This window comes from Corvus cornix, chromosome 4A (assembly GCF_000738735.6).
Source record: "Corvus cornix cornix isolate S_Up_H32 chromosome 4A, ASM73873v5, whole genome shotgun sequence".
Lineage (NCBI taxonomy): Eukaryota > Metazoa > Chordata > Aves > Passeriformes > Corvidae > Corvus > Corvus cornix.
This window is the reverse complement of record NC_047058.1, coordinates 1004606-1129003: the sequence shown is the minus strand read 5'-3', so window position 1 is coordinate 1129003 and position 124398 is coordinate 1004606. Positions and strand designations below refer to the sequence as shown.

Sequence of the window (124398 nt, the reverse complement as noted above, 5' to 3'; positions counted from 1 at the left end):
ACATTTTGTCACTACACACAGGCTTGCATCTTATTTCATTTCCCGTGTTCAACTCTGCAGTGTGTTCAAGTGGACGATTTCTGAAGGGCTGGACTGCATCAGAGGCTTTTAAGGAGAATAGTCCCATGAAAGCAGGATGAAATCTGAATGTAGAGGACAGCTTTGTGCTTGTACCACTTCTCTCTGGAACTGAGCTCTTTGTCAGAAAAGCAGCAAACAGGCATAAGTAGTTCTCCTTTTATTTCTGCAGGTGGCACCAAGCATTTAGTTCTGAGACTTATTTGTTCTTTTAAAGCTATTAACTCCTAAAAGATGGTCTGCTGCTCTGCAGACCCTCTGTGGCTGCACATGGCCTCTCTGCAGCTCTGTGAGCCCATGTTCTGGGGCCAGCTGGTCAGTGGTTCACCCATCCATCCCCCAGGGCCAGCTGGTAAGTGGTTCACCCATCAATCCTTGTTGTCTCTGGGATGGCAGTGGGAGCTGAGGTGTGAGGCATGGATAACCCTAGACAGGGTGAAGACTGGGCAGGAGCCAGTGGCACGAGTGAGTGTGGGATTACAGCTGAAGCAAGCCAAGAGCTTGGCAGGGGTGTCACTAACTAGACCCCTATCCCAGCCCTGCAGTCCTACCCACGTCCTATCCTCCCAACTTGTCTGAGCTGCTGCTGTGCCCTCAGATCCCTCTCACAGGGTCATTTTTCTGCTGATTTCGGAGACAGAGAGACACCAAAGGGCTGGTTCTGCATGGCCAGGGCACCCTTTCAGCAGTGAGATCTGCAGAGCCACGTGCAAGGAGCACGCCAGAGAGCCCTGTTCCATGATAGCTCTGGCTAATCCACACCCCACGCTGATCTGATGAGCCAGGGAAAGAGCCAGGACTAAAGTGGACAAACCACAGAAACTAAATATCCATATTCCTAACCACTTCCCATCACTGTAAAACGTCAGTGCCACAGTCACAACTCTCAAATTTGCCAGATGTAAGCTCCCATAGCCAACCATGCTGGGTGCTTTGAGTTTTTGAGGCTGCTGGGGATTACCCACCTGAGCCAGTTACCTTTTTGGGTGCTCCTTCCCGCAGATGGCCCAACTGGCTGCCCTGTGTCCGATCCAGATTGTGTTTCACTGCAGCCTTTGGAGCTGTCACTCTATCCCCAGGATAACATATCTGCCATGCTTGCGTGCAAAGCACAGAGCGACAGCTCCCTGGCCCGAGCGCAAAAACGTTATGACTTGTTAATTTAGCAAGGCATTTAATTCACCGCTGGCAGCATTGGCTGAAGAGCAAAATGAGGAAGTCAGATTCATCCTTGTCTCCAATGCATCAAAATAAAAGAACATCTATAGCACTGCACAGCACACTCCTAGCAACTAGGAGCTCCTGGGCTGGACATTGGAGGAAATAACTGGAAATCAATGATGCTATACCTTCTCCATCTGCCTCCAGCCCTGCTCACATTGTGATCGGATTGTGCAGAGGTTTTGCACTACACCAAATATTGTTTTATTTGGCAGCTATTTGTACTCTGTTTTTCTTAGCTGGGCTATCCATGCTCTGAAGGTACACATGCTATAAACTTAAAACTGGTAAGATTTTTCTTGATTTCCTTGTGCCATGGGGGCAGAAACTCCCAGATTATTTCCCTTAGGAAGTATTTCTGGCCTACCGCTGAGTGTGCAGCTGTGTACTGAAGCATGTACTTGTTAGAATATGTTACAGAAACATTATAATACTTAAAAGGTAGATAGTGTCTTATACTTTCAAAGCACTGTATAAGCACTAACTAATTGAGGTTCATGGTACTGCCTTTACGCAGATAAGGAACTACCACTGAAAAGTAGGTAGCAGCCAACACTTACTACCCTAAGGTCTGAACTACAGTAGTTATTTTTTCAGGTGTGGAATGGCAAAATATTCGAATTTGCTCAGATGCCACTGTACAATAATAACTGGCAAATGTCAGTATTAAATGAAACTTCAAATGGAAACCCCCCCCACCCCCATCCACTCCCCCACCCACTCACCAGCCGAATTTGTACAGCTGAAGTTCTGCCATGACAGGACTTGTCACAACTTCTTTTCACACAGCCTCTATACCCCCTTGGAGCAGTGGGGTGCAGGTTGGCTGAAAATCCTGCCCCTGGGAATTGCCTGAGAAAAGGTAAGGCTCCAGCCCTGGTAGGCCAAGCAGGCTGTTGTCATACTAAGAAGAATAACCAGTGTTGCTGGTGGAAAGCCAGCACCTCATGCTCAGCCCTGCCGAGGCACTGGCAGCTCCTTTCTTTTTTCATTTCCTGTAGCAGGACAAGCTTCAAAGGGCTCCTGCGACAGCCGCTGGCTTTGATCCAGGGCTAAAACACCTTGGAGGTGGGAATCTCAGATAACAAAGCAGGTGCTGCATCACCATAGTAAGGCAAGGGAGACTCTCCAGGGCTCTTCAAACTTCTCTCCTTTTTTCTTCTTCACTGAACAAACCATTCAACCCCAACAACACGTTTGCAGCCCAGTTTATGCACACATGGGTATTATCAAACTGTGCTCCCAGCCACTCATACCAGACCACTCACCACAGGATTTCAAACCACTCAGGGCTCACCACTGCTGACTTGAGACAGAAATCTTCACATGTGGAAGCTGAAGTCGTGGCAAGGGAACAAGTGGAAACTTTATTAGCAATGCTGTGACCTGTGCTAATAGCAGTCATACTGAAAGCCATTAACTCCCAGAAAACAAGAGCCCTAGAGGTTTCTGTTAGCTGAACGTGGGTTGGAGAGTACCAAAACTGAAGGGTTTGCCTTGAAAAGCTCATAGAGCATGTGCTCAGTGCTTGACTGAATCTGTTTTGCTGAATGTTCAGGTGGTTGGCGGCTGCTGTGCCTGGTTCACTGTGCAGGGGTATGGAAGAGAATTACCCTCTGGAGGGTTCTTCTGGACATAATGTAATTTATCACCCAGCATTGCTACAAAATGTATCTAAAGGATTCCTACATGATATACTACATTTCGTTTATTTCAGAAATATTTAAATGTCTTCCTAGTTTGGCCCTTAAATTTCTAGAAGGAAGAAATCTGTGTCCTTGCCAAAGATGCAAATAAATGTAGATCTAGAAGGCAACAGACTGGATGGAGTGGATTTCATGAGGGGCAACAATCCTTCATGTTGCTGCCCACAGCATCGATTTACTCATCATGAGGAATTTACCTATTATTTTACACTCACAGTTCAAGAACCAAGCCAGTGCTCATTACTGACAGCTGTACCAGGGGCCTAATTGCAGAGCACATCCCTGATTGCTTTGAAGGGGCTGGATAACTGATTGGCTCTGCAGGCAGAGCGGCACTGCCAGACTTTTAGCATCTGCATGATTTGTGTCTCTGACTGAAAACCCCTGATACCACAGAAAGGACTCACACAGATAGACTGCCTCACATCAATCACCCTCACACAGTCCATGCAGGGACCTCTTGTTACCTGCCTGTTAAAAAAAATGGATCATTTTATAATAGTAATTTTGATTAATTAATTTTCTTTTTCATAAGTGGAGCATGTGTCCTTTTTCTCTGGTGTAAAGCCTAATTCTGTTGCAGCTCACAGCCACATTTTGAAATGTGTTCTGCTAGGAAAGCTAGAAAATGCTTTCTTAGATTTTAGTCTTGAAGACTTCCCAACACTGACATTAGATAAAAATAGGAAGCCAAAGGAACCACGGAATAGTTAACTTTTGAGGGAGAGACAATCAGAAAATGGTCAAGGAGAAACATCTGGCCTCTCTCTTCCTGCTCCATGCCACCAGTCAAAGCTTTAAATGGAAAGTAACCCAGCTGGGAAACCTGCTTATGACAGATGCAAGTGATATGTGGGGCTGTCCCTGCAATGCAATCCACAGTGTCAAGAGTAAATGGCACTGCTTTGATTCTGTAGTAACAACTTCACAAAACAACCCCACCAGGCAGGGAAACTGGCCACAGATGGGCTGGTGCTTGTGTTTTAAGGCTCTCAGCTCCAAATTTGGCCAGTTATCACTCCTTCTGGAGTCTGAGGTTCTCAGTAGCACAGCTCTTGTTGGGCTAGTGTTTACAAAGAACTACCTAGTGGGTCCAAAAGTGATTTATGGGTGAAACTCAGAAAATAAAAAAGCGCAAAAAGAGAGTTTTCTAAGTGTAAAATGAGCAGAAGTCTGATCAGAATCTGACCCTGCATCTCTCACTGTGTGTGCATAGATGTGTAGGAGCAGGGAGGCAGGGGAAATATGTGAGAGAAGCCACAGAAGCTCTCAGATAATGCCTCCAAAGTATTTCTAAGCCATTGCACAAGGAACAATATACAGAGACTTAAATTCAGACACAAGGGATCTATTTACGTGGATAGAAGAATCCTCATGTGGAATACGCTTACAAAGAACCTTCTTTAGGCAAAACAAATAAACACTGGAGTCATTTATCTCCTTGCCCTCTTTCTGTGCTGGAATACAGGAGCTTCACAGTGTTACAGTCCCAAACCGTGGCAGGGACCTCCTGCTTGTCCCTGCAGAATCCCACTTCAGTTCATTCAGCTGGTCAGGAGCAGAGGGCCCATTTCATGGGAGGACAAGGTAGGGTCTATGGTGAAGCAGTCTGTGAGACCAGGGTCTTTCCAAGCCATGTAAGGAGCCAGTGGGAATTGCCAAGGCAGCAATCTCCAAGCCAAAAAAGGAAGGAACACCATAGAGTTCAGTAACAACCACACTGCTAAAGCTCTTCTCCAAATAAATTTTCTTACAGATAGAAACTTCACTGTTTGCCTAAACATTATTTCAGTATGAAATTGGTGTTTTAAAATTGATTAAGTAATCCAAGAGCTGAAAATTTTTCTTGATGCTGCTGAATAGGACCCATAGACTTCACCCCATAATGAACTAGGTAAGATTTCAATAATTGAATGGGAGAGAGGCAAATTCAGCAGCAGAATTAACAAGCTGTTACTCCCAGGTTACTCACAGCTTCTCAGCACAGTGAATGCAGCCAGCACTTCCCTGTGCCAGGCTCACATATGGGCCTTTATGGCACAGCTCTAACAGCATCCATCCCACACCAAGAGCATCTTTGACCCTGAGGAGAGGAGAGGGGAAAGCAAACTGGAGGAAGTCATCCTAAAACACAGCTTGTTAGGGCCCACTCCCCTTACAAGCTGCTTGGAACAGCAGCTAGAAGGCATTGGGATAAAGGAGGGATTTTCAGGTCAGTAAATACCAAAATACTGCAGAAAGTTAAAATTTGGATTAAATTAGCTCCAGCTATCAAGTGTGTTCATAAAATCAATATTAGATTTTTGGTGGATTTTGCTGCCACTGCTGCAAAGCCATTTCTTTTTCCTCTCCTCCTTTGTGCATGGGACAGTGTAACCATCACTTCCAGGGTTCTCTTTGGCTCGAGTTCACTTTCCTTTGGAATAGAATGGCTGCCCAAAGGCAGCACATTGCCTGTACAAAACCTCTGCAGGGAATCTAGACAATGTAACAAGGCTATTAAATCCAGGCCTGCCAGGAAATGTAGGGAGAGCAGGTTGCAGTCTGAAGCAAAAGATCTACACAGAGTTTGGGAAATGGGAACTATTCCGGACAAATCTCATTCTCACTGCAGGCAGAGCCACTCTTCAAATCCCAAGCAAACATCTTGGGATAACTATGGGAAGCAAACACTTCAGACCAAGTTTCTGTCCTTGCTAAGAACCTTCCTGATCATCACTACAACCTGCTCTTTATTCTTGCTTTTTCCAAAGACAGTGAGGCAGTTACCAGGGACTCTCTTGTTCTCTGCCAAGGAGCTCTTCACAAAATAAAATTTGCATGACTGACTGTTCTTCTTTTTTGTCCAAGGAGACTTCCTGGACAACTGATCTTTCAAAAGCAGTGACCTTCAAGCTGTTACAAAGAAAAACATCTAAGCAGCACTAAGTTACTTAGAAATATTTTCACGCTCAAACAACTGAAAAATTATTCTGTATTCTCGTATTTCCCATAAGTGCTCACTTCTAGGCAGGGATCAATCAGATGGATTTTTAGATCATTACATAGATTTGAGAAGTCATTTAAAAGTCTTCAAAAAATGTCCTCTCAGTCAGATGCACAGCACTGCTAATGAAATACTGTAACTCACATTGGTGTTTTATCTGAACACCACTTGGAACAATAAAATATTAATAAAAAGCCACTACTGGAATATATTATCTCATCAGCACATGGTGATAACATTAAATTGTTTGGTGTTAGAAGTAAGGATAAGGATTACCATATCAATATTTAGCTCATTGAAATCATATTACCTAGTGCCATTGACAGTAATCACATCAAAATTCTGGATAATTTCAAATGATTCAGTAATAATTACCAGACTGTGCTGTAGGCAAAGGGAGATGCTGGAATCTGAACAGCCAGTGCCGAATTTGTACAATGACTCAGTGTGATGGGATTCGTACCTTAAGAAAATTGACTGAGCTGATTCCCCTTAATCTTTCCTTTGGGGAATGTACCGCTCCAAATCAGATCAGGGTAGAAGGGAAACAAGTATGGAAATTATTTTTAAAATTATTCAGCTGTTCTACAGCTCCTGTAGCAAATCCAGGACCAGGTTTGGGCTCTTTGGGGTAGGGAGCAGCCTACTGTGGTCTGTATTTAGCCATTATTCCTGCAGGCTCCTAGGCCATGTGGCAACACAAATAAATAGCCAGTGATGGCACAGGCAGTGAGAACTTGAGCACAGAGCATCTCAGTTTGGTTGAACAGATGCAGCTTTGACACACACTGTTAGGCAGCCACTTTCACAAGAATTGGTGTAAGAGCTTAACTTTTATCATTTACTATTATTTGTTTACTGTCTTCAGTGTGCTCAACTTACCAGACACACCCATACACATACACTGTACAGCAACTGCCAACCTCAGAGAGAGATTATGTTTGATGGAAAGCCATCAGCTTTAATAATAGAATAAATAAGTAGATACATAAACACTGAAAAGACAAGAGATGGTGAGAACAGACTTACTTAACCCTATTTTCACCCCCGCAAGAACTAAAATTTGTATGGGAATATCTTTTCTAAGACAACACATAGGTGTAATTCTATGAAGTGAGAACTGGTGGGCAGGCACAGAATGACAGATAGGAAAGGAGTGGATCTGTTTCCATACGTTACATGTGCATGTTCTTTCTCACTTAATTCCTTTCTGTATAAGTTGGTCTCCTGCCCTTACTAAACTATTATACAGAAAGGATGATCTCGGATACAGAATTGGTGTCACGCACTGAAGCGTCAAACCCTTTCTGCCAGCCAACCAAGCAGCCACATGACCACCATGTCTTCCCTTGAACTCATTTATCTTTTGTCACTGCTTAGAACACTTCGTCTAATTTTAGAAGGCAGTTCTGCAACCCTTGCAGTGAATAACACTTGTTCTGGCCAATAGTCCCAAAATGCACAAGTAGGAGTGCTAGAATCACAGAAACACAGACAGCTGAGACATGAGGTCATGGGGTCCCTCTGATCAGACCTGTCTTTCTGGGCTGACGCTCACCCAGACACAGATCCCCAATGCCGGAGCTTTACTGCTTCCCCAACAATCTATCCCACTATTACTTCCCTACCCCTACCTGATAATGTTTTCCTTAAAATCAAATAATCTTCCCTGATTAAAATCATGTCAATCATCTTTTATTCTCTCTGCTTCAAACAGATTATCACCCTTCAGTTACCTCTTCTTTAGACTGAAAAAAATAATTCCAATTCCTTAACTTTCTTCCTTCATCCTCTCATTATTTCTTCTGACTTCCTCTAGATGTTCCCCATCTGGCTTGTATCTTCTCAGGCAGCACCCCGAGAGTTATCCTGCTGATCTCCAGCACTGCTGATGAGCAGAGGGGGGCTGTGTGTGCCAGAGCCCACCCTTTGTCCCTGCTCTTGAGCACTTCCCTTTTCACACCACCAAGCAACTGTTGACTCATGCCCAGCTTGTGACATCCCAGATTATTTTCTGCTCTAGCTGCTATTTAGCAAGCTGTCCTCTGTCGTGCCTTTTTGCACTGAATTGTTCTTGTCTAAATGTTTTACCTTGCATCAGTCCCTATTTACCCTCCTGGATTATATCTGTAACTTTCAGGATCATTTTGAATTCTATGCTTGTACTCTTACCATATTAGCAGTGCATACAAATGATAAAGGAATGCTTCCCATTCCATCATCCAGGTAACTAATAAACATCCTGGGCCAAGGACAAACTAAAGGCTGGATTCTGTACCTTTTCTATTAGGCAATATTGTCTAATAACTTCATATCTAAGGAGTTATTCACCCAGATAAATACAAGTGAACTTGAGCCAGAGTTGAGAAATGAGGTCCTTAGGGTGTAACACCAAGGTTTGCAGGTATTTCTCCCATCAAGAGAGTAATAAACAAGAATGTGCAGTTAAAGCCCCTTTGGAAAGAAGACTGGGCAGCTACAGTAATTTTCATGCCACTGATTTTCTTTCCATCAGCCACAGAAGTTACATTCACCACAGGAAACCCACTATAATCTGTCACAATACAGGCTTTTGGACTTAAAACATTTGGAAATACTTGTTCATAATTTTTCAAAATCCTACACAGGGATATAAATATACAAATACATTTAATTTCCCTGGTTTCTTGTTTTAGCTCTTACTCAGCAAGACTCTGACATAAATAAAGTTGAATACACACAAACATTTTACTGTTAGATGCTTCAATGCCCAAAAGAATTAGGACCTGTAATCTCACAGAAAATCTGGGGGCAGTTTTCTTGAACTAGAATACAAAAACCATTACACCAGATTTCAGACTGAGTCCAGACAAGCACAACATCTAATACTGAGTAACACGGAATACTTTGGGAAACAGAGTAAGGAATAAATTAATAGGTGGGTGCTTCTTCCTCTGACACCCTCCCCAGATCTATCAGTGGCTTAGGTATTTTCTGAGCATTTCTTTTTGCATCTGGGTCATCACAAGTGCAAGCTTCTACCTGACTAATTTCAGCTACTATTATTCCAACTACTTTCACTATTCCTTAAACTGAAATGGATAGTATAACCCCCTGGAATCTCACACTACGTGCAGTGCCAGGGCTCTATCGATTCTGATCTCACAATGTTAATGTGCACCCATCAGTGATTCGGCCTGAAACAGCTTTGAAAGATTTGTCAGAAACTATCACATGAAAACTAAAAGGACAGAAGAAATGACTGTAAAATTAAATTATTCATTTTTCCACAGGGACATGGAAAAAAGGACAGTCGCTAAAGGATTAGGATAAATCAGCTACTGCAATCAAATCTGCAAATGCTAAAAAATTGAAAGGCTATTGCAAGTGCTGCAGAAGCCATGCGAGGTCAAAATTTTAATGAAGTTCCACCAAAAATGCATAAGCAGTAATTACATGACTGAACTGAAAATCTGAGAAATGAGGTTTAAAAGGAAGTAAGATGGATGTTACATTTGCAAATGCTGCAACATTACCTCAAACATTCCCAAACTGCTCATCAGAGAAAAAGATAACACATTTTCCACATTGGGTTAGATTTTCTTAGCTCAGTTCCTGTGTGCCTAAAGATAAAAGATATGCTTATCAAGCAGTAGATACATGGAGAGCAGGGAGAGACAATGCCCCACTTCTACCTCAAGAGTCCTTTTATCTCTCATGTATTTTTATGGGCTTGGCCTTTTTATTTTAACTTTACAGCCTCCACTGCACCACCACAAACATCCTGAGTGTGCAACACTTGGTTTATTTCCCTTCCTGTAATTCATACCTTCTACTCTGAAGTTTTGCACATGCAGAAATCTCAGGCGTGTCAAATTGCAAGCAGCGAGACTACTCACATATGTGTCTGTTGAGATGGAAAGAAAAGAAAATGCCATCTTATCTGAAAATGAATTTTAGTTGCCCATTCTGTTTGCAAGCATCCCCTCCAGTGTGATTGCTCCCATGCCAGTTGTCTCATCTTTCTCAGAGGAACAAAAATGTAAAAATAGACTCTGACCTCTTTTATTGCACAGTGTGTTAAAGAAATGGGAAAGTTAAGGAAAATAACTGTAACCTAATAAAAATTCAGAGGCACCTCAAAACGTTAATGAATATTTTATTATTACAGATATGGAAAGTACAGCCCCATAACTACACATTACTTTTGGGGCTTGCAAAACATAAAAATTACATTCTTTCAGGTAGTTTGACCATTTTTTCACACCACATCTACTATACTTCATGCTGTTGAGAATCAATACAAACCATTTTGGTGATATTTTCTGATAGTTGGTGATTAAAGGAAGATGGAAAAATACATGGATACAGAACAAGGAATCAAGAAACGTGGGCTGGGCTTTTTTGCCGTGCTGCTTTGTTCATGACATAACCAGAGACTTTGATTTCAATGACTCAGTCTTCTCATCTGTAAAATGAGGATAACATCTGAATGTCTCTCAGTGGAATGGTGAAATTTAATTTCAGGATGTGTATAAAGGACATGGAGTTTGCTAAGTGGCAAGGTGCTATTACCGTACATTATAAACATAAACCTAGGAAATTTGGCATTGAATGTGTAGGGGTTTTTTCCCCTTTAGCTGCCCTTTTGTTTTAAATAGTACTACTAATAATTGACATTCTATTAACACTGAGAGGAAACAACAGACAAAGGATTCTCTACACACACATATAGCCAATGTAACAAAAAAAAAAGAAACAAAGAACAGGGCAAGTCTGTGGTCTGAAGAGTCAAGTTAAAATGGAGCCCTGCTTGGAATATTTAGAAGGTTCCTTTTTCGTTCTCTTGAAATACTACCTCATCTTACTGCTTCTTTTTCTGCATTCATCACATTTATGGGATAATTTTTTGGCCCACTGGCAGGCAAACTTTCTGTTCATGATTGCAAAAGGAGTTTCCTGCGCAAGGCCCAAAGAGCCTGCCCTTTAGTATGGCCATGGACGCTACTTTACCCTCTCTGTTCTCAGAGCGTAAACTGAGAGGCAAAATGAGAAGAGATTATTCCTGAATTTATGGATAACCAACTAGAGCAGCATCTCTTCTTGAGAGCTCTCTATCAGAAGGCAACTCATCATTGTTAATAACACATTGGTTTAGGTTGGAAAGGACCTTAAAGACCAACCAGTCCCAACCCCCATGCAGTGATGGGATGACATTTGCAGTGGTTGTGGGGACACAACTTACCCCTGAGGTATCTGCGGAGCTGTGCCATGCCCATCCGGCTCGGAGCTGGCCAGTGGTGCTGAGCTCCCCTCAGCACTGGCCCACGGGGAGCCATGATGGCTCCCGTGGGGCAGCCAATTCTGTCGGCCCCTTTGGCAGATGTTCATAGAGTATTCAAAATATTCAACCCCATAACCACTAAACCAAAGGCGTATTAAAGAGGTTTATGGATCTGGCACTGGCTGATATAAGGTAGTGGTTGCAGTGGCAGTGCTGAGTGGATGGCTGGACTTGATAATCTTGGAGGTCTCTTCCAACCTTGACAATTTCATGATTCTAAACCACATCACTCAGCACCAGATCCAAACACCTCTTAAACACCTCCAGGGACGGTGACTCCACCACCTCCCTGGGCAGCCTGTTCCAATACCTGATCACCCGAACAGTGAATTTCTTCTATCTAATACCTAATCTGAATCTCTTGCTGTCGCCGTTTAAGGACGTTTCCTCTGGTCCTCTCCCTACAGACACGGCAGAAGAGACCGGCCCCACCTCACTACACCCTTCTGACAGGGAGTGATGAGGACCCCCCGAGTCTCCCGGAGCTCCCCCGGCTCCCTCAGCCGCTGCTCATCAGACTCGTTCCCCAGCCCTTGCAGGAGGCTCGCCGCCCTCGGGCGGACACGCTCCAGCATCCCCCATCCCTGTGGAAGCGCAGACCCAGGGCAGCGGCCAGCGTTCCCCGCGGCCGCCCCGGATGGACGCGGGAGCGCTCCCGGTGCCGGGCAGGGCGGGAGCGGGCGGAGCCTGCGCACTGCGCCCCGCGCCCCGCGGCCCGCCCGGCACTCCCGCGGCCCGGCGCTGAAGATGGCGGAGGGCGGTGCGGCGCCCCCGTTCTGCGCTTCCTCCTCCTCCTCCTCCCTGAAGGGGCTGCGGGAGCAGATGGGTGAGAGCGGGAAGGGAGGGGTAGCACGAGGGGTGTGTGTGTGTGGTGGGGGGGTCCAGCGGCCCAAGGGCGCGGGTGGCGCCGGCTGTCCTCCCCCCCCCCACCCCGGCCGCCCCGCTGGACGTCCGGCCCCGTCCCGGGGCGGGGAGGGGGCACGGCGAGTGGAGGCCGCCGGGGCTGCCCGGCCCCAGCCCCGCTCCCCGGCCGCGCGGTCTGTCCTTTCCCGTAGCTCCGGGCGGTGATTGCTGGCTTGGGACCTCCCGCAGCTCGTGGGCAGCAGCAGAGGCGGCTGCGGGGAGGCTGCGTTACACGAACCTCCCGTTCTTCACCGGTTCTCGAACTTGTCGGTGTCTGCGGTTGCCCAGCCATGTGTCCGATCCCGAGTGCCGAAGGCAGAGACAGCCCCTAGCATTGATTTCTAATCAAAGATTTTATTTTTTACTTTTTTTTTTTTTTACTGGTGTAATAAGAGGGCTAAAGAAGCTCTGCTTTGGTTTTGTCTTTGGCTGTGTTTATGTGCCTATTTATACTTAAGGTCCTTAATAATATACTCTGGAAGGAGTATTGTGCATGCACAATGTGTGTTTCCAGCATAATTTCATGGTACATCTCCACGCAAAAGCTTTGTGGATGAGCCATTAGAAAAGATAAACATTTTCTTATCCCAGTCACCAAAAAAAAAAGTAAAGAGAGTTGTGGTTTGATCTAAGCTAACTAATGAGGACTAGGTACAGAAACTACTCTGAGAGCCTCTTGCCTGATTGTTTTTCATGTATCTGTGTAATTACACAAAGAAGAGTGCTGGCAAAGGGTCCTGAATGCACAGCTCTCATCTGGCATTCTTCTTCAGTGTGTTGGGTGTCGGAAATATTATTTAATTACTTTTTGTTTCTTTTTCAAAATTAAGACAGTTTAGTGCTGCAGAAGGATAAAGATCTGCCCACAGATCTCACCTACACAGGCTGTGTCTCTTTTGGACCTTATTCTTCCTGCTAGAACAGCTGAATTTTATTTTGCATATTGGATGCACTTACATGGTGGCTCCTAAGTTTATAAACATGGGCACCCATATTTACTGACAGCTGTCATGACCTAGATTTAGTCCCAAAATCAGAGAGGAAATGCTCCTTGGACCAGGTAGCTCTATCTTCAGATATGCACATGCTGTATTATGCACATCATGTTAAAAAAACAACCCCCCTCACTAGATCCTGTAAAGGCTACACCTTGAATTTTTTTCCCTGAGGGGGTAGAAGTCACTGAACCAGAATCTAAACTTCAGTGTACATAGAATGCATTTGTAGCAGTTATGTGCTCAAAGATAAACTCAGTGCTAATGTGCAGTGAATCAATGCTGTCTGTGAGCTCACAGGCCGCTGCAGCTCTGCTCCTGACTTCTTGTCAGCAGCACTCCCTGGAGAGAGCAAATGATGTTTAGAAATCATCCTTGCACTCCTGTGGTTGACAGTGGAATTTGCAAGATAATTTGCCACAGTATTTGCTGCTCTTTAGAGAAGTTGTGAGCAGCAACCAAGTCTGATAACTGCAGCTGTTTGGAGAAGGAAAAAAAAGACACCCAAAGGAACCTTGATGTTCAGTCCCACGCTGCCTTTGGCATGTTTGGGGAGGAATATAACTTCCTGCTTTTCTAAGCTCAGTTGGCTGCGTGGGGGGACTCCTCAGTTCCAAAATACCTGCTAACTAGAGTGCTTGGACCCAGTTTCTGCTGCTCTGTGGGCAGTTGTGTACTTTGCTGTCTTAATCAATCAAATATCTTTGTAAAATAAATAGTGTTGTGTGCCTTCAGTAATTTGTCAGTGAACTTCTGTCTGGGAATCTCACATTTAAAGACAATAAATAAAAAGAAAGAGCATCTTGCTGAGAAACCACAGCTCTTTCTGGCAGCCTGGCTAAGAAGTGTGTATACATACTGTTTGTATAGTCACCTTATGCATAGGTTCCTTTGTGGGTCCTTATTAAAAGATGCTTCTGGGTTCTTGTTCTGTTCACTTCTGCTGTCTCTGACCAGCCTCTTGATACTGGTTTTATTTGTGGGTGATTGGTGCTTGTTAATTATTTTAGGCCTTGCACATGTAGAATCCCGTGGTGCCACTTGTAACTAACTTCCATACCAATTTGTTATATTTGGCAAGAAAAATATTCTCTTAAATTCATCTAGTATTGAGGTAAGGAAAAGGTGTTTCTCCTTCTTTGACTATCAGCTGTGATTAGAATTCTGCAGACCAACTCATGCCTGCAGTGCCAGTTCTACAGTTCCTTTGTAATCATTTTCTGCCCTGACATACTTGTCCTATCTTATTTCCTTTATGTGGATGACAAAAAGTGGAATTTGCTACTACAACTAGAAGGCAGTTAAGGTTTCTAAACATAACATTAGGAATAAATTGTAGGTGTACACTGAACCAGCAGTGCGTAGATGGCAGTTGCTTACCCCATTTTTGTTATCCATGCTTGCTGCAGTCATCCCTCAGGGATGAAGAGGAATTTTTGATCCTATTCTAATGCCATAAGTACTGCTGAGCTTGTTAAGATGTGAGAAGAGGGGAATAGTCGGGTACTTGTGGTTTATCCAGTAAGTGAGGTTTTCCTTGAGTGGCATGGGTAATCAGAGGAAAAATACCTATAATTTAAGCTGCTGTAGTCTACATTTGTTGTCTTCATTTTCACTGGAATACTGAAAACCCCTGTCTTCTGTAGTATGGGTGATAGAGAATGTTGGAGCTTTTTTTACCAGAGCTTGGTAATCCTGTGCCGAGATTTCCACTCATGTATTGAATTTCTGTTGTGAAGGTTGTTCAGAACAGTGTATTTAAATGCTGTTCATATATATTTTCCTTTCCAAGATCTGCATGATCTTTTGAGAAACCTGTCTCAGGTTTGGGAAAAAAATAAAGTGCCTTTTTCAACAAATCAAGCTGCAGGCATAAATTCCATGATCTGCAGGTTCCAGTTTGGTTGGAAGTTTTCTAATAAAACAATAGCTTCATTTCATGTAATCAGTTTTTTCTCCCTGTGTAAGTGACACTGTCTGGCTTTGTCCATCTTGCCCAGACCACAGTTCTTAGCAACAGCTTTAACAAGTGCACGTACACAGAATTGGCATGAAAAGAAGGATGGATGGATAACTAATAGTGCAACTTCATTGCTCAAGCAAGTAGTCAGGAACGTGCACAGATTTGTCTGGTCTCTAGGTAACACGTTTTATAACTTAAGAACACAAGCCTGTACCAACACCTGTAGGAGTACTAGAGAACTCTTGGGTACAGTTTTGGTCCCACAACAGAAGATGGTGAGTGCTGTCTAGAGGAAATTATTTGGGATCCAGATGCATCTGTCAGTCAGACAATTGATGAATTGACCTGTGCATCAGAGCTGCTTGCTGGAAGAGAGAAAGATTTTACTGCTGAATTTGGATCCTTGAAAGCCTTTGGGATTTGCAGTGTGGTTGTCAGTAGAGGTGAGCTTCACATCTTGCCTGGGAAGCTGCAAGACAAGGAAACCATTCCTTGCCAGGTCTCTCACAACGTGGGAGTGCTACATTAAAAGCATTTTGAGCATTCAGTTGTTGTCTTACTTGGGGATGTTTGAATGAATGGCTTGGCAACAAACTCTATCTGTGGAGCAAAGGCAGCCCATGACTGGAGCATTCAGCTGATGGTCGCTGGGGCTGGCTTCAATTTCTTGTTTTGTCAAATTCCTCAGAATCTTGGAGAAAGTTTTAAGGGTTTTCTGTGCTTCATCTTTTTTCCCTGCATGAAAGTGGTAACACTGCTTTGCAGAGTGCCAAGACGATAAACTGCACAGAAATTGGATTTCATGTAGATCTCAGTGGTGAGAGAACATTCCCAAATCAGGCTGAGAACTTAATGTAATTGTGATGGCTATAAGCCTTAATTTAATTTTCTTCTTGTTCATGGAAATAGAATCATACAAGGTAGGGATAATTTCATGCTGATTCATAAAGATGAATGGTATGTATTTAGGTGCTTAGCATTCTGAAGATTACTTCTGTTGTAAGTGGTTTGTAGAAGGTTTTATTCAAATTTAAAACCTTAAATTCTTAAGATTTCTCCAAATGCATTCAGGAGAGATATCTTCCTTGCTCTAAGGAGAAAAAAGCAAACAAACAAAAAACCCACCCAAACCATGTGCATATACAGCATATTTTTTTCAGTTTCTTATGTAGAGCGTTCCGTTGTCTACATATTTCTTCATGCGTTAAAATTGCAAAATATAAATTTGGCTTCCATGCTTCAATTCAGATGAAACTATTTAGCAAATAATGACTTGCAAGGGTCATAACTCCAACGGTGAGAGCCCAGAGATGCTGTGGCTTATGCTGTCCCTAACTGTGCATAGTCTTAAAGGCTGCTGCTTCTTCATACACTTGGGTTTTTCAAAAAGGAAGCAGAGGAATATTTAACGTACTGATACACTGTTATTGTCAGTTTTTAAAGGTGATAAGAGAGTAAAGAAGGGTTAGTATGGTTTACTATAAGATAAATGGAAGAAATAATCTAGGTTAGTCATAATAATAGGGGTATCAAAAACTGCTGGTTGTCTTTAAATTTGATTAAATAATTGGAGATGCTTGCAGTCCTCTTGTGGGAGGACACCCTGAAAAATAAAATTCTGAGCATGCAATTTTAATGACTTCTGGGAATATGACTTAATCAGATTACTTGTGATATTCTAAAATCAAACTGGGACTGCAAAATTCTTGTCTGCCACAAATAAATTAGTGCCATTTAGCTTCCAATTATGCAGCTTACAACCAGGTTAATCTTAACTGATGATATGCTTTCAGTGTGTTTGCATATGCCTGTCCAATAATTAAAACCTTTCTAGATGCTGGTGATTAAGGTTTTTGGAGTGTGGGGTTCATGGAAGAAAAAAATGTTGCTCAGAATTGGTTTTGTTCGAAAGAGACAGAAACCACTGCTGTGCTGCATAATGCCTGTGCATAAAGGGACACAAGTGTTTGCTTTTAAGGAAGGCTGACCTAGTTGCTTGACATTTGTTTTCATCTAAATTATTTTTATATTCCAGTGAATTTAGAACTTCTGTTTTCTAGGTGAAGGATCCGCAGCTAATGTTGCCTTTGAAGAAAACAGTTACCACTGGCCATGCTCAGAATACCTCTCTCTTTTCTCATGGTATTTTTTGCCTTCATAATTCACAGGGAACTTCTAAAATACTCTTTTATAAGTGCTTAACTGACTTAATTTACAGACACTCTCTGTTGTTTAAATGCACTGACCTGAATCTTGGGAGTGAACATAGATATTGTAGTGGCTCGTTCTCTGGGCAAGTGTTTCAAAGCTTCCAAGTGTTAAAATTCCTCACCCAAGTCCAAGAAGGCTTGGCTACAAGAACATAGAAATACTGTAGGGATCTTTATACTTAAAAAACATCATTTAATAGAACACATTTATTAATTTCAAAGCTTATCCTCTGCTTAATTTTGCCAAGAGAATTTCTTAGAGGAACATTTTTGCAGCACAGTGTTGATCAATAATACGTAAGTTGTGTTCTGGATGTTAAAACCAAGGACAGTCATCTCCAATGACCAGATCAGTGAGTGTCACGTTACTCACTTTCAGATTTCTTTAACAGACTTTCTGCCGCTGGGTAATGAATTAAGAAAAAAATATAGTCTCTTTATTGGTCTCTTTAGCTCTGTTTTCCTGCTTGCTTTTTTTACACCCATTTGCCACTTTTCACTTATCCTTCAAGCTCTTCGGGGCAGGGGCTGATTCATGGTTACTTTGCTGGGGTCTTACATTGCATGTAGTGGAATGTCTCAGAGCCTTCGTTTTTTAATTAGCTGGGTGAACCGTACAGCTTTAAGAAAATTTGCAATTTATTTCCTTTTACATTTTGCACCCCCCTGTTCTGCTTTAGACGGAGAGTTTGCTACATTAAACACACTGTGGACCTGTCAGTGTCCTGCAGCACTTTCCTCTATGGAGTGATTCGATTTGAAACTGGTCTGTTGGGGGTAAATGCCAACACCAGTCTCTCTTCTTCTGAATCACAACGTTTGAACGAGGTCTAAATTTTCCATAAGAAATTCCTTAAGTGTAAAAGGCAAAAGCTGTAGTTTTCACTGCCGTCTTGCAAAGGAGCTGCTATCCTTCCATCTAAAGAAGCTCAAAATAGTGTTTTCACAGGGTTTTTTCTTAAGTCCATTGTGACTCAAAGTACTAGGCTGTGTTCTGGGCTGGCGTTGTTTGGGCTGCGTGAATTAAACAATAGCCGCAGCCTGCAAACAAGAGAACAAAAGCGTTTTCAAGGCCACGCTTCTAGCAAGTGAAAACCGTTCAGGAAAGAGGGAAGTGGAGAGAAGTTAGCTATTGCCAGTGTTATAGGTAGTGCAGTGAAGAGAAAGAAACAATACAATGAAAAAAACAGATGTGAAATAAGAGAACAAGAGTTTGTCTTGAAGTTACTTTTTTCCATGGCTGTGCAGGAGTGTGAAGAGGAGTCAGTGTTAGGCAGCCTTCAGAGTTGGAGAAGTAAAGCAGAGAGCTGATTTCTGTCTAGCTTTTGCCAATGCTTGAGCTAGAATTCCAGGGGGAACTGCACTGCTCAGAGGAGGTTAAAGTGGAACTGCTCTGGCATCTGTGAAGGCAGTCCAGCACTGAGGGACAACATATGTACTCCTGAGGCACTGGACAGTCATTTTAAAGAGAGAAGATTATCTGTACAGCAGACTGGTTACTGATAATCTTCCACTCTGTGTTTAAAACTCCACCATTTTACCTTGTGGGTTCCTTCTGTAGCTGTTAAACCTGTGTCTGATTTTGTCCGGTTGGGAGTGTTAAATCTGTATACACCTATACGTAAGCATTTATGTCACATAACTAGTAAATTTCACAATGAATCCACTTGAAATTATGCAAATGCATATTCATTGCATAGACTGCTTTCATTTTAGTCCTGTGTATTAGGATACTTTGGAATTTCCAGTATGCAGAAACAGGTAAATATTGCTGCTAAACTTGAGAAGGTTCACAAGGGTCTTTGTGAGAGTAGAGTTTCTGCTGTCATTCCATTTAATTTCTTTCAAGAGATGAATAATAATATGCCTAATAAAGAACCTCAAATTGTGGAAGCCAGGTGTCTTTTCCAGAGAAGGGGGTAGATTTGGCTTGTGAGCCCTGTGTGGACCGTGCTTCTTACCTTATGATGGCTTCTGCAAGAGTTGGTGACATCTTTGTTCTTTCTGAGCATTGTGCTGGCAGTTGCTTTTCCCATTAAGTAGCAAGAAGCATAATTCGTGGCTGAGCAGTGTAAGCGAGGTTAAAATAAGAGAATACAGTGTCAGTGGGAGTCAGTGAGACTCCACAGATATGTTTTCAGTACTGTTTGGACTACTGAAGGTAGTAAGAATGGTACTCATCTGATGTGGCTGTTGGGCAATGGTGTAGCGTCTCTGACTGTAGAAAGTTTCTGGAGATGGCTGCCGATTCTGTTAAGGACAGATTCCAATGCCTTGGTCTGTGCTTGTATGACATTCAAGTTTGGTTTAGATTATGTGCTTCCGCTAGGGCAAAGTATACAGAGATCAATGCAAAAATTAACTAGCAATCTTCCTAGTGCCTTTCTCCTCATGCCCTAGGCTGAATGAGTATCATAATGTGTCTTTGAGATTGCTTCAGATATATCTTTGCAGGTTTCCTTGTAAGAAATAAGTAATTTTGTTAATTACGTGATTTTTTTTTAAAAAAATGTTTCTAGCTCTTAATCTGAATGTGGATGTTTAAAGATGAGTAAAAATACAAGTTCTTGCAAATATGTCTCAACTACTTGTGGAGCTGCTGATTCATGTACTGCAAAGGAATGTTTGTGGTGGGTTTTCCAGTGGGATCAAAACTTGTGATGAGCTGAAGAAATCACCCTGAACTGCCTTGAACTTTGGGAGCAAAACCAGATCGTTGTACAGAATTAGCTGCAGAAATGGTCTTAAAGGGAGGAAAGCACATAAAGGGAGTAAAATAGGTAGACCATGTAGGGAATAGATATAGGACAAAGTTTGCAAATAGAGTCTGGGATAGGGATAAGACAACGGGAAGCTCTTCTAGCCTGCTGAAGCCAAGAGCGTGCACTGCTTTCTCGATATCTGTGTGCTTCCCATCTGGTGGCTGCCCAGACAAAACAGGAGAACCATCTGCCTTCCAGCTGGTCCGTCAGGAGGAGCCTACTGGGAAGCTCACGTGTTTGTTTGTGGAGCCTGTCAGTCCTTGCAGCCCAGAGATGGGATGTGAGGATCAACAGGGACAGACAGAAAAGGGGAGAACAGGAAGAAGAGGAAGGCACACAGAGAGGGCTTTCTCTTCATTGTTAGAAATTTTCTGTGTTGTCCACTTGTTTGTGTGAAGGTGCATCCTTCCTCTGGTGTCATCTGAACAAGGAGTCGTGGTGTAAAAACCAATACCTAATTTTTCTTAAAGCTTCAAACATATGATCTTGCATCCATTTATCTTAACCTGTGTTAATTAACGAGTGGAAATCAGCTTAAAAGGCAGTGCACAGAAATCTCAAACTTGAATGCTGACTTTCCTCATCTTTCCTGAAAGGATGTTCAAAAATTATGAAAAGGATCTGAACACTTACTGACAAACAGTAGCTTCCTGTAATGGAGCAAGAGAAAAAGGCAGTCTTGCAGATTTGGCACAGTTTGCTATAAAATCAGAGATACTTTGCTGGAAAGTTCACTTTTGGTTCATGGATTGCTTATTGGCTTCTTGTTACCTGCTTTAAACTTTTATGGAAACACTTAGATTCATAACAATGCTTAACATTCAGGAGACCTTCTAACCCCCCCTATTTCAGAGGCTTAGTCTGGGATTTTTTTGTTTGCTTTGCATAGCGAGTCATTAAATCATAAGAAGCAGAAGGATTGCTGTAAAAGTCAGCACATTCTGCTCTCCTTTGTAGTTCTGCAAGGGAAGAGAAGAACAAGTGGGGCAGCGTCCAGTCGTCACATGGACACTGGGAGAGGCGATGGGATGGAGCCCTGAACCTCGCTGGGTAAAGGGATGGAGCCACTTCAGTCCCTAATGAGGTTTACTAAGAACAGCAGCAGGTCCTTTGCCAGTCTTGGCAGGGGCCAAGGGTATTAGCTGTGTGCAGGGGTTGAAATAGAAATCAAGGTTTATTTTTAGCACTGGTCTCTTCAGGGCATATTGGAAATCTGATCAGGGAAGGGAAGTACTGTCATGCTCAGTGTGAGGGAGGCACCTCAGCACCTGCACTGTCAGTGGATCGTGAGCTGGAGATGAAATTGGGAGAGTTGGATTTTTCTAGAACGTCACCTCTTGGTGTTTCTGTGGGTTTGGTTTATCTCTGATTTGCTTGGCCAGACCTGTGGTGCTAAACAGTGATGAGGGCACAGAAGGGAAACTGCTTCCCAAATTACCTGATCATGTTATGTTTTAAATAGCTCTATTTTATTATGCATGTATGCAGATACTATTATTTGCCTCATGCATGGCTTATATTCTATTAATTTTACCCAGAGCATTTAAAGGTAGACTACTGTAAAATAAACACACACTTTATGCTGATCACAAAGTATTGTTGTGAAAGACTACTGTGGGAGGGCCAGCTCAGAATAGAAATGAGATTTAATTTGACTCTAAGAGAACTTTTCTTCTCCAGGGAGTTTGCTGAATATGTCCATGAAGGCACGTCCCCAGTAATGCAACTTGTGACACGGGTTCTAGTGAAACGGTTGTTAACTGGTTTCCTGTTCTGGGGTATCCTGATTCATTGCAGAGGTATTAGGCTTATTCTGCAGAGTTGTATTTTGTGGAAAATTCTTTTCAATGAAGCTTCGCTCCATAGCAGACTGCTACATTCATTATGGAAAACTAGGCAAAGAAATTGTAGGTATATGTGCCAAAAAACATTTAAATGTATTAATTATTAAGTTTTCTTTTATCATATTAAAGCAAAATAAGATACATATTTTTTAAAGATTGCATAGTGCAACAATATGCAATGCATTTTCTTTTACTGTAGTAAAGTGTGGACTTTGAAAATCACAGTTTTGTATTGTAAATTTATCATGAAATTGTCAAGGGCTGTAAAACCTGTCTGTTGACCAGGGACTTGGTGAAATTGAGCTCACGTATCTCAGAGGTGTATCTAATGTGATGTCTGTTCCCCTTTTATTAATCTTCTCTTAAGATCCCCAGTTCACCTTTAATTCTGGCTTTCTGTTGGTTAAATGGATCACATCCATGTGACACAAAGACACATGCCTTGTGCTTCAAATCTGCAACTTTCAAATTTGTAAGCACATTGTTTCTATGCAAATAATGAAGCACTGAAGGAGTGAATATAAAGTATTTTATCTGACATACAAAAAACCTTGATGTGCAAAGTCCTCTGGCTGGGTATTTCTAGACTTTTTTCACCTCTGTGTCCTCTGCAAGCTGGACTGTTTCTGTAACCCACTTTCCTGTCTTACAGAACCTCAAGTAATCTTTTTCAACCTTAATTAATTAAGATAAACTGACTAATTGCTTTGCAGATGTGACACATTTTTAAATCAGTGCCTTCTAATCATGAATATTATTTCAACTGTATGTTTATTTTTGATTGAGTAAATAAATACATAATCCTCCAAATCCATTATGGCTGGTTTGTTCAGCAAGATTTTTAATAGTAAAATACTTCTGCAAGTAAAATAAAATTAATGTTCTACCTGTTTAGTTGCAGGTTGTTTCTTACTATAACTTAGATACGGAAATTTGGATATTTAAACTTTGAGAGTTGAGGCAAAATTCCAGTGTTGGTCTTAACTGAAGCTGGTGTAGGTGCAGAGTGAATTTGTTCTGGTGGGATTATTTCCTGTCTGGATTGAGTTGGCTCAGGCTGCCTGGGCACCTCTGTCTCCTCCCTTGAGAAAAGATGTACCTGGATTTCTGTATTTGTCTGAAATGTAAGTGGTATTTGAAGAAGCTTGTATTCCTTCAGCCTTTGTGATGTATGAAGGTGTCATTGGACATGAATGCCCTGGCTGTACATTTCTGCTCTCAGAACACCTGCTGTGGGCTGCTTTTCCTCTGGCTATTTCCACTTCTACTTGTGTTAGAATAGATAATTCTGTTGTTCTCCACTTGGTGTTTTTTTGGGCTGGATTCCCATCCATGTGACATGCAACAGTGTACAAAAATCAGATTTTTGTCTGACTTTTGATTTAGGTAGTGAAATTACAGTGAACCCTTTTTAAGCTGTTTTTTTTGCCAGTTGGTAATCTCATCATGTCTGGTATCTGGTCTCTGACTTGTTTGAAAGGAGCCTCAGAGATGTATGGGATGGGGTTGAGGAAGAGTTTTGTTTGCTGCTGCAGTGAAAAATTAATTCAAGACTTGGCAGCAGCTGCGGGTGACAATTTAGAGTTGCTGAATAAGTATTGTAATCAGCATTTATCACTGACATCACATGGGATTAAACACTTTGAGGTGATTCTTCTTGGGCACAGCCTTAGGGAGGGTTATTACCATGACACAACTAGTTGTCATGGCAATGCATGGAGAAGAGGGAGACTCTTCCTTCCCCTTTTGCATTCTGCACTACTCTTGTTAAAGGGAAGTCAGATCGTTGGCAAAGTTGCAGTCTTCTTTTTTAAAATATAACAGCAAATTGTACTATTGGTCTTTCATGTTCTGGTTGAGATCACAGCACATTACATGTTCCTTTTGTGGATTTGCCTTTTCTGTGTAAAACTGTCCTCAACTTTCTCATGTTTGGGTGGTTGTGTGGTGTGTTCCCTTGCTTCCCCTGAAGCTGGGCTTTTCCAAGGAGCCCAGTTGAGGTCCCAGAGTCTGCCAGCCAAGGTGAGAACAAGATGGCAGTGTGTGAGGATGCTTCTGTTTGAGCTGTGCAGGGCACTGGGGTAATGCTGTCTTAAAGGTTGCCCTGCCTGCTTTCCCTGTAACACTTTACCTTCATGCCCTGCAAGGTGATTAGAGAAAGTTGATACCAAAACAAAGAAAATATGGGGAAAATGATACAGTAAATTAGTCTCCCTGACTTGTTAATGGGTTTTATTTACTGAAATTACTATTGGTAGCATTTCTTTTCTGTGTGATTATCTGTGAGTCGTAACCCTGCATTTTGCTGGTCACCTTGGTGAAGCTCAGATAAGGTGAATGGGTCTCTGCACAAATGCTCAAATCACTGTTTTGGAGTCTAATTTATAATTAAAATTTATTTTTGAAGATCCAGTTTGCAGAAGTATGTTGTAAGCATCCCTTAATGGTTTACTTTATGCAGCTAATCCCCTTTCTGTTTCATGTCATGAAGTAATGAACCTCATAAACCTCTCCCTGCTTGGGTCTCATCAAAATGTGATTCTACCAGTGCTAAGTCCAGCCCACAAATGCTCATGTGGTAGCAAAGAGTTTTTATTATTAGGGGTAAGTCAGACAAATAACTTCGCAAAATAATGGGGTTTGTCTTAGAAGAGTTATTAAATAAGTTTGATCCTGGAAACTCTATAGTCTTAAAACATAAGGTTTGGTAAATGTTGTTCTTACAACAAAAAGCTATGCTAGGTCTCAACTCTCATTTGACAAATTTTTCCCTACAAGTTGAGCAGCCTCCAGTTACTTATTTAATAAAAGCGTCAGCAACCTCAAACAGAATTTTATGTATTTATTTCAGATCTTTATTTCTTCAGTTCAGCTCTACAGAGATTTTCTTAATGTGGAATGATTCTTTCTCACAGTTGCTGCAGCCCAAGCCATAGCAGAAGAAAGAAGAAGCCAAAGTGGCATTAGCCCTCTTGCAGTCCAGACCTCAATAAAGACAGCAACTAAACCAGGTATAATTAGAGGTCATTGCTCTTAATGAAGTGCTGGATTCACAAGGGAGAGTTAGTAGGGATTGAAGAGAACATATCTAAAGAGAAGTTTGGTGCTTCTAAAGAGAAGTTTGGTGCTCTTTCTTCAGGGGGCATCAGAGCACAGAGCCACCTGGTAGATGGTTTGTAGGTCTGATTTTGATGACAGATTTCTGCTTTTGACTGGCTCAGATTTCAGTTGAAGTTGCCTGTCTTGTAAGCGAGGCATGATAGCAAAGATAAATGATTTGTGCTCTGGGCAAGTTACCAGCTCACTTCTTGCTGAAATTCAAGTTTTTATACCTGCAAAGACTGCTTAAGTCTTGGTTCTGCTTAGTCTGCAAATGAGCTGTCCTGCAGTGCTCTGAATTTGCATGACAGGTGAACTATCTGTTCCCAGATGACTTTTTCCTAAATTCCTGTCATTCTTGTTCATGGGAGTTAATATGTACAAAACTGAGGATCAGAGCTGAATTTGGAATAGGGTATGTTCTCACACGTCTGACTTCTTAGGCTTTCTTTTGACTGTACTTATTGAGCCTTTAATATGGTGTCTGCTTTCTCTTGCACCTATTAAAAATAGTGTTGTGAGGGAATGGAGAGGGGGGAAAAAGAGGATGTTCAGCTTTCTATGAATTTTTCAGATGGTATCTTTAATCTCTGTATAGAGTGTGCAGTGATTTGGTGGTGTGTGCCTCTCTCATGAAGTTTCATTCTCCTTTTGATAGTAAAGACTTGACTTTTTATTTAAATTTGAATGTTGAAAATCATTGACAATTATGTGTCTTAAATTTTTGTTTTGACAGTGATAGATGGTTCCATGCTAAGAACAGAAGAAAGGCAAAGACTGGCCAGGGAGCGTAGAGAAGAGCGGGAAAAGCAGCATGGTATTTTCATGTTTCACTTGAAATACAATATTCTAAAATGTTTGTGTTAAAGGAATTACTATCCCCCCTACCCATGTTCTTTTTGTCACCGTGCTGGGGACAAGAGACAAGGTCTGTTCTTGGTCTTGCATCAGTGTCCATCTGTGAACCTGAATGAAGAAGTTTTTGGTTTCAGAGGAAAACAACTGTAGAGAGTTTTAGCTTGTTGAAGCTCTGTGTCACTTCTGACCTTCCATTTCTTAGTGACCACCCAGCAAATTTAGCCAATTCCTTATTGAAAGCCTTAACAAAAACGCTTTGGAAAATAAAACTTACAGCTTAGAACTGCTTCCTATAGCTCTGAAGACTGAGGGTTGGAGAATGCTGATTCAGAGGAAACCAAAAAAGATTTAGCTACTTGAATGGCTTGTTTGCCTTGAACACTGCTTCCCTTGTTTCCCAGCATACTGAAATGACTCCTGCATTGAAGTGTCAGCAGTATACACTTTATCTTAGCCTGGAATCTGAGACTAGAGAACAGCAGAAAACTCTTGCCCGGCTTTATGCTGTTTGTGATGTGACACAGTGCATGTGTGTGTAGCAGGAGATGAAAGGGTCACAGTGTGCCCTGCAGTCCTGGGTCTTGGGCTGCCAGTTTGTGAGGAGAGTTGTCTCTCTGAGCTGTATGCTTGTTTCTTAACATAAAAGCAAAGGCCCACAACAACAGGAATTGTGTTACCCTAATACGGGAACAGGGTAGTATTATGATGCATATAAAATTCACAAATATTTTGGGGCCCTACGTGTAGATGCTGCCTGTGCACTGTTGGTGTAATTGTCTGGTCTCTTGGTTCATTTCATCTGTCTGGCCATGGAAAATACCCTGTGCATTTACCCACTAGCTTTGTGTCACAGGACCTGAGGCTTCCTGTTGAACTGCACACAGCTGTTCCTTGGTGGAGGCTGCAGAGAACAGTGATATAACTGTTTTGAACTCCAGTGCAGGAACTGTAGGGTCTTCTCATCTTGTCACTCAGTGCCTTAAATATTTTTATTATATTTTGGTCTTAAAAAGAAAAACATGACAGAAAATTCTGCTTTTTGATTCTTAATTTACTGCTTCCTTAAAGACATCACTATTATAAGGAAAGTGTATGCTTAACATAGCGAATATACATATCCTGGTATTCCTGTCTAGACAGTAAAGCCTAGTGGCAGGCAAGGTTCTTATTCCACTTCCAACCTGGGGACAGAATTAAAGATGAACCTGTTGTCATGTGTGATGTCATCCACCTCTGCAAGCTCATCTTCCTGTACATTTTCACTTCAAGTTGTACTAATTCTGCTTGGATAGTCTCTTGCTTGTAAGTTGCATTCCAATATCAATGAATGGCTAAGTTTGATTTTAATTTTTTCTTAAAAATATTCTCACAGCTGCCAAAGAGACACAAATTCTTGAAAAGGAGAGAAAAGCAAAACTCCAGTATGAAAAGCAGTTAGAAGAAAGGCAGAGAAAGCTAAAAGAAATGAAGCAGAAAGAGGAGCAACGGAGGGCAGCAGTAGAAGAAAAGAGGAAACAAAAAATAGAGGAGGAAAAGGTAACACACATCAAAGTTCAATAGTTTAAAAGAACTACATTGTTTTCCTACATTACCGTGCTCTGAAGTGGTGTGAATGAGAAACTTACGGAAATGATGAATGTATTAGAACATAAAAGTATTTTCCACATCTACAATGGGCTGTGTAGACACATGTCCACCTTCCCCCCAGAACTTTAGCTATAGCTGATGCACTTGGGACTTCAGGAGCTGTGGCTGTTGGAGTGCTGGCTATTTTTCACATGAGCAAAAACCCCACCCCATATTCCTAGATTTCCAGATGCCTTCAGAGCACTTTATAGAATCTGTCTGTAAATCAGCATGGATGACAGGTCTCAGACTTACTTCTCTTATTTCTGTGTCTTGCTTTCTTTTAGCCCTGCTGTGGCCTGAGACTCACATTCTCTTAGTTCTTCTAAATCAGAATTCATTCCCGTATGATGAAAGGTGGTGATGTTACCTGCGTATTTGTCATTTGCTGCTTTGAACTGTGTAGTGACTTCTCACTGGCCTTTGCTCTGACGGCACATGGGCAGGCAGAGCAGTGTTTGAGTTTGGGACTCACTGCAAATGAATAGAAGCTGGTAGCAGAAATAAATACATGAAGTTATTGCATCCTTTTAACAAGTGGCTCTGTTAGTGCATATTAAATGTGCAAGTTCTGAAAGAGTTCATTTCCAGGGTGTCAGCAGTGGAAGCATCACACATCTGTGCTTTCATAAGCTGGTTGTAAGAACTTGCTGTGGGTCATTGGTGAAGAGCCTGTAAACCTGGCTGGCTGCTCCTTTGGAGTCCAGCATTGTTACACTGTTCTGGCAATTCATCTTTTCTACCCTTTTTGACTGGCAGTATTTTACACTGGTATTTGGTTTTCTTTAATCAGCTCCTTGGTGTGATTGGATTGATATTTCATTTGAACTTCATGGAATAGTTAACATTGTTGGAGAACAGAAATATTTGGGTGGGCTCTGACTGCAGTCCAGTGCAGTGTCATTTCTTTAAGCAACTACTTTATGTGAAAAGCATCCCTTATGCTTCAAAAAGGTGTAACATTTACATTTATTACATTTATTCATGTAGTTTTGAAGATGGTAGATATGTTTTAAGTGACCTCCAGAGTGAATAATCAAGGAAGACAAGGACTAACAATGAGGTGTTAATCTTGTCTTTTACTCAGTCCCTGGACATGACCTTCTGCATGCAGAATCTGGAAGATGGAAAGACAGTATGAATTTGACCTGTAAAACCTTGCCTTCAATTAGAAAGTTGAAACAGATCTTGACTTTGGTACTCTGACAGGAGAAAAAGATACCAGCAAGATACCATCTACAGTTGTAAATTTGGTAGATAGAAGTGCATCAAAACACATGGATCCCAACGTTATTAACTAATTCAGCTAAGTGTCATTTAGTTAATCATCTAATAAGGTAGAAGCAGCACAATAGCAAATACTGTGGAAAAGGAAGTGATTTTAAGACCCTTGAAGACCACTGTCCATGGTGAGGATTCAGATACCTGTCTCCCCACAGCTCCTCAGTTATTCTGTACATCTGCAGCTCACTGTATTGAGGCCTTGAGCTCATGTCCGCCATTTGTAAAGTGAAGCCTGTGTCTTTAACTCTGACTGAAGAGTTACTGCACTGCAGATACCTCCATGGAAATACAATCTACAGATTACATAATGTCTGGGTACTTTGGCACCTTAGATAAACTCTAGTTCAGGTTTCTCTAACAGAGGGGAAGCTAAGGTTTATATTTCAAACAAAAACTTTTAGTTTTATCTTTTGTCGATGAGCAGAACCCTCATTTCCAAGTTTACATTGTGTATTTTTCACGGCAACTTTTTTTAGTTTGTGTTGTGAAATGGTGTTGAAAGAAGGTGAAAGTTTTGTGTCCTCAAGTGGGAGAAATGGCTGTATAATGAGTTCCCTTGACATCTTAACTGCAGTGTATTAGGAGCAAATACTGCTTCAAAAGATCACTTGGGATATAACTATTCCAGAAGAGAAATGTGTTGTTGACACGTGTGGAAACCTGGCTGGAAAGAAAGAGTGTGGCATGGTTACAGTTCATCTTTATGCACAAGAGCTAAAGCTCCCCTGTTAGCAGTTACTAGTTCTGGAGACAGCAGCAAAAGCTTCTTTCAGCCCCCTTTGTCCTGTCAGCAGTGGTTGCTGAGGCCTGGAGTTGATTGGTGTTCTCTTGCAGTTTTGCCTTTATGTCTTGTTGTTTCTGGTTTCATCACATCTGTCTTAATGTCAGTGTCTGTTAAGATCTGGGTCATTGTTTTTATAGCTCTTTGAAAACAGAAATAACCTTATACTTAATATTTTATAATGGAGAATTTTTATCACCTTCTAGAAATAACTTCATCATACAAATACTTTCATGGGTAATCGTTTACTTTTGCTCAGTTTGGAGTTCATCCCTATTTAGAAAATTAGTAGTGCTGTTTACTGAATAGGGAATCTGTTTGGTGGCTATTTTAAGTAAAGAGTAGAATAGATTATCTGTGCTTTAGCTCAATCTAATAATGTTTGCAGTGTTTTGAAGCCATTAATTGCCTTCAACATCCTTTGCATGATAATTTTTGTAACAAAAGCCTGGTAAAACAGATTATAGATCATCCTGGAGGTCTGTATTTTGTTTTCTGGTGTGGCTGTGTTTAACAGTTACAAGCTTCATGGAGATGTTGTTTGGTAGGAGCGCTATGAAGCAGTTCTACATCGTACCTTGGAACGGAATCAGCGGCTGGAAACACGACAGAAGAGATGGTCATGGGGGGGATCCGTCACTCCAGACTCAGAAGGCAAAACAGGTAAGCAGAACCGTTTTGTAGCAGGACTAAAATCACAGAATGTTATGTGTGAACACTGGCAGATGCAGCCCCACTCATAGAGACCTGGGCATCCTTTCCTATCTTGGATCTTTAAGCAGGATCTGTGGGTAGCTCATGGGAAAAGTGTCATATCTGTATTGCCCTGGAATGCTGCTCAGACTTACAGCTATTTTCAACCTTGGGAAGAGCTGGAGAGAAGCTCCATGGGACACGGGACAACACGTGACAGCACTGCCAGCCCGCAAACATCAGATAAGGAGAACTACAATGTGTAATGTTAAGATAATTCAGAGTCCTCCAAATGCAGTTCATGTAATGGAGTGCTAAGACTGGTGATACAAACAAAAATACCCAGTTGTACTCTGATATCACATCTAAAATGTTTTAAACACACCCTTGGAGTTGTGGAATGCTGACTGATTATTTGAATGCCCAGTAAGGGGTAAGGAGATGCAGTGGACAGTCCAAGCTTCTTGGAGCATGGGTTCCATTCTGGATTAGGTGATGTATTTTAACATTCTTTAATTTGAACTGAGATCATTTCATGTTTAACAGTGACCTGTTTCTGTTTGTAAACATTCTGAAATCAGACCAACAAATAAGGATTGCAGTGGAAGGGATCTTTTCATGCACTACCTAACTACCAAGAAATAACATAAGTTATTGGGCAGGAATAAAATTATTCAAAAATGCTTCAATTCAGCCTGTCTTCTGTATTGGTGGAATTGTACTGAGTGTGTTTTAGTACTGTCATTTTCTGTCAGATTGAGTGTGTGTTTGTAACATGTTTCAAAGTGCTGGGATGTAAGTTGTCATGATATGCAGCATCCCCATTTTTTGGTTAACTTGCATTTTTTGCTATTTGACCTCGTGACTTAGCTTACAAACCTTCTTCTTCTACAGAGCAACGGAACACAGATGAAGGTGGAACTGGTGGTATTGATTTCTAAAATTTTATTTTTCTGTTGTTTTGCACTCACTACTAACCTTTTAAACTTGAGTTCTTCTCAAACTAAGGAAAACCATCTCCTTATAGGTCTTTTCCTGGATCTTGGACAGCTGTGCAACAAATGTGATCCCTAAGTAGAAAGTAGCTCCCCTCATTTTGGCTATCCCTCCCAGCTAATTCAACTACAGCATAAGTCATGGCATCCTGAGGGAATTTTCAGGGAAAGGCTATGTGCATTTGGGTTTTTAAAGATGTCTGGATACAGCACAGGGAGAAGAGAAATTCTTAGTGGCAAGTATTTGAATATAAATTAGTTCAGTAGTCTAAGATTTGGGGGTTTTAAGGGTAATTTCAGACCCTTTCATTGCTTCCTAATTTGCTAAAAGTATATGGTAGGGCTTGGTTTATTTCCTTTTTGCTTTGTTTTACCAGCAGTTGAAGTAACATTTGCAAAATCAAATTATATATTGCTGAAACTTTGTGAAAGGGAATGGGTCTCTTGTGCAGTTTGTTACTTTTTCCGTGAAGGGTTTTGCAAAATCAGGGCTGTCCCAATTATCTAAAGATAATTCCATACATTAAGTGTGTTTTCATTAGATTTCTGGCACTTTCCAGTGCACAGACTGAGCCATTCATAGAAATGCTTTGGATCACTGATACATCTGTTTAATAAGCGAAATTATTTCTTGCAGCTAGTCTGAGATGAAAACTCTCAGCTGAGACCCAGCTGAATCTGAATCCTGACAGTCTGTGCATGCCCACAGCATTACTAATGCAGTGCAGCTGTCTGTGACACAGACAAGTGAGACTTGAAAATGCAGTGAAGGTCTGACTATGATTTAACTGCTCTGGCAACACAGCAGAAGCATATGTATTTTAGTTAACTTTTCTCTTCCCTTCTGCTGCACATCATGAGCCCCTAATTTTCTCCAAAATCAGCCAGTTTGGCTGGGTTGGTTTACTTGCTTTATATGTGTTCCTTGGATACATATATAAATCCATTTACTGTATCTCACACTACCAAATACTGTTTAACCTTGAAAGTGGAAAATCACGTTTGACTTATGTGTTTAAGGAAGTGCTGGGTTTTATTCTACTGACAAACACAAAGTAATGTTCTTTGCACTCTCCTGATTTATATGAGGAAATGAGCGTTGTCTGTCCTTTTTGTTGTGGAGGAAGGTCTTCAGTGCTGCTGAAGCACATTTAAGATAAAAGATTTTCCAACACAGATGCTCCTGATATAATAATAGGTGCTTAAACTGTGACTTATGCATCATAAAGCAGCTATGCAGATAGTTCAGCAACAGTAGATCAATTTGGATAACTTGGCAGCAATCTGGAAGAAAATTGCCATGGTGATAAACAGATAATACAATGTCCTAGTCAAACCCTTGTGCACCCACATTGTTTTAAAATTGTGTTTGATTTTATGCTAATGTTTCAAACATGAAACTATGATGTGTGGGGTGGATCATGTGGAACCATGACTGGTTTTACATGTCTTGTATTTATTCCTATTTCAGGGCAATTCTTTTTAACTTTGAGAGCTCATTACTTAATTATTATTAAAAATCTACCCAAGCCATGTGGGATACTTAAGTCCAGCTGGCTTTCTAAAAAATACTTATTGGTCCATTTTGTCCTATATTTGCATAATTTCTGGAAAGACAACTACCTTTTTTTTTTTTTTCCCACTTAAAAATGACACCAGATGAGCTTTGCTCCATTACATCATGGTGGCTGAATAGTGCACCTTTTCTAACTGCACATCTAGAGCAAATTTCAATGCAATATTATATTTCCACCATCAAATTCTGTGGCAGATTTGGGATTAAAGCCCCATTTCTTAAAATGAGAACTATTTGGGGAACTGATTTCAAATATTCTTTAATTATTTTATGACAAAAGGCATTCTTGTCTATTGTATGGCTGTGCAAAATGCAGAATCGGGTATGGCTCCCATGAACTGGGTCTGTTAACAGTAATATTTAGGAGCATTGAGCGGCAGAGCAGTTTTGGGTGATAGTGTGCTCTGGAAAGTGAAGCCCATGTAATGGAACGTTTCCCTGACCATCAGCAGTTCTGTGGGATGTTGAGTGTGATTCATGAGACCACACCAGGGATCCTGCTGATGGTGAAATGTAAAAATTGATGAAAGCTTCAGAGTCAAGTGTTACATTAATGACATTGCTGTCAGTGCTAAGATGAAACAGGCAGGATGTGGGTCTCCCAAGAGAAATGGCCAGGCTGTGCAATAAAGCATCCTTGATGACAGCCCTGGTAAAGGGGGTGTTTTAGTGGTGCCTGCTGAGTAGAACCAGAGATTCAGGTGCAACAGGACTGGAGATGTGCTATTAGAATAGAAATGGGGCTGCCAGAGTCACTCCTTGCTAAATGAAGAGCTTCCTTGTCCTAGTAGAAATTTGGAAGGAAGTGAAAGATAGCTAATCTTACTTTATGTAGCCTAATGTTATCCAGCCTCTGGCAGTGCTGCAGCACCCTCTCTCAGTGAAACCCTGTGAGGATTGAAAGCTCCTCACTCTGAGTGATTTTCTTAAGATCCCATGTTTCCCAGCTTCTTGCCCAGTTCCAAGCCCTGCTGCATGGCAGACATGCTTTCTTTAGCTCTGCTGCTGCAGCTTGCTTTCCCCCTTCCGTTAGAAAAATAGAGACGTTGGTGTCACATGGGCTGTGTGCTTCTTCCATTTCAAACCCCCTCGATGAAGGTTTTCTAGCTTTCCCCCAAAAAAGGTACTTGAGGTACTTTTTCAAATGATGTTTTGTAAATAGCTACATAACCAGACTGACTGGCTCAGGAATATCCTGTCTCTCTTCTAAAGCATTTTTTTCTAGTGAAAAGAGCTTTAAAATTTGCAGAAACTGTACTGTAGATGAGGTAGGGAAAAAAGTTGAGGCCATCTGATCATGCAAATGTATTGATCAAAAAAGCATTGACCTCTTTACCAGGGTCCCAGTAGGTGATAGACCAAATCTCAGGTTTCATGCAGGTGCTGAAGTGCTAAATTGAACCAAGAGAAATTTGTGTGAAGTGTCTCTGTGATGTTTGGAGGCCTTGGACTCAGTTGAGTTCAGGCAGGAGGCAGGATTTCCTTATAAGAGCAGACACTAGAGGGTAGCCTTCCCCTTCCAAAAACATCCGAATATATGAATTACGAGTTTCCTGATTTTTGTATATAAAACCTCTTAAGGCTGTTTAGTTATCCCAGTTCTCAGGCTCCATTCATAAAATGCCCCCTTTTTTTTCCTTCTTTTTGATGTTGGGAAAGCATCCACTAAGCTCAGTTCTTCATTCTTAACTAGATTCAGTAGATCTCCCTCTTATCCCATGGTGACTTTGCTCTTGTTCAGTGTCACAAGAGCTTCCCATGGGGCTGTCCATAGGAATCCTGATGTCCTGGCTCTGGCTATAAGGGGCTGTTGTAGCATGCTGGCAAAGGGAAAAGATGCTGCCTCTGTGGTGAGTAGTGCTACTGTGTCCTTTGGTACTTACTCACTAATGAGTTCAGTTTAATCATCTTTGCTGTCCAGTATGTCAGTAAAATCGATTACTTGTGTTAGATGTATAGAATTTCGTGTGTTTGTTATGCTGGTCCGCACCACTCTGTGTACATTAATGTTTTCTGCTTACTGAGTTTCTATAGCAACAGGTACATGCTTTTCCAAGGCTTTCACACTCTGGAGTAGTGTTCATCCTGAAAGTACATTATTTGAAATTAAAATGCAGGTATTTATGTGCCTTGTAATAAACTTGCAATTCTGCCACACGAGATGTGATTTTTGTGTGTGTACGTGTCTGTATACACATACAAAAAAAAAATTAATGCCTCTTGTGGCAGTTTTTTTTTTCCCGGAAGAATTGCAGATTTCATAGGAAACATTAACTTAAGAGTAGCTTTTAGAGAAAAATAGGCAATTTCTGAAGTACAGCAACCTTTGCGAAGCAATCAGAAATAGGAATGCTTTCTTGCCTTTCCTCAGGACTTGGTTTTATCTCTCCCAAGATAATTTGTTTTGGTTTGGATTTATTAACTAGTGATTAAAAAACTGTTTTGACATACCTATGTGACAGGAATGAAGAAAGAAATTTTCCAGATTTTGTTGTTATTTTCTCTGTCTTGCCAGTCTGATAACAACACACAACCTCAGTAGCTTTTGTCTTTACATGTTAGGGGCACAGGGTTTAAAAATCCCTTGTTTGCACACATATGCATAAATCCTAGCATGACTCCACTAAACTCTACCTTTTCTGTGCCTGTCCCAGCTGGTGCTAATGGTGTCAAGCCTGTTCGAAGGAAAACAAAATCATTTGTGTTTCTCATTGAGCGAAAGTGGAAATAGCTTTCAGGATGTAATGCTTGGAGAGTGAGCTCTCAGCAAGATGTGAAAGGCTCAGTATGAAGGCGAGTTCTAAAGTTATCACTTCTCTCTCCACAGCCAGCAAACGCTCGCCCTCCACAGCCAACCTCAAACAGGCAGAGGCTGCCGTGAGCAAACGCCTCTCGTCATCTGCAGCACTTTTAAACGCCTCAGATCGAAGTAAGTGTGGGTTTGTGGCTGCTGGGAGCAGGGCACTGCTGAACTGGGGCCGGGGAGGAGACAGGAGGTGGAATGAAATCCTCCCTCCTCCCCTGCTGTGTGACTCACTTCATATTTTGATCTCAGATGCGTTTCATGTAATTTGTTAATCCAGCTTGACTGTTCAGGGCTTTGACCCAGTTGATGTGATCTCTGTTAGAGGAGAAGAGCAACGGTAAAATTGCTGGTTTTTTATTTTTTATTTCTGTAATTCTGTTACTAAAGTCAAATCTTGGTGAACGATCCACAGATAATTTCCCATCGTCTCTATGGATTTGCATGCCTTAATTCACACCCTAAAATTTCAGCACAATAGAAATAGTACAAAAATTAAGTTTGCCTTGTTCTGTTAGACAGCTTCAGTCATTTGATTGCCAGTGGGAAGGGAAAAAATAAACTTAATTTTTGACAAGGAGTTGTCCTAATCTACTTGTTAAGATAAATAAGAGCTATTTGTCAGTGCACATATTTTGGCTTGTTTTAGCGTGAGATTTCATTATGCAGAATCTTCCCAGAGTTTCATAGGAACCTGCCTGTATCGCAGTTAGGGAGGTTTTTGCTCTCGGTGGTTCTTTTTGTTTTTTCTAAAATGATGAATAAGCTAAAAGCTGTTTAATACAAAGCAGATTCAGCTAAGTCTGTGCTCCAGTGTTCTGCCAGTCTGCAGCCTCTGATCAAGCAAACTCTGCTAGAGGAATCCCTGACACAGACACAGCTAAAGGTGGTTTTGCTGGTTTTTGTTGGAAGGTGATGCAGCAGAAAAATTTGTGCTCATGCACTGTATGCCTGGTGGGGAAATCAGTGACTATATCTATACTGGCAGGGGCTCTGAGTCACTGGAGGCTGCTTGTGATTTTAAATTATATTTATATATTATGTGTCTGCAGGGTTCAGCTCTGTGTGAGTCAGAAGCAGGGCTGTAAAGTACAAATTAAACAGCTTACAAAGGAAGTCACTAATTATCAACTAATTGGGATTGCTTTCAAACTTACTGTCATACCTTGAAATCCTTTGTGAATCTGTAGTTGTTTTGGAGAAAATACTCTTAGGTGGCCTGAAATATAACATATTTGGACGGGACTCCAAGTGATCTACGTGGTCAGGATGTCGAGGTTGACTTAGAGTGATCCTGTGCGCTCCATCTGACACTCGGGGAGAAATGTCTGGTAAAAAGATGGGTAAATTCAGAGGACACTAAATACAGTCACAGAATGAACCAGATTGTTTCTGTCATGCATGTTTGCCTGGGAGGGTGAAGGAGCAGAATGTGGAAATGAGAAGATGATGCTTACCCTGGATCAGTGGAGTATCTCCACTTAACACTGTGTTCTGTGTTAATTCTAGGCTCACTCATACTCATAGAGAATGTGAGCAATAGCCTTTTAAAATTTTCGTGTATTTTAAAAGGTGTACAAGTATGGCCTCAGTAGGTCAAACAAGAATCTGTTGTGACTGACATCCTGCTGCTGTGATCAGAAACATGCAGAAATGTAAGAAGTAATGCTTTATATAAAGTGATTCTTCCCTGATCCAGTTTTTCTGCTTCTGAAGAATTCAATATTATAAAGTGACTTAATCATTCTTCTCTCTCTTAGGGAAGTGGGGCAGGTGTTGGAGGGGACCTCTGGGCTTTTCAGCATAATTAATCCATGCACTTTCACTTCCAGGTACCACAAAGAGAAGTGCCTCATTAAACAGACTGAATAACACAGTTCCTCTACATTCCCAGCAGTCAGCACCCAAAGGTTCGCAGGTGGAACAGAAAGGTGCTAGAAACCTGTTTGAGAACTGGGAGGCAGTAAATGGGATATTTGAAGATGACTTTAAACCATGTCCCAGTTCCATTATAAATGTTTTCACTCAGGCATTCATGCAGTCTGTGCACTGTGGCATAAATACCATTATGCACATTACAGTGCCAGATATTGGGTAACTGTCTCTAAACCAGCCTTATTCCTCTGAAAAGTGGAAGGGTGGGGGGAAAGCAGACAAATAGTAGCCAAACCATTTAACTCATGAGAAAACAGTGCTTCATAATGATACATTGATGGTTTTAGCTGATTAGGAAAAGCAAAGCATGGGATGGCAATTTAGAAAATCATACATAAGAATAACTTGTTAAAAATAATCTTCCTTACGCTTGGTCTCTAGGAGGAACAGAAAAGAAGAGGAGCACATCTTTGAGTAGAATGAGTAGTAAACTCCAATCCTCTCCAGAGCTAGAAAAAGTGAAAAAGGAAGAAAAACCAGGTGGTTGCTTCATAAAACTGATTTTTTTTTTAAAGCCTTTAAAGTTTGAATAGGCCTAATTTCACTAGTTTCCTAGGTTCTTAAATTTCTAGGACTTTTTAATGGCTTTTTAGTTACCCAGTGTAAAAGATAAAACAGTAGAAGTTAATTTTTTTAGTTTTGGACAAAAAAAGAAATCCTTTAAGAAGGATTATCATTAAATAACACTGCAAGCAGGTAGCAGCATGTCTCTCTGTGTAAGAGAACAATGTATTGGAGAGCTGGTAGGTTTACGTGTCAGAAATGGTAAAAATGTCACTGAGTTGCTCACTTCGTAAAGTTAAATCTTACCTTTGCTTTTTTAAGTTCCCTTTCGTTATTCAGTTTAAAAGCAACTTCTCTGTTCCTGCTGTTGGTGTAAACCATGTGCATGCAGAAGGAAGAAACCTGTTCTCATTTCAGTCTCTTTTGGTCTCTGTATTCTCCCCTAGGTTACAAATAACCTCTTTCCTAGGAACTCCTCCTAAACCTGAAGAATAGCACCTTCTCTAACATGTTTTATCCCTCTGAGTTAACAATTCTGAAACTTTCCTTTTTAGCAGCTGTTGCCAGCAGTTGAAATTATTTCTGCTTCAGAATCTTTCCTGTATGAGAGAATGATGGGTGCTGTCTATGTGAATCTGTGTGTGCAGGCAATGCTTGACCATAACTGCTCACTTTGACTTGAAAGTCTTGCGTTTATTTTGTCAAAACAGCCTTTCCTGCAATCTAGAGAATGTAGCTCTGAAGAGCTCAGTCAAAAACATCTCATACTTTGACTGGATTGAGCATTCACCTCTGTTGTACACGTGCCAGTCTCTGCACATTAAAATGACTTGTACTAAGCAAGGCAAGAACATGAAGTGCAACATAAGAGATTGCAGTGTTTAGTCCTTCTGTGCTTGTAGTTTGGATTTCCCTCTCCCTGACTTCAGTATTGTTCTTCCAAAACTGTAATGATTTGCAACAATGCTCTTCCTTTGCTTTGTACTGCTTGTCTTTTCCATGATATGATTTCATGTTGGATCCTTTTTCATTTGTTCCTGTCATCCAGCTCGTCGCTCCCAGCTCAGTCCCCTGGACAGTAGTGTAATCAGCCGCCTCCTCGCCCCCACACAGGCCTTCCTAGCTAGGAGTAAAAGTGCTGCTACCTTGTCGGCTGATGGACAGGACCCCTCAGGTAACAGGAGGGCAGCGAAGCCTCAAAGTCTTACGCAGTTGTTCTTCAAGCAAGAACTTAGATGATAGCTGCTAACTATGCTGCACTTTGGTCTGGATCAGATAGTTAATAGATGGTTCTGTGTAATATTACTTACCTAGTATTTTCTGTGGTCATTAATACCAATTTATATGCTGTGCTGCATGTTTACTTTACAAAAACATAGAATAATACTGGCTTTTAAACTCCAATGCTGGTTTACTTGCTCTGCAGAGAACCAGATGCTGGTATTCGTTCTGGGGCTTTTTTGTGTGGATTTTTTAACTGACAGAGATCTGCGTTTGTACCCTCAAATCAATATGAGACATTCTGGTTAGAGCAGTACTAGGTAATAAAAGGAAAAAAAAGCCCCAAACCTATAATTTCAAAGTGCAAAACCTAAATTTCTGTAGGGGAAGAAACTCTTGCAGGAACATGACAATAGTCAATGACAAATATCTTAAGATAAGTACAGGAAACCCTGAGCTGGCTTTGTTCAACTGATAGTAGAATTCAAGGTCTAATAGGAGAAGAGAGATATCCTGGCTTACTCAAGCAGTTTTATATTGGTCCAGACTGAGCTGATACGTCCACACTGGGACTCAGTTTGGTACTAGAGCAGGCATTTGCCTTGTGGGCAAGCCCCCCTAGCTGCATCCCACATGTCCTGGAATTGCTACTAGTTAATTAATAATGTCCCAGTAAATGCATCTCTGGAACCAATGTGGAGTCCTTTCTCCTCTTTTACCTTACAACTTGAGCTCCCAGTTTTGCTTGTTTCCTCTTAAGTATGTTATCCCATCTTTATTTTTTTATCTTATACCACTTCACTTGGTCCTTGTCGGTGATGGTGACATTTCCACACTGTTCCCCTTGTCTAATAATCAGTTTTTATTTTTTGGTTTGTAGTCAGTAGTCATATTTTTACACACCTCTGTATGTGCTGCTTTTATTTTACCATGAATACTTCAGTTCGTGTCATTTGGGGAAATACCATCTTTTTTTCTGTTACTGTTAGCATGTGGCACTCACTATTGCTGAATTAAAGATACGTTTTTATAAGTTTACTTAGAGGTACTTTTTTCATTTCAGTAGAAAAGTACCTGTGCTTTAGCACAACCTGTGCACAAACAGAATGCAGGTCTCCTTGCACAAATGCTGCAAATACAAAAATAAAATGTATTTTCCATAAAGTTACAAAACTAAGTGCTGGCATTTGTCACAATTTATTTGAATAATAGAAGAATCCAATATCTAGTTTTAGAATATTTTTGCATTATGTGTGCTTATCTGTCTATGATCATGTTAGTGAAAAAAGTAGTAAGATAAAATTAATTTCAATATCTTATATGTGAAGAGATTGACACTTCAGGTAGGAAAGGTATCGTAGTTAAATAGTTGACCTTTTCCTCTTGATAGATTCCTTTTACACCATCTTTGAGAAGAAGGAAGGTTTCCTCCTTGAGTATAGAGGAAACATGCTTAAAATCTGAACCTGTCATGAAGAAATTGTCAGGAAATATGCTAAGCCATTAAAACTGAAGCATTTGTGATCAAATGCAACTTGACTAAAATAAAAGTAATGCTGGTGTACTGCAAATTTGGTCCATTTTTGGAAAAGCATTTTATTTTTATCTACTCCAGACTGCTGCTTTCAGAGTGATTTTATTCTTGGTGCTGTTGCTTCCCAAGTACTAATTGTGTGGTGGTGGTGTCTGTCTGTGACCCACTGCACTGTGCACTGCCTGCGGTGTTTCCCTGTATGGTTTCTAACACACACAATCTCTCTTTCTCTTTTTCTCCCTCTTCCTTCTCTCCTGTTCTTATGCTGTGCACTTGGTTCTCGTTTTGTCTTGTCAAATTCCTAACTTTTATAGACTCTCACCTCTGTCCTCGTTCAGCTTCAGCCAATTCCATCAATTCCCCAGTCCCAGCTCCTAAAGTGCCGGTGCGCAGCCGTAGCATCGACAGGTTGAAGTCCTCTGTATCTTCATCTGATGCAAGTTCACCTGATTCAACCCAGGTTTGTTGAAAACCCACAGGAATTAAGTTTCTATTAATCCGGGGGGTTGGGACAGCTCAGGATGGGATCCTGTTTTACCTCTTTGCTGCTGCTTTCAATAAGCATTAATGAAATGTACAATAGCATTTGCCTAAAAAATATACAGTATTAAAATCAAATTGGAATTTTATGGTACTTGATCTCTCTTGTATCTTGAAGGCATACTGTTTGCTGCTTGTGGTTCCCAAAGTTTAATTTATGTAAAAATTAAACACTGACCAGGTTTGTATTTTGGAACACAAAGGAAATTCAAAGTGCATCTTGTTGAGAACTTGTTTGTTGGAATCACAGCTCCTCTGTCTGCAATGTATCCTAGAGAGTCAGCAGTATTTTGGTTTTGTGTATCTTCTAGAAATCAGAGACAGAAAAACCATCCCCAGGTTCTGGTTTGAGGCGCCCTCCCTCACCATCTGTGTCTGCCCGTAGAAGATCCCCCTCTCCTGCTAATTTGGTGAAGCGTCCTCCGTCCCCTTCTGCAGTCAGGTATGTGTCCCAATTAAACCCCTTCTGCAGTCAGGTATGTGTCCCAATTAAACCCCTTCTGCAGTCAGGTATGTGCAAACACCTTTTATTCAGCACAAAATGAAGGCTGCTCCCTGTCTCAAGACAGCTGAGCTGTTAGTTTGGATGACCTATGCTATGCCTTGTTTGTTCAGAAAAGACTTCATTTGGGTCCAATTTTCCTTTCCCACAGTAGGGATGCAGCTTTTACTTCAATCTTCGTTGTGCAGACAAAACACACCCTGATTTTCTGTTCAGTCTGTGCTCTAAAACCAACAGGAGGCCTGCAAGCTTTTGAATAAACTGATCCACCTGTATTAGTGTAGGAAGTTTCTTGGATTGGAATCATGAGGTTTATCCTAGATGTGGAGTAAAATGGCTATCTGGGCTAGCAGTCCTGTTTTGATGTTAGCCCACTAGTAGCAAGTCTTGGTAACTTGGATGTTTTGGAATCCTGGCTTGAATTTTATGGGGAAGGCACCAATAGTTTGAGGGCGGATTTATTTTTAAAAGTGAGGTATGTAATCTAAACAAAGGAGACTGCTGTCCTCAGATTCGTGGTTGAGGTTTTCATTGTTAGCTCTGAAAAATAATCTTTATTTCAACAGACAGAAGACTCGCCCACCTTCACCTGGCATGTCGAAACAAAGACCACCATCTCCTACTCCAGTCTCTAAATCAGCACCCATCCAGCGTCCATCTCTCACACCAGGTGTTATAAACATTACCAAAAAGAAAACTGAAGCAGAGAGCAAACCAAAGGATAAGAGCACAGAAGGAACAGGACAAGAACAAGGTGCTTCCCCAGGCTTGGAGAGAGATCCAGGAGCAGCTAGCACAAAGACCAAAGAAGGTGGGTGTTTTCTCAGTGTCTGACTCACTCCTGCTCAAGGCCTCTCCAGTGTGTGCTAGGATGGGGGAAACAACTGGCTTGTGAGGCACAGCACTGGAGGGTAGGATGCTTTAAGGCAGAAGCTGTTCATTGCTGATTATATAATAATTTTACATGGTATGACTTTGGGATGTGAATTTCAATGCAGTAGCTGGTTTATTTTACTTGGAGATTTAAGTCAGGGGCTTTCAATATTACTACTTGTACTGTAATTTTAAGAAAAGCAGAAATCCTCTTTGCCTTCTGGGCTTTAGCTGCTCTAGATGAGGGATCTACTAGCTTAGGTTTATAAAGTCAGTAGTTAAACTACACAAAGGTCTTTCAGTTCAGTTGGTAGTTCTCAAAATGCTCCGTAGAGACCTGCTTGGAGGACAAAATCAGCTCCTGTTCATCACAGGCTGAGAGAGAGTTTTCACAATGCTCGAAGGCTGCCTCGGCCTAAGTTCCAGTGAATGTGTAGTCATTGCTGCCTTAAGAAGAGTGATCAGTTCACAAGTCACACGGAGAAGTTACCCTGGTAGATTAAGGAGAGCCATATACCGCATAAGCAATTAGTGTCCTAGTCCTCTTCATTGTGCCACATGAGCCCAGCCTCTGTCCCTCGCTGGGAAAAATACCAGCTGCCATCTCCAACAGAATCTGGGAGAGCCTTCTGGTGAGATCTGGCAGGCAGTTCACTCTGGAGAAGGACTATGGGGACCCTTGGCAGGAAAAGGAGGGATCTTTAGAATGTAAGTTACAGCCAGTGAGCAGTACTGGGAGTGAATCCCCCAGACACGAGGTAAGTGGGACTATGTGCTTGCTGCACGTTAATGCATGTGCAGTTCCTGTGTGCATTCCTCGGCTGCTGCTGTTCTCTGCTGCCACTTCTGAGGCTCCTCCTGACACTGCTCATGTTGGATGTGAAGAAGTGTCATTCAGCTGAAGAACTCATGGTACAGCTCTCTGGGCATGTGTTCCTGTGGAAGGAAGCCTGGCTGTCAGAGGTGGATGTTTGTACAAAGTCGCACATCCGTCTTTGGTGTCACGTCCTTTGTCTTCACTGTCAGAACGTCCATCCCTTGATGTGCTGCCATACTATTGATAGATGTCTTGTGTGCCTCAGAGCATCATTACTTCTGATCAGTGTCATCAGTTGGTTGTCATCAGTAATTCTCCATAACAATGTGTCCTAGTCCTGTATCTTCCAGTTACTTTGGAACAAGAATGTCTGTCCTTGTTCCTTGGATGCCTGATCTGTCTCCTCTCTACACTGACTTCTGAAACTGTATTAACCCAGTTTATCTGTTTCCCTTTTCATTTATTTCTAATCTCAAGATACTCATCTTCATAGTGATTCTTACTGAGGCTGAGCAAAGCTCTTTTTCTTTGACACAGAACAGAAGGAAATAGTGGGCATGTTCTTCAACATAAGAGATTATTTAATTTCTCTCTTTGAATTTTTGGTACACTGCAATATTGCTATGTGAGGCAAATTTTTTTTTCTTGAAAAGTTTCTTTCAGTTTTCAAGGCAATTTTCATTTTACACATCTGTGTCAGCAGTTACCCTGTAGGTTGGTGCAATTCCCTATCCCAGACAGCTTCTGAAGTCAGAGCGCACCAGCAAATGGCATGTGGCAAATCAGTCTCTAAGTCTTGTAGGTTTAGCCTAATTTCAGCTTTGTGCACTTGTATCTTCATCCCATCTCTTCTCCTTCAAACTGAACTTGTTTGCCTGTTGCTGACAGCAATCAAGTTTTTGTCTTGTTTTTTGTGTCTTCCTACTGCAATATACTGTTCTGCAGTAAAACACTTTTTATTTTTCAGTGACTTGGAGCAGTTGTCATTTCTGGCAGCAGTCTCTCGCAGCTTCTCTGAGAATTAAAAGGCTTGTTCAACTTAAGGCATAAGAAGTGCTCCTTCATGAGCTCTCACCTTATGCATGATGATAGGTAATAAACTATCATGGAGCCTCACATTTTGTATCTGAGTATTGAAGACTTTGAAATATGATTCCCAAATTAAATGTGAGTTAATTATTTACCTTGAAATCTGTTGGAATCTTCCCTCCAATCCAGAACATTTTGCAAGTGTTCAGAGATTGTTTCTCTTGTCTATTTCTCTCTTTCCCCTTCCCTTCCAAAAAGGTCCTTTTGATAAAAAGGCTGTTCTTACCAGTAATGACTAGGAGTACAAGGAAAAGGAAGCTGAGTGTAAAAGAGTGTCAGAATTTTCTTAGGGTGTGCAAGCAATCATATTGAGAAGTCTCATGTCCTGCCCTATGGAAACAGGCTCTACAGGGGTACATGGAGATGAAAACAATATTGAAGTATCCATATGGAAAGCATCAATAAAACAGCAGAAGTGAAAATGCAGCAGCAACCCCAGCCTTTTCTTTCGGGTTTTTTCCCCCCCTCTGTTCTTTCCATATCTGCAGTGTTCTGAACTGTTGTGACTAATTTTCTTCTGTCAATACCAGATAATCGTATTTAAGCTGTCATTATCACGTTGTAAACCTAGAACTTAAAAGTCTACAACCTTTAGGCTTCTTGCTGAGCATTAGGTTGTCTTATTTAGGTTCAGTTTTGAGGAGAAATAGGTTAAACCTGACATTAAATGTTAACCAGATTTGATACAACTGGGAGAGATTGCAAATGTGCAACAAAAAATGGCCTCTGCTGTAAAAATTGAGTAATCTGAACAGAAAGTACACTCATACAGCAGAGGAAGAGAGAGACGTTTTGACTTCTTCATGGCTGTACACTGACAACAGTAAATGAAACAGAATATAGGAAGAAAAGCATCTGCCTTTCTTGAATAGGCAGATCTGCTAATGGTTTTTGCAAATGCAAAATGGTCTTGCTTGCTCAGGAGGAGGAGGACCCCTTTTGACTGAGTTCAAATTCAGAACAGTCCTGGCTGGTTTTTGTTAGTATGAATATGACTGCAACTTCTTCCCAAATCAGAAGCAATGTGTTGTCTGGGGAGGTGGTGTTTTCTCAGCTTTGGATAAATCTAAATGCTAGAACTCTCTCTGTGCCTGCACTCCGTCAGTGCTGAAATGCTTTTCCTAGGACTGCAAGAGCAATTTTTATGCACAAAAGACAGCCATGATTCAGCTGCTGAGAGTTTGCTCTATTTAATTATACCCTGCAGCTGCAGGTAGTGATTACGTGTCCATGGGGGCCTAAGCAGCTTTTCAGGTGTTAAAGTTCCTATTGATGACATTGTGTTTTGAATGATTTGTCTTCAGGTGAGAAGCAAAACAAGAGGTCAAACCCTGATGTCATAGTTCATTAAAATTACCTTGACTTGAAGGCTTTATGAATGTTAAGCAAACATGTATGTGCTGATTTGTGAAATGTTCAGGAGAATGGCAGGTCCTCACCAACATTATGATGCTGCTGCTCTACTGACATCAAGAGCTAATTTTCTGAATATTCAGATGATGAGTTCTTAAATCACATTCAAACAGAAATATTTCTAGAGAATGGGAATAACTGATACAAATCAGAGTTCTTTCAATATATATATTGAGAGCAGCTGGATGGCAAGATGGTTCTGTCTTTTTTCCTAATGTTAATTTATATTAGTGTCTCTGATGTTCAGACACCATAACACCAATCAGGTCATGAAGAAACATAAACAGCAGGACCTGCAAAGATCTACTCGCCAGGTGGTTGAAGCTGTTTTGATCTCCATGTAAATGGGAAATTGATTTGTTGCTAATGTATAGAAATACGGTATTACTGAAGTCATTAGTATGTGCCTTTGGGGCCAGATAAAATGATGATTATTTGCACCCTAAGATACTCTATAAATATAAAGGCATGAATGTTAATGTTATGAAACAAGAAAAATAAAAGAATGAGAATTTCTTCTTTAGGGTCATGTGCATTCATTCAGTTTTATTAGAAGGAAGTTAAAGATATTTCCTAAAGCAGTATTTTTTTCAGTTTTCTTTTCAGTGTTCAAGCGTTACAGAAATAAGGGTGTCTTGTCAGAGACATGTTTTTAAGTGCTGTGATAATTGGAGAGTATCTTTAAGTGCATCATATGGAATATGGCTGGAACATTGTCGAAGTCAGCTGTTACTATATCAGTGTCAGTGCAATATCATGGCTCTGCATCTTCAGGGCTCCCCTTTGGCTCTTGCAGGCCTTTAGATAATGATGCACTTGCTGTGTGATGAGCAGTGATTGAAAAGATACTGAATCAGTTGGCCATAAGATCTCATCTCACAGCGATAACATCTTCCTTAATTTTAAGTTACTGGAGCTTTCTAACAGCAGATTATTTTAACTTCTGCAGAATCAGGTAGCAAAACAGTAGCAGGGACCACCACAGCTGAAGAAGCTGCTAAAATCTTGACAGAGAAGCGACGTCTGGCACGGGAGCAAAGAGAGCGTGAAGACCAAGAAAGAATTCAGAGACAGGAAGAAGAAAGGTAACAATTGTGGGGAAGGAAGGGATGCTTTCAGTGGTGGGGTGTGATTGGAAGGGGCACTCCAGCCATGTATGTTTTCTAAGTTTTAATTTAAGTCTCTGCAAATATTAATCCGGTTACTGAAGCTGAGAGGCACTGGCAACAATCTGGGACAGGTTGCTGTGTGTAACATCAGTTTGTATATCAGTATATATGTAATGCACAGTCCCTGTGAAATCACTGCTTCTTTTTCCTTCCAGTCACCAGTGGGGCTTTTGTTTCAAAATTAGAATGTGCTTTTTGCACCACTTGTGTTTGGTTTGTTTGTATTTGGTTTGAAAGAGTTGACCTCTCTGTATTAAACTTCCTTTGATCAGCTTAGGCTGTGGTTTGATGGTACCTTAAATCTCACTTTAGTGATATGAAATAGTAGTCAGGAATGTTGCAGGCAAGTAATTCAACATGTTAAATCAGTGTGCATTTGGTTCACTGCATAGAAGTTGTTAGAAATAAATTGCTAAGTTAGTGCTAGTCAGCACTTTAGTCCAGATCAGGGGTCACCTCTCTGCTTCTGTGAGCATGGTGGAACATCAGATTTTGTCTGTTGCCCAGTTGTGGATATGAAGCCGTCAGAAACTTGCATATAATCTGCTCTAGGTGTTTTATCAGAAATATGTCATCAGATCTGCTCTGTATGTCTGCAAGAGCTGGCAGTGTACACCTTTACTGTATCTCTGAATTCAGGCTGTAGAAGAAACAGTCTTTTAGGAAATCTCACTAAATTTATGTTTGATGGTGATTAAAAGCTTCATTCGTGTCATGGTTGCAGATGGTTTTTATTAAATGGTCGTTGCTTAATCCAGCTCTCAGTCAAACATTCCGTTATTGGAACAACCTGCTTTGACTTAATCAGCAAGGAGCATTTACTCACAGATAATTTCTTCCAAGTTAATTCTCATTTTACCTTTGACAAGTCTGGATGGTGGCATTTGTAAATCCATACCAGAAAGTGTCTTTATGCAGTTATTTTTTGACTGGAGTGCATAGAACTTTCTTGCTTTCCCACTCTGTCTCTTGTGCATGCACACTTTTAAAGAAATAAATACCCAGTAATCTGTACCTTGGAAACTCTAGAATCAGAGAAGAAGAAATGGCCAGGAGAGCCACTGAGGAAAAAGCAAGACGGGAGGAGGAGCTCCGGAAGCAGGAGGAGGAGAAGAGACTGACTTATGAAGAACAGCAAAGACAAGCTGAGGAGGAGAGGATCCGCCGGGAACAGGAAGAGCAGGAAAAACTCGCAGAGCTTCAACAGCAGGTCTGTGGCTCCAGCTGCGTTCCTGGAAGAAGTTGCTGCTGTGGTTTTTCTTTTACAGAATGGTTTTGACAAATCTCTGTCAGGCATGATGTAAAGCTGAGTTCATCCTGTCTGAGATGGATTTGAGAATGTCCGTAGGTCCTTTCCTTGCCCTGGTCTCTGTGATTTATATTTTTTTTTCCTATCATTTAATAAATTCAAGTGTGGGTGGAAGCAGCTATTTTGGAATATGTTTTTTAGCCATCAGGGATGCTCTTTTGCATATGTAAAATACTTGTACTGAGCCCACTTTACCAGTGGACTGCTAGATTTACAAGGAGATGGTCTGTCTGGAAAGTAATCTCATTTACTCTTGATTCCTCACAAAGAAAGATTGGTAGTGTTTCCAAGTCTGCTTTTCCTGTTGCTGAATAGTCTTCCACAGCAAGTATCCATGTACCTTTACAAAGGCATCCTTTGAACTGAAGGGAGCTGTTCTGCAGAAAGTGGACTTCTCTTAAATTAGATTAATTCTGAAAACTAAAGCAGTTTTACATTGAAATTATTTGTGTTCAAAGACCTGTGTTTTATGAATGGCTTTGCCATGTGTCTGGATATTTCTTTAAACGTTTGTTTACAACAATTATTCAGAGTGTTAACTATGTTTCTATTTTCTTTCCAGTCATGCTGGAAAAGATTTTCCAGTATAGAAGGAACAGAAGATGTTCAGTACCAAGTGTCTTTGTAGCAATACCTGACTGCCAAGATTTTTAAGTTAACCTGGACACATTCAGAATTTAATTGCTGTCTTGTTACTTTATATAGATTGTCCTCGTTAGCCAAATGTTCATCCCGAAGCATAGTTTGAACAACAACATTCAGTAGCTCAGCAACATTCAGAACATTTGCATTACCTCAGTATAGTTGAGTTTCAGTTTCTGAATGTCACAGTAATATATATTTCATGTCAATAGCGGGGTAATTGACATTTAGTTGTAATATGTGGTCATATTAAATAGTGATTGTCTGATGTTCCTGTCTGTGTTGAACCAGAATCTGTAACTGCTTTGCTTTTGACTGTTGTAATGAGTTATGCACTGGGTGCTTTCTTCTTTTTGTTTTATTTTCAGAGAGAAGAAGCTGAAGCAAAAGCTCAAGAAGAGGCCGAAAGACAGCGACTAGAAAGGGAGAGAATTATGCAGCAAAATATGCAGGAAAGGCTTGAAAGAAAAAAGGTAGCCTGTTTTGAATTCTCAGCCTAAAATGAACAGGCAAATGGTCTCAGATGCAATTAAATAGAAATGTGGTTTTTTAAAGACTGCCAACTCTGTGAACTTTAAAAACAGTGATTAAAATAGTACACTCATGAAATACAAAAATATATTATGACTGATGAGCATTTAACCAGAATGCTGAAATATAAAGCTCTGTATCATTGCAAATGTTTTCCATGTTTTAACAGAGAATCGAAGAAATAATGAAGAGAACACGAAAATCAGATCAAAATGAATCCAAGGTACTTTTTTGTTTGGGTCTGTATAATGACAGAATAGGACTTTTTGCCTTGTATCCTGTCTTCCTCTGTTATCCTTACACAAATTGACTTCCACGGGAGTTGCAAAGTTCTGGTGCACCAGAATAATTCCCAGTAGCTTCCCATTGCACACATTCTTCTGCTTTGCTTGCTCTGGTGAGGAGTCTTTGTTGTATTTTTGTTCAAGGCCTGTAGACACAATGTTATCTGGTGTTAGCACTTCCAGATTGGTTTTAAACAAACATTGGTTAGTAATTGATTTTTTTTTTTTACTGTGTGCATTCCGCCAGGACTGTTTTTCCCCAAAAAACTTAGATTCCTGGCATCATCTGTTTGCTTAAAGCAAGTCTTGGATTCTCTTTGGATTGCTAGTGCTACAGTAACTGGATGTATTTTTGTTAATGCAGTGACCTAAGTTTTGTGGGAAATTGTGCATATTGAGGAATAATTGTTCTTCTTTGAACATTCAAATAAATGTTCTCAAACATTCAAGTCTTCAAATAGCTGAAAATCAATAAAAATTTAGCACACACCTTGGAGAAATGAGGGGAAAAGGAACTCAGGAATAATAGCCAGGAGGTGGAAGTGGATCCCACAGGCTCTGGCTCAGCAGAGCTGAGTGTTGCTGGGTGACCTGGTTGTCTATGAGCCTTTCAACTCATGTGGCCTCACTTCTGGGCACAGAATGGTCTTGTGTGGGAGCTGTGACTGCATTTGTGAAACTTTAGAGGATAGGGAGTTCCAAGTAACACTCTGGCAATTCAGTTGCAGGATGAAGGGAAGTCTGCCTCGGAGGTGATGGAGGGAGAGGATATTGAAGAGGAGGAAGAGTTGGGTCTTGAGAAGACTGATCAACCAGGTAAGGAAGCTGGATGAGTCAGGCTTGGGTGGCAGTGAGTGTCTCAGTGATGTTTGAGCTCTGTTGAAAAGGTCACTCCTAACAGCACTGGGATGGTCTGAGACACCAGTCCCAGAGATGCCAGAGGGACTCCCTTCTTGAATGCAGAATCAGACAAAATTATTTGAGAGTGAAATGCAGGCAGCATGCTTTCATTTTACAAGTGGATTTTTAAAGATGAAAAACAAATTTCATGTTGGTATAGGCAGCTTGTCTATAGACAAATGAATCTGTTGAAGCCAAGTGCCTCAGGTTTTGGCTAGGAAAGGTTATTTTGGCACTTGTGTTTTATTCATTTAGAATAGCAATTCTGCCACTCAAGTTCTTTTTTTCCTTGTATTTCATTTTTTCTACCCCCTCAATGTTCAGGAAAGCTAAATGGTGTTGATTTGGTCCAGAAAGTCAAGGAGGAGGCAGAGGATTGTTTAGAGACTGCACAAAGCATGATCTCTGCAGAATCTGAGGAACAAGATGAGTCAGAGTTGAAGGCCAGTGAAGTGCTCATGAATGGAAGTGACTTGAAAAGTGACGAGGAGTCTCTGTCTGTTACTGAACTGAAGGATTCCAGGTGAGTCTGCTGTACTGTGGGAGCACTTAGCTATGTGCTCTCTCTCTATGTTTAAATGAAATGCAATGCTGTCTGCAGCACCTTGCTGGCTTTGTGGTGTCTGTATGCCTTTCTCCAGGCATGTGGTGTGTGCTGTCAGCTCACAGCCTCACACAGAGCGGTTAACTCAGGATAATTGTTTGTTTAGATGGCACCATGTTAACAGTGCTGCCTTTGTTGAGAAGTGAGACACACAGCCAAAAACATGGCAGTGTTGATTATAAAAACTGACTTTGGCTTTTCCATTGAAATGCCTTGCAGTTCTTCTCATTAACAAAACATTAAACAAGAGGGAGGAGGATGACACTGAAAAGGAAGAATAACCTACAGAAAGCTCTAGAACGCTTTCAGTTGTGCTGAAACAGCAGATACAATGCAGAAGCCTCCCTTAGTGAGGAATTTGGTTTTTTTAGTATTTCAGATTTTATTTTTTGAGCGTAAAGCATTTTTATCTGCTACTGGAAAATCTGTCCTCTGATGCCTGTTCCATTTGCTCATCTAAATGCTAATGATTTAGAAATGACATTGTGAACACTTTCTTAAAGTGATGATAAACTAATGTCATTCCTCCAATGATGGAATATAAAGATGTTTTCCTGGTTGTCCTAAGAATGAATGAAAATTGATCAGTAATTTGGGTTTAGATTTTGAATCTGCTTTAAATATTGTTGGTCTTCTGAGACTTCGTTTTGTGTTCAAAAAGTCTTAGCTGGAGAAAAAAAAGGAAAAATGCGCGTTACAAAAATCAAGACTTAATGATCAAAAACTTGTTGCATTCTTGTATCAAATTTCTAGAGCCAGACCTTACCTGAAAGCTGTTAGTATAGTAAAAAGTGGATATATATTGCTGAGTTGTTCTTCCCCGTTGGCTCTTGGAGGGGAGATCCTGTGTGGAAGCTGGAGCATATCTGGGAATGCCCTTTGGGATATTCAGCACTTTGCAGAGTATGCAGACTGTTAATTGTCTGGCCTGGAATCAATGTAAAGGTTAAACATGTGGAAACTGCAATACAAGTACCCATTCTCTTTTTTTTCTAGCCGTCCTGCAAAAGAAATGGTTATCGATGACTCGGGGAAGTTGGGTGTTCATGAAACTGATCATACAATTGGACTTATTCAGAATCTTAATGGAAAATCTGGTTCATGGACTTTTGAGGAGTTCATTGACATTGGAGTGCATTCCAAGTCAACCAAACTGAGCTCAGACAGCATCTCTGCTGGTAACTGTAATCAAAACTTGAATGATGCTGCTACAATACCTTCTAGTCCCAAATTGGCTTTTGAGGAAGATGGTGCAGTGAATTCATTGACCAAACCAATAGATGCTTCATCAGGTAATCCAAGCTGACTTCCTTGTCTGTGTCTTCCCCTGGCTAGGCAATTCACCTCCTTGCGTTTTGCTCTCCTTGCCTTAACTACAGCTTCTTATCTTCAAGGCACTTTTTCCCATGTGTAGACTGGAGGGAAGGCTCTTTAGTGTTTTTAACTTGAATTCTGTCAAAAGGAGTCACCAACTGATGCCTTTTTAGGGACTTGCTGAGGCCCAGCATTAAGGCTCTTCCAAAGACACAGCTGAGCCCTTGTGAAGTTCCAAGCAGCATTGAAGCTCATCTGTTGTACTTTAAAGTTTTTCTAAGATATGTTAAATGGCACGTTACTTTTGAAGATACTAACAGTTTAGTAGGTGTCTGATGTAACTCTACACACCAGAGCTTTCCACTCCTAGGCATGTTCTGTAACTTTTTGATGCAGACCTGTGTGGTCTTACAAGGTCTCTTCAGACTCTTAGCAGTGTATTAGTCCTCTCTACTTAGTGTAGAATAGTCTTTCACTTCACTGAGGCAGGTAACAGTGACCTGAAGTTCCACAGATGGTTGTGTTACATTTTGGGAGGAGTAATAAAGCTGTACACACACAAAATATTCTGAATTTTCTGAAAGAGGCAGGGCTGTATCTCAAGCCACATGTACTTGAGAAGCCAAGCCCTGATGCAGTACAGCATGGTGTGTCAGAGAAGCTTCAGGAAGCCAGTTTATGTAAGACTGGACTTCTCTGGTGTTGGAGCCAAACCCCAAAGGGCCGTTTTCACAGGAGATCTCTTTTCATGGGATAAATGACTGTGTGATCAGTTGAAGTGAATGCTAGTGGAAAAACAAGCCTTGCTATCCACATTTCCTTCCAGTGATGTGTAGCACTTACTTTGATTAAAGTGTAGCGCTTCTCCAGACTGGACTGTTCCCCGAGTCTTCTCTGTCACTCTGCGTCTTGTGAATTTTAGTCCCATGGGCACACCCTGATGGAGGCTTCCCTTGAGGCCGTGACGAACTGGGCCACGGGAATAGACAGATTTATTGTGGTTCTGCTGATCACATTCTGTTGTGATCAGAATCACTAACTTTTTAGTGAAGGAAGTGTGGCCTTTTAATTTTGGACTTGAAAATATTTAGACATAATACAGTTTAAGAATTCTGTACATAACTTTGAAAACCAATATTCCTGTAAAAGAAAAGGTACTGTGCTGGTTTTGGACTGTAAGTGACCAAGTGGTTCTGTGCTCACTCCTGGATGTAGACTGACAGTGATGATGGGTGCATGTGGCATACACACAGTTACGATGGTTAAATGTTTTCTTCTCTTTGCTCTTTGGACAGAACTGTGAACACTAGAGACCTGGAAATAATCTGATTGCACTTCAGTAATCCAGTGTTTTCTCAAGTACCGAAGGCCTTGTTTTGAAAAGCCGCTTGTTTACCTTTATCCGTCTTCAAGCTTGCAAAAACACCAGGGGAGGGATGACAAACTTCTAATTTGCACCTTGAAACATTTCAGGGAAACTGTTGTGCTAATTTTTTTTCCATTCATTTAGCTAATTGTTAGATAAGGTTTCCTAGTTCAATTATTCCTTGTTTTCCCTTTACAGACTTTACAGTAACCTGATTGAGTCTTTTTTTTTTTTTCATATCAGTATCATGTAGAACAACATGTCACTGGAGGCTCCCCACTTAGCTGCAGACTTTGCATATTTCTAAAATGACCTTGGTGAAATAAAAGACTCACTCAGTGTATGTTAAAGCTGAACTCTCTTTTTATGTCCAGAAAAATGTTGTTGCTTGTTGGTTCATGTGCTATTTAAAAATGCAAAATTGAATATCTTCAATTTTGAATGGAGAAGAAAAATTCCTTATTATCTAATGTGAAAATATTGGCAGTTTCAAAATGCTGTGCTGTACCATCACTGATATGTTTTAATCTATTGGCAAACATCAAAACATTTTACAGCATGTGCTCTAATATATTACAAAAATGTCGAGTCCCTAGATTTGTCTGTCAGTGCAGTTTAAGGTGTCATGCTTTTAAAAAATGTTTTCCTTTTGAATTGCTTATTTATCTACACTTATGGAAGTATTATTTTATTGTGTACATAACAGTATTAGACCATTGAAGTCATGTTTTGTTCATGTTAATTATTCTAAGTGTTTCAGTTCCAGCTTTATAACAGTGGCTGCAAGCTGCATATATATTTCCCTTCTCCTAAAGCCTGCATTAAATAATCTATTTAACCTGAACTTGCCTGCTTTTTTCAGCATGAAGAGATTAACGAAGCATCTTCTGAAAATTGCTACTTAAAGTAATAATGCAGCCTTCTTCTGATGTCTCCTGTAACAGATAGACCGGATAGGTGATTACTTTAAAGGGTAGCTGTCTCAAATCCTCTACAACCCATTGGCTGATCCCTCAATTCCAGTGATGGATCCAGGAAGCAGCTGTGTTTGCAGTGGGTTTGTTGGAACTACACCTGTTCTTTCCTCCACACCTCAGTTGCAGCAGGAGCCCTCAGCCTTCTCCCTCTTGCTGTTCAGAAATACTGTAGAACTGTTTTAGACTTTAGAGCAGTGCCTTAGGTAAAAGGAAAACTGTATTTTTGTATGATAGCTGTTTTGTTCTGGCAGAGACAATCATTCTAACAAAGACGCCGATATATTTTCGTTGCTGAGATTTGTTGGATGGTCTGATCCAGCCCTGTGTAAATACACGCGCACTGTTAAATAAATAAACTTTGCAGTTGAACAATGCTTTATTTCTGTAATGTTAAATATGACCTTACTAGGCCTCTCCACCCCTTGCCATGCTGACCTTTGGATGCATTCTGGTGCTGTTCTAACTGCTCTAGCTGCAGATTCCCAAACTAGCAGCCTCTGGCAGTTGCATCTGTGTGATTGGGAGGGGATTTGCACTAACACCTTCAGCTCTTGCTGATAGTGTGTTCTGAACTGAGGAATTCTTTAACCTGCTTTTCCCTGCCAGCCTTTACCTTTCCACTGCAGCAGCAGCATCTCTGTGTTGTGAGGGTGAGTCCGGCAGTGGAGCAGTGACCAGCAAGATGCTGCCTTTTCATTTTCTTGCTAGGGTTCTTTGTCAGTAGTTGAAAGGGAATGGCTGTAGCAGATCCAGTTGATAAAGTATTTCACTACTGTGGAAAAACCTCCTTAAATCAGCGTTCAGGTTGCTGAAGGGTGGTAGATCTGTGCATGAACAGTGGCTGTACATATGCTCTCCAAGGGGCTTTTTCACACAGGCTGTTTCTGGCAGATGGTCCAGTGTCAGTTATATATTTTAAAAATTAATTAGTTTATGGAAATGGTTGCTTTAGTCCTCAGATATTTAAGGGTGCAATGACAGCACAGCTGACTCCTACTTTGCCAATATCAGTGTAGTAGACTTGGTTTCAGTAGCTCAGCCCTAAGACACATCAGTCATGTAAGATGGCAGAATGAAAAAATAAAAAATTTCCAGACTATAGATTCCAAGCAGGCACTAGTCTCACTTTTATTCAGTCACTGAACATACACTGACATGATAGGAGAGCTAGTGTTGTCTGAGCTATTTTTAAGGCACTTGTAAATGCATGTGCATGTTGTAGGTGAAAGATTTACTACTTGTTAGTAGATTAATAATTGTACACAGCCTTGTTTAAACAATGATATAAAAAAAACTGATAAGGAAAACTTGCAGGCAAACCATGCGTAAATCAAGACTAAAACAAGTTTATGGAAACTTAACTAAGCTAAGTATCACTGCCAAAAACATTGTTATCTGTAAGATGAAGCCATTCCGTACATGTGCTGCAATGTGGTGTGGTAGGGTAAGCTAAGGTTTTTATTACTTATTAATGGTGTGGTGTATGTTGTGTATGTACTTGTAAAAGCATAATAATGGTTCCCTCTGATCCAGGTGCAATCTTTGCATCTCTGTGTCCGAGTGCATGCCTTGTCAAACCCACTTCAGTTAAGTGCCAAGCTTAATCATATACCAGATGAGTTTAAAACTAGATTTGTTTTTGTTTAAGGCACACACAGGTGATGCAGTGTGTGGATCTCTAAATCTAACAGCATTTCAAGCCTTTATACTAGGAGTTACTTGGAGATGAGGTTAGATTTTTGCAAGGCTACATGCTTTTGTATTGCAGGAGCTTCAAAAGTCAAACCCAGTATATTGAGGCTAGTTTAGTTCTTACACTAAAATGGAAATAGTTAAAATTCTCAACATGCAAAAACCTGCTCCTTTACCAGGACTGTTTGGGAAAGCAGGGCTTTAAAATCCATCTTACATCTGCTCATTACAGTCGTTTGGGACACTCAGCACAATAAATTTTTCCATTATGGCAAACAAAGCGCTTGTTGGCCAGACCACGGGCACACTTTGTGCATTTGAAACAGTAATCATGCCAGGATTCATCTTCGTAGTTAACCACACTGGTTCCTCTTCCAAATCCTGCTAGGAGAGAACACAATTATAGGACGGCGATAGTAGCTTTGCCTTGGCTGGGTTATCCCACCAAACAGCCCAGCCTGTTCCTGCTGCCCCAGTGCTTCCCTACGCTTGTGGGCCACAGGGGCTGCCTGATATACCAAAGTGACAACTGAGGCATGGTTTTGTTGCATCTTCTGATGTTTCTTGGAGAAAGAAGTATCTTAGCATAAGGCTTGCATGTCTCTGCAATAAGCTTTTCCCCTTGGCTTCTTTCTCCAGCAAACAGTCAAGGAGGGACATGGAGCAAGGACAGGTTGGGCTAAACACTTCTGGGCTCAGATCCCTGCAGGATAGAATGTGAGCCTCATGGGACTGGCAGGGCAGTGCCCACATTTCAGGGCTGAGCTCTGTAATCCAGTGAGTTTTAAGTAAACTACATCAGAAGGGGTACAAATGTCCCTTTGGGACAATAAAACACCACTTGTTTTAGACTTCAGGGTCCCAAACGAAGATATGGGTGGAAACAGTTCTGGTTAGGGGTGTTTTGAAGGAGGTAAATTTGAGACATGCAAAGGCTGAAGAGCTCAGTTACTAGCTCAGCCTCCATCCAGCACAAGCACGTGGCTTAGAGTCAGATCACATGTAAAATGCTGGGATTGGGCTTGGGTTACCAGACCTGCTTCTGATGTTACTCATCCCTGGGCTCCCTGTCTTTGGGGGATCACTGTCCTGACCTTCAGCACCCACTGCCCTCAAGCTGCATTTAACCCAACATACCTGTAATAGGATTCTTGCAGCCAGCACACTTCTTGGCAACACATTCCTTGTAGCATTCAACACAGTAAAACTGATCCTCCACAGCTGTGAAGCGCTTCCCACCCAGTTGCTTCTTGCAGTTGGAGCAAATGAAACACTCGGAATGCCAAGGCTGTTCCTGGTAAGTGAGGCCTCCAGAAGTGATGGGCTGCAAGAGAAAGAGCAGAGGTGTGGTTTAGAATCAGCAGGGGAGAAGAGAGGTGACAGAGGCTTGGGGTGTAGGGAAAGCTTTGTCATGGAGAGGATCTTTCCAAAAAGTTTACAAGAAAATTTAATTGTGCAGTGCACTTAAGTCCCTCTAATCTGAAATCCCACATACCTGGCACTTTCATAATACTTTCGTTTACCTGCAGTAACTGAAACTCCACACTAATCAGTTGCAGAAGTTGTAAAACAGCTACTGTTTCACTATTTGAATATTCAGTACGGCTACAGAGCTTAAACTATCCTCAAGGCAAGACTGGTTTCTGCAGTGTTGCCATTAGCTAACACAACAACCCCTGCCCAGATCCTGTAGAGCACGGGGACCGTCAGCTCTCCCATCATTCCACCAGCTGCTGGCACCAATATCTCAAGGAAAGAACATCAGCATTGGTACAGCTTCAGCATGGTCTGCCTGCTGGTTCACTCTTCCAGTTCCCAAAAGGCACACGAGGGCTGGTTCTGGCAGCTGCCTCTGCAGAGGGGAAGGACTTACATTCTTGCACTTAGCACAAGTCTTGGCAAACTTGTGCTCATGGCAGGAGACACAGTAGAATTCATCACCCTTGGGGAAGAAGCTCCCAGATCCAATCACTTGCTTGCACTGGCTGCAGGTGAAGCAGTCCTTGTGCCAGACCATCTTCTTGTACTCAACATTTTGGTCTCCTATGACAGACAAAAATAACTTGTCATATAGGATTTCAGGCCTGTGGCAAACCCCTCCTCCTGTGCAGTGTAATATCTGTGGGCAAGACCTGTCCTTCGCTATGCCCAAGATTCCACTGGAATGCAGACAAGGGATGAGCTGGTAATTTCTGTATCTGTTTTTAGCCAGGGCCTGCTAGATTTTCTTAAAATAGTTATCAGACCAGATGCCTGAGCCTTTGAGGACCTTGATTTACAGAGCAAAGCTTCTGGTAAAAATTGTTTAAGACTGACATTAGGGTTAATTATCCACATGAGGGTTAACTGCAAAGCAGCCTTTCAACACTTGAATAAAATGGACAGGTGACAGCAACAGTCAAAAGTTACTATTCTGAGGTTCTCCAGCCCTCCACTGTGATGCCCAAACCCCTAACTGCAGCCTCTACAGCCTGATAAACCACTCTGGTTATGGCCTAGAGCAGAATGTGGCCCTTGGACACCTGTCACTGGTACCAGTACCTGCAATAATGGGCTTGAAGCAGCCCTTACACCTGGGTGCATCCTCAGCAGCAGTGCAATTGCTGCACCAAACCTTGTTGTTCTCCCGCAGCATGAAGGGCTCGTTCACCAGGGATGTGTAGCACTTGAAGCAGCGGAAGCAGTTGTCGTGCCAGTAGCGGTTCTTGAAATGCAGCTCCTAGAATGAACAGAAAGTGAGTGAGGGAGTGAGAAGCTTTTCTCTCCCCCTGAGCAGCCCAAAAGCCAAGCTCCTGTCTCATCAGCCTGGGCAGTAAAGGATAGATTTGTTGTTCCTAAGTGTGTCTGATTCAGTGCATAGAGCTACAGCTCCTCTGCAATCAGTTAAGGGAAGGACATTTAACCAAACTCATTGAACACAATCACATACATTTTGAGTGGGGCAGAAGAGGCATCAAACCAGCTGCTTGGAGATTTGCAGTTCTGCAAATCTGTTCTTGGGTTCTTACATTCCCTCTAGTTCAGGTGTATGTTATTATTGCTATAAACATTTATCTGACCCTGAAGGTACATGCTAAAGACTTCAGTAATATCATATTTCTATACTGAAGCAACAAACCAATTTCCAATTTTCATGGAGATCAACACGGTTTCAACCAGCACGCTTGCAGATATTTTCAGGTCCTGCAGTTTATGTTTCTTCATGTCCTGCCTGGCGTTATGGTGTCTGAACATCAGAGATAGTATTATAAATTAATATGAGGAAAAAAACCCAACAGAACCATCTTGAGGTCCAACTGCTCTCAATAGATATACATATTGAAAGAACTCTTGATTTCCATCATGAAGCAATAAGCCTCTGACAAACTGACAAAAATCAGACCTCAGTGATTTGCCCAAAGATGAGTTTTGCAGGCCCTGTGCAGGCTGGCTCCCTGCAGTTCTCCCTCCAGGGCAATTCAGCATTTGCAGCAGTTCATGTGGCTGAATCTAGACCCTGAAATGAGGCTCTCTGCCAAAGCAGCCGACCATGAACATTCTCTGTGCACACCCCAGAACTGCTCTTTGCCCAAGGAGCACACTGCTGGCAGCCCGAAGACTCGCAAAGAACTTGCTCTTTCACAGTAGCTCAGTGCCAGACCAGAGGAGGGCGATCAGCATCTGCCTCTCCTCATCACCCGCTGAGGTGCTCAGCACTGACCTTGGAGTCGGCCCCGATGGGTTTCTTGCACTCCATGCAGGTGTTGGCGCAGAACTTCTCGAAGCACTTGACGCAGCAGTGCCGCCCCTCCTTCTGCACGTACTTCTTGCCGTGCAGGGGGTCACGGCAGTAGTGGCAGTCGAAGCGCTCCGACATCGTGCCCACGGTGTAGCTGCCAGGCCCTCCTGCAAGAGCACAGTGGGTGAGGAGACAGCACTGAGGCCCTGAAAACTCCAGGGCTTCAGCTTCTTGGGACTGTGCAGATCAGTAGGAGGAAGATGGCTCAGGAATGAGCATGTGGTGGTGGTATCACACTCCTCGAAGGCTCCTTGGTAGAGAAAGCAGCTCCAGTCGAGGAGAGCAGAGTCCTAAACCAGCCTTTCCCCATCCCCTGGTTAAGTGGAAGGATGCTAGATTGCTTTATTTGCATACTGAGAATCAAGCAAGGTTAATGACACCTGATCACTCCCTGAGAGTCCCTTAGTTCATTACTGCAGGCCTCAGTGAGGTCCTGTGTGCAGAAATCATCAACAAACATGAGCAGAGTGGAATTGTTTCCATGTTTCCAGTCTGAACTCGCAGCAAGCTGCAGCCCTCCAAGGCCTTTTGTGCTGGATTGTTGTGCAGCTTCCAGCCGCCTCTTTTCACCAGGCTTTCACATATAAAATCATAAGGGGAAAAAAACCCAAAACCTAAACCAAGAAAAAATCTGCCTCCATGGAGAGGTACTTCTTCAGTTCATGCCAGCAAGTCTCTGCCAAGGTCTGATGTTCCACCATGGCCAGGGAGCTGTCAGTGGGTGTGGGGGATCTTGATTGGAGGGTTTTCTACTTTGGCTCACACTTTCTCCCTTAACACCCATCTGTTCCTGCACTCCCAGTCTCCTGCTAAGGGCTCCCTCCATTCCATGCACCCTTCCTCAGCAGAAGCCACCAACACTCCCGCGAGGGGCCTGTGAGGGCTCTGTCAGGATTCAGAGAATCCTGGAATGGTTTGGGTTTGAAGGAACTTTAAAGATCATCTTGTTCCAACCCCCCTGCTATGGACAGGGGTGCCAGCCACTAGATCAGGTTGCTCAAAGTCCCATCCAACCTAGCTTGGCACACTTCCAGGGAGGGGGCATAGGAGTTACAGAAGCCTGTGGAGTCCCACAGAGGCGGCTCCATCCCTGCCCCTGCTGCTCGAGCCCCCACAGCCCCAGAGCTGCAGAGCTCTGTTTCCCTGCACGGCCGACACCCCAGGACACAGCCTTGAACTTCCTGCGTCATCACCAACCGGATGGGAGACGTGGCCATGGTCTGGCAACAGGAACTGCCAAGAGGAAATGTCCTGTCTTTCTGATAGAGCAGCAGCGTCAGCACAGAGCAAGGAAGGGAGAAGACATCATCAGGCCATACAAATTGCTGCTGCCTCCATCACATGGCCTCACCTTGCATCACTCCACCCAGCCCTGGGGGCTACCTTGGAGCCTGTTCCTCACCGAGCTCAGTGTTACAACAGTGCTTATTCCAGACATGCTGCTCCAAGCCCAATACAATGTGCCTTTGTAAACCAAACCAGTAGGGGGTTTGGGGTGCAGAGACAGTGTGTCACTCCTGGCTGTGCCCTCACAACAAAGGAGGGTCAGTGGGACCCCGCTGGGCTAGCCCTTGGCTGCAGGATACTCTTGGTCTGCCCTATTGTTATGGCCTGTTCACACAGATTTTTATGAACCGTTGCCCACTCCAGTAATTCCAGACTTACCATCAGCTACAGGGCCTAACCTCACCAGACCATTGCAGCACACCAGGAACAGACCAGCATAGCTGGGTACAAAGCCAGAGGAGCCTGTATATGAACATTTTGCCATCATAGCAGAGCACCTACCTCATCTGGGCCCAGGAAGAGTGGGACTCACACTTACCTCACTCACCTTGCAGGTTTTAAAATCCAAGAGTCATCACACTGTCTCCTCTTTGTCACCCTCTCAGTAATACAGGGCCAGAACAAGTTGAAGGATTTATATTTCAGAAAGCAGGACAGAGAGTCCTAAAGAAAAGTATCACATGGGGAGGCTGCAGCAGAGGGGGAGGCTGTGTTCACACCCTATTCCTTCCCCTAAAACTGACAAAATCAGGCTGGAGGCCAAGCTGGTAGGAATTGTACTCTATGGGGGAACCAAGGTCTGGAAATGCTGCCTTGGCAGGGCCAGGAGAGGTCACGTCCTGCTGACAACTACACCAAGGGCTATGAGGTACCTGTTCAAGCAAATGAAACAGATAAACAGCTGGGAAACATGAAAACTATGTGAGCCACTGCCAGCTCTGCAGAACTCTAGCAAGCAGGTGGGTTTTATTTGGAAGAAATGCAACTGCAGAGTCCCGGGCAAATGGTATTGAAACCTTCCTGACCTCAGGTTTAGAGTTGTTTTCAACCTGAATACATAATCTTGAAAGTATGGCTCAGGGAGCAACATAATCCCGTGTTCCCATGTAGCACATCATGCGCTAATGTGAGACGCATTTATCACAACAGCTCTGGAGCTCCACAGGCAAATTAACACTGGGCCCTGGCAGCCCCCAGACTGGGCTGTGCATGCAGCTTCTGCCTGCCTTGTGCCATCTCACACACCAGAAAGCCACTCTCATACACAGGTAGGGGCATGAATTTGCTTCCAGCTTTTCCAGAAGCTTTCTGCCCTCAGTACTATCATTCCTGAATTCCCAATCTAGAGCCAGGAAAGGTGCAGTGGTGGCATTGCCCCTGCAAATGTGCTGGCTGCTCATGGGCTCTGCTCACCTGTGCCATGTCAAGAGCCCACATTAGCTAGACCATCTCCCATGACCCTCCCACAGGAGCAGCCCACCCAGGGTATGGTGCACAAGAGCCCTGAAAGCCACCAGTGTGTGGCATAGTGGAGCCCCAGGCCAGTAGCTGCTGTGCTGGGACCACCAGATTATTTTCACCAAATGGAGCAAACATCTGTGGGCACTTTAGAGCTCAGCTTTATTTAGTATCCTACAGCTGCTCCCCTCAGCAGTCCTGTCCCCTCTCATGGAAGGTAAACAGCAGATATTTCTTGTGCTCTGTATAAAAATAAATGTATTTCTAAAGCCTGCTTGGCACCAGGTTGTGGGTTTGGAGTTGTTTATCTCCTGTTCTCCCTCCAGCTGCACCAGGTCCCCACAGCTTAACTTTCTAGAGCTTCCAGGTATATTAACCCTGGCCTGTCTTTACTCTCTGAAAAGTAGGCAAGTTATGAAACTAAAGGCACAGTGGGTGTATGGAAAAATCATTACTTCCTCGGGGTCTTTATTTACTGCGCTCTTCATCACTTCCCAAATGTGCGGTGCAGCAGCTGCCGAGCACAGGGTAGGGATTCACACCAGGGGTACAGCAGTGCTACAGCAACCCAAAACCAGGGTAAGCACTCACCAAAATACCACTAAAACCCAGAGCACTGAACCTCTGTGCTTCTTTTCACAGTGCTGTGAAAAGAGAGTGGTACATGCAGATGTTTTAGCTTGGAAGTTACTTGAACACAAGTTTCTGTGGCTGTACCTTTACACCAGACCGGCATCTCTGAGGTGACAGCCTGGTCAAGTGTCTCTTGTTTAGCCCCAGGAGAATCACATGCCCTGAGGACATGCACGGATCCAAACCCCATGTCAGCTTGATACTGAGGCCACAGAATGGGATTTAGAAAGCAAAGGAAAAGTATGGACAGGCTGGAACTATTCTCCTGCCCAGGCATGTGCAGAGGATTGTTCTGCTGGAGAGAAGCAGGTGAAAACAGAGAGCACAGGCAGCTAGGGAGAGGGGTGAATGCAGAATGTGCCCATCCTTAAATAGCCTAGAGAATCCTCAATAAGAGATGAAGAAAAATACAGCTATACATCCAGAAACTAATCCCCCTCTAAGCAAGGTGTCCCTGTCCCACCAGCCCTGGCAGGGTGTTCTCTAAATGTAGCTCCCTGAAGGATCTGACTACAGCTGGAGGGTGCAAGGCCAGGCCAGTGGCCTTCTCGGGTATCAGGGCATTTGGCAGAAAGACCCACTGGAATACAACCCTAACATTTACCTGACCACAGAGGTGCCGCTTCACCACTTGTCCCCTGAAAGCATCTTCTACTTTTCAGAAACAGCACCTCAGCCCTTGGACAACCACACCTTCCATCCTTCAGAAATCTCAGACACTTGGGCCCCAGGAGCCTCCATGCACCTCAAGTGGTACCAACACCAAGCAGTCACAGGGCTGACTGATGGTCAGGGCCACATCTGCACCCTGCAGCATGGCCAGCTTTGGGAGGGGAAGGGTACAGACCTAAGAAGAGTGCCCCACCAAAGCTACTGCATCCACACAACCCCTGCCTCCCCCTGGGTTCCTGCCATCACCCCCGGCTGGTTCATCTCAGTTCAGCCATACACCCAAAGCAGCATCACGGTGGTTTGCACAACAAACGGAACCAAAGCATTCAGCAACGGGAGCTGAAGCACAGCTGATAAGCAATGCACTTAGCACAGGATATGTGTTAATGTCTCTGGGGAGTATGTTTAAATGTGATAAACCACCAAGGAAGAACTTGAAGTGTGGTCTCTAAACACAACCAGAGAAGCTGTACTTACACTTTACAGATTATTCTGCTACTTAAGAAAGAAGAAAAGGTTGAATTTGTTAACCTTCTGCCCTGCACACAGTTGCATATGGACGAAAAAGAGCAATTGCTTTTTGACTCTCCATTAATTTTATTTTTCTCAGTAGACTGAGCACACAGCCTCACACTGCCAGGCACTGGCTACGCCTGCCTGTTTCAGCTCAGTTCTGGCAGCCCTGGTCTGTCACCTGAGTTACTATTCTCAGCATTCCTCTATGCAATGTTGCATGGTTTGCTATAAATACCAGAGAAACCCTTAGAAGAAGGGTCCTGTTAATCCCAAATGCAAAGTGACACTCAGGACTGCACTGGCACAGTGCCCTGGGCAACAAACATTTGCAAAGCCCAAGGAAAGAACAAAAGCAAGAGAAAGGGAAGGAAGGAGGGAAGGAGGGAAGGAGGGAAGGAGGGAAGGAGGGAAGGAGGGAAGGAGGGAAGGAAGGAAGGAATTCGGAAGGAAGGAATTCGGAAGGAAGGAAGGAATTCGGAAGGAAGGAAGGAATTCGGAAGGAAGGAAGGAAGGAATTCGGAAGGAAGGAAGGAATTCGGAAGGAAGGAAGGAAGGAATTCGGAAGGAAGGAAGGAATTCGGAAGGAAGGAAGGAATTCGGAAGGAAGGAAGGAAGGAAGGAAGGAAGGAAGGAAGGAAGGAAGGAAGGAAGGAAGGAAGGAAGGAAGGAAGGAAGGAAGGAAGGAAATCTCTTGTAGGTCGTTTTTTCTGGGAGGGCAGAAAATACCAGAGATGTGCTCCCCCATTGCCAGGCTGGGGCACGTGCGAGTCTCATACTCTATAATTCAAAAATTAGTCTGTTGATAAAATGGAAGCTTCTTTATTTAGAGCAAGAACAGCTCCAAGTTCCTCAGGCGGTTGCCAAAAACATTCCCTACGGTCCTTTTGCCACTATGTCTGAGCACATCTCAGTCATTAACTAAATCTTCACAGTTCCCCAGGGACGTAGGGACATGCTATTTATTAAAAACACTGGCCTAGCCATGCAAATGCTTCCTCCAGGGATTACTTTGGCACTCAATGCAGAGCTCAGTAAAGGCTAACAAGGCACCACTGCCTCGAGTAAGGCTGAACACTTTAGGCAGAGTTTAAGCAACAAAGCCCAAACCTTTCAAAACTAACCAAATCCTGTTCAGTAACTAACTCTGTGGCTGCATTAAGTTTTGTCCTTTGACACTCCCCTATTATGTTCCCAGCTATGCCGTGGTCTGCCCTACCTCAGCAGCTGGATGCCCTTCTCACACCCAGGTCCTCCCAGGTGCCAAAATGAGATTTCCTCCTGCACTGGAGGATTCAGCCCCACGGTACCCCCACAGCTACCCTGGGATTCCCAGTGGTCTGCAGGATTGGACACCATGCTGTGACTTTTTGGTGGCAGCACTCCAACCTCAGCATCTGCTCAGAACACTCTGCAGCATTTTATAATACAGCATAGCATCAAGTCTGGGAGTTCTTGCCCCAGGGGACATCCCCTGAAGAAGAGAAAGAAAAAAAATATATAGCTGGGAATATAATGGAAGGATGCTACAGCATCAATCAGTCTTGTGGGCTGAAGTTAAACATCTTCTTACATCAAATGATACCACAAAAGTCAGATTTTACTCACAACGGTGCCCTGCATAACATGTGTGTGCATCCCTGTACAAGAGAATCCTGAGCAGTTACGTGCTGTGCAAGCAGCCTCATGTGTGTGCCTTATCCTGGGAAGCTGAGCAGGGAGCTGAGCAGAAAACTGTGCCTTTTCTCCCCAGTTTTGAGGAGGGTCTATGTTCCCAAGTCTCATGAGCACCCCTGGCTCCTGGTGTGCAGCAGCTCAGTTTGGTGCCCACAGGAGCTGTGCCCCAAACCAACACCCTCTCCCCAGGCACATCCACCCTCAGGGCTGTGTCTCACCAAGAGATGCAATGCCACTGCCACTGTACTGTGGTGTAGGGCTGTGAATACACCCTGGGCAAAAACAGCTTCTAAGAGTCAGATAGGCTTTCAAAAATCCCAAAGATCTGATTTTCTTCAGCTGCAGGGCTAGAGGAATTAGGCAGGATAGGAAGACACAACAGAGCTGCATGCCATGGAGACATGTAAAATATGATCTCAAGATTCCTGTCACTGTTAATGGAAACATTAACATTTTCCTGTCACTGGTGAGGGTCAGCCCATCTGAACTAAAAGACAAGCGGAGAAGAGTAAGTAACCACAAACTTCCCACCAGAGCAGAGCCATCTGTAAACCATCTGGGTTTACACACTGGTCTCCCCTCTGCTGTGGGTTTCTCTGCTCACTGCAATAAACTTGCAGCAAGGAGGAGCATTGCTCCCCATTTTCACCAATTCTTCCTCAAATAATGGCTGAGCCCTAGCCTTCCCACAGCAGCAGATACAAAAACATTTACCATCCAATGCATTTTACAAAATAAATGAGACCACCACCACCACTCTGCTCCGGCACCAGTCTCCCACACTGGTTATCAGCCCATTTGCCATCAGGAGTTTGAGCTGCAGATTGCTGAGGTTTAAGACTGCATTAAGTTATTTCTCTGGCACAGGAGCCTGTTAGCAAAACCTGCCTCCCCATTTACCAGGTGTACTCCCACAACACCTGGCAGCACATCCACTTTACCTGTGTGCCTGTGGAAAGCCATGGTCAGCAGCCCAAAGTCACCAGCTGCCCCTCAGGTAATGGAGTTCACAGTCTCTAGGCTGATAAGGAGCTGCCCCATTTGATAACATACATTTAAACGGAGGCTATTAATATGGACAGGACTCCTACCAGATGTCCACTCCCCTCCCTAGAGATCACAACCTTAATCCCCCTTGGAAATTCTTACCATTTTAGGTGATCGGAGGGAGAAGAATAGGATCCTGAGACCTCTAGGTCTCTGCAGGCAACAGTCAAATACCTGCCCAGCTACTCAGCACCCAAATTAGTCCCAAAGGCAGAATGAACTCATGAACTTGACCCCATGCTGGTATTATTTGGCCTTGGCGTTAGAGTGAGATTGTGTCTCGTAACAGTCCTGAGCTAAACTACAGACCCAACATTAATTATGTTCCACCATGGCTGAAGGGAAGAGGTGGGTCAGAGCCCTGTGGGACTGGAGGGGCTGCAGTCCCAGGAGACAGCAAGGGGCTGTCTTCTGGTTGTAGGGCCTGGGAAGGATGTGGCTGTACCCCTGGGGACTGAGTTGACAGCCCACAGAAGTACCAGCACATACATTCATGGGTGGGTTGGATTTGCTCTCAACATGGAGATCATGCTGAAGTTTTACTTCCAGTAAAACTGCCATTCCTGGTCCTTCCCCAGCTTTTTCCCCTAAGGAAGCTCACAGCATTAACTGTTCAAAGGGTCCTAGTCCCTGAAGAGCAGCACTTAGAAAGATGGGTGTCATGATATGGGGCTTCTTTAGCATCTAGCGTGGCTTTAGAGGGTACTGGCTCATGCCTCTGTCCTCTTTATTCAGGTGTCCACAAAGCTCTCAGGAAGATCCCAGCTCCATGGCTCCAGCCAACCTGTTTCCACCCAAGTCAGAGCAGGAGGGGAGGGAACTCTGGCTTGGGATTCACTCCTGTGGGGACCCCAGGCTGCAGCAGCTCTGCAGCCCCATACTCACTCTGGGTTATGCAACCTCTGCCGGCAACGCTCAGGGCCAGGGGCCAGGGACGCCCAGCTGCTAATTCTGCCTCCCCACTGACGCACTGCACGGCCGTGGGAAAGTCACTGAACCTCCCTGACAGCCACTGGGAAGAGCCAATGTTTATCATTCCTTCCCGGGAGCCCATTGTGGTGGTGTCTGGCCTATGAAGAGCAACCCTGCTACAGCCAGGAACATATCTGCTTCCTGCTTGCAGAGGTCCCAAGAGCTCCTCAGCCACAAACACATGCACAGTCTCCAGCCTCTGTACTGGGCTTGGTGAACCCCTGAGCCTTCACACCCATCTTAGTCCCCCAGGCAGCACATGCACAAGCTCAGCATCTCACCAGCATCCCGACATCTCCAAGTTTCCAACATGGCCTGGAAAAGGCCACTCTTGACAGCATGCCATTCCAAAAAAGCACAGCAAGGATCCACTGGTGTAGCAGATTGAGGCTGGGAAACGTGCTAAAGTACTAATGCACTGAAACACTTTGGCAAGGAAAAACCCAATGTTATTCTGCCCCAGCTCAACTATAAACTCTAGCAAATTGTTTGCATAATTCAGATGGCAACAGAAACCCTAACAACTGGTATTTTCCTGTGCTAATCTTGCTGTATGCAGTGTAATATTTACAGACATGAGTTCATTTTTGGCAATGCACGTAGAGTTTGCACCATTAACCATTTTCATTCCTTCCTAGTTCCCTATACAAAGCTCTGGCACCCTCCCACCTGGCAGTCATTTCCTACTTCCCCCAGAATGCCCTGGTATTTCCATTAGAAGCCTTTGCTCCCATCCTGAGCGGTGTCTCTGCACGGTGCTAGTGGCTGCCACGTCCCGACCGGAGGTGGCTGCAATCAGCAGTGGTTTGGCAGCTGCAGAGGGGTGTGGAGAGCAGGGATGGACACTTGGATGTCACATTTCATGCGCACAAGTACACGTGTGTTCACAGCACCACAACAGACTCGGGCTGGAGGAGAGAGGAGAGGGAGAAACCTTGCCCAAGAAACAGGAGGAAGACCCAGACCTGCAGATGCCTATGGAGCTCCCTGGCACAACTCACTCTGCAAAGCCCCTGCTGATCCCCCACAGCAGATTATAATAAAGAGGCCATTTTTTAAAATTTGTGGCCTCCTGGTCCCAGGCAGAAATGGGCTGGGGAACAACCTTGCTGCTGCTCTTGGTTTCTTGCCTGGTTTTAGCCAGATGACTTTGGCCAATTCCCATTTCCTTCCCAAGCCCCTCTTCATCCACAAAAGCCCAGATGATTAAACACAGCAGTGGTGCAGGTGTAGCACAAGTGACAAGGAGGGACATCAATGCCCTGTGAAATGTGTCAGGGAGCAGACACCTCCAGGAAAGAGAGGGTGCCCCAGAATGGAGCTGTGCCAGCCCTGTCTGAACCCTTGTCTGTGCACCACGCACCCACAGGCCCCAGAGGGAACAGTGCTACAAATACAGCAGTGAGTGCGCAGCAGGGCATAGCAGGCTTGGGATGTCATATTTTTAACATTAAACCTGTCCTGTAGGTTTTCCAGGGAGCTGCCCTGGACACACTGATCCCACCCAACAGGTCTGACTGCAGAGCAGCATGGCTGGGGCATAGTGTCATCCACTCGGATAAATAAATGATTCACGTTGTGATTTCCAGAGTATTTTCTTGCCCTAAGAATCCTGCCAGAAAAGGTCTGGGTCTCTCAGCTTGCTCACACATCCTGCTGTCACTCAACAGGCAGAAACTCCTAAAGAGACCTGTTCTAACCCAGGCATTGATGAACTATTAGTCACCATCATCAAAGAAAGCAGCAGTAAATACCAGCAGCAGAGCACCTGTGCACCTCTTAAAGTAATGCTGTGCCTCCTGCTTCCCTACATGCTGTTGGCAATGCACAGTGCACCTGCACAGAAGAGCACACTGCCATTCACCAGGCTCCCCATAAAATGACAGTCCCACATTTCTCCCTACCCTTCCTGAGGGCAGATCCATTTTTAAAAAAATTTATTTTAAATGTCTCAGGTTGCATGCGTCCTCCCACAGCAGAGCACTCCTGCCCAACAGATCTCAGTTACTAACTTCCTTGGCTCTTCCTAGGCAGAAACAAAACAATTTTTTTTAAATGCTTCTTTGTTTTAATATGAAGACAAAGTTTGCAGGAAGACAACCAAAAAGAGCTTTGGGTTTGAGAGGAGAGAGGACACAGATACAGCTCTCTTGAAGGAAAAGCTCTTTGCAGTTGTGGCAGATCTGTCAGGGAGACATAAGAGGCAGCAGTCCCCAATGCCACAGAAATGCTGGACAGGTCTGGCACCAGGACTGACACTGGGGGCTAATCCAGCGCTCCAAGCACTCACTATCCAACATGCTTCCTGCTCCCAGCACTGGCAGAAGGCACTGCAGAGCAGTGCTTGCAGATCATCTTGAGAAGACTGCCAGGGGATGATGGCCCCTAGTGCCCCCCAGCCAGAGACCCTGCATAACATGATCACACCTGAACCAGAACGGGGATTTTCCACCTAAGTCCTTTCAAAGCTGGACAGTTTCTCTTTGAAGTATCCCAAAAATGCCCCAGAAGTCTCAAATCCAGCTCTGTGTACAAGGATGTGCCTCTGCACTCCTGAAGTATCCCACAGACACTCACAGGAACACAAGGCAGAGACAGCCAGGATGTACACACCTCCAGAGCAAAACCAGCAAGGACATCACTGCAGTGACAGGGGAATGAACACACTGGGCACCAGGGGAGCCCCTGCTGTTCTCAGGGAACCAGCTCAGAGGGGACAGTAGAGAAGGAAAGCAGCAAGACATGGCAAAGGCACAATTCCTCCATGCTGAACTCCAGCTCACAGCTGGGTCAGAGAGGTATACTGAGCCTTTCAGTGCCAAGGGAAGCTTCTGGATCAGCTGTGGAGGTAGGGGTAGAGGAACTGGGAATAGATTTATGAGGAAGCAGATGCAGGGCAGGCAACCTTCAGGAGCTCAGATATAGGGTGAGTAGAAACAAAAGGCGGAAAAGAAGGCAGGATAAGAAGAGACAAAATTAAGGGATAAGGCTGTAGTAATAGACAGGAAGGAATGGTCAAGAGATAACAGAGCTGGAAATAAAGGCACCTGAAAAAAAACAAAACCAGGAAGAGATATAAACCAAGTTTTTCCCCATCTGCCTCCATCCACAGGCTGGACTGTTTCCAGGATTATTCCCATGGCAGCTCCAAATTTATTTCCCTGCTGCCATCTGCTCTGTGGCTCCCCTCGACACACGCTCCCTACTGGCACTTCTTCCCATCACCTGTTGCTGACATGGCAGACCTCTCGCTGCTGCTGAGAGCCAAATGACACTGAGGCCTGGGGGGAGCGTCTGCACATAAATCAGGAGCTGCTTTGTAGTCCCAAAGCTTTGTTCAGCTTCTGTTCCCTGTCCTGGCTATGGTGGTATGGTGGGATGCAGGCAACAAACAGCCCCATGGCAGCAGCCCCAGGATCCAGAGAGGACAGGGGAGAGGAGAGGCTGCAGCAGGTGCTAGGCAGAGCTGGCTTTGAATCAACTTCACAAGAAAGTCCATTTCCTCCTGTCCCTGCTTCTCATTCACGCATTACAAATAAGATGCCAAGACTGTATGTCCCAGCAGCAAGGATGTTGAGTGCCTGCTGTAGTCCCAGCAGTTAGAGTGAGACCTTCAATGCAATCTCAAAAAAGGACAGCCCCAAAAGACTGAAGATTTTTAAAAAATCTCTTGCAAAGTCCTTAAATGCACTTGCTTAAATGTGAGCCGTGTTTCTCTTCTCACCTCTGTCTCCCATGTCCTTCCACTGTGAGTGTGCAGGCAGTGGACTGGGAGGCTCAGCAGGCTGCCCACAGCTCCCTTCATGAGCTGCAAGATAAAAACCACAGGTCTGAACATACTAATGAATATCAGATAACCCTAAGAGGAGACAAAGACTTCCTCTGCTCCTCTTGGGGGAAAGATCCACCTGTGCTGCCAAGATTGATTCAGATGCCTCATAAGAGCACCAAGCCCATAACTCAGCTAAAAATCTTCAGTTACTGCATTTACCTCTTCCTCCCCAGCAGCCCTATAACTGGGTAACACACAGAACCACTTAGCAGTGCTATGGTGCCTCTCAGTCACTTCCACCAGGTGATGTGGAAGCCATGGGGAAGCTTGGGAGGAGACATGGGGCCAACCAGCTGCACCACAACTCAGTTATTCCCCAGTTTATTACCCCAAAGCTTCACACTTAGGACAGTGGAGCTCCTTAGGGCCGTCTTGGTCAACTTCAGGTCTTTCTTTGTTCAAGTTTAGTTGCACTCATGTGCAGGAGGAATGACCAGTGGAGCCAGATGAGAGGCAAATATTTGCCAGTCACAGCTTTCCCCTCATGGCTTAGCCCTGGCTTCAGAGCTGAGAAAAGTAACTCAAGTCCCTGTCAAATAAATACCACAGTGATCCAGCCAGGCAGCATGGCAGTCTTTCCCAGCACAGATGAGGTGTGAGGAACAGGCACAGCAATATAATCCTGCCATACCCACACAATAAATGCTCATGTCAGGGCTTCACCAAGCAGTGAGTGAGCCATCACTGAAATAATATTCCACAGTGTCCATCAGGCTCTCTGCACTTCTAATAGCTCCCAATTCCTTCTTGTGGGCACAGCAGCTGGCTGGGCAATGCTCTGCCCCAGTGAGGTTAAACAGCTCACTGTGGAGCACATGGAAGGAAGTTCAGCTACTAGTTTGCTCTTCTGCTCGAAAGCTGTGTCATTCCTTGGAAATCTACCCACTAGGAGTCAGAAATTAGCAATTACCCGGACATCAGCTACAACACACACTCTCTCCAGCATCTCCTGACACCCTCCTGTGTTCATTAACAGGACCTGGAAACAAGGAAGACTCACAAGGTGGGTGCTGCAGGCTCTGCCCAAGCTCTTCCTCTGTAGGCTGGGAATGCTTTCCATGTGATGTTTTCTAGCAAAATACCATGTTCCCAGGAAGCTGCTGGGCAGATGGTTCTGCAGACTTCCATCCTCTTCCCACACAGGGCAGTGGGCAAGCCAAATCTTCACACCAGCAGTGCTCTGTGGCACCAAGGAGCATTGGTGTTTCCCCTTAGAGTTCTTGATTTTCAGGGGAGGAGAAGAAAGGGCTGTTTGTGGATGGACTGTGATCCTGGCAAAATATCTCCAGAAATTCAGCATGTGAGAGACACTGAGGATAGAAAACTTCAGCTCAGGTGGTCAGAGAAGGGCAAAGCAAAAGCTCTCAGAAAGGGCTGCCTGGCTAAGGGTGAAGACAGGCCACTTCTTTGATGAGGACGTGCCTTTCCAAGCATTGGCATGCCAGTTGGGAAGACTCCCTGGCATCCAGTACACCATCAAAGTACTGCCTGAACTTGGCACAGGCCACAAGGCCATGCCCTCAGAACTGATTTAGAGCTGACAGAGCCAGCCCTGGCACATGATTTTAGCAGGAGAAGCAGCCCAATACCCTGGGCAGGACAGTCGCCTCGAGCAAGATTAACATTTGGCTGTCTGCATCCTCAGTTGTCAGACAGAGCTGGTGGCTGGAAGGACCAAATCACCCTTGTTATGTGGCCATTTTAAAAATAACCTTTCCCAGAGCCCCACAGTGCATAACCCTGTGTCAGTCTGAGCTCCAAGAGCTGAAGGGGATCAGCTTGCAGGGCTAACGGGTATTTTTGGGCACTCTGACTAATTGTCAGGACATATGCTGAGCATTCTTTACAAGGAAAAACAAAGCTGCAAAGTCTCCTCCAGTGAGGCCTAAGGGGTTGGATTAGTCACAAAAGTTATTTTCATAAACCTCTGCTTTAGGAAGGTTTGATTTAACTTCCAGCTTCAGATAAGTGCAGTTTAAAAATGGAAGAAGAGGTCAACTTCCTTGTACCCCAACACTCACCACGAAGGCTGGGCCAGGCTGGGCCACATTGCACCAACAAGGGCAAGAGAAGTGGAAACTCTTCACCTTGGAGTGGCTTCAGATTCACAAGTGCTTCTTTGCCACCACATAGAGTATTTTGCCAGTTGTCTCCCTCTTCCTCCCTCCACTCTCGGGAGCAAGAGCTCCCAGCTCAGAGGCTCCAGAGCCTTGATGTCCTGCAGCCCTGTGTGAAGTGCTCCTTGAAGGCCACATCCTTAGAGAGGAACAGAGATCAGCCAGTTCTTGCAAGTTTAGTTACCATTGAAAAGATTTTATTCTAAAAGCAACCTGTTTTGAGTGGATTTTCTTGTTGCAGTTCCTTGCTGCTTCTCCTCCAAAGGGCATCTTTCATCAACATGAGCACCTCAGCAACACTTCACTCACGTGCCAGGTTTAAGCCAGCACTCATTCAGTTCACTTTCTCTACACTTACTAAGACAGTAAATAAAGAACCCATGTGCAAAACCTCCACAACACCCTGGGACACACAAGCCAGAGCAGCCCATGTTTCCCCACCACTTTGCTCTCCCTTTCATCCCAGAAGCTCTTTCATATGCTTTAAGCCCCGCTGCTGTCTCAGCCCATGCTGTTGGCCTATGGAGTTTTTCTTTCTCCTTTCTCTGGTGCATATCAAGCCTTGCTCTTCTCATTCAGCAGACACACTGCACCAGAAGCACACACATCTCAAGATGACAAGAGCTCTCCAAAGTCTCCAACAGTGCTCTCTGTACATTTTCCCCCAAGCTGCAGAGCAATTTCCACTGAGGATAAGTGTTGTCAATTCAATTTCTAATAACTACATTAAAATGTATGAGCCATTTCTCTGGAGTCAGGGATAATATTTTCAAAGTGCCTGTGTGATACAGGAATGTAAATCTCATTTTTCATAAAGTGATAAGGATCCTGAGTCTCTGTGGAAATATGTCAGATCAGAGCTGGGCAAGGACTACACAGGAAAACATTCCCAGTGGAGTTGGGTAGAAAACAGCTTCAAATGTTAAAGAAAAGGAACAAATATCTTTAAACCTTTCATCAGGGTTAGTTTTCAATTTCAGCCAAAACCAGAGAGTCCCAGCCCAGAATGGTTTTCAGAGCCCTGCCCTGGTTTGTGGTATCCCAGCTGAGTGTCATCCACAGGACAGAGGCTGTTTTGGAGAGGGAAGCAGGGGAATTCTTCACCCCCAACATACTCCCACTCTAGTTTTTTTGTAACCTAGCAAAATTTGAGTTCCTTTAGTGTCTTGGAAACGTTAAGATCAGTAGACTAATATTTGGCAAGAGACAGTTCAGGCCAAAAGAGGGTGGGGAGGTGAGGTTACTGACACTGCTAAATTTCATCCCCCTCCTCCGCAAGGCCAGGGCATTCTGAGTCAAAGGAAGATCTCTCCTCTCCCATGCTCCTCCAAGGGTCTCAGAGCAGCTCTGCGTGTTACAGCATTTCTATCAGTGCTGACTCTTGGAGCAATGGCAAGTTCTGTGTGTGGATACATTCATTAAACACAAACTTGAGAATAAGAAAAGTGAGATACTTAGAAGAGTGTTTGATTTTAAACACAGAAATAAACCAACTGGAGTTGGTAAAAGCACTTGAGTGTTTGATTAAGCCATCCCCTGCTCTGGGGCTGGATTCAGGCCCAAAAAATTATTTTGTTTTCTTTTTCAAGTAGCAGAAAGACAATAAATTCAGGGACAACGAGCAACACAGTCTGCAGAGATACAATCTCTTTGCAATACAATATCTTCTCAATACAATCACTGCAAGCTCTGCAACTACTGCCCACATCCAGCTATTAGAGGATGGGCTCCATGCGACAGAAAGCGGTGCTAATTGCACGCAAATGCTGGAGAAAGCTGTCAAAAAGCTAAACCAGATGTGAAACAGCAATTTTCTTTCTTTTAAAACCAGGTTGTGCAACCACATTGCATAAGAGCCCACAAGCACCATGTACCTCTGGGAATACTGCAGGACAATGGGGAAAGGGTGAGGTTTCTAAGTAGTCATTGAGGGCTTTTCCTGCAACTGCATGGACTCTGCTGTCCCTTTGCTAAAGTTATACCCCTTGAGAAAAATTCTCAACCGTGCTAGAAGGAAGCCTGGTAGGAAGCCTTGCCTGCTTTGTGCCAGTGCTGAGCAAGGTTAGGCTTGGTCCTGGATCTACAAAGCACAGCAGTGGATTTAGTCACCCAGAGACAGCCTTAAGGGAAACACACCTTGATACCAAGAAGGTGAAACACTGGGGGACGACACAGGGAAGACCTGCAGGGATACCTGTCCTGCTCTCAAACATTAACACCCAGTGCTGCACCCCACAGGAAAGAGATGACACAAAGGAACATCAGACACCACGTGTAAACAATTCACATTAGACCAGCAGTGTCTCATCTCCAAGGAGCTGCTGAAAACAGAAGATAAAATGCTTTAATGGCAATTGTAGGTTTTAAAGCTTTTTAGCACCCTGCCCAGCTCAGTTACAGGCAGTTTGGGGTCACAGTGGCTGGGGCACAGGGCTGTGCTACGCAGCAGGGTCACATGGACTCAACCCCAGCCGCTGCAACAGCCCAGGCGCACCAGAGCACTGCCCACCTTGCAGCTATAAAAGGTGAACTCACATCTGTCTCACCCAGATCTCACTCAGCTGTATGTCCTCACATGAAAATCACCTTCTTTCAAATGCCAACTGCTCCAAGAACCAGAAAGGCTTTCCTGAAGCCTTTTCCTGAAGCTGATGGCTGAATGCACAGGTGGCACCGAGAGCTGCCCGTGATTCTGAGGGACTTGGTTATGTCACCAAAGCATTTCCCACATGGCTCCAGAAAGCAGCTGGAAAAAATCCACCCACAGTCCTGGAAGGGACTTGCAAGAACACACAATTTTACAGATCTCTCCATGATTATAAAATTATAATAAAAGACTTCCAAAATACCCCTGCTGAAACCAATCTCTTTTTATAGACACAACCTTCATCCCTTGCTTCAAAAAGCTATGAAGTTAATCCAAAAAAAGGATTGTGTGTTTGCATCACGTGAGTAGGTTCACAGATCACTTTTCAGGGCTCAGCTTTCGTTTGCATTTGTGCTGTGGATAACTGTTCCCTGTTTTCACTCACTGGCAACTATGTCTTAAAAGATACACTGAAATCCATCAGTGCACCTCTGGTAAGGGGCTCATGCATTGCTTCATCGACACAGCTGCCAGGTGATGTTCTCTTGTATTTCTACGTAACATCATGAATTTGGTAATTCAGCAATGGGGAGCAAAACCCAAGTAGAGACCACTGCCACAACTTTGTCAGCCTCTCCCCTGCAGTACTGTGGTGCAGAAGTTCAGGCAGTACTTCCTTTTACAGACAGACCTTTTCAGTTAAAAGCTGTAATTCAGAAAATGCGAGTTCATTGAATGAAGTGTATCTGGAAACATCTATGTCTTAGCAGAGAAAGGTGCAGGGTGCTACAGGAGCCCCGCCTAGGCTGCCAAGAGACTGAGTGCATCACAGCCTCCTTATCCTGCCTTTCTCAGGCACAGCTGGCACCCCACAAGAGCCCACTCCAACCCCAACTCCATCAGCCTAGAAAAGATATCTCAGCTGGCAGCAGCCACTCTCACAGTGCCCACTGTGCCCTGGCAGGAGGTGACTCCAAAAGTCCAGTCTTGACCTACTTAAACTGGGGACACTTCAGGGTAAAATAACGCCAGAGTCCAAATTTTCAAGCTCCTGCTCCAGCCGGGTATGTTGCAGAGGAGGGTGAGGTTTTTCCAAGCTCCTGCTCCAGCACCTGGAGCAGCAGCAGAGAGAGGCTCTGCCTCTCCGTACTCCTGTCTAATCAGGTGCTTAGAACCAACCGTTATTTACAAGTCAAGCATCTCAGTTTTCCCTACAATCCTTTCACAGGGAGAAGTTTCGAGGATAGGGGAGATGGCAGAGAAGGCCACCTTTGCAGCATCTTAACCACCCCCTGGGCTCTCAAGCCCACAGTCCCACGAGGAATGTCATTGCCACACTTGCAGGAATTGTAAAAGCCCTGTCTCAGCAGCCAGCTTCACCCACCATCCCCTGCACAATCTCATTTACAAGGCAAAAGCTGTTTGGCAAAACAGCTCACACAGCATCCAAATGTCGGTGGAGCAGACAGAGTTCCTGGCGCTGGCTCCCTTTTCATCCGGCTGCTCCGGCTCAGGCACCGATGCTGCTCCAAGGATGAGCTCATCGCTATTTCAGGTTGAATTTGCACTTGGCAATCTCCCTGGTAACCAAAACAAGATACTCCTTGGTTTATAAGAGATTTATTGGTTGTTTGGTTCAGTGTCTAGTGGAGCACACAGAGACTTCCCCGCATTACAGCACCACCACAGGCTGGAGGAAGAGCTGGAGGGCAGGAGGTGCTCACAGCAGTGCTCAGGGATTGGGCAGCGTTAGCACTGCAGGGCGAAGGGAAGCTGCCTTAGGGCTCACCCCAGCGACATGAGACTGAGGAAAGGAGGTGTGAGGCACGGCTTTCACTCACACACACCACAGGTGAGCCTTTATGGCAGCCCCCTGCCACCCCAAACAAGTGTTACAGCCTGTCCAGCACATCAGAGTAACCACAGAAATGCTGTTTGCAGTCCTCTCCAGCCAAAAATCTGCACATCTTTCCCCAAACAGGAATGGTGTGTTCCCCACCCACTGCAAGAAACCCATCCCACCACAGGAACAGAACCAGAGTTGAAGTTTCCACCTTTGGCTATAAATCATTATGGAGATAATGGCATAAGAGAGAGGGGAATATTATGGCAAGGGGTGGATGACGTGTTCTAGCATCCACCAAAGCAAATCCAGACAGAATTTAACAGATTTGCATCCCCACCAGGTGCCCTTGTGCTGCTGCGAAGTGATCGTGGGCTGCTCTCCAGCCCTGATACCATACTGTCATCCTGGCCATTTCCAGAGGCAGCACTGAAATATGTTATACATCAAGTGGCATTCACCTGGCAGGCTGTCCCATGGGGAAGCATGACTGGCTCTCAACGGGCAGAGCAAAGGTAGACAGGAAACTGTATTTGCATGTGTTGAGTGAAAAACGTAGCTCTGTGTATTTTTAAAGTGAGATGAGACCAGAGAGAGAGAGACAAATGCTTGCACCCTGGGCTGTTTATTACTGCCTCTCCACAGTACTGTCAGGAGCAAGATCACATCAGGACAATGCTTAGAGATCACCAGGGAATTTCTAAGTGGAAGCAAAGCCACTCAATCTCCTGATTACTCTCTCCAATTACCCAATCCAGATGAGGACCTGTGTTCTGGAGGTGCTGTCTGTGTTTGCATTCCCTCAAACCACTGACTGCCCTGTGGTTAATGCTGCACCAGGCACCTGGAATGCTCTCAGGATCCTGACACTGCCTCCACGGGCTCTTCAACTGAATAGGTATCAGTCAGAAACTCATCAAACATCCACTGGATGAGGTAAGTCAAACTAGAAAAATCTCTGTAGCACACAGCAAGAGCATTGTGAGTGCACACAGCTGTCCCAAGGCACCAGTTTCCTGGGATGCTGCAGCCCTGTGGATGACACACCTACCAGGAATTTTAAAGAGCTCTTTGCTGTCTCAGTGCAATGAGAAGAGGCACAAAATGGCAATTCTGTGCCAAGAGGCACAGAATGAAGTGGAAAAGGCTCAAGAGTCCTAAAACGAGACCATAAGACAGAAGCTGGAAAGGGAGGCAGGCAGTGCCTCAGAAGTGGCTAATTCCAAACCTTTGCTCCAGTGTTTATTATAGAAAAGAACAGATAAGAAAGGCTGATGGTAACAACTGCCAGGGGCAGTCAGTCCCAAGGTAAACAAACAGCAAATGCCTTGGGAGCAGCCTGCCAAGTCCAGATGGTTCTCACATCTTGGGGCATTTCTTTAAAAGAAAGAATCCTATTTTCTCCCACCCAGCATCCTCCCAGGAGTGGGGGGGCTGTATTTAGGGTAGTGTCATAGTTAAGGGGATCTTTGGTCAGAGACCACTGGAAGCACATGAAAACTGAATATTCCCAAATGAAGGCTCTGAGGAAGAGCTGGGAGCCAACTCCGTGCAGGAAAGTCAACTAACAACCAGTGTGGGCTGGACCAGCCATGGCTTTAGTGTGATGAACCATTTCTATTTTTCTTAGCACAAGAAAGGCACGTCCAGCACTCTGGTTCATATGAGAGAGTTTTGGAGGATTGAGGGGATTTTTCGCTCTGTCCAAGCAAAACAGCAAGAGCAATTCTTGCTCTGCCAGAAGCTTTGAACTCCTCTGCAGCTGGAAGCTGGTGTAACACAAGAATCCTCACACTCTGGGACAGCTGCTGCAGTGCTAAAGGGATCTTGAAGCAAAATAGGTGGATTATAGATCCCTGTACCAACTGTGCCTCCCTTCAGGAGTCCCTTGGCATATGGAGCACACGTGATTTCTTGTGAACAGGGGTCTCTTAAACACGTCATTTCAGCAGACAGACACCACTGGGGCCAGCCAGTATTTGATTTGAAGCTCCCTCATATGTCAAAGCAGATCACAAATGCAGCCATATCCCACCACTTTCAATCCCTCACAGTCCATGACTGTTGGCTGCCAGCTCACACCACAGACAGCTCTGCTGAGCAGCAGGAGGAGGGATGCATCCCAAATGACACCAATCACTGGGTGACCCCAAGGAACAGAAAAAAGATGAGGCACATATGTGGAACAAGTGGGTCTTCTAAAAACATCAGTCCAAAATCAAAAGGGTTTGAATTTCTTATTTACAAAAATAATGCAACTGTGTAACAGCATCCAAACCAAAATTGTAACTCTGCCTGAAAGTTTCTGACACTGAACCGTGCCATAAATCAAATCCCTCTTGATGGGAGAGAATCTTCTAAAAGTCCTTGCAAGGAGTTTCAAAGACAAACCAAGACTTTTCCTGGAGTTTCAATGCTGCTGGATAGTTGTTTATTAAGTCTTATCAGAGGAACAGAGCCACTAGCGTGACCCAGGTACAGCATAGAGCACAGAAAGCAGGAGTGAAGTCTCTAATTATCAAGATTTACGCAGCCTTTTAAAGATAATTTAACCAATACTTACTAAAAACGTACATTATTTTCACTTTCCTAACAATTATTCAGTAACATGGGCAGGAACTGCGGAATTCTCTATCCAATCATTTCAAACTACTTTTATTGCAGAACATGGTGTAGTAGAAGAAGGAAAAGAAGGTTTAGAGAACAACAACCCTCCATTTTGCTATTTACTCTTATCTATTTACTACAAAGAGAAACCCAAAACCTCTAAATTTTTCACCCTGTGACAATCTTACATAGTAGTCTATCACCTAATTCACACCACTGTATTTTCTAGTTCTTGTCTGATCGTTGGTAATTTTTTTCCAAGGTTGGAGGTTAAAAAAGTGTTGTTCAGGGGGGTAAGAGCCCTTAAAAACAGGCAGAGAAATATTCTCGGCACTCTGGGTTCCTACAGTTTCCAGTCAGGCACACAGCAAAATAGCTGCCCTTCCACCCTGGATTGCAGCTCCATCACTGCTGGGAACCCTGCCCTAGCTCTCCAACTTCTTCCAGGGAACTCTAGTTCAGCCTATTTTGAAAAAAGTGCTTCCAACCCTGTCTATCCCATTACAGCATAGCTATAATGCAATCCTTGCCCTACTTTGATTTTCTCCAAAGCCTTAAACGTAATTTTAGCCCTGTCTTGACATAGGACACAAACCCCATTTCCCATCTATTCTGATGGAGATGAAAAAGCTGGAGAAGCAGAAGAGCATCCATCCATCCATCCCTTTGTTCCACAGAAAATGCCATGCTCTCTTGCTGTGAGAGTAGGAAGTTGCTCTGGCAGCATTCTTGGCACTACACGTGCCTGAATCACTCTGGAGGTATCAAGGTCTAGCTCCTGCCTCAGTGTGTGTTGCAGGGAGGGGTGAGCATTGGCCCGTCAAGGGTTTTTCTGTCGCTTTCCAGCAGCATCTTGGAGCAGAGCAAAGCCTTTGCAGGAAATACTCTGAGCAGCAAGATGAGCCATTTCTGGTAGGAGAGTTTTGCCTACAGGCCTGGGGAGGTTTTGCAGAGAGAAAAGCTCATCACACACCAGCCTCGGCCTCTTGGCTCCAATTCATTCCTACAGAAGCCACCTGGGGTGATATGCCCAGAGCTGGCTCTGGGCTGCTCATTTACAGAAAGTCCCAGTTAAAGCCCATCGGGGAGAGGAACATGCTGGGCTATATCCTGTCTCTGAACCCCAGGGAAGCCCCAGTCCTTTGGTCCTACACCCAGCCAAGTGGCTGCAAACAGGGTTTTTACTGGACCGAAGAATAAAAGAACTGAAGCCAGAATATATGGCACAGTCCTTCCAAAACCACACTGCAGAAGTGGAAGCATGGATTTATCTAAATAACATTTAATTCTTTAGAGTCCCAGTGTCTGAAGAGCCATCTGCTTAAAACTCCTCTCCAGAGTATCTAAAAGAAATATGAGGTCTCTTTCTTCCTCCCACACTCCCTCTGCCAAAATCAGACATGAAACGACTGATCTCAGACTTTCTTGTTACTTTCCCTGTCTGCATTTCTATAACAGAGAAATGAAATAAAAAGAGATCCCAATGAATCAAGCTGTAGTATTTTGACTTACAATGCATTTTGGTTTTTATGAAATCGCAGGTCAGTTCTGGGAAGGTTTATTGCATAGACATGATTTCTGCTACCGTTTCAAGCAAAAGTGAGTCCACCCTGCTCAAGGTATAGAATTGAACCTGAAATCTCAGCTTTTCTACCTTTGCTCTCCTACCAGCAGGGCACAAGGTGACAGTGGCTGGGGACTGCGAGGGTGACAGGCAGGCATTGACTGCTTGGCTCAGCCCTCCATACACCTGCATCTCTGACCCTTGCGGAAGCCTGGCACCAGAGCCTGCCCACGGCTGTACGGGGAGCTGTTCTGATTTAGGAGCAATCAACACCAATCAAAAGCATGAGCAAACTTTGCACATCACTGATGGTGAGGCTTGTCTTCTTGAATTTAATGCCCCTGGGACTTCAGGGCCAAGCGAACCACAAAAAGGGAAGTGCCAAACACAGGCTTGTGTGATCCTTGTCTCGTCAGCAAAGATCAGAGGAATTTTCCACCTAAATCCCCCAATGCATCCACTGGATGCTGAGTAAACTTAACATAATTCACACAGGCTACTGCTGAGGGGTCGGTATCATTCCTGGCTCACATCTGCCTCTCTGCTCCACTTTGTGAGACCTCACCTGCAGAGCTGCATCCAGCCCTGGGGTCCCAGCACAGGAAGGACATGGTGGAGCTGTTGGAGCGAGTCCAGAGGAGACAATGATGATGTGCTCTGAGGGATGGAGTATCTCTCCTATGGAGACAGGCTGAGAGGGCTGGGATTGTTCAGCCTGAGGAAAAGAAGGCTCCAGGAAGACCTTACAGCAATATTGTATTTCAATACTTCAGGGGGGCTCACAAGAAAGATGGGAACAAACTTTTTATCAGGGCCTGATGCAACAGGACAAGGGGCAAAGGTTTTAAACTGGAACAGGTTAGATTTAGACTATATACAAGGAAGGAGATTTTTACACTGGCAAAACCAGTAAAACACAGGCACAGGTTGCCCAGAGAGGTGGTAGATGCCCCATTCCTGGAAGTGCTCACGGCCAGGTTGGACAGGGCTCTGAGCAAGCTGGTCTAGTTGAAGATGTCCCTGTGGACTAAATGACCTCTAAAGGTCCCTTCCAACCAAACTATTCTGTGATACAAAAGGAAGTAAGTTACTTCTTGGGGGCAAGGAGGTCAGTTCCTTAAACTTTTTGTTACATCCTGGTGCAATGGGTGTGGGCTGTCATATTCATGTGATAAGGATTTAGATTACAGATGAAGTGCATCCTACAGCATCACTCCCCTATCCATGGACATGAACAGGGACCTGACCAGGCTCCCACCAGCTGCTTAGTACCATATGTCTGGATTTTCCATTCATGGTACAGTTCGATGGAAAAGCTGCTTCTGAAATAAAGGCCAGCCAAGATAGGCTGGAGAGTTTTTATTTTCAAGTGTTTGAGTACCTAAATGTTGCCTCCTTTTGAACAGCTGCCATTGTTTATGTTCAAGCAGAGAATTATACCAGCATACAGGGAGACAAGCCATCACTCACAGCAGGGAATAACTTCTGTTAGAAACAGTTCAAGAGCCCAATCCTAAATACCTTCCCCAGCCAAAATTCCCAAAGAGCAGTACATATCAGAAGCCAGCTGTAAAGTCCCAGCCCTGAACTCGTTCCTCAGAGCCACAGTCCAAAATCTGAGAAACTGGCTTTCTGCTGTACTGAGATCTGGAGGGACTGGGGGTTTTTTGCACTTGTGGTGCCAGCTCTGAAACACCTATCCACATTTTTCTCTCAGGTATTAGTCAAGAAGGAATTTTTATATACTGAGCTCCTTAAGGAAAAATTAGGAACTGGTTTGTATTCAAGAATGCTGTATTTGGAAAAAAAAAAAAGGGTGTTGTCACTGAAGTATGTGGGTGCTTTTATCATTACAAAAGAAAGCTGAAGTTTCAAAGCCATATTTGGTTGCTTGATCAGCTATTTGCTTTGTACATCATGGCTTAAGAATTTAGTCAGTTTCCTCTTGGAAGTTTTTTTTTTGTTATTTGTAAAAAGAACACTCTTCCTCTCAAAACAGGGTAAAAGACTAATTGGTAGGTGGATTGTTTTATTAATTTTCCCCATTCCATGTGCTAGATTTCAGTGGTTTAAAAAATAGTCACATCCCTTTCTCAACCACAGACTGGCTCCTGCTTACACAACACAAATGGGACCAGAGTCACATGCATTAACTTTTCTTTAGTAATTGGTCAAAAGATAAGATTAATGACAGAAACACCCGTCTTGCAAACACATGGTGAATACAACTTCACTCATGCAAGTGACTTCCCAAATCTATATTGATACAGGGGTGCAGCATTTGTGCAAAACTCAAGGTGTTTGCATTCACGTGGGTACAGCTGCAGGAACTCTGCAACTGCCTGATATTCTGTAATACAGAAGGAAAGAGGAAAGTGTGATAATTATTAGGTAAAAGCTTGCATTTCCATATTCCCCAATTCTGTTACTGCCAGCCTGCTCCCAGGATTGCTCCTCACATCACCTGAGACCCCACAAAACAGCCTCCGCTTTAGCTATTTCCTCCCCATCTCTCATTATAAAAGCCTCAAAGAGGCACATCTGATCACCTGCCCAGGAAAGCACAGAGCTGACAGCTCTTACACAACTCGGTACCACAGCAAATTCTCCCTAAGCAGCAGCTCAGCTTGGAAGCAAAGGGAAAAGTTGTATTTATACCCCAGGGTCTGCCTGCACTTTAAAAGCAACCACCTTCCAGGAGGGAATATGTATATCAGAAAAAGAGGATGCAAGAGAAATCAGAAGCAAGAACGTAGATAAATCCCATTTCCAAAACAACCCATAAAACAGGCAGTTTCTGAGGCTAACTCAGTGAACCACGGAGAAATTGCTTGCTAGAGAGTGTTTCAGAAGTACATTACACACCCACAGGCTTCCCACTCCCCATCCCTATTCTCACAAACCCTTCTCCGGCAGAGCAGTCACAAGGCAGAGAAAAGACCAGCACCAGCCCCGAAATCCGAAGATCTGCGAAGCGTGGGATGCTGAAATGCTCCCTGCCCTGCTCAGCGAGACGATGCTCGAGAGGGAGAGAGGGAGGCATGTGCTTACTGGCTGCCGGAGATCCCGGGAATGCTGCGAGGCGGCTGCTGCCGGGAGGAGGGAAGGGATGGACCGAGCACTGCGAGCGGCTGCGGGACGGACACGGGAGCGCTCTGGTCCAGGGCTGGGCTGGGGTGTCCAGCTGGAGAGACGCGGCTTCCACTCTTATAGCAGGGAGGTGAATGGCAAAAAAAAAAAAAAAAAAAAAAAAAGTCCAGCCCATAGCAGCGATCCTGCCCGGGGAGGCATGCTCCTCCCAGGGTCGCTGCACCGTCCATGGTGAGGGGGAACCCCAACCAGCGATGGCACTTTGCCTGCAGAGCTGTTCCGTGCCTCCCCACAACAGCACCGGGCTGTCATGGGAACCCTGGGACGCAGCAGGCTGGGAAAAGCCCTGCTACCCCCAAAGTGCCAGCAGCTGCACTCCCAGACAAGGAAAATGAGGCACAGAATCTTTGCAGGAGGATGCGTGGCCAGGTTCCTGTCCTGTCCAAATAACCCTCTCTCAATGCTAAAGCCTTTCCTGGAAGGTCAGTTACACATCACATTCAGGTTCATAGACAGAGTTTGCAGGACACAAAACAAACAGCAGGGATGTATTTCAGGTGAGAAGTCTGCAGGGAGGGAGGGGACCCAACTGAAGAGAGCACAGAAAAAATTATGCCAAAAGGGGAGCCTTTTCTTCAAAGCAGGCATGAAATATAGTACTGTCAGGTAGCAATTCATTCCTGTTTTAAATAAGTCTGCCTGCCTGTGCTGCATCACACCAGAAAAATCTCACAACGTTCACATTGTTTTCTTTTCTCCCTTTCTCCATCCCTTATACTTTCTTTATTCTTCTGAGTTATGCCACTTTCTTCCATTCTTGTTGCTGTTGGACACATGGTCCAGCAAGTAGCTAAGTTTGTTTTTCAACAAGAGGTGCTTGTGTTGGAGCTCTTTCTCTACAAACAGGCTTTTGTGGTGCCTTGGAGAACCACCACAGAGCTCTTGACTAATGGCAGGAGAGGCTGGTAGGTGTGCTGGACACAGCACCAGTATCCCTGGAAAGCAGATCACTATATTTGGGCCAAGGAATTTTTCTTTGTTAGTAAAACAAAAAACATTGTGTAAGAGCAAACACTCTCTCTTTACAGAAACATTCATATTTTTCTGTGTGTCTGTTCATTCAACAGGTAAGTCCCACAGATTCCTCCAACACTGCATCATCCACATTAACATCCCTAGCAGGGACAAGAACACTGGGCTGCCCTGAGGTTCAAGACTCAGACGGCCACAACTTGCCAAGAACAACTCCAGGAATACATGAAACACAGATGTGAAACACCAACATCATTTATCATTACGGACTGAAGTTTATATTTGATTTTCAAAGGAATCCAAATACCCGTTTCCAGCTCATTTTTTCAACAGCTCTCCCAGCAAGCATAAAACTTAGTCACCATTAGCGAGAGCTTTTCTCTAATGGCTGTAACCAACCATCAGACCTACAAGACCACTAGCAAAACCCCCCTGCCCCTAAGGTGTGATGTGTGTTACATGTTTGCAGCTGCAGAGCTCCAAGATTCATAAGAAGTTGCAGAGATGAGACCCTTCAAGGATGGGACATTCAGACAGAACATTCCCAGGTAGATAAATCAAGCCAAGATCTCCAGGAGAAACCAGGGCTGTAGAATGTGAGTATACAAAGACAAACCAGGTGTTGCACAGTTGTAGGAGAATGGCACCAGGGAAAAGTTACCCTGCAGGCAGCTCCTGTGGGATTTCTACTTTCAAAGGAAGGAGCCTTCCTGCCTCTGGCCATAAACAGAAAGAGGAGGAGAGAGGAATAGGAAGGGCACTGGTCCAGGAGCATCTGTACCAATGGAGTCCCTTTACTAGAGACCAGTCACTGCCCCTGCCCCATAGGAATACCTGGGACTAATCCTGCACCTCTGCAGTTGCATCTTGGAAGATCCCAACCAGATGATGCACCCTGGAGAAGCACAAGTGCTCTAATAAGTGCCTGACATCTTGCAGCATAACAAGCATCCCATATCTGCAGGGAATGTCATCAGGCTGCTATCAGGATCCTCTGCCCTTTATTTAAGGTATTAGATGCCTTCCACATACAACACAAACTAGGGATTTCATGGCCAAATCCTAAACCTCAGCTACCATCAAAGCAACTGCCAGGCAGCATGTCTGTCAGCTTAACAGAGTAGCAGATAAATAATAAATTCATCTATATAACGTGGCTCTCACTGATTACAGCAGAGCAGGTTGTTATTTGAGTAATTCATTGCTCTCACTGGATTGCAGATCAAGGCCTCATCCTGCAGTTGCTGCATCCTTTAGATCCCTGTTGGATTCACCATCCAGTCCCATGTGCACAATGCCACATCCAGAAAAAAAAAGCAAAATAAAGGTCTGCGAAGGCACATGGCACAGAGCAAGTGCTTTACCCAATCTTCAGTATTGCTACTCCTGCCAGAAAGTGTGTGCAGGATCAGACCTTAAATCAGACCTTAAAATGACCAGTATACCTGACAGAGAAGAATTTAAGCACTCCAGAGCTTGCACTAATCACAGCAGCAGTTCTATTCTGTTTGGAAAAGAGCAGTGGATGATTTAGAGAGCAAGGACAGCACACAACCAGAGTCAAGGAACAGGCACTGGGGCACTGCCATATTACAGATACAAAAGAGCACTATAAAAATCTCTGCCAAAGCATTGGATTAAACAAGAATAAAGTGCAAGAATGACACAACTCATTGCAAAGGACTGAGTCAACTCTGAGTCAATCCCCTACTACCACCAGTGCTTGCTGAGGAAGATAATCAGTTACCCTGCAAATTGATTTTTGGCAAACACAGTAAGTAAATCTAAAAAAGAAGGACTCCAATGATCCAATATATCCTTGACTAGTTATCCAAACAAAATGAACTATAAGCAGAAGCACTTAAAACTGAGTTGGTTGAATTAGTCACTCAAATCTATCTGCTAAGAAACTTTATTTGGAAATGGTAGAGCTTGCAGAGGGTGTGGGGAGGCTAATGTACAGCCAAGTGCTCTCCAAGAAACCCCAAGGGCAGGACACCCCCAAAGTCAAGGGCTCACCCCAAAGCAGGAATCATCTGCACTGGTAGAGAAAGATGTGCTTTGATTCATCCTTTGGGTCTCCATTCTGATTCCATTACATCCCCCTCTAGCCACAGAGGGGAAAAGTCTTTCACACCACGAGGCCTGGTTTTGCCAGTGGAAGGAAGCCACTGCATCTTGGGGTGAACCCAAGCAGAATGCCATTCACATACCCCATGGGTTGGTTTGGCTGTCCTGGTTCCCACATGCCAAACTGCGGCTGGGTGTGACATGTCCCATCCATGGTGTCCCCTAGTCAGGGCTGACAGTGGTGACAATCACCCTGTGTGAGATGGGGCTACCCCACTCACCTGCCCTCTGTGAGACACCATGACCACACAGAGCCACAGCAGCAGAGATAATTTCCACACACAAACCCTTCAGAGCCCTCCTCTCCTAATGAACACCTCAGCCCTTCCCTCAGCTGCAGGTGAAAATAATTACCAATCCCCTCATTAAAGTAATTACCACTCATTATCCCCTCTCGCCCTTTTGTCCAAAACAGCTGGGAAGGGTTCCTTCCCCCTTCCAAGTTGCAGTCTGAGGGATGCAGCTATTTTGGGCTTAAGGTACCATCACAAACCCTCTTGACTCCCTATCCACACTGACTCCTCAGGGTCACTGCCCTGTTAATTCCCTAATTGACTGGCTCCATCCTCCTTTCACCACATGGCCACCTGCTTTCACCAGCCTCTGAGAGCAGGAAGCTTTCCCAGCAGAGGCAGCCACACAGGCTGGATGCTCCTGTGACATCTATGTCCCTAACCACGTAGAAGTCAGTTGTGCCCTGTTTTGGATGGGTTCCCCACTGGAATATAAAGCACCCGTGGCCCACACAGGGCCTCCCAGCTGAAAGGAGAACTATCATGTTGGAAAGCTGATCCCTTGAGGCCCCAGTGCCGGCTCTGTCCTCGATCTGTCCTCTGACTTTTCCAAAGTCTGTTTTCAGCCCAAGGGGCACAGGAGAAGACAGCTTGTCCTGCAGTGAATCATTTCAAGAGGAAAAGGAAAGAGAGAGAGAGGAAAGAGGAAAAGAAATAGGGAAAGAGATCCATCAGTCTCCACACCCTCAACCATCCCACCATTCTGCCACCCTGGGGGATACCGGTGGCCAGATGGAGCCCCAGCCCTGCAGGCAGCTGGAACTCACCTGACACCAGCTAATTACCTCACAGCCATCAGCACATGGTCTCCAGGCGGGCAAAGTAATGGAAAAGCTGAAACACTTCAGAGTCATTCCTCTCTGGGAGTAAGTAAGGGAGGGGTTATGGAAGGTTTGGAATGGTGTGGTTAAAACATCAGTGATGCAAAGCCTTTTCCATGGAGTTTAAATACATAACATGCAGCTGTCCAAGTTGATGCAAAGAAGAGCATCACAACCTGTCGGCCACATACCGTGGGCTGTGATCCTCAGTGGGAGCAGCCAGGCTGCCAAAAAACAGACATCTCTCAGCTCTCTGGGCTTCTGCTGCAATTCTTCCTATCAGTGTGGTTTGGAAATCATACATATGCAAGTGAGTGAGGGTGAAATTGCTGAGGGACATCAGTGGGTTGTGCTTCATCACAGGTTGAGCAAACCGGAAAAGGACCAAGTTGTCCTGGCCTCAAGTTGAACCACAGGAGGTTTAGATTGAATATTAAGAAATATTTCTCCACTCAAAGGGTGGTCAAACATTGGAACAGGCTGCCCAGGAAGGTGGTGGAACTGCTGTCCCTGGGAGAGTTCAAAAAACATGGTGGTGCTCAGAGACATGGTTTAGAGCTGGGATTGGCAGTGCTGGGTTAATGGTGGTACTCGATCTTAGAAGCTTTTTCCAGTCTTTATGGTTCAATGATTCTTTCACTTTAGTGGGCAAAACAGCAAGCCACAAAAAAAGGATTATGGTTGTAATTAGGTGACATCCACAAGACTACTCAGCTTCCCCCAATTTAGTGTCAAAGTATTTCTGTAGCATAGCCCTAAGATACCATCAGCAAACCTGGATCAATGCATCAAGGTGATTTCCAAAAGCTGGGCAATCACCTGCTGAGAACCTGCTAGTGAGTAAGCCCATGAGTAATTACAGTGGCTGTGTTATTTGTGACATCACTGCTACTCAGATGTTCCTGAGTGACACCAGAATCTGCACATGGAGAAGGGATCTAGCTAAAGGTTGTTCCCACCTTTAAAAAGCAGCTGCAGGGATGGCTCAGCTATCAGATTAAGAGAAGCAGCCGTGTCAGCCCTCTTGGCGTCCTTTAGCAGAGTCCAAAATGCTTCTCCCAGTACAAGTTGCTCCTTCTGTGCATGGAAAATTACAAAGGTGACTCCCATTTATAAAAGATGATGCACCAGAGCCCTGCAGGAATGGACCCATCTGTTGACTGTAGCAAGGCTACCTTTGGAAAAGGCAAGAGAAACTAAGGTTTCCAGCAGTCTTTCCAGCAACAATTTAAGTTTTCAAGGAATGTTGGCAACAGTCACAGCTATTTATCTGCAGCCTGCAAGGGGCTATTCAACCACACCAGGTTTTCTGCCAAGGGTAGGGCTTGAGGTTTTCTGCTCTATGGTCATTTGAACTTCAGCATTTCCATCCACATTCATGTACTGGGTCCTGGTGTTTTTTCCTGCTGGATCACAAGCAGGGATGTGGGAGCAGCAGGCAGCTTGTGGCCCCAGGCATCAACTCACCTGGGCCCAGATCCCCGGGACAGCGTAGCCCTGTGAGTGCAGACCTCTGCCCCTGCATCCCCACACACCGACCTCATGGTCTGTGCAAACCCTGTCTAACCCTGAGCAGAGCCCACAAACTGAAGCATGGGGAATGGCCTGTGCAAAAAATAGCTTTTCTCCTTCACAACTACTCCTATCACTAGAACTTTTGAGCCACCCTCTGCTGAAGTCAAGTAAATTTCCGTTGACTTCAACAACTGCTGGGGCACAGTTTGCTTAAGTGTTTCCAGACTTTGGCCCTTCCAGCAAACATCTTGGCCAGACATTAAACAATAACAGGAATCCATCAAATATTTGAGTATTTGCATAAGCCAAACAGATAAAATTTGAGAAAAGGTTTGGTTCTTGGTCCTTATCAGTTATCTATTCCTGGGTGGATACCTATTGAAAGAGGTTTAACAAAGGTTTCTAATAGCGACGAGGTAAAGTAGCAGTATAGTATCAGGTTTTCCTTCAAGCAGAGCAAAGGGATTTGTGATGATACGTATTATAGACACATGTATATCTTTATCTTACTATACGTAATTATCCTAAAGTTGGTCTTTTTCCTTGGTGCGAGGCTCACCAGGAGTTTCATGTTCCAGATTTGAAAAGATGGCTTCCAGGCATCAGACCAAAATTAAGCTTCTTTATTAATTTTAGCTTAGATTTTAGTCTAGGAAAAAATTCATTTTAGGTACCCACAGGCTAACATAAGTAAAAGACATGTTTTAATAGCAGAGGAGATTTTCAAAGCATGACAAATTTCATTTTGCTTGAGTCTGCAGCTAAAATCAAACCAATTAGAAAGCTGAGGACCATAAAGAAACACGTACAACTGGATTAGATCATTCCATGAACATGAGAAACAACAGGCACAGAATGGGCTGGGGCTCACAGTGTTCGCTACAGTTCAGGGGACCAAAATTAAATTCCTCATCATGGTACAAACTGCTTGCTTGACTTGGGCTGAGTCATAACATCAGCCCCTCAGGCAATGCCTGCCTGGCTCCAGGGCTGCTGGGAACACTGTGGGCACACTCCAGAAAGGAGCAGTGGTGCTCAGTTCCTGCAGTCCCTCGTTTGTGGCCACCTTCACCTGTCAGTATGACCACAATGGAGGGATTTGCTCAGCGTGCCTCAGGTTCCTGCATGCACACAAAGACATAATAGTATTTTTTGCTTCCATCCTAGGGAGGCAAAGATATGTGAAGGTTTAAAATGCAGGCTTTGAAACAACAGACAGGTAGTAAGAGGACAAGCTTTCAGACTCAAAAGCACCCCATGGAGAAGATTCCAGCTCCAGAGCAGAGCTGGAGACATGGAACCACTGCGATAGACTCACACAAACCTCTGCTGCCACAGTATCTTCCAGTCCATGGGATGGGATGCAGAGTCACACCCCAGTCCCCTCCAGCACCTGCCACCAGCACATCCTTGTCTCTCTGGATGCAAAGTCCTGAGCTTGGGAGTCTTAAATGCTCTGCTGGCTCCTACATAGTGATTTTGTGTGACTTACAATTAATGCCAGTGAAAGTCATATTTAGTGAGATAGTTAATGGCATCTGTATCTGTGCAGAGGCTTAAATTTGGTGTGCTCCAAGGTACCAACCCCAACAACCCATATGGTGCCCAGGGTTACACCAGCAGCAAAGTGGAGAAAGCAGCCACTTGTCCAAGGCTATGGATGAGATCTGTCCCAGGGGCTGGAACCGAACACCAGCCTGGCTCACCACACCCAAGTGCCTCTGCATAAATCAAAGGCTTTCACATAAAGGCATGGGGAATCATACTTACTGCTCAGACCTGCACTCATGGTGATGTGGAAAAGCCAGGTCACACCTTTCCGCCATTTCTGCTTTCTCCTTGCGTCCAACAGCTCTGGCTAGATGAGCATTTTGAATTTATGTATCAGATCAATTTTCCTTTTGTTAAAAAAAAGACTGTATTAAAATTGCAAGATTGTTGATGGAAAACTTAGTCACAAACAAGGTTGGGGTTTTTATTCTCTATGCCAAAAAAATCAAGTGAATGGTATCCCATTAAATTGTATACTTCATGTTAGCTTCATACTTGGGCGAAAAGTAAATTTGTGTAAGATTTCCAGAGGCTTTGTTTCACAAACAAAAAAAGAAATAGTCATGGGAAAATTACAAACCATTTGGCACTAAGGAAATTATGAATGCAATTTCCTGAGCTCAGTGTGCTGAAGGAGCTGCAGTAAATAGCTGTCAAGCAGCTTTCTCAAACAAAAGATTTTAGACTTGATACCCAGCTGTGAAGGAGATTTGTCTGTGCTGGACTTTTGTTCTCCTTCCAGTCAGATGGGATTTTCAACTGGCTTAGTTTAGCTGGCACAAAGGGAGCATGGGTGTGTTGCCTTTGGTTTAAACCAAATTTTCTGGGAATCATGTCTTAAGTAAAAATGACAGAACTCACTTCTTTGCTGAGTTCTGCTGAAGAAAAGTGATTTAAAGATGATTTAAGTCAAACTGAGAGACCCAAGACAAAGATCTCAGACATATGCACAGCTACAGAGAAGCTGTCTTCCTGCCACTTCCAAACCGAAATAAATCTCTTCAGTAAAAGCAGATTGGGATTTTTTTTCTCTCAACAGCTCAAGTGAGGGTTGGGAGCAGAAGAAGAAACTGAACCAACAGCAGGGAAAAATATTTGGCATTAGATATTCTGGATCTGAGGAAGAACATGAGAATTCTGCACAGACTGCTTAGATTTTGACGAAGCAGCCGCTCAGGAGAGCAGCTCCCTAGCATGAGGGGTGACAGAGGCATGTCCCAAGACAAAAAGGGCTCTGCACATTCCCTTCCCCACTTCCCTCAGGCAAACCTGAGCCAGTCAGTGAAAAATGCTGCCAGATCAACTTTGGGGGGCTGGTCAGTGCCTCGTGTCCCCCTTCCCAAAGCTGCTGGCTGGGACGCAGGTGCTGGTGGGTGCAGTGGGTGCTGCTATGATGTGGCAGTGCAGCCAGAACCAGCTCTGGCTGCAGGAAGGGTCAGTCAGAGCCCTGGGTGCTTCTGGACAGCGCTGCTGCCTTGGAGAAGTGCCACAGCATTGCCCCTGGCTCCCTGCAGAGAGGATCCTGCCCCTGCCAGTGTCCTTGGCAACTCAGAGCCACAAACATCAAGTGGTAGGAGCCAGGAGGGACAGGGGATTGGTCAAATATGAAACCTGGTAACTGGCTATAAATATTTACATGCTGTGCCTCAGCTTTACTCGTTCCGCTGCATTAGAGGCATGGCCGGCCAGAGAGTCCAGGTATTAACTGTCCTGCTTGTCATGCTCCAGGACTTTCAGCTGGACCATAATCTCCACTCAGTGTCCTGAGTCAGATCCACTCCTGGGGAGGCCAGTGGATGCTCCTTTTTCCATCCTGAGGAGCCAGTGCATCCTTCTCTGATGGTGGTGTATCCACAGCAGAAGTTTTGCCCCTGCTCCCAGGACAGCCCAGCCAGCTCGTGCTGCTGCAAACAGAACTGCTCCAGTGCCATCTGGGCAGGACTGCCTGGCCCCCAGCTGGGCTCTTCTCCCTAGAGCAAAGGAATTCAGTCTTGCCAGCATTGCCGAGGCCAAATGCTAGTTATGGAATCTCAAACTAAATATCTGTAAAGCCAGGATGATCCGTTTTTTCCAGGGAGGTTTTTCACTCAACCCCTTCACCCTTGTCACGAGCACAATTGGTCTATTATCAGCTCTGTCATCGGAGCACAGGTTGCAGCTGAAGCAACAAGTCTCTGATGGAGCTGAGTTTAGGAATGTCACAGTGCCGCTGGCTTGGCTTCTCTCTAGCAGGACAATAGCCCTGAGCCCTCTAAGGCATCTGACCAGAGCTGAGGTATTTTATCAACAGCAAATATCTCAGCAACAAAGCCCCAGCCCGTGCAGAGCAGAAACCAATCACAAGGGAAATTTGTTTGCCTTTTGTAAGAATTTGGACATTTTTGTGTGAGCAGCAGACACTGGTCGGGGTGGAAAATATAATCCAGCCATACCTGGTACAGCTGCAGAACTGTGTCACTTGACCTGCCTTGTCAGAGGAATCCTTGATTTTGCACTTTGAGAAATGTACACCAATGCAAATAGTGACCTCAGACCACTCAGATATCATTTAGATAAACAGCCTTAGGATGTTCAGGGCTATTTCAAAGCTAAAAAATAACAGCAGAGTACATGGAGAAGGGAAGAAATCTGTATTAAACCTGGCCCATCTGTCACAGAGATACACAGACATTTCCACTTCTCTCTTTTTGCAGATCTCCAAAGCTTCAGAACCTGGGAGAATTCACATAACATAACCAAAGCACCAGTGATTAATATTAACTACCTGAGAAAAGGGAAGAGTAAGTAATGCTGCATCTCTTGTTCTCCTTCCTCTTGTACCTCTGTGAATTCTAAGAGTGAACAGTATTACAGAAGAGCAGATTGAGCCATCCATCATCAAAGGGTGCAGAGGAGATACTTCAAGGCACTGCAGGGAATGAGGATGCTGTGAGGATGTGGAGACCTGCTGTCCTTAGCTGTCTTTAAGGTTGTACCCTTGGAGCTACTACCCAGAAAAGGTGTATTTTGGTTCAGACCAGCACTAGGTGGAGGAAGGGCAAGAGAAAATCTTTGCTGCTGTCTCAGCCCAGGCACATTTACATTGCCAAGTGTTTCCACACTCAGCCAGTTGGTGTTTTCCTATTCTCAAAGCATCCTTTCCCCTGCAGTGCCTGACCTGCCCAGCACAGCACCTGTGTGGGTAGGTTGGCATAACTACCCTAGCTGCTGCAGGTAGAAGGGCTGACACACTGTACAGAGCTGACAGCTTTAATTTATGCACATTTGTAATCTTTTTCCACATTCCTGGGAGTTTATGCACACAGGAAAGGGAGCAATGTTCACACATATCCTTAAAAGTAGTCACAACCACACTATTGTGGAACATGCAAGATTAGGAGATTGCAACCATATATGGGCTCCTTGGGGCTGGAGCATCCTTGGCACCCCTGGGAGGAGGAGAGCTGGTGGAATTTCCTATGAAAGGACAATTAATAAAGACCAAATCCTTTTGTATATACACATGTCTAAATATTGGACAACAGATTCAAGGCTTTGCTACCCCAGAGTCCTGAACCTTACAGGACTCCTGCACTCATTAAGAGTGCAGCCTCTGACCCACGTTCTAAGTGCAGGGACTATGAGGGCTGGAGAAAGGAAAAGCACCAAGAGGGGCTGCAGGTCCCAAAGGAACGTGCTCCAGAGTCGCTGCTCCCCAAACACTGTTCTGAGAGCAGACCTCCAGCAGCCCTGAGTGGTGACCGGCTGGAATCCTGCTTTCCCTGGCTTTGATCTCTCCAGTCACAGCCTCACCCTGACACCTCACCTCTGCAGCAGCCAACACACTGAGACTTTGCTGTACTTCTTATCTGAGGTTCAGGAGCTTTCAGGGACATCAGAGCCACTGTGCTGGTGTGCCATTTCCCACTTAGCCATGGCAGGGAGTAGGGTACCAGGAGCCAGACTGTCCCCAGCACTGCCCCTGCCAGCAAGGTGCAAAGCAGCCTCTGATGTTAATGTGGCTGAAGGTACCAGGTGTGTTGCAAATGCCTTTGGGATAAATGACACACACATGGCTCCCAGCTGAGGAGGGAGGTGGAAAGCAGGGGGTATACACAGTGTTTGTGCCTGGCAGTGTTGCTACGCCTGCACTGGACACAGAGTACACAAACATTCCCAGTTCCTGGGTTCCTTCAACAGCTTGGCAGATTTTGTTAGGGGTGTCAGCAAGGACACCATTTCTCTGTTTCCATATTACTTGCCTTGTCTTCCAATTATTCTCCTATCACAGACACGTGGCCAAATGTTTTTTGCAATGTACTATTGTGAGATTATATTCGGGCCCTCTGGCATCTGAGAGGCACTTCCACCCCCACCTCCTCTCTTCACCTCACCAAGAAGTTTCCTCCACAAAACTCCCCACATCTGGTGAGATGCACTGTTTTGGAGTTGTGACAAGAGAAAGTCCTCTTGCAACAGTGCAAACAGACATGATGACCACAAACTGGCTGCAGATGTCAGCAAAGCCTAGTCCTAGGAGTGGCCCAGTGCCCAGGTGATATGAGACAAGCACCTGTGAGGCATGGGAGCACGTGGGGGAAGGTGCCCTTGCAGGCTCAGTGCTGGGGTACGGTTGGACCAGCTCTGAGATGCATCAGCAGTTCAGCAAGGACTGCAGCTCATCTCTGACCAAAACTCATCCTGCAATGAGCTTGTGGCCACTGACCTTAAACTTCTCATTCTGAAAGCTTAATAGGGAAAAAATTGGCCAACAAGCAGCTGGGCTTAAAGGGGAAAACAAGGTGCAGGGGAGATGTCTGTGAGCACCTCCAGACTCCCAGGTGTTTGGAAGGTGGTGGCTCCTGTGAAGGGGTTCAGGGTGTCAGAGCAGTGGGTCTTGCAACAGGGTCTCCTTTCCTTTGTGCTATAAGGACTCAGCTGGATGGTGCATGAGGTATGGTGAACATGGCAGGGGATGGGGAGGGTCTCTGGAGCTGGGGTGGGCCAGTGGGCTCTGCATGGCCCGCACCTGAAGGGACACCGTGGTGGTGGACAATTACTGTCCTTTCCAATATTGCCATCTAGAGGACCCAGCGAGGACCAGAGCTCCTTGCAGGCCATGATGAGATAAGGAAGAAGAATCAAAGCCTTGCTTTTAAAAAAATTTTTCCTCATATAAATGCTACCCCAGCATGATGTGGAGATGCAGAGCCAAGTGTGCGGAACTGCCTGTGGCTTTGGGCATGGCAATACAGGATTGCTCTAAAAGCAGCCCTGTGATTTTTTTGAGGCTGTAGATACCCAGTGTTGGCCCCTTTCCCAGCGCTTTACTGATCTCCACATAAAGGTGGACAGATGGTACTGACTGAAAACTGCCCCTCATCAGCCCAAACTGAGCAGAGCTAATAAAACAGGGACTAACCAGCAAATGGCAGCTCTGTGCACCTGCCTGCAGGGAAAGCCCCCCCTTCCCCAGACCATGCAGGGAACTGTCTTGTCCCTGCTTGCTGCGCCTCTGAACAGCACCTATTCAAAATATGTTTGCATGGCTGATAAAACATGCCAGCTCCTGGCACAGTGAGCCTATCCCAGTGGGTGCCCACCTGCAGCTGCCTGTGCTGTGGAGGGTGGATACACACCAGAGGTGGATACACACCAGCTATATTTTGGGTGCTGGGGATACCCCTCACCAATGGTGCAGGGCCTGAATCATACCTTGTTTCACGGAAACAATCCTTTTGAAAGGGTCTGCTACACTTCTTCTGAGGGTTTGGGAAGGTGAAGAGCTGCCAAAAGGCATTTTGTTCAATTGCTAAATGATGTCCTTGTTTGTTTTAGTTACATGCCCGAGTCCAACCCAAGCTGGGCTGGATGGCACGGATATTATATCCAGTGGGATTAGTGGTGTTTATTCCGACTGTCAGGATTTTGAGGTGTGAGTGTACAATGGAATTAGCATTGTTTCATAGCAAGAAAATAATATAACACCTTTGTCTCCTGTCCCACTGCTGTAACTTCCAGTAGCACAGGCCACCCACAACCAGTGTGATGCTGGGCAAGTCCCTCTCACTCACTTTGTGAGCTGCCATCTCAGTTTTAGGACAGCCCAGCAGGACAGCTCAGGATTCATCACCCCACACAAAGACCACAGTCCCTTTGGAAAACAGCACAGACAGCCCCTTGGCTGCCTGCTGCTATGGGTGGGAGATAAGTGTGTTTAAATAGGTGTCAGGGCTACCTTCCTGCAGTGAGGCAGAGCTGTAAAAACGTGGTTTCACACCATTCAAGGGATGAAAGTTGTCCTTTGTGAACCAAAGGCCTCAGAAAGAGATTCCTGAAAAGTTTCTGAGGTGCCCTCTGTACTGAAGGATTGTAAAGCATTTGAATATCTTGCCTTTTCAGCACAGGGCACCAAAAGAAATGGTACAGGCGGGAGTCAGTGGGCAGAATCACCAGCCAGGAGCCCAAATGCAAATTCAACAGACAGGGGATATAAAAGCCTGGGAAAGCTCAGGAACCCTGATTTTGCAAACACCCCATGGTGATGCCTCTATGCAGGTCCACTCTGCTCCAGGGCTGGGACTAAGCAGCGCTATCCCAGCTGGATTTGCTGCTCCTGGAGGAGCTTTTGGAAACCAGCATGGCTCTGCTCCCCAGCACCTGCTCCTGCAAGGAAGGTGTGTCCCAGGAGCTGGGGTGAAGGCAGAGTGTGCGCCCCAGCCCAGCTGCCCTCCAGTCCTTGCTGCCATGGCCATGAACAAACCGGTCTCAGAAGGTCAAGTGGCACGTCGTCACTTTGCTACAGATTTATTTCTGTGTGAATTAATGAAACAGTACACACAATTCCAAAAAAAAAAATAATAATCTTTTATAGGCCCATAATCCTTCTTTCACAGTACAATGCAACAGTAAAGGATTTAGTCAGTGTAAACAGAAGGTCCAATAGTGATCATCAGCTATCACAGATCAGCTGCACAAACATCATAGCTACAGGGTTAATGCCATTACCACACAAATTGACAGTACCAGTACAAATCATAACTTTACCTACAATGCTTTTTCATGTGCAAAAACCATGAAAATTCAATTTGCAGAAGAAGGGCACCTTCTCTAAATCTTTGTGGGGGCTGTAAACTGCCTTCTCAGGGCTGTTTTATCTATTTGGCAAAACGTCTCAGCCTGATTCTCCAAGGTACCCTTAACTCCATCTGCAGCACAAAGCATCAGGGCTCTGTCTCCACACACCAGGCATTCCTGTGTGCTCTGCTGCAGCCCAGCAAAGAAAACAATCAGCTGAGGATGAATCCCATTCATTTATGAAATCACTCTTGAATTTCATTCATTGATTAAGGCTATTCAAAACATCCTGATTATATTATATATGGATCATAAGGTAACCCATAAAATCATCATTGGTTAACTTTTTTTTCCTTTGATGTACTAACTGAACTGTTATTGGTGCAAAAAGTTGAGACTTACGGGTAATGCCTTGGCAAGTTTACAGTGAGTGAACAAATTACTGAAGTCAAAGGGTCAGAGAAAGAGAGAATGCTACCACAGCCATGGGAAAACATCACCTTGAGGCCACCTCGCAGCAAATTTGCACCTCAGCTGGGAATGCCTGGGAGGGAGCCCCAGGGCAGCAGAACTGTCCTGCACCTCCAGCTGCCCCAACTCTGTAAATTGAATTCATAGTCAGGCTATACAGGAAAAAACAAGAGGTAGTTATTTATCATACCTCTTCGAAAAGGCAGAACAAACAAAAAACAGGATGTAGAAGTGATGCAGTAAACCTAAAATCAACAGGTTCCTACTTTTTTTTTTTCTCCTTTTTTTGTTTTTTTTTTTTTAAACACACGAAGATAAGTTACAGACACCATATAAAATGCACACTCACTTTATGGAATTCCTGCATAGTAGGAAACAAAGGCCAGCACTAATCCAACAACTTTGTTAACAGCGGGATGCCATTTACAGGTGCAAGGAAGATGCCCCAAATATATCCAAATATAAACAGAGCATTACCCTGCTTCTAGGGAAGTCCTATGGCAACACTTGCACGTTTTGTTCAGAAGGAAAAAGAAAGCATTTTCTTGGGGATAAACTGCCAAAATAATTATTGTTTCACATCCATAAATTTAAGGCAATGTTACTTAGACCTGAGAAAATGAAAAAAAAATAAAAAAGCATAGATTTATTTTCTCAACTATACATATACACTTGAAATGTCAGGATTTCCTGTCTCCTCCAATTCTCAGGTGATGCTGGGGAAAACAGCTGTGGGGACGCTGCTCTGAGGTCTCAGGGTCATCCTGAGACATGCAGAGTTTGTTCCAAAGACAGCTAATGAGTAGCTGTGAGTGCTCAGACTCACCTGGCTCTCTTTCATGTATTTTCATTTTAAATACCTCTGTTTAAGCCCTCTGGAGAGGGTTAGCTCCAGAATGGGCCTGTAGTGCACCAGTAACCCTGAAAGGTTTGTATAGAAAAACTGTAGATAAAATAGATAATAAAATTACATACAGTAAATTTCCATGATTCCCCCTTTCCAGGAGAAAAAAGATGTCAGGGTTAACAGTTTCACTGCACCTTTAGCCATTCCCATAACTACAGAATAAATCCTTTAACACTAGTATGAAATCGGAAATTGTTCTGTGCTCTTCCTCGGAAAATAAAAACGTAAATTAAAACCAAAAACCAACTTGCAAACATTTCTCATTAAATGATAAAGAGACACAAGAAAGGTCGGGTGGGGACTGCAGACACACAGCATGCTAAGGAGTTATCAAACAAAGTGCAATGGTTTTTGACTCTGTGGGAGGATGGACGGAGGGCTCCCCTTCAGTACCAGCTGGATGCCTCTGGAGAGCTCCGGAGGTACCGTGTGGATCTGCAGCCCTAAAGCTCGAGTTTGAGGTTGTCTGGGCTCCACAGCCCCAAGTGCAGCTGTGGCAGCTCTGCACACCTTGGCTACAACTGTGACTCCAGGACAGGGATTCGCCCGCGCAAAGACATGGCTACTTCCCAAATGTGAAATTTAGTTGCCAAAAGAGGATCTAACGGCTGGTTCTAGAAAGCTGCTTGAGCCACAGCTGAAAGATGGACTCAGACCTAAAATCTGTGCACACCTGGTGTAGTTTCTGTGGGATTGCCTCCTTCTCCTGAACACAACTACAGACACCAACCATCCCTCTCTCCTTCTCCCATCTGAGCAGCTGGACACCACCTGCTGTCAGCTTTGGCTGGAGTCTGCCATGAGCCCACTAAAGCAGGGCTTGGGCAGAGGGTCACTAAAAAGCAGAAGGTCTCCAGGTTCCCACAGTGAAACAAGTTTATCACCATCCACTGCCTGGCAAGAGGGTCTGTGGGCAGATTTTTTGCTGATATTTCAAACGTGACTATCCAAAGATCAGAGACCAAAAGAAACTCAACAATTCTCATTTGACTAGAAAGCAATTTCCACTGCTCACCAGCAACTCCCCACCCTCTTCTCCCAGGTTCAGAGGATGAACAGGGAGTCACAGCTCCTTTACTTACCCGCTGGGAACTAAACCCTTCATTAAATCACACACTAACGAAGCTCACTGTGTGCAAAAGACTCTTACGCTAAAACAGTTCCACCCTACATAGTGCAGTCAACACAGTTTTTAACTTAAATTTGCAGCTTGTTCTTTGCAAGTGCTTGGCAGAGAATATTTATATTCTTCTGACACCATATAAATAATATTTATACAGCTTAGACATTTTGAGACATGCATTAGACTTTAGGTAGTACATACTTCTTTATCATATATGCAAATATTACTGTGAATTAAACCGAGCAACCTTATGCTGGACCGTGTCTTGCGTTATCCAGGACGTTTGACGGGGGCTCCGAATCATCCATGGGCAGGACCAGGCGTGTTCCCCGGATTACGAGTTCATGGTCCCCAAAAGCCAGCTCCCGGTCTAGGGCATCCTCTGAGCTGTTCCCCACGAACCGCCGGGATGCGCCACCGGGCACCACTGAGTCGGTGTTCACCGTGGAGTCTCCATATGTCAGGCTGATGTCCCCGTCGTTCAGAATGAGGTCGGAGTCATCGTCTTTCAGCTGCTCTTGATTCTGAGGAACAAACAGGAGGAAAGTGCTGTTAAACTCTTCTGGAATAGCTATTTACAATCGCATGGTGATGGTGACTGAGCAGAGACACAGGCACCGAGTCACAGACTCTCCTGCCATGACCATGACCAGAACCGGACATGGCACACACACATCTCAGAGCCCAGGTAACTCACACCATGCAGAACTTCTCTGCAGACTGCCTAAAAGGGCCCTCCCAGCTCTCTTCTTTCTGGTGCCATAGCCAGGTACACGGGGAATGCAGTATTGAGTGGCTGTGACAGGACCAAACACTCATGAGCACAGGACCTGCACTGCTGACCCATCACAGCCATTTCTGGTTTGTCAGGGAACCTGATGCTGATACTGTGCAGACAGGCCAAGAAGACTCCTGGCATGGACAGCTGCCACTGTGAGGGACCCCTGGGCATGACAATGCTGGCAACCTTTCTGGTTGTGAGTGATGCAGCTGAAAGGGCTGCAGGAATGGCTCAGCTGCAAGGCTGGAAGCAAGCAGGGGATAGGGAATTGTGTCTCCTCCCAACTGGGCCTGGGGAAGGACAGCTGTGACAACTTCACTGAGCCAGTCACTGAGGAACCACCATGAATACACCACAAACCCCTTCATGACCCAACAGTGAGCTGGAAAAGCAAAATGCTCATGGGAATTAGCTCACCCATCAGCCCCAAGGTCTCATTTCCCTCATGCTCCCAGCTTGATGCTGCAGCACAGCATCCAAAAGAGAAACATCAACATGTCAAACCCAAAACACTGTGACAGAAAGGACACTAAAGGACTTACCTCATACGCCTGTGGGCTTGTCAGGCACCGAGCAACAGGCCCACAGCACCCCGGGAGCGTGGTGGTCAGCGGGGGACCACTGTGTGTCAGGAGAGGCTTTAGATAGCTACGGAGAGGGTTAAGGAAAAAAGAGGAATGGAGCCATGCCAGTGAGTCAAGGAGTGAGATGGCAGCACTGAAGGACTCGGCACTGCAAGGAAAGCACAGAAAGCAAAGAGACACAAATGCGTAGAATCACAGAAGTTGTAATGGTGTGCAACAAGAATGCAATGAAACACAGCAGGCCACAGTCCTGGTAAGATGCTCAGCAGCATCGCTTGTCCCATCACCCTGTGCCCCTCAGCCTGACGTCACTCCTCCACTAACTCACAGCACAGCATCTGGAAGGGAGGAGAAGCACAGATCTACCAAGAGGGACTGCAAATAAGAAAACCCCCATCCCTTCCTGCCCGCCTGCCCCTGAGATTGAGGACCCCCATGATTGCAACCTTGGAGAGCCCAGCTTTGAATGGAACTCCTGCTGCATTCCCACTGACAGCAGGTGGGAATGGTCATTTCTTGCAGCCACAGACACAAGTAGGTGCAAACCAAAACACAGCAATGTCATGGGAAAGCAAACACTGGCTCCTCTGCCAAGCAGAGAGCAAGTCATGGTCCAAGTGAGAGGTGTCTGGGCAGTGGGATCTGACATGGCACATGCCGACTGGAGCTCAAGGATACTTGTGATCGAAGTTGTACCACATGCGGAAAAGCCAAGCGCTCTCAGCCTTCGTGCTCCTCCTCTCGCTCTCTGGGACACCCTGTGGGAGAGCAAAACATTAAAGAAGGGCAGGACAACAAGCCATGACCTGGATCAGGGCTAGGAGACCCCATGGGACACTGGATTATCCCCAGGGGACACAAAGAGACACAGACTTTCCCATCGCCTCTTCAGAAGAAGCCTTTGGGCTGCTGTGTGTATAAGGATGTTCACAACTGGCTGCATTGAGCAGCATTCAACCATCTTAGGGAGGTGGTATCAAAGCACAGTGACCATTTTGCTGCTAGAGCCTTCTGGTGTCTGGCCCCAAGGTTTAAAGTGCCTCAGAGCCAGCTGCACCCAGACGTCATATTTAACAGTGACTGACAGGTCCAACCTCCATCAGATCTCGCCTGATATTGCTGTATGCAAATAATTGTGCATTATGGGAACTCCAGGATTCCTTTTAGTCAGAGAAAAAAAGTATGAAACTGTTTGGAGGGGACTATGAATACAATTACGTATTTCATAGAAATCTGGCTTACAGATTTATGGCCCTGGGCTGCCTGTCACATTTGATGCTTCCTCTCCAGGACGTGAACAGCCCAATAAATGGCTCTGAATAAAATGAATCTCCAAGGTGCAGAATCCACACTGAAACCAAGGAGAGCCACAGCCACAGCATGACCAGGCTGCAGACACATGAATGAGACAGCTGGAACTACCAGGCAGGAAAACTCCCGAGGCTGTGGGGCTCCAGCATTTATCTCAGTGTGGTCAGTGGTTCTGAGGCTTCCATGTAACTATCCACAGGAAAAGGGCGTAAGCAGGGGCTGAGGGTACCCATGGGTAAAAGATGGGCAGAAGATGCTACACAAAATGAGTCAGTAAATGGTGTTTCTGTGCTGCCCTGGACGCCAGGATGAGGCAGAGCCTCCATGTCATGCTCACTTTGGGATTTATTTCAAACCCAGCAAGGGAGAGACTGAATCTATTGCAGCAGCAACGTGGACTGACTAAACAGTCCAGCATTACTTCTGAGCCCTTCTTTCCAGCTGAGTCAAAACAAGGCTCATGAAAACCAGAGACCACAGAAAAGCTGAGACTCCCACTGACTGCAAACTCTTTCACTTGGGGAGCTAAAAACTCCCGCAGCTGGAAGGAAGCAAAGTACAGAAAGGCATCCCCAGGGTCAGGATGTAAACCCTGCCCTGAGGGTGCAGTGCAGATTCCTCTGCAGAGGTGCCCAGCAGAGTACACTCACCACGTTCTCCTGATCCGCGTCCACACCGACCCTGCGAGGAGAAAACAAGAAAGGTGTCACACACACAGTGCCAGGGAGTGCAGGTTGGGATCCAGGGGGAACGATGAGATCAGCCTCTGGTCTCTTAAAGCTGAGCACCCTGAGCTGAGGGCAGGCCGAGGGGGAGGATGTGCTGAGTCAGGGGAGCCCTGCACTCACCGGATGTTGAGGCAGGACAGCATGGCCGTGGTGCCCCCACCGAACACCCACACCGTGAAGAAGACGATGAGCAGGGTCGTGCTGAACATCATCTGCCGGGCGTACGTGGCCGTGTCACGGATGGCCAGGGCGAAGGCCATGGCTCCTCGCAGCCCTGCGGGAAGGGACAGCAGAGGAGCTGTGTCAGCCCAAGCACAGGCCACCCCCATGGCCAGCTTCCCATCTGGGGTTTACATCCTGCTGCCCCTCTGCTGGGGACATCCACCACCAAGGGAGAACAGTGATGATTTTATCACCCCTCTTTCCGAGCCCAGAAAGGCAAACACTCTTCCTGCCCTATGCCATGCATTCAAAGCAGGACAGGAGGAGCTCATTCCTACATCTCAAACCACTGAGCCCCTTCCTGCCCAGCCTCCCCTCCAGACATTGCCCATAAGAGATTTAGTGTTGAATAAGGAATATTTCCAGGTCCTCAGGGGCAAGGAAGTGCCAGCGGGCCACACGGTCAGAGGAAGGATGCAGTAACATACCAGCAAACATCATCATGTGCTGCAAATTCGTTCCAATCTTATTTCTTCTCCCCAAATTCAGTAAAAATGACAATGGGTAAATATTGGCAGCTCTTCCTAGGAAGATAGCAAGCTGTATTTGTACATGTTAAGGAAATTGCTCTTCCTGTGTCTCCCATCACATCCCACCCGCACACAGAGCCAGTTTCTACTGCCCAACAGAAACTGAGAGCTGCAGAAACACCAGTGCTCTGGCTGCAAAGATAATAACCCAGCTCTGAGTGCTACAGCACTGTGGGAAGAGCAGGCTACTGCCGCACTGAAACACAGCACACACTGCAATTCAGGAATATCATACAGAGACAAGTACAAATAAACAAGGGAAATGATGAAAGGACATGTTAGACAAGTGAGAGGAGAGAAAAACCACCATTTACCACTGTACGCTCTCTGCTACCAGGTCCATTTGGCACCCCAAGAATTATTTGTCTTCTGTGAAGCTCAAGTTATCACAGCTATGACAACCCCTCTGACATTCCCCAGCATGCCACACTTCACAGCTGGGTTTGAAGCTTTAAGCCAAGTCCCATTCCCAAAGATTATTCAGCAAAATGAAAGCAGCAGCCGTTGAGAAGGAAAAAAAAAATCTTAATACTCTCTCTGTTTTCATAGCCTGTGAGATACAAGAATCACCAGCTCCTTCATACTGCTTTTTATCTTTGAAGCTTTGTCTTTTAATACCAGCACCCAGATGGCAAAAATAATCTTGGAGCCAGTATTCCGCACAGCCTTGAATAATATGGAAAATGCTTCTAGATTTTATGTTCTTTCCTGAACATCACAATTTGCATAAGAGACATATTGCATGATCTCTCTCATGAATAAGCTATTTCATCAGCGAGTTAGCCAGTTCCCACTGAAGAGGCACAGCACAAAATTCCAATTTAACTGCCCAAATGGCATTTCTCTGCTCTCCACACCCTCTGCCCCACTGCAACCCCACAAAAGTTGATCAGAGAGATTCACCTGAGCCTGCTGCAAACCCATGGGTCAGCATTGGCAAAAATGTTTTATCAGTATAAACTTGCTTCAGTGCTGGCAAAGGGTGAAAATAATTCTGCACATTTAACTGGCTTCCCTGTGACATGAAAAAAATTCCTTCAAAATTCTTGTTTTTCTGAGACATACCAGGGCCCTTGTTCCTGTTAGCATCAGCCTGCAGAACGGGAAATCCTTTCTCATGACATCATTCAGAGGCACCTACTGTAGCTGTAACTGTGCTGTTTGACCAAAAAAAGGCTTTTTTCAGGGTTAACCAAGTGCACTAGCATAGAAAAGAGGAAATAAACAGCTAAACCAGGCAGCCCCCCCCTTTGCAAAGCCCCTCCTGGTGCCACATGACAACGCCTGGCATTGGCATCATGGTCACATTGAATGACAAGTCCCTGCAGCAGCTGATTCGGATGCCCGTGAGAGGAGAGAAGACGGGGAAGAAAAAAAAATTAACAGAAAAGCTGGAAAAAGAATCTCAGTGTTCTTAAAATAACCAGCAAAGGCACCACTACATGGCAGAAATCCCTTTTTAAAAATAAAGCCAGACTGATTGAAAAAAACAAACCCACTCATTTGAATGAAAAACACAAATTGGGAATGAGGCACCTCTCCCTTTCTTTCTTTGTCTTACAAATTGGGCTCCAAAGGATACGAAGGCCCCCACCACAAAGGTAGGGTTAAAGACATGATTCTGGAAGGTGAACAGTGCAAGTCCCATGTAGGAGAAGATGAAGTTTTCTGCCAAGAAATTCAGAAGCTCAAACAACTGAAAGAGAAAAACAAAAGTGAGTTAGACATAATATAGATTTAACAAGAAAAGCATGTTAGCCCATCGGTCATGCAATAAATACTTCTGCAGAAGCAACTCTAGTGAAATGCAGCTGTAAAAAGACAGATGCATGTAATTCTGGCCAGAGGGAAGGAAAAATATTGAAATTCAGAGAGACTGAAGGGGTCTGAGGAGTTCTCACCTGCTTAGTTCTGTGTTGGGACTCTGTAGATAAGTTGTTATAGGTATAATGGGCCTGTGTGATCCCACAGAAGAGCACAGCCACCACACCTGGGGAGCAGAGCATCACATTAGACTCCTAGTCAGGAAAACGGAGCTGAGCTGCACCCCAGGACTGTAGGGAACTTAATGCAGTAACCCCAGAACCCAGAATCATTAAACATCTGCAAGCAGAGGGAGAGCCATGGCTGCCATCAATACTGAGAAGCAAAACTCAGTGGCCCCATTAGCCCTGCAGATCTCCATCCCAGAGGCAGGGCTGTGCTGGAGCTTGCCTGTAAAGCCACACGCTTCAGCTAGCAGGAATGTGCTCCAGGACATCAAGAAGAACAAGCCGGTCTCCAGCAATGGGAACTCCCGAAGTTTGGTGAACTTGGTGACGTGGCAGATGGTTAAGGACAATTTGGAGAGACACTGCAGGCTAGCAACCTATCAAATCCAATTGCGTATCATAGCTACACAGTCTGTCCCTAAAAAGGCTATGGCACCATCCTTCATTAATTTAGGAAAAAAAAATTAAACATCTGGGTGAAATGCAGTGCAGCAAAAAAAAAAGAAGCTGTTATGCAAACACTTGGAAAAAGAAACAAACATGAAAAGGATATTAAAGCTGTCACAACTCCAGTAGCTGCTCCCATTGCAAAAGATCCACTGAATATCCCCAGGAAGATCCCGATGGACTTGAACATCGCTGTGACATCAAATGTGTGGCTGTTGTCACCCGCTGGCTGATACGCAACTATTGAGCTGGAAGAGGAGGGAAAGCACAAGAACAAAACTGCTTAGTCTGGAGGGAGAGGCACCTCAGAGTGCTACATGAGCCTTTAAAAGTGCTACAACTGCTGCAAACACCGAGCCTGAGGAACCAGGGAGACACAGCACACTGCAATCCCCTGGGATCACGGTGTGCAGTGGCTGCACATGCTCCCTGTCCTGGGGAGTTTGGGATCAGCTACCCCACCTAGGCCTGGCTCTGCATTTGCTCCTGGACATTAGAGAGCAGCAGACCAAAGCCTGTGCCTCGTGTGATGTGTCATTTATGGTGGTATTTGTGAGGTTTGGCACCAGCTCTCTGTAATGCCAGGTGCTGTGGGGCCACAAAGCATTCAAGTGGGAAACCTGCATTTCTCCACTGAGGCGGCTGATGTGAACATCCCCTGGAGAGCTGTAACTTCTCCCATTCTGCCACAGTTAACATGCACTACATTTAGTTTGCACTGCTCTGAGTTCCAAAGTGCAACACCACAGGGTAGCAAGGGCAGGCAGTGCCATTCACGACAGCAACACCATTCTCTGCATCCACCAGACCTCAACAGACCTTTGTGATGAGATGGCAAACAGGTCTGCAGTGCTGATCCCATCTGCCAATCTGCTCCCTCCTAACTCCTGATGAGCTGAGCCTTGCATCAGCCGTTCCACAGTTCTACCTGGAAAGGCTGAGATACAGGGGGGCCCTTATCCAGCTCCTAAACCCCATTTATCAACTCCTTATATCACTTTCCTTGATGTAAACTTACCGCAAACATTAACCTCCTAGTTAGCAATCCCTTGGTTCACTCTGTTAAAACTCCTGGATGTGAACTTTAAATGTTTGCTGTTAAATCTGCTGAGAACAGACACTTACTGCCTTGCACACACATCCTGCAGCTTTCTCCCCAAACTACACACCAACATTTTTCTGCAACACAAATGACAAACCTCCCCTTTCCAACACATCACAGGTAATTTCCCTTGCTAAACTTCCCTGCTTTTAATACATCTCATTTTTCTGCATTGCCTTTTACACTGCAAGCTGCAGATTTCTCCATGATTTAATTCCTTTCATCAATCCCATCTTATACTTCTCATTCACCAACACGTTCTTATTCTGGGTTTTCAGGTTTCATTTTTTTTTAAATCCAGACTGGTTTCATTTCCCCTCCATAACCAACTCTTTGGATGTTGGTTTTGCATTTTAACCTCTTACAGTTCTCCTGGTTTTGTTTTTTGCATTGCCAATAAGACATTATTACCAGCTGCCCTTTATTTCCCCTGTTCTTGCCCATGGGCCTCCCCATGGTGTTTAATCCCTGTGAATCCTCCCTTTGGAAGAAGCAGGTAGAGACCCTGCAGCTGCATTTACCCCCTCTGCTCCCAAACTGCAGCCCTGGCACCTCACTGCCTACCAGCTTTCGGTTCTGGGTTCAATTCCTCTTCATCCTGCAACAAGTTCCCGCTGCCAAGCCACGCCAGGCCAAGACAGGAATGGAAAGGCACAGATCCTGCTCCTTAAGCACAGGAACAGACATTTGTCCAGGGCTGAAAGCAGGCAGGAGAGGAGCTGTGGGGCACCGAGACCCAGCAAAAGCCATCGAAGAGCCCAGCTCCTCATCCTCCCCTGCCTACAGTGCTGAGGCAAAATAAAATAACTGTTGCATGAACTCGGAGCTGCTGCCTTGGTACAAATTATCCTGTTTCAGGGAGGGGGTGGACTGAGCTCAGCTTGTGGAGAGAGGAAAGCAGGAAATCAGAGCAACAGCTACAGGGCTGCTCTGAAGCAGAGCAAGAGGCAAATCACTGCGTGCGGTGCCGTCACCCACACGTGCCGAGATTCATCACAAATTCCATTACTCTGAAGCTGAATCCACCCACTCCCACCCAGAATCTCCCAGCACAGACTGGAAGACCCCATCCCCTCCTCACTCATGATCACTTCTGAAACACAATCTGGCTGTGCAGTGTTTCCTCTCGCACCAGCGGTGACACATCCAGCAAAAAAGCCAGAGTGAGCAATACAAAGAATTCCAGAAACCTCAACAGAAGCACCCAATTCAGTAAATACAACACACAGCTCACAATGTGTTACTTGCTGCCTCCAGTAAAACCCACACAACCAGCATGCTGGAGTGGCAAGTATTCCAGAAATATTTTCTCCATTAGTCTTAGCTATATGTTAAGCTGTCACCACTGCAGGTATTATATATTCCCAAACAAATTCCCATGACGACAACATAGTGAAAATGCAGATAAAATACGTCCTGCATACAGAGGACATAAAATATTAAAGAATATAAAACATTTTTTAGAAAGGCAGCAAGTTTCCCAAGTGTTCAGTCAAGGGCATTAACTCCAGCTGTAAGAACATTTAACTCCTTGATGTGGGGAGAGAAAGGAAACAGCTGCTTCACCAGCTATTTCCACCTAAACAAAAGCAGGTATTTATGAATGGGAAGCAATGCAGGTAGGAGCAAAGCCATCAGCAAAGGGTTTCAGTGGGATCTTGTGGCTGAAATGCAGATGTGGTGCTTTTTCCATGTCAGAGGGACATAAAATCTTCCCTATGGATGGGTCAACTGACCACAAAAGCAAAATGAAACTATCCATCATGCAGGCGGAAGTTGTAAGGGCAATCCGTAATCCCAAGCAGTGGTAAGTGATGAGGACATGCATCAGAATGTCACTACAGCTTTTTGGGACACTTAAGATGCTCTTGCAAACACCCATGCTCCTATTTTACAGGGGCAAGGCCGAGTGGCTCCCTCCAACTCCTGATATGTAACATACATAACAACTCTAAATAAAAAGAGAAGACACTTACGAAGACAGCACTATGGCAACAGCATCATTGAGGACGCTTTCGCCAAAGAGAAGGGCATACAGCTCAACATCAACCTGGAGTTCATGGAAGATGGCAAGGACAGTCACTGAAAAATAGAAAAATAGAGAGACATTCAAAAAGGTGCTGCTGTTTCAATGTAATCAAAGACAAAATGTCCTTTTTAGGAAGCTGCCTTCCTGCACATCTGTGCCACTGCTGTGATGGTGCCAGCTGCCCCTCGTGCTCCCTTTGATACTCTTCCTTCTGCTCTTTCAGATTTGAATTTGATTCATCATTTCCCTCCTCCTTTTACTAAAACACATCCTGGCCTATTGAATCTTTTGCAGGCAGACATAAACAAACTCTGCTCTGAGCTTCCCAGGGTCTGAGCTCATGGGCTGGGCCACAGTACCAGGCTGGCATGAGCCACCCAGCTGTTAGGATGCCCCCAGCTTGGAGCATCAGGGGGAGCCTCCTCTACCTGCAGAAGGCCAGAAGGATCAGGCTTGTCCAGGGTGAGATTAGTCTTTCCTTTCCATTCCTGATACTCTGAGAGAAATCCCTGGATTCAACACATTCTAAGTGCCAGCACAGACACATAACGTTTCAGACCTAACTGGAAATAGCCAGGCATCGGCTCAAACCCCATGTGGGGGTTTCTGTGATTTACAGCCACTTGGCAGCGATCAGAGTTCCCTCAAGCTCTTCTGTGATCCAACAGCTCCAAGAAGATAATGGAAAGCAGCAGGTTTTGCATATCAGCCTCACAGGAACATCACAATATCCAAGGCAAGCAAGATGTACCGCATGGTGCATTGGGCACAGTTCAGGCTGAGGGCTGAGCCAATTCCAATCAACTTCCATGAAAGTCTTTTCGAACAGCACTCAGGGCACACTGAGGGGGTTTAACCCATTTATGCACAGGGAAATACTCCATTTCTACCTGCAAAATCTTCTTGTTCCTATTTCAAGCCCAAAGAAGGGACGTAACACCGACAGCGCATTCTAAGCATTAGAAGATTTCCAGCCCTACTCAGCAAAGGGCAGGAGCAAAGAGAGGTTTTTTTGGGTCCTGTGTTTTCACATGAAGTGAGAGTATGCAAGTAAACAGCTACCACATGCAAGCTATCATGAACTAAATTCAATTTAGTTGGACATGGCATGTTTTTCATAGTTTTGATTTATAAAGTGCATCAGTAAACCAAGATGTCACTACTGTCCTCAGTACTGCTCATTAAGGTGTCTCATTAATCCAATTTAAATTAGATTAGCCCCTGCCAAAATCCAACCAAACTGGAAGCAGGAGAAAATAGCTAAACTAACTAACACTATCAACTGAACCCTCCCCACATTATGCATCTTGTTCTGCAACAGCTGCTGGCACAGGGTAGCAGATACACAATGCCAAACCCCAACAAAGTCAAGAGAGAGGCTGCCTAGGACTTCACTGCAAACAAGGATTCAGGAAAGCAGAGGTTTGGAAGCTGTATTACACATAACTGAAGAAAATTAAAAGGCACAGAGACAAATCTGACCTCTAAGAATGTCATAAATAAATTAAGCTCCAGAATTCAGAAGGAGGGAACTCTCAGGGGTTTCAGATTTTCTTCCCCTCTGCCCCACAGCTCAAACCAGGCCAAAATGTAGGGAAAGTGGGTAACATACCTGGATCGGTAGCTGACACAATGGCCCCAAAGAGGAGGCAGTCAGTGAAGTAGAAATCTCCCCCAAGCTGCCCAGTGACTTTCATCAGCGCCACGCAGCCGTACACGACAGAGCTGGGGATCAGAAAAGGCAGTTACACATCTCTGCGATGCATCAAAACAACATTCATATGGGCTTGATTTCCCTGAATTTACCAGATTAAAGCTATCCAAATGCCAGAACACCAAAGAACTGCATGGGATGGGCCGAGCCTGGTGAAACCCCAGGGCCATGATCTTGGAGGTGAGCACTGAACCACACACATCAAAGCACCCTCTGAACTGGAACACAAACATGGTGCCAGCAGGGAACTGTGAGCAGAACTCCTCCAGGAGCACGACACGGCTAAAGGAAAGCAGCAGTCAGGCTTATGGGGTCGCACAATCACTTTGCAGTGCTGCACATTAACATAGCTCAGTGAGGTGACCTTGAACTGACTCTGAAATGGCCAAAACTTTCAGCGAGAAGCAGATAATGCAGATGCTGAGTTTGCTTGAGTCCACTGGACTCCACTGGAAAACACCCTATGCCAGCCTGTGTGCTACCAGCCAGAGTGAGAATCATCCAACTGCCTCTACACAGAGGGATAAATGATTTGAAACACATCTGTGCTCACTAGCCTTTATGATCCTGCCCTCTACTCTTGTGTCTCAAGTTTATGAGGGCTTATGCTTTCACTTATTTGAAGTTGCTGATTTTTCAAGACAATCTTCAGAGAAGTGTGAATCTTTTCTTGCCATGAATAACTATTCTCATGGGATGCTGAGAGCACTTCGCAATTAGACAGCAACCACCCTGTCCATGCAGCAGAAGTTTGGGCAGTAAACAGTATTATTTGCTGCTGCTGAGCAGCAGTAGCAGAGCCTGTGTGACCTTTCAGAGCTGGGATTAGCAGCTTCAGCTCCAGGCTCAGGGCACTTCTCCCATGCACAGCTCAAAACCCTGTGGAAGAACCAGACCAGCTCCATCTACTCACCCAATCACCAGGCAGGAAATGGCAGTGCCAAGGAAAGCATATGCCAGGATGGATCCCAAGTTTCTGAAGAAGTGCCTCTAGCAGGAGAAAAAAAACAGAAACTGAATTATATTTTGCTAACGATTTATTTCAAGCCCACACAGGCACCCACACAGTGTCCACAGCAACCTGGACCCAGCTCAGACACCATGAACTGGACAGACACAGGGTGCCCAGCACAGCACAGTGCCAGACCACCAGTTAATGCAGCATTAATAAACATGAATGTACCATTTTCTCATACCTGTGCATTTAATAAGGTGCTACTCCAAGTCCTGGGAACTGATTTCCTAACCCAGCAGCATTCCTCCTTCCTTCTCCCGCAAGCTAAACTGCATCATTCTCCTCTCCTTCCAAGTCAGCATTTCAGAGAGCTGCTGCTTTCTAAAACCTTCCCACACTCCCAAGTGCTTTGAAAGCTGGGATGGCTGAAATGGCCTGGCTGACCTCAAAAACCCCTGCTGGAAATGGTTGAAGTCGCTGACCCTTCCCAGGGCAGAGGGGCAGACGAGAATGACGGGGGCACTCTCACCTTTGCTTCCCACAATCCCATATTTGCTGGGGAAAACCATACCCACCCCCACAGCCTCGGCCTGCTGAGCAAGCATTAAAGCACTCGCAAGTATTAAAAATTCTCTGGAGGCAGAGGAGCTAAAAACATCGGCACTGTAAAGGCACGTACCCTTTTCAAGCTGTAGCCTGCATAAAATATAATGGGAGGAAGCAAAATGTTGAAGAATACTTCAGGATCAAAAGTCACCTGTTAAGAAAAAAAAAAAACAGTAAAATGATTTGTTAAAACTTTGCAAGATGAAACACAAATAAGAAAGTAATATATGGAGAAAGCCCTGTACCCCCACCACGTGAATTCTGTTGGGGCAACACTGAGGATGTGTCTGGAACCTTCTGGAGACAAATCCCAGAGTCTAACAGCTTAAATTAAGATGAGCTAAAACTAGAGTTTCATTACATTGTGTTCAACATATAAATTACTACTCATCACAATCACAAGTTAAAAAACCAAAACAAAAACACTTAATCCAGCAGATCCAGGACCCATCCCCGTGGAGGGAGTGGGAAGGACTGCTCACCTCTCCATCACTGCCTCCCTTACCTTTCTCAGCATCTCATTATCCTGGACGTTGTTGAGCTCCTGGGCACTGATTTCCCCCTTCAGGGTGTACTCATAGTACTTCCCACTGACATTCACAAGCAGCGTGGCAGGGCTGGTCTGCACTTGGCAGCTCAGGGTCACGTTGTTGACATCGCTGGGGACGTGGATGCCGTAGCGCAGGACCACACCGACCAGGACACCTGGGGAGGGACACGGTCTGTGAGACAAACCACAGCAAACTCCCAGAATGATCCCTCTGAGCACAGATGCAGCACCAGGATCCTGACCCTCTGCTCAGCTGCTGAGCACAACCACCAACCCAGTAATTGCCCGTGTGAATTGAAACACCTTCGTCCCCTGTGAGCCAGGCGAATACTCTGTGCTCATGGGGAGTTTCTAACACAGACATGGACAAGTCCTGAAGGATTTGAACTACCCAGCAATCAGTCAGACCCTCACTCCAGTGCAGCAAACAGCCAACATCGAGGGCACGCTAGGTTTTTAGGGTGAGCACTTTGCACTGCTGGCCCAGGTGCTGCTCCCACATGCCCAAACTGTGCCCTTTGCACCTTGAAACCTGACATTGATACATTAAACTCTTCATTTTGGCAGGGATTAAAGATGATATCCAGCAACCACCCTGAACACTCTGAGGCTGGCAAGCATCCTTCCTAAGGTGCTGCAGCACAATACAGCCTCCTCCCAGGCCTCCCCATTTTTTTAAAACCACATTTTAAAATATAAACATATAAACATAAAAACCTGTTTCCCAGTCCAGGCTGACCATCCAGATCTACTCCTTGCCCCTGCAAACTTCAGCCCCGCACCACAAGCAGCAGCCCCCGGGCAGCCCTGTGAGGCAACTCTGCCTCCAGCTCAGCCGCTAAGTAGGGGCATTTTGGGGTTAATTTGCAAGTCAGCAATTTATAAGGCATTTTTCTTTTGTTGTCTGAGGTCTCAAATCCAGATTCAAGTGTGTTGAGTGCTCTCCTGGCAGAATGTTTTGACATCTGCAGGCTGGGGAAGAGGGGTGTCCCACAAGACACCTTTCCATGTAGCCTTCAGCACAAAAGAGTTTGGAAACTCCTTGATTAAGGTGGCCCTGAGCCGCCACAGAAATCCTGGATCTTAACCCCATCTCTGAACCACATATTTATGAAAAGCTTTCAGACGCGTGGGAACTAAACACAGACCGCAACACTCTGAAAGTTTCTCCATTTGCCTCCCAGGACACTCCTGCTTCCTTACTGCTGCCTTAATTAAGAGCTTGCTCTGTGCTTTCCTACAGGCAGGGCACAACCCCGACCGAAGGGAACAGCCAACTCTTCCTGTGCCACCACCTCTCAGAGCAGAGCCCGGGCAGGACACTGTGGGGCCCCAGCTCATGCAGCATCTCCTGCGGCCAGTTCCTGATCTGCCACCCACTTTCTGACTTCTCTCCCTTGGCCACAGTTTTTCCAGGACAAGATTCACTATTTTTCCCGATGGCCAGGAGAAAAGCCCCCACCTCCTGCCCCAGGGAGTGCTACACACAGCAAGGCCACCAGAACACACACCCAGGCCATGAGCAGAGGCAGAGGAGGTAGCTGCACACAGAGTCACCACTGCTGACCCACCATAGCTCAGGGACTGGACAGACCCAAAACCTCGGTATAATACAGCACTTTGTAGCACGGGTGAGCTAAAAGGCTACTGGTGCTTTCAAGCCATGCACCATCAATCAGGTGCTCACCACTTCGGGCTTTATCCTGCCCTGAATCACCCCAACAGTCACAGAACAGTTCCCTCTGGGCACAGCCAGGCACAATCAGCTCCAGCAAAGAGAGTTCAGGGCATGTCACACCCTGCAGAGCAGCTGAGATCTGCTTTTACACCACCATCACTTAGAGGGGACACCAAAAGGAATTCTTCAGCTTACTTTTCTGCCAGCCTCTGTTCCTGTGATCTTCCAGTGGTCCAGAAATAAAATTATAGAATGAAAGCAAGTATGTCAAGCACATCAAGGTGCCACAGCATGTATTTACATGAGCATGTGGCAGTGGCTGCATGGCACCACAGCAGTGGGACAAAACATCCCACTTTCCTTTCACCCAGAAGATGACAATCCCAGAGGTACCACGGGAAACAACCAAAATCCTTCACTGGGATAAAAAGAGTTTCGAAGGGTTATTTACATTTGCTTATGGCTATTAAGCTACACCACACTTTGCAGCCCTCCAGAACTATCTGAGGTGACTTCTAAGATGTTTCTTCTTAAAAACAAAATTGATTTCAGAGGTTCATGCAGGAATCAGAAACCAGCAGCTGCCTGCCCTTGCTCAGATGGAAGGAAACCCACTCAGCAACCCCTTTAACACCCGGGCTCAGCACTGGGAAATGAGGAGGGACAGGAGGAAGGAGGGACAGACACAAGGAGTCACTGCTGCGAATTCAAAAGGGATCCTGAATCACCTGCCTCTCCACTCTTAATCCCTGTCCCAAAGCAGTGCTACATCTGATAGCACCCTGCTCCTCCGCCATCTCCTTATCCGGGCAGCTGCTCCTGGCACTGGGTGCCAGCCATGCTCCAGACAGGGCCAAATTCCCACTCTGGCCAGGAATGGGGTAAGGGAAAAGGGACAGATAAACCTACAATATCTGCCAAGGACCCTTGTTTGGAAGTCCCAAAATCAGACGTTTTGTATTGCTCAGTAATAGGCTGCCTGGGAGGCTGCCAGAGCTCCCCAGACCAGTTGGGGAAAGACACCCATGTGCAAATACACAAATGCACAAATTGCTCCTGGGCACTGAGTGTGACCCTGCCAGCAGCTTCCAACACAGGGACACTGTCAGAGTTACCTTCAGGGAAAGCATCCTGCTGCTCTGCTGGAAACCAATTATTCCACTAACATTAAACAGCCCCACCAGCAGCCCCTCTGCTCCACAGTGGATCTGATCCTCCCCACCCAACAAAGCTCACTGGAAGCACTTGGGACAAACCTGACAAGGTTTTCCAGACACCAAGTCCAGTCCTGAGCTCAGGCTCCCTGGACCAAGCCCAGGGGACTGTGTAGGTGCTCCTGGTTCCAAGAGGCTCTTAGGAAATGGTTCAGACTCTCTGGGCACTCACAGGGCTGCCCCAGCAGCAACGTGTGAGCCAGTATCAACATGCTTTTGCAGCCAGAAGTTTTACAAAACTGAGCCCTGGGAGGGAGCTGAGCTGAGCAGAGGGAGCCCAACACCACAGAAGCTGCCAGCCAAAAGCTGCAAGGACTTGAGAGGCTGAAGGCAAAGCCGGCAAATTAATTGAGTTCTTTTATGCAAAGTGCAAGAGATTATTTTCATTGCATTTCTCCTGACTTCATTAAAAAGAACAAAAGCCCATGGGCTTTTTTTTAAGGTGCTGTTGAACATTTCCGAGGTAATGTTTTAAATGAAGACTAATATATTACCAAACCCAGCACTTAACAACAGTGGGAGCAGACAGGATCCCCAGGCAAGCATTAATCTGGACACCAAAAGGAAAGAAAAATGTAGCAACTGAAGACATCCTGACAACAAGCAGTTTAGACACATGCAATCCAGAGACCAAGCGGGAACAAGTACAAGGAAACTAAACTTCTAGAGAAGCTCCTGCACATCTACCATCAGACTCTGAGAAGAACTGAAACAAAATTGTTAAATTAATTATCCTAAATGCTGAGTACCTCAGATGTGGGAAACTCATTTTAAACACTGGAATGAAGCTTAAGGGCTACTAAGCAACTATTGTCTATCACTGTGAAATTACTCCAGCCAGTGTCCAGCTCTTGAACATCAGCTCTGAGCTGACAGTGTGATTTGCAAGACAGAAACGAAACCCACCCGGAGCAAGAGCTTGTAACTTCCAGTAAAAACAAAGACAACAAGGAAACTGATGTGTTTTGCCAAAAGAGATATATGCAAAAGTTTTTACTTAGTTGTTGTTGGGTTTTTTAAACAGAAAAATACAAGCTTTCGCAAATTGCTTCTCTTGCTCAGATTTCAGAGTCTGTTTTGCAGCCCTTCCATGTTTTCAGTGAACTTCCTTGGGACTGAAAGCATTGCAAGGAGCCAGGGACAGCGATACCTGCTTTCTTCCCTGCAGATTTTAAGTTGCCACTGTAAAACAACAGCATCTCACCAGTCCTTGGGAATTACACACCCCTTTTCCTATGGCAGCTGCCACTACCTGAGAAGCAAATGCCAAAAGCCTTGATACCAGGGAAAACTTGGAATTTTCTGTATGATCAGACAAGTGACATTACTGATTTCACCAGCAATGCTCTAAGCACAGTCTGCAGAAGAGCAGACAGAAAAGGTGCATTTTACGGATTGGCAGGAGACTGAAACGACCCAGGTTGTGCTCTGAGAATAAAGCGAGCACTCAGGTAGGTCAGGGAGAGAGGAGGAACAAGAGGAAGAAAGCTCCAGGTTAAAGGCAAGCGTGAAAGCATGGAAAGAACAGAAAGTCGCATGTCAGGAGCTCTGGGGCAGCAGGAGAGAGAAGACCTTCCATGCTGGAAGCATGTCCTCTCACAGCACAGATCCTGTCCCAGGAGGTGACCATCCCTGCCCTGGACAGGAGGCCAGAAACGTCTGAACCCCCCTGACCAGTGGCTGGAAGTAATCTGAAAATGCAGAGCAGTATTTTGTGCCCCTGAAAAAGCAGACCAGTATTTCGTGCCTCTGGGCTGACGCAAGTGTCTCCACCCCTTCATTTAGAAGGAGCATTAACTGGAAGGAGCATCCTTCCAATTAACTGAAACTTGGGATCACGAAAGCCAGTGGCCCAAACAGGTCAAGCCACAGCCTTCAGATCAAAGCTTTCTGCTGGGTGGGGGATTTGGCCATGTCTGACTCTGTGTGGTCACACATCACCACCAGCCAGCAAGGGACGCACAGAGGACAGACACTAACTATAGTGCACAGCAGGAGATGCCTTCTCAATCCTAAATTCAACAAATCTTCCCTAGATATGGATCCAAGGCCATGTTAATCACTTCTCCAGCACAGCTCCCAGTGCTACTTCGGTAGAACTCGAAGTCATGCCAGATAACCCAGGGAGACCTATATACGGTCCCTCCATACTGTGGTTCAGGCCACTTCATGAGGCCTTGTCACCTCAGTAAATCACAGGCCACCTCTAATACCCAAATGTCTACAGCCTCATTCCACTGACCCACAGCCTTGCTCCACTTCCTGTGGGAATACACATGGGGCTCCTCTCCAAGAGGTCCTGTCACAGCAGGAGGAAGAACTCTAAAGGTAGGAGCTTGTGCACACAGGTCCCCAGGCAGCAGCATGGAAGGCTGATGGCTCTGCAGGTCCCTGAGTGTGGCAAAGGGTGAGAGAATCCCCCAAATGGCCTCTCCACTGTTCTTGGACAGCTTCTGGAAATCTGGATGCTCTAAACACAGGGTGGAAACACAGCCTCTGGCCCCAGCATGTGGGATCACAGAATCACAGAATTATTTGGATTGGAAGGGGACCATGATGATCATCCAGTTCCAACCCCCCTGCCATGGGCAGGGACACCTTCCACTAGACCAGGTTGCTCAGAGCACCATCCAACCTGGGATGTGCTGCCCCAAGTCCCACTCTCGACCCTGGAGCAGGTAAGTGGGACTTGCCAGTGCTCGGTGACGTGGTAACCCATGACCCCACCAGCTTCACCCTGTGAGGCCATCTGGAAAAAACCCAACCAGTTCCTCACTGCCAGAGATTTGGGAGTAACTCTGCCCTCGAGAGCCCTCCATATCTAGGGTTTGGAAAACAACCAACCCTCCCTCCAGCAACACCCAGATAAGGCTCAGCACAGGACACACCAGGACGGGGCTGTCCCGGTGACACAACAGTGTCCAGCTGCACCCACGAGGGGATGTGTCCTGTCCCCCCGCACCCCTTCGCCCACCAAACAAGCCCTGTAGCAGACCCTCGGGCAGGGGCCACCAGGCACTGACCGAAAGAACGGCGCGCTACTGGTCCCCAACTGGTGCTGCCATGGGAGTGGCCGGTCGGGCAAGCACCCAGCCCCGCAGCTGGCCCAGCGCACAGCCGGGACTGGTCGGAATGGGGCTCCCAGGGCTCGGGGCAGCTCCCGCACGGGTCTCCCAGGGAACGGGTGCGCGGGCGGCAGATGCACGCGTGGGGCGCGGCGCCGCTCACCGTAGATCATGGCCAGCCCGGTCTCGTGGAGGAAGCGAGCGCGGCGGTGCTTGAAGAGCCAGATAGTGAGGATGGTGAGAGTGAGCAGAAGGATGAAGACGAGGAGGTTGGCGCTGTCCTGACGGTGACTCTCCTCCGCCGCCTTCTCGGAGACGATCTCCTCCTCCAGCGCCCCGGAATGCGCCGCCGCCACCTCGGCGCCCGCCGCCCCCCGCGCCCACAGCCCCGCAGCCGCCGCCAGCACCGGCCCCGGCCCCGCCATCGCCCCGGCACCGGCCCGGCCCCGCCGACACCAGGAAGCGGCTCTGGGCGCAGGCGCCGGGGGCGGGAACAGAGCGGGGAGCCCGGATAGGGACGGGCAGGCAGCGAGCGGGGGCGGGCTGGCAGCGACGGAGCGGGGAAAAGGGGGACGGGGAGCGGGGGCAGGGGACAAGGGTGGCCCTGGGGAGCTCGTAAGGCGAGGTTTGTGAGGGAAGGGCGTGCCTGGGACTGCCAGGGGGGCTGCGATGAGCCCTGGGGAAGCTGGGACGAGTCCTAAGGAACGGGATGTGGGGGACGAAGAAGTGCGCAAGAAGGGGGTAGGTGATCAGAGTTCAAGGGGGTTTGCAAGAGGGAAAAGAAATCCCCAGACAGACTTGGTACAAGGTAGTTTAGCGCGGCCACGCACGGCAGCGGGTGTTGTTTGTGCGCGGGGTGCTTTGGAGGGATGTCCTGCAGGACACACCCCGGCCCGGGCTCATGGGGACACGGGGTCCAGGGGAACCTGGAGGGTGGTCGTGCCTTCACACTGTGCCAAGGCATGTGGGTGGTGCCAAGAGCTGCCGTCAGCCCCGAAGTGGGATCAGGGTAAACTTCCCACCTTGTTTACCAGTTAATAGGGGCGATGCGTGGAGCCGGTGGGGCAAGGGCTGTAATAAATGCCAATGATCAACTTCAAGGTGACTTGTAGGAAACGCCCTCAAAGAATTGCCTTTGTGCCTTGGGGTCATGGAAGACCCAGGACGCTTAGCTGTGTGGGACCCTGGTGTTTCTTTGCTTTGCCCCAAGCCTGGCTCGGCCAGGGGCGTCCCTCCTGCACGTGCTGTGTGCATCCCTTTACCTCGTTTTTTCTTGCACTGGTTTCTCAAGCTTTGAGGTTAAACACGTGGAAAGCGGGAATTAACTCGGGCACCACTGGCCCTACGCTCTGTTTTCGGCTGTAAGGGATCCGGTCTGGCCCGGTGGAAGGAA

General features: G+C 45.0%; 3 protein-coding genes and 2 long non-coding RNA genes across 10 annotated transcripts; 1 reads left to right on the top strand and 4 right to left on the bottom strand.

The window, feature by feature from the left end:
* Nucleotides 1-10112: 10112 nt before the first annotated feature.
* LOC109145029 lies at nt 10113-12006 on the bottom strand. Its single transcript, XR_002046151.2, has 2 exons — nt 11216-12006; nt 10113-10438 (listed from the first exon to the last, which is right to left on the bottom strand). It is a non-coding gene; the product is annotated as an uncharacterized LOC109145029 (long non-coding RNA).
* Nucleotides 12007-12021: 15 nt separating this feature from the next.
* MAP7D3 (MAP7 domain containing 3) lies at nt 12022-55604 on the top strand. 2 transcript variants are annotated; one of them, XM_039572294.1, is made up of 21 exons: nt 12022-12140; nt 24907-25002; nt 25827-25907; nt 27321-27484; nt 30188-30302; nt 31227-31259; nt 35731-35832; nt 37539-37637; nt 38023-38121; nt 39194-39319; nt 41215-41360; nt 41752-41882; nt 42509-42753; nt 47084-47219; nt 48333-48513; nt 49623-49727; nt 49955-50008; nt 50792-50885; nt 51294-51492; nt 52570-52865; nt 54183-55604. In XM_039572294.1, exons 1-21 carry the CDS (start codon nt 12062-12064, stop codon nt 54188-54190), a joined length of 2589 nt encoding a protein of 862 aa, XP_039428228.1. In that variant the 5' UTR covers nt 12022-12061; the 3' UTR covers nt 54191-55604. The 2 variants fall into 2 exon arrangements, with proteins under 2 accessions (XP_039428228.1, XP_039428227.1); XM_039572293.1 differs by having other exon boundaries at nt 52570-55604.
* LOC120412045 lies at nt 48545-52576 on the bottom strand. Its single transcript, XR_005604717.1, has 2 exons — nt 52340-52576; nt 48545-52240 (listed from the first exon to the last, which is right to left on the bottom strand). It is a non-coding gene; the product is annotated as an uncharacterized LOC120412045 (long non-coding RNA).
* A 729-nt stretch (nt 55605-56333) lies between the features above and the next one.
* FHL1 (four and a half LIM domains 1) lies at nt 56334-86721 on the bottom strand. 5 transcript variants are annotated; one of them, XM_010402700.3, is made up of 6 exons: nt 86561-86721; nt 60623-60807; nt 59464-59641; nt 58796-58965; nt 58060-58246; nt 56334-57306 (listed from the first exon to the last, which is right to left on the bottom strand). In XM_010402700.3, the coding sequence occupies exons 2-6, from the start codon at nt 60776-60778 to the stop codon at nt 57149-57151; spliced, it is 849 nt and encodes a 282-aa protein (XP_010401002.1). In that variant the 5' UTR covers nt 60779-60807; nt 86561-86721; the 3' UTR covers nt 56334-57148. The 5 variants fall into 5 exon arrangements, with proteins under 5 accessions (XP_010401002.1, XP_010401003.1, XP_019143302.1 ...); XM_010402701.3 differs by lacking the exon at nt 86561-86721 and adding an exon at nt 86413-86528; XM_019287757.2 differs by lacking the exon at nt 86561-86721 and adding an exon at nt 72684-72767.
* Nucleotides 86722-100701: 13980 nt separating this feature from the next.
* Nucleotides 100702-123445, bottom strand: SLC9A6 (solute carrier family 9 member A6). Its single transcript, XM_039572177.1, has 16 exons — nt 123169-123445; nt 117004-117203; nt 116572-116649; nt 115851-115927; nt 114836-114948; nt 113171-113276; nt 110199-110340; nt 109869-109974; nt 109556-109644; nt 109237-109350; nt 107553-107664; nt 107023-107176; nt 106825-106855; nt 105542-105621; nt 104822-104927; nt 100702-104022 (listed from the first exon to the last, which is right to left on the bottom strand). Exons 1-16 carry the CDS (start codon nt 123428-123430, stop codon nt 103747-103749), a joined length of 2046 nt encoding a protein of 681 aa, XP_039428111.1. The 5' UTR covers nt 123431-123445; the 3' UTR covers nt 100702-103746.
* Nucleotides 123446-124398: the final 953 nt, after the last annotated feature.

Excerpts from the sequence above, each read along its gene's own strand:
- SLC9A6 (XM_039572177.1), bottom strand. The coding sequence starts at position 123,430 with ATGGCGGGGCCGGGGCCGGTGCTGGCGGCGGCTGCGGGGCTGTGGGCG. Across the intron at positions 117,204-123,168 it reads CGGGCTGGCCATGATCTACG|GTGTCCTGGTCGGTGTGGTC; the intron begins GTGAGCGGCGCC and ends GTCCCTCCCCAG. Across the intron at positions 106,856-107,022 it reads CTGTCCTGCCTCAACATCCG|GGTCGGTGTGGACGCGGATC; the intron begins GTGAGTGCAGGG and ends TTCTCCTCGCAG.
- FHL1 (XM_019287760.2), bottom strand. The coding sequence starts at position 67,903 with ATGGCTTTCCACAGGCACACAG. Across the intron at positions 60,808-67,881 it reads GGCTTTCCACAGGCACACAG|GAGGGCCTGGCAGCTACACC; the intron begins GTAAAGTGGATG and ends GTGCTCTTGCAG. Across the intron at positions 58,247-58,795 it reads CTTGTGCTAAGTGCAAGAAT|CCCATCACTTCTGGAGGCCT; the intron begins GTAAGTCCTTCC and ends TTTCTCTTGCAG.
- MAP7D3 (XM_039572293.1), top strand. The coding sequence starts at position 12,062 with ATGGCGGAGGGCGGTGCGGCGCCCCCGTTCTGCGCTTCCTCCTCCTCC. Across the intron at positions 41,883-42,508 it reads CCGTCCCCTTCTGCAGTCAG|ACAGAAGACTCGCCCACCTT; the intron begins GTATGTGTCCCA and ends TTATTTCAACAG. Across the intron at positions 42,754-47,083 it reads TAGCACAAAGACCAAAGAAG|AATCAGGTAGCAAAACAGTA; the intron begins GTGGGTGTTTTC and ends TAACTTCTGCAG.